Below are 144,179 nucleotides of genomic sequence, written 5' to 3' on the forward strand. Positions count from 1 at the left end.
TGCAACCCCTAAGTTCTATACCTTTATCATTCATAACTAGGCAGTTATGAAATATCTAACCTTGTTTTCCCTAGTCTAGTAATGTAACAACACATGCATAATCCTAGATTTCCTTAAGTCAACAAATTATCAACCCATAAGTCTCGACTCCACATTATTATCCTAAGTCATACATACCTACTGGGTATCGTTACCCGAGTTCATGACACTTAAATTTATTTAACAACTTTATTAAATAAGTTAAGATGAGGGAAAGAAGAGTAACACGTTAAGTGAAGTTAGGATCACCAATAAGAACCAAAATTAGAAACATAAAACTTACACCATACTAAGTAAACAACACCAGACTAAACAATGATTACTTACACTTTGTACTCATACCCAAGTAAGTAGTCAATCATAGAACCTATGTCATTCCTTTACATTCTTAGACTAGACCTCTCAAGGATCTAAGTATAATATTAGGTAATACATAAACCAAGTTAATATAAGAAACCACCTTTAACAATTAACATACAAATTATGTATATTTCAAACTACCAACGTAGTGCTTCAATACTTAAGCTGATTGTAACAACCCGAGACTACCCCTAGTCATCACACGGTGCTTAAAAATTGCAAGTGATCCCAAGCTAAACCATGAATGGGTATACTATTAAGAAATTGAATTATAACATATTAAATAACAGGTTCTACTATATGGAAACGTAATCATACAGAAAGTATGAAATAGTATATAACTGATAAAGTTTTACAATCTGATAGATTGAGGAAAGAATTGAATTTACATGACTGACTCTGACTAACATCTATGAAGCCTCTACTATAATGACTATGGATAGATGGGACATGCCTCCAACTACCACTAATCAATACATATAAAAAATAAATAAATTGTACATGAACTAAAACTATCTGGAGTTCTCAAAACAAAAGAACTCATCACTTGCTGGCTAGAAACTGCAACTATCTGATCATGATATGCGGGCTACAAATAGTACATACATTATGAAATAATGTAGCCACAAAGACGTAGATATGGATCTATACTTCTGGAATGTACTAAGTATGCAGGGGTGAATGCACTAAGTAAAATGGATTGTGTAAGAAATCTTAAAACATGCAAGCTAAGTGTTAGTAGACTCACCAATAAGATGAAATAAACTAAAAGCTGAAAACATCTTAAAATATGAGTAACAAATATAATCTAACAATATAGTGAATCACTACACTTAATTTTTGTAAAACTTCACATTTATGATATAAGTAGAATTGAAGCTAGGATATGGTAAAACATGGATACAGTATGAATACTGAGTCTGAACCTACGTGATGGAAACTGACATAACATCAGGGATCTGAATATACAATTATATTGAGCAGGAATACCTAAATATACAGAACTAAATGTAACATATACTAAGCTTATTTGGTTAACTGAATAACAAATAACTGAATATTGGTTATGTAAGACTAGACTATACTTAGTCTGAATAACTAGACTGAAACTGTGAAGTACTATGTATATGAGATAAGGACTAACTAAATAACATGAGATGACTGCACATGAATAAATGAAAACTGTATTCTTTGAAAATATGAGACCAAGTGTATAACATTATTCTGAAAGAGTCTGTAAACTAAAATATTGAAATACTGATAACTAAATGGTATGGTCTAGCAAAACTCATCTGTACGCTGTACTGAGTACTGTAACTGAGATGTGGGAGGTATCATCTAATAGACATACCCCAATTTGAGCTAATTGAGGTCCAACCTGTAACCCCAATTAGAAGGGTTTTAGTATCGTGTCATAGGTACTAACACTAGTTGTGTAGATCCACTATATTAATGTCCCAAAGGACCAGGGTATCAAGCCTAAATTGACGGGTGACCCCTAAGAGGTAATTAAGCCTAAACTGATGGGTGAATTCTCGTATTTTACACTGGCCATATAGTTATGGAATACAGGGAATTCTACTAACAACTTTGCCTAACTAGCAAGGAAGCCTCCATCCCTGCATTAGCTCGGTGCTAAATCTTACTCCCAACTGAACTGACATGGATTACTGTCTGGTTCAAGTACTGATAACTAATAACTGATAAGCTTAGGTTATAGTATTCTGAAATAACAGTGCTCACTGATTTTAAGGTAGTTATAAATATGTAAATTTATACTAGAACTGAAATTTGACTGAGTTTAACTAAACATGATACCAACTAAATGACAAGACTCATGGTTTATCTAAAATCATTCTAAATATTTTGAAGAACTATGTAAACAAATAAGTTTTCAGGTATTCATAACCCCCAGGACTTGATAGCAATAACAACAAGAACACATGAGAGCATTTGAAATCATAATAAGTAAGCATTACTCCAAAATCATTACATAGGCATTTTATAAAACACTTGAAGGTCATGAATTAGAGCATGGGAATAGTTAAAACATGTGAGCATAGCATGATTACATGACTAAGAACATGAATTGGGGAATTTAAATGAAATTCACTCAAAATTGGACATGGGTACTTCATCAAAGCATGTAATAATCATAGCTTGAACATAAGAATATCTTAAACATAAGGGAACAATACAATCACGTGGAAAAATTCTTAAATTAGAGATTCATCTCGAAATTGCCTTAACATGATATGGAAATTTCATCAATCGTGTGGGAAGCATGAATTTAAAGCATGGGAATGGTACTACGAATCATGAATTTAGGATCTATCATAGAATTTACTTAAATAAAGCATAGGAAACTCAAATTCATAGCATGAGGAATTCAAAATCTTGCATGAAATCATACATGGGCTGAATTTAATTAAAAACACCATGAAAACATGTAATTCAATCTTTCTTGAAAATACAAAATACCAATGGGAAATTCATTCTTTAATTGAAAGAAAAGGGCTTCTGGGCTCCATGGGTGGAAGAGAACCCATGGATGAACTCTAACATACCTTAAAACTTTAAATCGTGAAGAAGAAGCAAGATCATGAAAGCTTTCTTGAATTGGGAAACTTCATTCTTGATTGTTCTAGAAGAGGAGGATTGAATTTGATGTTCTTGGAATTAAATTAGGATTTCTTGGAGAGAAAAGTAAAGGAGAATAGGCAAATAATTCCCTTAATAACGTCTTAAATCATGCATATACGACTTGGATTGAGGGTAAAAGACTTAACTACCCTTTAGACATTTAAATTTGTGACCGAATAGAAATTCTGCACCTTACCGTAAAGCGGTAGCTTACTGCCTCACATAAAAATGGCTATGACTTTTCGTTCGAATATCAGATTAAAGAGAAATGGCTATTGTTAGAAAGCTAGTTCAATTATATACAATTTGTTGGGTCTTGAGATGCAAAATTCTACATATATAAAAAGTTATACATATTCAAAGTACATCCTTGTAGAATCGAACTCCAAACTTTGGACGAATCTAAGGTTCTTAGCAAAACTTGGCTCTAAGTAATTTCTAAAAACATTATTCATATAATAAGCACTTCACACACTAGGATAGAGGTCATGACCCATGCATTTCAAATTGTGGATCAAGAACATTACAAATACACCTCCACCTTCCGCGACGTGGTGAAATTGCATTGAGCTTCTGGAATTTTCCATTTAAAGGACCAGTGCAATTTAGGGGTTTGGCACGATGCGATCTTATCGCATTGCATCACTAAAAATGGACGAGTGTGATTTTGCACCTTGGTATGATCACTGGGAAAAGGATGAGTGTAATTTTGCACTTTACCGCGATGTGGTGCGATCGCGGTGAGTGTAAGACCCCACAAAATTTCAAAGCTTAATTAAGTCCTTTAAGCTTGTCAAGGGGTCCCAGACATAGAAAATCCTAGCTAAGTTTCTAGACTTAGTTTATTTTTGGCCTCCAAAGATTAACAATCTCATTTTGCGACCTTAATGTCCTTTAATAGTTTATATTTTGGTTGATATGAAACTTGTTTAGACCACGTTTGGTGTCTCAAAATAGTGAACCAATGCGATCTTGGTGTGCCTCATCGCCTATCGCATTGTTTAACATTTTTGCAGGTTGACAGAGTCAAAACTACTGAGGCTTAATATGATTATGGCATGACGCGTCGGGTATCACGTCGATGCCATCGATCCACCGCATCTCCAGTCGCGCTGATGCCTAGTTTTTAGTGATTAAATAGACACATATTTAAGGGTAAATAAGTTATTTTCCCATGAACCAGGTCAGCTTCAAACCCAAAATTAATCCCTAAATGACCTAAATATTTCATTATTCACATAAGTTTCCCCTAAATTCATCATTCTTTCTCAAAAGCAAAAAACCCTAGTTTCAAAATTCAAGAACAAGGCTCAAGAATTCCTTCAAGAACCCTTAAGGATTTATGTTCTAAGGTATGTAAAGTGTTCATCAAAGGTTCCCTTTCATCCTTAAAGTCCAAGAATCCAATTTTAAATTATAAATTTTGATAATCATGTTGTGGATTGATTATGAACACGTTGATGTATTGTATGATTCCCAAGTTGGAATCTTTAGTGTGTTTTCATGATATTGTCTTAGCATGTGGATTGAATTTCATGAAATTGGGCTGATTAATGTAGCCATGACGTAGAAGTGTTAATATTCATGCCTAATCCTAAGTATATGCATTCCATGTATTTGATAAAATGCCTAAGTGAGTAGCATTGTGTTTTATGAACCCTTCTTTATCTACATGATAAACATAGGCTATAACGACATGTTCAAAATGACTCCCATGGTAATGTTATTTTTTGTGATGAAATGATGAAGTGTTCAAGAAACTAGATTTTGAACTTATGATATGGTGGGATGTATTCCTATTCATGTACAAGACTATGAGCAACAAGTGCATCATGAAATCCCTCAATAGTTGTATTATGAATTGTTAACAATAGTTATGAGCTTAAGAAGTGTCATGTCCTATTTATTTTCATACTATCGAGTCCTGGGGGTATTCGATACCCAAAAATTTAGCCGTGTTCCTAGAGCCAATATCAGTTTCAAGATAATATCAGTCACGCCATAATCAGTCGTATTCTCAATCAGTTTCAGAACTCAATAGAATTCAGTCAGTTACATGACTCAGGAAAACTAAGTAATCTCTTGAACTTTGTTAGTTAATAGACTTTAATAATATTCCATCAGTACATGGAACTCAGTGAACCCAGTCCAGTTCATATCAGTATAATCAGTTCAGTATCTATTTAGTTGGGAGTAGGATTCAGCACCGAGCAAACCCAAGGATGTGGGCACACACTAATCGTAGAGGGTGTGACCCTTAGAAGCAATCCTTGAATTCTAGAACTATGTAGCCAGCATATTTTGATAAATCAATGCTGATAGTTGAGGATTGATGAGGCGACTAACACTGCCAGATGGGGGTCTCACCATTCACCTTTAGGGACACTGTCAGATGAGGGTCACTCACAGCTTGTCCTTACCAGTGGCGCGGTATTGACACCTTTCCAATTAGAGTTACAGATTGGACCCAAAATCAGTTATAATATCTTATTAGGGGCCTTTTATTAGATGACTACCTCCCACAGTCATAGTCTCAGTCTCAGTAATAGAACTCAGATAGTTCTACAGATTTCAGGACTGTCGGATACAGTTACTTAGTTCAGCATGAAACCCATCTAGTTCCATCAGAATCAGGACTGTTAAATACAGTCACCCAGTATCAGTTATATCAGGTATAAGTAATCTATGTTATCAGTAAAAATCAGTATTCAGAATTCTCATGATTTTAGTTATAGTCTATATAGTTATGCATGTGTTCTCATTCAGTTATTCTTATCATATTCAATCAGATATAGTTCATACATATAACCCCTTGTATTCAGTCTTAGTTCACTTTGCGTACCAGTACATTCACACATACTGATGCATACTTTTCTTTTGTGCTATGGTGTTTTATACCATAGGTTCAGACGTACGAGCTCCAAAGCATCCTTAGTAATTCAGATTCAACCAGCAGCAGTAGATTCAGTGAGTCCTCATTATTCAAGGATAGCATGATTATTTCATTATTCCAGTTCAGTTTTCTATAGACAGAGTCAGCTGGAGATATGTCCCATCAACTTCTTATTTTAACAGTTTAGAGGCTTTCAGACTAGATGTTCAGACTATAGTATATTCAGACATTTATTTTAGTTTTAGTACTGTTATACCACATTATCAGTTATGATTGAGTTTTGAACCTTATGGCATGTTTTTTGCTAGGTTTTCGCATTTATTACAGTTATATTGTTATTACAATATTACTATTATTCAGTGCTCAATTACAAATATTAGTCATGGCTTAGCTAGTGATCCCTCAAGATTGTTAGAACCGTGTAGCATCTGGGGTACCAAACTCGGGGCATTACAAACTTGGTATTAAAGCCTAAGGTTTAATAGAGTCTTAGGAAGTCTGAAAGTTGCATCTAGTAGAGTTTTGTACACAGGTGTGTAGCGCACCACATTTATGTACAGGTGGCTATGAGATGTTTTAGGAATAGTTTTCCTTCTTTCAGTACTCATGTCGTGTAAGTGAGCATGAGCTCAAATTAACCCTCAGTGTAATTCATTCCTTTCTTTTATTTATAGAATATGCCTCTTAAAAGGACTAATGAGCGGAGAAATAGAAATCAGTCAGCCCATCATCCAATTTAGGTAGATCCACTGGACGAACACATTTCTCATGCATACATCAAAGCTACATTCACTACTATTGCTAATTCAGTTGCCACCCAGAATGAACGCCTAATTGTCATTCAGGCCAACCCATTGATCAACACTATTGCAACTAGGATTTAGGACTTCACCCTAATGAATCCTCTTTTATTTTTTGGGTCTAAGTCAGATGAGGACCCTTAGGAAATCCTTGACCAGGTTCAGAAAGTTAAAGATATCATGGGGGTTATTGCTAGTGAGGGTGCTGAGCTAGCTGCATATCAGTTGTAGGATGTGGCTCACACATGGTTCAAATAGTGTAAAGTAGAGAGTGTCAAAGATACAGGGTCCGTTGAGTGAAAGAAGTCTGCCATTGCTTTCTTAGATAGATTCTTTCCCCTAGAACTAAGAGAATCTAAGATGTTAGAGTTTATCAACCTTAGAAAGGGAAACATGATAGTGAAAGAGTATTCTCTTAAGTTTACTCAATTAGCTAGGTATGCTCCTCATATGGTGGCAGATAGCAGGGCTAAGATAAGTAAGTTTGTTTTTAGGGTGAATGATAGTGTGGTCAAAGAGTGCTGGACTGCCATGTTGATTACTGAGATGGAGCTATCCAGGCTTATGATTCATTCTCAACAGATAGAGGATCAGAAGGTTAAAGAGAGGGAAAAGCATAATAAGAGGGCTAGAATAGGTAGCTTCAATTTCAGTCCGCCTAAGTTAGAGGGTGGAAATCATTATCAATTTTTCCTAAAGTCATCTATTCCAGCTCCTTCCTCAGCCAGTTCTCTAGTTCCTAAGTTCAGGAATGGTAACAAAGATAGGGCACCAAGCTTTAAGTCTCAGGGCAGTGTTAGCAGTGCCCGCACTCATCCTATTTGTCAGACTTTTAGCGAGAACCATTAGGGTATTTGTAGAGTTGGAAGCGACGTTTGTTTTAGATGTGGTAAGCCAGGCCACAGAGTCAGAGATTATCCCCAATCAGGTTTTCAAGGTCAGCATAATCGTTCCTCAGCTTAGTCCGATCACCCGAACCAGCAGGGTACCACTTCCAGCGCCACTAGTGGGCAATGTCTAAATAGACTATATGCTCTACAGTTTTGACAAGATCAGGAAAATTCTCTTGATATAGTCACTGGTACATTACAGACCTTTCATATATATTTTTATGCTTTGCTAGATCTAGGAGTTTCTTTGTCTTTTGTTACTCCTTATAAAGTAGTTGATTTCCAAATCAGTCCTAAAATTCTAGTAGAACCCTTTTCAGTCTCTCCCCAAGTAGTTAAAACTATCATAGATAGCGGGTATACAGGAATGTCCGATTATAATATCTCAGAAAACCACTTCAGCAGACTTAGTCGAATTAGAGATGACTAATTTTGATGTCATTCTCGGCATGGATTGGCTTCATTCCTACTATGCCACAGTTGACTACAGAATCAGAATTGTCCAGTTTTAGTTTTTGAATGAACCTATCTTAGGGTGGAGGGGTAGTACTTCATCCTTCAGGGGTCAGCTTATTTCCTACCTTTAGGAAAGGAAAATGATATCTAAAGGATGTGTCTATAATCTTGTTTGAGTTAAAGACTCTAGTTCCCAAACTTCCAGTCTTGAATCAGTCCTAGTAGTGAATGAATATTTAGATATCTTTCCCGAAGATCTTCCAAGAATTCCTCTCAAAAGGGAAATAGACTTCGGCATTGATCTTCTTCCCGATACTCAGCCTATATCTATTCTACCATACAGAATAGAACCAACCAAACTCAAAGAACTAAAAGAATAGTTGAAAGATCTCCTATATAAGGGATTCATCAGACCCAGTGTGTCCCCGTAGGGCACACCAATCTTATTCATGTGCAAGAAAGATAGTTCTCTCAAAATGTATATAGATTACCATCAACTCAATAAGATCACAGTCAAGAACAAGTATTCACTTCGATGACTTATTTGACCAACTTTAGGGTGCCATCTATTTCTTTAAGATAGACCTCAGATCAAGCTATTATCAGCTCAGAGTCAGAGAATGTGACATTCTAAAAATAGCCTTCCGTACTCGATATAGTCACTTTGAATTCTTAGTCATATCATTTGGTCTTACCAATGCCCAGCAGCTTTCGTGGACCTGATGAACCGAGTTTTCAAGAAGTACTTGGACATGTTTATTATAGTCTTCATAGATGACATTCTTGTCTATTCTCATAGTGAGCATGATTATGCAGACCATCTCAGAATAGTATTGTAAACTCTCAAAAATCATCAGTTATTTGCCAAATTAAGTAAGTATAAATTTTGGCTAAGGTCAGTAGTATTCCTTAGTCATATCATTTTCGGTGATGGTATTAGAGTTGATCCTTAAAATACCAAAATAGTAAAAAAATGGCCTCTCCCTGTCTCTCCATCAAATATCAGAAGTTTCTTGGGTTTGGATGGCTATTACAGATAATTTAATGAGGGATTTTCTTCTATTGCATCTCCTATATCCATATTGACTCAGAAGAAAGCCAAGCTTCAGTGGTCAGATTTTTGCAAGAATAGTTTTCAGGAGTTAAAGACTCGACTCACCTCAGCTCCTGTTATGGCTCATCCAAATGATTAAGATGGGTTTGTAGTGTACTGTGATGCATCCAGAGTAGGTTTGGTTTGTTTTCACATGCATCATGGTAAGGTCATAGCCTACGCCTCTAGCTAGCTTAAACCCAATGGGAATAATTATTCAACTAATGATATTGAGTTAGCAGCCATAGTTTTTCCTTAAAGATTTGGAGGCATTACCTGTATGGGGTGCATGTAGATATGTTCACAGATCACAAAAACCTTCAGTACATATTCTCTCAAAAAGATCTTAATATCCATCAGAGAAGATTGTTAGAGCTCTTGAAAGATTATGACATAAGTGTCCTTTATCATCCAAGCAAGGCCAATGAAGTAGTTGATGCTCTTAGTAGATTGTCTATGTGTAGTGTTGCTCATGTTGAGAACAGTAAGAAGAAATTAGCTCTGAAAGTTGGTCAGTGTACCAGACTAGGTATACATGTAGTCAACTCAGCAGAAGGTAGTATATAGGTTTAGAAAAGTTCTAGATCATCCCTAGTTTCTAAAAATAAAGAAAAACAAGATAGAGATCCCAGTCTAGTCAAGTTGAAAGAATAAGTTAGAGATCAAAAAGTAGAGGTTTTCTCCCAAGGGGGAGATAGTGTTTTTCATTGTCAGGGTCATCTATGTGTACTAGGTATAGACGACTTAAGGTAGAAAATTCTTGCAGAAGTGTATGGTGTGCGTTACTCGATTCATCCAGGGGCCACTAACATGTACCGTGATTTGAGGGAGATCTATTGGTGGAGTGGGATGAAAGAGATATGGTAAATTTTTTGGCTAAGTATTCTACATGTCAGCAGGTTAAGATTAAGCATTAGAAGCCTAGTGGGTCCATACATGAGTTCTGTATTCCTACTTGGAAATGGAAATAAGTAAACATGGACTTCATGATGGGTTTGCCTCGTACTCATCATCAGCACGATTTAGTTTGGGTCATTGTAGACAGAATAACCAAGTCAGCTTATTTTTTTCCGATTCATACCTCTTATTCAGCCAAGGATTACACCAAACTCTATATCAAGGAGTTGATTAAATTACACGGTGTTTCGTTATCTATTGTTTTAGATAAAGGTATTCCAAAAGGGTCTTGGTACCATAGTTTATCTCAGTACAACCTTTTATCCTCAAATAGATGGTTAAGCAGAAAGGACCATTCAGACCTTGAAATATATGCTAAGAGTGTGTACAATTTATTTCAAGGGTAGTTGGGATAGCCACTTACCTTTGATTGAGTTTGCATACAACAACAACTATCATTCTAGTATCCAAATGGCTCCATTCGAAGCTCTCTATAGTAAGAGATGTAGATCTCTAATCGGTTAGTTCGAAGTGGGTGAGGCCATAGTAGTAGGGCCTGAATTGGTCTTCAATGACATAGAGAAAGTTTAGTTAATCAGAGAGACGCTCAAGATAGATCAAAGCCAAAATAAATCGTACACAGATGTGTGTAGAAAAGATCTCAAGTTTAAGATTGGTGATTATGTGTAATTTAAAATATCTCCCGTGAAAGGAGTGAAGAGGTTCGGCAAGAAAGGGAAGCTTACTCCTTGGTATGTCGGTCCCTTCAAAATTCTCAGTCATTTTGGCAAGGTAGCTTATGAGTTTGAATTGCCTTTAGATCTAGCTTCAGTTTATCCAGTCTTTCATGTCTCCTTGCTTAAGAAGTGCATAGGTGACCCAGAAGTCGTAGGCCCTGTTGAGGGCATAGATATTTAGAACAGTCTCTCATATGAGGAAATTCTAGTCAAAATTCTTGACAATCAGACTCGTAGACTGAGGAATAAAGAAGTTCCTCTAGTCAAAGTTCTTTGGCGGAATCAATCTGTTGAGGGAGCTACTTGGGAAATAGAAGAAGACATGTGGACCAAGTATCTTCACCACTTTTATGAAAAATCAAACTCAGCCGAAGGTAATATCTTTCCTTAAGCTTATTCAGTTTCATGTTCAAATTTCAGTTACAAACTTAGTATTCAGCTCCGTGCTCAGTTTTTATTACAAACTTGGTATTTTACCATTGTATATTCAATCGCATGTTCATGAGTCAATTCATTCATGTATTCATGCATCAGATATGTGTGATCATTTTATCAGTACTCTCATTCATGCACTCATGTATCAGCCCAGTCACATTATCATGTATCAGATATGCATGCTCAGTATGAATCTCAGTAATGTAAGTTATGTAGTGATGTTTCAGTTATTCATGTTCAGTGTGTAATTCAGCTTGTCATTTCTCCCATCCCATTCAGTCTCATTCGAGGACAAATATTCCCAAGGGGGAGATATTGTAAGATGCCACAAAATTTCTAAGCTTAATCTAGTCCTTTAAGCTTATCAAGGGGTCCCAGACTTAGAAAATCCTAGCTAAGTTTCCAGACTTAGTTTATTTTTGGCCTTCGAAGGCTGTTAATCTCATTTTGTGACCTTAAAGTGCTTTAATATTTTATACTTTTGTTGATTCATGATTAGGAATGTCATTAGGTGTTCCCAGATAAGTTTTGAATTTTTTGGAACTCGTTCAGACCACGTTTGGTGTCTCAAAACAGTGGACCAATACGATCTTGGCATGCCACGTCGCCTATCGCATTGGCTAACCTTATTGCAAGTCGATAGAGTCAAAACTACTGAGACTTAGCATGATCATGGTGCAACACATTGACTATCACGTCGATGCCATCGACGTGCCGCGTTACCAATCACGTCAATGGCTAGTTTTCAGTCATTAAATGACTGCATCATTAAGGGTAAATAGGTTATTTTCCCATGAACCAGGTCAGCCTCAAACATGAAGCTGATCCCTGAATGACCTAAATATTTCATTATTCACACAATTTTCCCCAAAATTCATCATTCTCTCTCAAAACCAAGAAACCCTAGTTTCAAAATTCAAGAACAAGGCTCAAGAATTCCTTCAAGAACCCTTAGTGATTTGTGTTCTAAAGTATGTAAAGTGTTCATCCAAGGATCACTTTCATCCTTAAAGTCCAAGAATCTAATTTTAAATTATAAATTTTGATATTCATGTTGTGGATTGATTATGATCACGTTGATGTGTTGTATTATTCACAAGTTGGAATCTTTAGTGTGTTTTCATGATAGTGTGTTAGTATGTGGATTGAATTTCATGAAATTGGGTTGATTAATGCAGCCATGATATAGAAGTGTTAATGTTAATGCCTAATCCTAAATATATGCATTCCATTAGTATGACAAAATGCCTAAGTGAGTAGAATTGTGTTTTATAAACCCTTATTGATCTACATGATGAACATAGGCTATAACTGCTTGTTCAAAATGACTTCCATACTAATTTTATATTTTGTGATGAAATGATGAAGTGTTCATGAGACTAGACTTTGAATTTATGATATATTGTGATGTATTCCTATTCATGTACAAGACTATGAGTAACAAGTGCAACATGAAATCCCTCAATGGTTGTACTATAAATTGTTAACAATTATTATGAGCTTAAGAAGTGTCATGTCCTGTTTGTTTTTATGCTATCGAGTCCTGGGGGTATTCAGTACCCAAAAATATAGCTGTGTGCCTAAAGCTAGTGTCAGTTTCAAGATAATCTCAGTCACTCCATAATCAGTTGCATTCTCAGTAAGTTTCAGAACTCAGTAGAATTCAGTCAGCTACATGACTCAGGAAAACTCAGTAATCTCATGAACTCAATCAGTTAACAAATTTCAATACTATTCCATTAGTCTACGAAACTCAGTGAACTCAGTCCAGTCTACTCAGTATAATTATTTTAGTGTCGATTCAGTTGGGATTAGGATTCAGCATCAAGCGAACCCAAGGATGAGGGCACACACTGATAGTAGAGGGTATGACCCTTAGAAGCAATCCTTGCATTCCAAATCTATGTAGCTAGCATAGGTTAAGACATCAACACTAATATTTGAGGGTTGATGAGGTAGACTAACACTGCTAGATGAAGGTCCTACCATTCTTCTTTGGGGATACTATCAGATGAGAGTCACTCACAACTTGTCCTTACCAGTGGCGCAGTATTGACACCATTCTAATTGGGGTTACAGTTTGGATCCCAACTAAGTTATAATATCTTATTAGGGGCATGCCGGTTAGATGACTACCTCCCATAGTCACAATATCAGTCTCAGTAATAGAACTAAGATAGTTCTATAGATTTCAAGACTTTCAGATACAGTTACTTAGTTTAGTATGAAACTCAGCTAGTTTCATCAGCATCAGGACTGTCAGATACAGTCACCCAGTTTCAGTTATATTAGTTATCATTAATCCATGTTATCAGTAAAACTTATTATTCAGAATTCCCATGATTTCAATTACAGTCTATATAGTCATGCATGTGTTCTTATTCAATTATTATCATCATATTCAGTTAGCTATAGTTCATGCATATGAACCCTTACATTCAGCCTTACCTCACTTTGCGTACCAGTACATTCACACGTACTGACGCATACTTTTCTTTTGCACAATGGTGTTTTATACCATAGGTTCAGATGTATGAGCTCCTGAGAATCCTTAGCAGTTCAGATTCAGCCAACAGCAGTATATTGCAGTGAGTCCTCATCATTCAAGGATAGCATGATTAATTCATTATTTTAGTTCAATTTTCAGTAGACGGTGTTAGTTGAAAATATGTCCCATCAACTCCTTATTTTGACAGTTTAGAGGCTTTCACTCTAGATGTTCAGACTATATCATATTTAGACAGTTATTTCAGTTTTGGTATTGTTATACCGCATTATCAGTTTTGTTTCAGTTTTGAACCTTATGGCAAGTTTTTTGCCATATTTCCACATTTATTTAAGTTATATTGTTAGTACAATATTACTATTATTCAGTGCTCAGTTACAGATATCAGTCATGGGTTAGCTAGTGGTCCCTCGGGATTGTTAGCACCGTGTAGCGTCCGGGATACCAGACTCAGGGTATTACAGTGAGCCACTGGAAATACAATCCAAACACGGTTCAAACTTTGTCTGAATATTCCAAAAATTTTATGAGGCATGCTCCTTACAACCCTGAACATTAATCAACTCAAAAACCATCTTCTCAGTGCTCGGAAGATCAAATTAAAAAATCTGCGAAGTTAATGAGTCAAATATATGACTAAGTTTCCATCACTTAGTGGAATTTTCAAGTTCTAAACTTCTTACGTATGCACTAGGAGCTGAATTAAACTAAGGATAATACAGGGTATTACAATATCTCCCCCTTGGGAATATTCGTACTCAAATGAGACTGGTTAGATTGAGAGTACTGTGCTAAGGTAACTGAGATCATATTCTGAACATGCATGACTTGGAACATGATTGCATAACTGAGTCTGAGCATGATACATGAACTGTACTAATTTCATGAATACATGCACTGACATAAGAATGGTCATAAGGCTGAGATAGAAACAAGAGACTTAACTTATGACTAATCATTACTTCAAGCTGGATATTGTTTCATGAGAAAGAGATAAAATATTTAAGACATGATTACTCGGGGTATTACATCTCCCCCTTGGGATACTTCATTCCTCGAATGATACTGACTTGGTTGAAGTACTAAGGAAAGATTGAGATGATGCACAGGATACTTATGAACTGAATCATGGTTGAATATCTAGAATCTGAATCTGATGCTTGACACATGAACTAAATTGAATTTACGACTTTCATGGTCGTGAATGAATTACCTCATGAATAGGAAAGATAGGAAACCATAGAAACTTATTTTTCTAATTGCTAGAGTAGATTGTTGGCTATACAAACTGAATTATACTAAAATCCTAAATTCAACTATACATTCCACTTCAAAACTGCACTTCACATGAGGCTACTTAAAATATTCACATGGGCACTGATAAATCTACCTACTGAAGTCTGAGCTGAACTAAATTCTCTCACTATGTTGAAGCCTACTCGAATCTACCAAGGGAACCCATAACACTGTAATACTAATCTGAATCATGAATTTAATACCCCCTGTTCTTTCATAACTTCTCATCATCACTATCTTAACATAAGGAAAGGGCACTGAAAGGTTAGAACATGAGGACCTAAAACACGAAGGGATATTATGCATGTCTGAGGAATAGAGTATCAACATCATGGATTTATCGAAGATATCTAAACTAAGGGTATGCATGACATAAATTGAATTTCGCTGATCATTAGAAGTATATCATGAGTACTGGAATTGAGCATACTGTAAAGAATGATTACATGAGTCATGAGTTGAATGACCTGAGTTTGGGGTTCATGAATTCATGGAACATGATTTGTACTACTGAGTGAACTGGAACTCGTCATACTAGAAACTGGGAGAGTACATGATTTTCTATAAAGCACATAAATATGAGTTGTGATGATGGAGCTGACATGTAAGGCATGAGTAGATGTCATGAAGACTGAAAATATTTTCACTGAGATAAGAATGGGTTGGGAATCATCCTCTCTTACTGCTTTTCTACACATATTGGCATCACTACTAAAATTTGAGGGCCTGACTTGGTTACTTATTCTATCATCTTCCCCTTAGCCTTAAGCCATTATTCTACTTCTGTGAACCACTTAATAAACTCTAACTAAACTGCAACCACTTTACTCTATAGCTCGAGGTATATCGATGCACATAAATACTAAACTCCCATAGAATTACTACCCTTAACTTTCTTTAGCTTCTGCAATCATCATCACATATTTACACTTTTCTCGACCCATACTTGCCTCAGTAAACATATTATCTACTTCTGTTTCTTCATAGACTACTAATATAACATCTCTTAACTCAAATCCACACCATCATACTTAATTTTGAATCAACAAGCTTAAATTATTGCATACACTTATTTCAAGTCTACTGATTCACCCTTCATACAAAAAGCCCGTTGAATATATAATTTGTTCAATCTAGATAAATCCATCCCAACTCTACTATTGCTCAACTTCTGGGCTTATACTTCTAACTCTAGATCACATACTGTAAAAGGGATTCTAAGAAGGGATCAGAAAGCACATTTGACTTTGGCTTAACACACGATTTTCATGAACATAAATAAAGTCCTTCAAACTTTGGAACTTAAAAGCATAATTGGGATACTTTCTAGCCTGCATGAAATCCTATAACTGTCTATAGGGACTATCTGAGAAAGCTCTACCTGTAAGAATTTGAGCTTGGCTAATTTGTTACCTTAAACCCAAGGTAGAGTTAGCATGAATGAGAATGAAGTATGATGAGAATCTGTATAAGTTCCTTAAAGAACCTTTCTATAGCACGATTTGGAACATGAAATAAGGGAAACATTTCCTAAATGCCCTTTATTCTCTCAAATAAAAGTACAAACATCTTCGTACCATTTTACAAAACTCTACTAGACATGGCTTCATAGACACCCTACGACACTTGAATTTTATGCTCTAATACGAAGTTTGTAATGACCCGAGACTACCCCCTAATCATTACACGGTGCTTAGGAACCATAAGTGATCCTAAGCTAACCCATGAACTGGTATACTATTAAGCAACTGAATTATAACACATTAAATGACAAGTTCTACTGTGCGAAAATATAATCATACTAAAAGTCTAAAATAGTATGTAACTGATAAAGTTTTACAATCTAATAAATTTGAGGAAAGAACTGAATTTACATGATTGAAATCTATGAAGCCTCTACTATACTGAATATGGATAGCTAAGACATACCTTCAACTACCACTAATCAATACATATAAAAAATAAATGAACTATACATGAACTAAAACTGTTTGGAGTTCCTGAAACAAGAGAAATCATCACCTACTGGCTAAAAACTGCAATTGTCTGATCATGATGTGTGGGCTACAAATGGTACCTACATTATGAAATAATGAAGCCACACATATGTATATGGATTAGTACTTTTGGAATGTACTGAGTATGTAGGGGTGAATACACTAAGTAAAACTAATTATGTAAGAAATCTTAAAACATGCATGTTATGTGTTAGTAGACTCACCAATAAGCTAGAATAAACTAAAAGCTGAGAACATCTTAAAATACGAGTAACAAACATAATTTGATAAGATGGTGAATCACTACACTTAGTTTTTGTAAAACTTTATTTTTATAATATAAGTAGAACTAAAGTTGGGATACGGTAAAACATGGATACTGAATGAATACGGAGTCTAAAACCACGTGATGGAAACTGACATATCATCGAGAATCTGAATATACAATTACACTGAGCATGAATACCTAAACAAATAGAACCAAACGTAACATATACTAAGCTTATTTGATTAACCGAATGACTAATAGCTGAATACTGGTCATGTAATACTGGACTATACTTAGTCTAAATAACTGGACTGAAACTATGGAGTATTATATATATGAGATAAGAACTAACTAAACAACATGAGAAGACCGCACAAAAATACATGAAAATTGTATTATCTGAGAATGTGAGACCATGCGTATAATATGATTTTGAAATAGTATGTAAACTAAAATACTGATAACTAAATGCTATGGTCTAGAAGAACTAATTTGAATGCTATACTGCATATTATAACTGAGACTATGGGAGGTATCATCTAACCAACGTACCCCAGTCTAAGCTATCTAGGGTCCAACCTATAACCCCAGTTGGAAGGGTGTTAGTACTGTTCCATGGGTACTAACATTGGCTATGTGGATCCACTATACTAATGCCCCTAAGAAAGTGAATGTCAAGCCTAAACTGACGGGTGACCCCTGAGAGGTAGTCAAGCCTAAGCTGAAGGGTGATAACGCTCAATCTACAGCTCTCGTGGGAGTGTAAAGCGGTCGTTAGCAAATATAGAACCCAACCTGGGTTGGGTATCGATCCCACAGAGAATAGCTTGGCCAACAAGCAAGAGAAATTACTAGACTTTTAGTGCAAGTCTCGTAGGAAAGGGGGGATTGTAGTATGTAACCAAAACAAGAATGTAAGAACTGAAAATAGCAAAATAAAGAGAGTTTGTCACGTGTGTTGTAAACAATGAGAATTGAGGCGTTGGGGTTATGTCCACCTTCTGAGGTATACGTCTCTATTGGCTATGAGTGTGTAGAGTCTTGACATGTAATTGCTTATAGAGAATTGTAGTCGATGGTAAATCCAAGCGTCTCTCGACCTAAACAAGGACTATTTCACTTTAACTCTCTCGAGCTTAAAGCGTGACTAACGGTACGAATTCTCCAAGAAGTTAGTCCAGGTACGGCACTAGCTTTTTAATAGGAAAGGGTGTCCTACTACCTTGACATTATCTCTTTTCCAGACAAATAACTTTTCTCTCGAACAAGTCAGATGTTAGACTGGCGTTGGTCTATGCGTCTTCTTTTCTAGACAAATAACCTTTCTCTCGAACAGGTTAGATGTTAGAATGGCGTGTTCTTGTGTTTGAACCGCAAAGAATGTAGATTTAAGATGAAGAGAATAATGATATAAGCAATATACTTGTCTTGAACTCACAAACTCATAGCTATAGATAGTAACTCATTCGGCTTCCATAACCCCAACTAAGAGATTTAGTTACCCGTGAATGCGAAGGATATCACGTTTTGCATGGTGGATGGCGTGAATAGTAGGTGTTTGGCGTGTGGTTTTAGTGATTCCGTAGCAAGTAACGATTCTCTTGTTGTGGAATTTAAGAGTAGAAGAATGAAGAATTGAGAATGGGTTGTAGGAAGATGTCTTAATTGTAAGGAGATGAATGAATTGTCAGAATGTCTCCCTTCTTCTTTTTTCTTCCTTTAAAATCTCTAACATGATAGGGTATTTATAATACTCCTATCCTACTCCTACTAAACTAATAAAATAAATAACCAAATCCTAATATACTAATGAAATCCTTGACCCAATTGTACTAGGGTAAGGTTACAAAATTATAATCCAAATAGAATGATGAAACACATAACCTAATTGCACTAGGTTAATGTATTATGGCAAAAATCCAGCTTTGTGTCTGTAAGTCCCAAAGTCTTCAGAAATGCTGTTTTAGCCCGGGACAGATTTTCCATGCAGCAGATTTAGTCCTTTATGCGTCCAGCTCCTTTCCATCTCGTTTGTGAGCTTTCTTTTGCGTCAAGTAAGCCATAAATTGCTGTATTTTGCATCATTTATACCTGAAACTTTCCTAATCACATTTGTTAGCTCATTTACAGGAAAAAGGACTAAAAGTGTACGAAATAGATAATTAGTTCTCGAAACTAGGCTAAAATATGGGCAAAATATATTGATATAGGCGCGTAATTTCGCCTATCATCAAAGGGTGACTCCTCATATCCTATGTTGGCTACATAGTTCTGGAATATAGGGACTGCTACTAACAACTTTGCCTAACTGATGGGGAAACTACCATCCCTGCATTCACTCGGTGATAAATCCTACTCCCAACTGAATTGACATGGATTACTATTTGGTGCATGCACTTATAATTAATAATTAATAAGGTCAGGTCATGGTATTTTTAAATAACAGTGCATACGGATTCTGAGGTAATTATAAATATGTAAATTGATACTGGAACTTAAATTGGATTGAGTTTAACTTAACATAATACTAACTAAATAACATGACTCATGATTTATCTGAAATCATTCTGAATATTCTGAAGAACTATGTAAATAGCTAAGTTTTCGGGTATTCATAACCCCCAAGACTCGATAGAAATAACAACAAGAACATATGAGAGCAGTTGAAACCATAATAAGTAAGCATTACTCCAAAATCATTACTTAGGCATTTCATCAAACACTCGAACGTCATGAATTAAAGCATAGGAATAGTTAAAACATGTGAGCATAGCATGATTACATGACTAAGAACATGAATTGGAGAATTTACATGAAATTTAATTGAAATAGGACATGGGTGTTTCATCAAAATATGTAAAAATCATAGCTTGAACATAAGAATGCCTTATACATGAGGGAACAACAGAATTATATGGAAAAAATCATAACTTGGGGATTCATCTTGAAATTGACTTAACATGATATAGGAATTTAATCAAAGATATGAGAAGCATGAATATAAAATATGGAAATGTTGCTACAAATCATGAATTTAGGATCTATCATGGAATTTACTTGAATAAAGCATGGGAAACTCAAATTCATAGCATGAACAATTCAAAATCTTGCATGGTATCATACGTGGACTGAATTAGATTAAAAAAAACTATGAAAACATGAAATTCAATCTTTCATGAACATACAAAATACCATGATAATTGAAAATTTATTCTTTAATTGGAAGAAAAGAGCTTTTGGGCTCCATGGGTGGAAGGGAACCCATGGATGAACTCCCACATACCTTAAAACTTTAAATCTTGAAGAAGAAGCAAAGTATTGAAAGATTTATTGAATTTAAAAACTTGATTCTTGATTGTTCTTTAAGAGGAGAATTGAATTTGAAGTTCTTGGGATCAGATTAGGGTTTCTTGGAGAGAAAAGTGAAGGATGATGGGCAAATAATATCCTAAATGATGTTTTAACTTGTGCATATACGACTTGGATTGACGGTAAAAGACTTAAATTCCCCTTAGATATTTACATTCATGACTGTATCATGATTCTGCACCTTACCGCAATGCAGTACCATCGCGGCAGCTTACTACCTCACACGAAAATGGCTATAACTTTTGGTTCGGGTATCAGATAAATGGGAAATGGGTATTGATGAAAATCTAATTCTATTATCTACAATTTGATGGGTCTTTAGCTATAAAATTATATGTATATATAAGGTTATACACGTTCAAATAGATCCTTATAGAATCGAATCCCAAACTTTGGATGAATCTAAGGTTCTTAGCTTAACTTTTCTCTAAGTGATTTCTAGGAACATTATTCTCCTAATAAGCACTTCACACACTAGGATAAAGGTCATTACACATGCATTTCAAATTATGGATCAAGAACATGGAAAATACACCTTTATCGCGATGTGGTGGAATCACGTTGAACTACTGGAATTTATCATTCTAAGGATGACTGTGATTTAGAGGCTTGGCATGATCCGAGCTTATCGCGTTGAGTCACTGGAAATGGATGAGTGTGATTTTTCATCTTGGTGCGATGTCGCACCATCATGGTGCTTCACTTAAAAAAGGACGAGTACGATTTTGCACTTCACCGTGATGCGGTACAATCGTGGTGAGCCACTGGAAATACAATTCGAACACGGTTCAAACCTTATTTGAAAGTTCTAAAACTTTCCTGAGACTTAATTCTTACACCCCTGATCATGAATTAACTCAAAAAACATCATCTCAGAGCTTGGAAGGTCAAACTAAAAAATTTGTAAAGTTAAAGAATCAGATATATGACTAAGTCTCTATCACTTAGTGAAATTTTCAGGTTCTAAGCTTCTTATGTATGCACTAGGAGTTGAACTAAACTAAGGATAATACGGGGTATTACAGTGGTTAAACCAAGAAATAAATAAAATAATAACACATAATTCCTAGTTCACTCAAGGAACTATCACACTCACCTAAACCTTGTACATACATGCTAGGATCCTATAGTTAGCCACTAGTCATGACATGCAAGGGATGAGCTATGTCCATATACCCAATCCAAGACATCAAGTGCCTGCAAATCTTATTCCTCCAATCCTGTGAAGATGATGAAATACTGATACATCCTACAAATAACCAATAGAAGATCACAGTAATCACAGAAATAATGATACAACCAAAGCTTTTAATAACTACAAGCTTTACATATAAATTCTTTGAATGTAATTATACTTAGAATATCAAAAAACACTTTTTTACCCTTTTTTTCATTCCTTAAATACATGAATTGAACACGCATTACTAAAGAACATTTATTATGCACACATAACACAAATTTGATAGACAACATTAACCATCACCTATGGTTTTACCTCTAGGACCCTCATCTAGCATATTCTAGATAGTCTATTTCTACAGAAATCATCACAATACTTACCATTCCCATGGTTAACACCATATATTATTTGAAATTCACCCACACCAAACACCTCATGTTATCAATCATCATTTCTAATTTGATACCTGGGTATTATAGAATATTTATTCATATAAGAAGAAGAAACAACGAGATGTACTTGTAAACTAATGAACTATTTCTATAATCCTACATAACAAGCACAATTTCCATCTCTGTACCTAACTTAAATCCATTTTAATTCATCCAAACACCATGTCTAAAGGCCTAAACATAAAATCTCCTATTCATCTACATTATATTTGTGTTTCTGACCCAGGTATAAACTACTCAATTAACCTTAATACATTTGGATGTAAAATAGCTATTATGAGTGTATGAATGTGAATTCTGGCTTCATACAAGCAAATAAGGACGTGAAATCCTCAATAAATCCATGTGTTTTACCGCATTTGATCGTAATTTCCTTTTTTTAGAGTTTTATAGCCTAGAGGCAACCTTAGGGTTTTTTAGAAGTCTCTTTTATCTTTTTGGTTCAACTGAAAGAGGGAAGGGAAATATTAAAATATGTTCTGAAATTTTGGTTTCGTCATCCCACTATATAGACATGTATGTCTCTATAGTGATGTCACTATAGTGGGATGACGTCCGCCCAATCCCATGATTTTAATTTTTAAAAATTTAACTTGCATTGTCCCATGCAGGTTTGCAAATGTATTTCTAATAACTTTCGTACCCCAAACCTTATATTGAGATGCTTCTTGAATAATGACGGATCAGGTCATTACAGTACCTAAAGCTAGAAATTTGTATGACTTATATAGAGCTCCTATCATTAAATGTTTCACCAACTCAACCTCCAAATGGTAGGCCTAAATTAAATAATTTTGATGATATTATGGATGATTATCCTGATCTTGATTCTTCTAAAAATATTGATTTTTATGAATTTATTAATGTGGAACAGAAAATTATAATGAATGAACACGGGGAACCTTAACTTTTATCATAGTGAAAGAACTGTGGAAACTAATTTTCAAAACTTACAAGGGTGGTTTGGGATTTTGTAGCTATGCAAGCATCTTCTGTAACTTCAGAGTAAGCTTTTAGTATGGTGAGAGTAATTGTTGGAGACTATAGGCACTCATTAGCAAAAGATGATTTGAAAATATCAGTGTTGTTCAGATATTAGGCCAACATCGAACAAAGGAATATTTGGCTGCTAAAATTATCATCTCAAGGTGAAACCAAAATAGATGAAACATTTGGAGCATATAGTATTGATGGCATGGATACAATGGATGAAGAATAACAAATACATGTTTCAAAATATTGTTTCCAAGGAAATGATAGATAAACGAAAACTATATTTAAAAAATTATAGATACTAGTATGATAATCGAGACTTAGTTTAAATAGAACCCTTCCTAGAAGGTGATTGCGTGAATTAGATATTCTTCTAGTATTTGTGATACATGTACTAAATTAATTTATTTGAATAAATTTCTATTCTATTCGCCTTGATTTTTTCCTTTTATTTAATGGAAATCATTTCGTAGCAAGGAGACAAAACTATATTTGGGTTAATAAAACTTAATCACTCTTATGGTTTTGAGTCAATTTAAATGCATCCCTTGCCTTTTAAAATCAAATAATTATAACCCATATACTCCACTATAAAAAATCATACTTACACCTTTTGTGTATACTAGTTTAATCTCACATGTCTCACACATATAATGTTTAATTATTTAAAATTAATTAATTTAATCTATTTAAAAAATATTTAATGAAGTGTAAAAAGTTTAAATTATTTTTCAAAGATCCTTCACACTTTAATATAATAATGTAAGCTTAAGTATATATTGTATTTTATCACCCGAAGTTTCAAGTGGTTGATGAATCATCACTTTTACGTTTATCATGCAGTACCTCTTTTCCTTGTTGTCAGACGCTAAGAGAGACGCATCAATTTGAACTATATTTACGGTAAGATTATTTTTCATTTTTTTCTATATTTAAAATCTTTTCGTATTTTTAAAGTCAAATTCTTATAAAATCATTTATGACATTCTTATTACGTACTTAAAACTTTTAAACCTTTGCTACTTCTTAAATTATTCTTATTCTAACTTTATATTTATTTTTAAATTTTTCAAATCTTCTTAAAACCAGGTTTATTTGATTTAGAGTTCTTAAGATAATGAAAAAATATTACTTGTCATTAATTCTGATGACTTCTAATAAGAAAAGGTTATAGCATAAATATATTTAATTAATTTTTAACTTTTAAATATTAGAAAATAGTGAAAAGATGGTTTAAGTCTAAAGCAAAGACTTTAAATAGAGGATAAAAAGTTCAAACAATATTTATAAGGTCTTTTACACTTTTGATATAGTATAAAATAAATATAAATATAGATTTGTAAGTGTATTGAAGTATAAATATTAAAACTAATTTTTCTAAAGCTAAATTATATTATAAATAAGTAAGACTTTTTTCTATGAAATGTAATAAAGGATGCACACTTTTTTATTGCAGTTTATTAATCATGCCGTTGATTGAAAAGAGAGAATAAATATTTCTTGAAACACGTATCTGTTATAATTCATACATAAAAAGCTATCATAAATTACTCATTAAGATTGACAGACTATTATTAATAATTTTTGGCACGACAAACATGTTATTTTTATTTAGTTTGTTTATTTATTCTTATGAATCTAAATTGTCTCAAATTTATTTGGTAAGAGCTTATTTTTTATTTGTATAGTATTTTCATTGTATAAAATGTGTAAATATTTTTAGAAAAAAAAGAATAACACCATTATATTTAAGAGTTTCAAAAAATAAGGTATTTCTTTCAAATATATCAAAAATTTATTTATCCTATTAAGTAAGTTGTGTTTATTTTTCAATTTAAGAGTTTCAAAAGAAACTTATTCATGTTATAAATGTATTTACATTATAGTGAATGTCTATCAAGATCTAGTTGATATCTATCAGGATTTGATGTATTTGTCTTTTAGTGTGAAGCTAGGGACAAATTTCCCCTATAAATAGAAGAGCATCCTTCATTTTAAATCATCCCTCAAGAGAAGAAATAAGAATCGCTCTCTCTATTCTCTCTACTCTTCTTTATTCTTTATTAGTTTATAACACGTTATCAGCACTAGACTTTACCAAACAAGGTGAGATTATAAATCTGAAGGATTTCAAGGTTAATAATTCTTTATGTTATCTTTCTTTTACTACTACGAATATAATTATTATTGGATTTGAGAAAAAATAATTGGTTTGGAACCATTTATATTTTAAATTTATTCCTAAAGAATAATATTATCAAAAAGGATGATAATATGTTGGGTTCAACTCCCATCGATTCATGCCTAAGACGTCTTTATATGGATCAAATATTGAGTTTGAATCTCAATACACCATATTGATGATATTGTGATGGCTAAGGCAAAATAATGGGCGTTTGATGAAAAGTCATGAAATTCGACCCATTGAATATGCTCCATTCCATGATGTGAATGTGGTAGCAATATATTATAAGTTTGAAATATGATAACTTACTTCATTCTTGAGGTGTATGTGGTAGCAGTGCATAATATGTCTGAAAGAAGACAAGTGATTGAATGCAAGAATATACTCGTGGAGGAAAAATATTATAATGATCATAGAAAGTGATGATATTTTCACACGCTTATATGATTATAAGATATGTTAGAGAAAAAAATTCCCTACATTATATGTATGCCTCGATTTGCTTCTGAAGTAGCAAAATCTTGAAAGAGGTTATAAGCTATGATAATTTGATAGGATTAAGGAACGATTATATTCCATTCTTGGGGAATGAGAAAATTATTAATGCAAACGTGCACTTGATTGTAATTGTGACACAACTCACCTCCGAAAGAGGTTGAATACTTTTGAAATCTACTTCTGAAGTAGTAAATCTGAAATTTATTCATGTAATAGTAAATCTGAAATTTACTAAAGAAAAAGTACATGTCATGGAGTTTACTAGAATAAAAGTTCATAAATTGATATGAACAATTGTGACATCTCGAAGATATGCATGTATTGAAGAACTAAAAGATTCTTCAAGAATTGTTTATGTCATTTGTTCTCATGATAAGTTGGTTGGACCAACTAATATTGAGATTGGATCCCTTTAAATTTGAAAATTATAAAAGGTGAATAAGGGCCCGTTCATCTTTCGTGTGATGTGTTAAAATGATGCATCAATAAGATGATCACATGTACATTTATTGTCAACCTGTAGTTTGACATTTATAAAGTTGCTTGCTCAATTAAATTGAGTTAAGCATGACTTTCAGATTGTGTAATCAAGATAATTCATCTTGATAATGATGGTTAAGCATTGAATGCCTTCGATAAATATCTAAACCATTGTTAATGAGAATAAAACTTCATGTATTGGTCTGAAATATGATATATTGCAATAGCACTTGTATGCATTAGACCAATAAATTATGATTATTTCTTCCCTCTCAATTGGTTTAAAGTTGGGAACCAATTATTCCATCTAATAATTTGATGTGCGGTATACGATTAATGAATTTACCATAATGCACAACGATGGATTTCTCAAAGAAGTAAAGGATGTATGTTAGTTTTTCTAACATAAGGGGGAGATTATAAGAACTATGAAATATGTTAGAAATTATTACCAGATCCTCATCCAAAAGATAATTCAAGTTAAATACCGAAAGCATCTCATATTAAGCGCAAGTGCTCTTACTTTGTGTTCCTAAAGAACAAAATCTACGCATGCATGAAGCGTGGTAGACTAATCGGTTCCAAATGAAATAATCCTTGAAAAGGATAAGGAGCAAATAATAATGATAATAAGACAATGTGCTCTTAAAGAGCCTACGACATAACACTTTATGAAACCTTATGAGAGGTTTAGATACCTGAAAATAATGAAGTGATGAGATCTCAAAATGTTATGTCGCATTGTAAATTGATACAAAATAAGAAATTATCGACGATATCTTTGATACAATATTGTTGAAATATTGTAAAAGATTATGAGGATCTGAATTCTACATTAATTTAAGCATGCTGACGTAGAAACATTTATCAAGTGACCTGAAAGGATGCAATTTGGTAAGCGTAGAACTTATTTGATTTGCAGTCCACACACTTGAAGATGTCATACTTGATATATTGGATATTGTTACTTGACAAACATCCATATAGAAATCTCTAAAGGATTCAAAATGCCTGAAGCATATAAAGTTTCTAGAAAACTTTTTATTATCTTCATAAGATATAATTTGATGATTTAAATATCATTGAAACTCTTGGAGAGTTTTCAAAAGCAATAGAGTATTTGCTTAAATGAGAAACAAGCAAAAATTGAGTAAGGATCTATTCCGACCTCAAGAAAAGAATGAGGAACTCCTTGGTTATGAAGTACGATATCTTAGTGCGATTGATGCACAATGTATCTTGTAAATACTACAAGGTCTGATATAGCCTTATTTTTAGTTAATTTGTTAGCAAATTTGCAGTCCCGATCTTATTGGTCATGCTGATTTTGGATACTTATCTAACCTACATATAGCTCGATCTCAAATAGGCTATGTTTTCATATATTGTGGTACTGCAATATCTTGAAGATATACAAAGCAGTCTATCATAGCCACTTCATCGAATAATGATGAGATAATAGCTATTCATGAAGCAAGACGAGAATGTGTATGGTTGAGGTCTATGATACATCTCATTCGAGAAAAATATGACAATAATCTACCCACAATTTTATACGAAGATAATACATCATGCATAACACATCTTAATAGAAGATTCATAAAAGGAGATAGAATGAAGCACACTTCATCAAAGCTTTTCTACATACCTGAGCTACAAAAGAATGGTGATATCAACATGCAGTAGATTCGTTCAAGTGAAAATATGGCTGATTTATTCACCAAGTCTTCTCCAATTACAACTTTTAAGAAGATAGTGCACAAGATCGGGATGCAAAGGTTCAAGGATGTTCTCATTAGGGGGAGTTAATACGCGCTGTACACTTTTTCCCTTAGAGGTTTTGTCTTACTGAGTTTTCCTTGTAAGGTTTTTAATGAGGCAGCCGATATGCGTATTGTTAGAAATGTATACTCTTTTTCCTTCACTAGATTTTTTTTCCTACTGGGTTTTTTATAGTAAGGTTTTAACGAGGCATATTATTTATCTAGACATTTAAGGGGGAGTGTTATAAATGTATATACATTATAGTGAATGTCTATCAAGATCTAGTTGATATCTATCAGGATTTGATGTATTTGTCTTTTAGTGTGAAACTAGGGGCAAATTTCCCCTATAAATAGAAGCGCTTCCTTCATTGTAAATCATCCCTCAAAAGAAAAAATAAGAATCACTCTCTCTATTCTCTCTACTCTTCTTCTTTATTCTTTATTAGTTTATAACAATTCAAACATTATATATTCTGTCATTAATCAAAGGCATGAAAATGTTCATCTTTCTTTTTAACTTTCGTTGAAAAAAGTTAAAAACTTTTTATCCATAACTTAATGGTAAAATGTCCAAATATACATATGTACTATGTGGCCCAAAGAAAATATACCTTTGCTAAAAGGGAAAAAGTCATAGGGTGACCATTATTTTAAAAAATGGACACAATTTGAAAAGGTGGACAAATGTTTTATGTTGGCTAAATTTAATTCTCTTTTTTAGTCATTTGGCCCAATTGGGCACATGCAGTCTCTATACTCTATTGATACACTTTTATACTATATTGATACATTTTTATACTATATTGATACACTTTTTATAAAAGAGAAAGGAAATTCTATATAAGTATATGCAGTCTTTATACCTAATTGATACTCTTTTATAACACATTAATACACTTTTATACTACATTGATACATTTGCAGTGTCCATATACTCAATTGATACTATTTCATTCTTATTAGATACATTTTTAGAATGCATGTAGAAACTATATAGAATTGTAGAAAATATGTATCTAAATAATAATTATAGCTAAAAATTATATAGAATGTGTATATCTATTTTACTTTTGATGTTTGACTTGTTTGATTTATAGTTCCTCTTTTAGACTTGCAATAATGTTGGGGGGTTGATTTTTCGATTTGGAAAATTGCAGTTGAACTATTGAAAAAAATTGAAGTTAGGTTTTTCATTTTGTGTTTGAGTTGCATTATCTGCTCCTTTAAATTCTATGTATTTGTTTTGATCAAATAAAGTTTCTTATAGTAATTTCACATAACTTTTTGATAGTCAATATCATCATTCCATAAATATACATAATACATGTTCCAACGTACAACAATTGTAGTTATGTTAATTTCAAAAAAGGAATAGATTTAAAAAAAAGTTGCAAAAAAAAAGTATAAAAACAATGAAAAGAACACAAATGAGCAGCGATTTTTTTATGATAGAATGAAACATCAAATTAAAAAAATAGAACATAAAAAAAAATAGCAAGATTAAAAAAATAAAATGAACTAGCATTTTTTTTAAAAATGAAATTAGTTTAGTGGCTGATTAGAGAGAATTAAATTGTAATGGCTATTTAGTTGGACTTAGTTTTAGCGAGTGAATATTTTTGTCATTTCCCCTTGCTAAAAAGTAGTGCTCCCTTCGTTTCATTTTAGTTGATCCTCTTTTTAAAAATATTTATTTTAATTTAGTTATCCCATTAATGAAATCAAAAGGATTTTAATATGTTCTTCCAATAATATCCTTATCATTAAATGACTAAACAAGCTATATATATTCAAATTTATATTTTCAAAGCATAATTAATAAGACTAATTTGGTAAAATAGATCCTTAATAAATATTTTTCTTAATGAGTATGTCAAGTCTATAGGGGCCAACTAATATAAACCGGAGAAAGTAGTAAATTTCTAACCCGATTATTACATCCATGACTCAGATATATCGTTTCAGCTTACAAAAGTTTTTTTATTTTTAAAGTTGGATTTTTTTAGTGTCTTCTGGGGTCATTTTATTTATTATCAAAATATGTATAAAAAATCAAACTTAGTCTGGCCAAATGGCCCAAAAACAGAAAAGACAACATAAAAAATTCGATCTATTCGAAACCTAACCCAACCCAAGTTTATTCCCTTTAAAAGAGAAACTTACCCTAAACGCCTCATTTTCACTTTTCAAATTTTCTCCTTTCTTCCAAATGCTCCCATTCGACAGCTTCCAAAACCTCTAGCTCTGTCGTCTCCTCTTGTGAGTTTACTTCCACCTTGCTCTACCTCCACTTTGTATTATCCAACTCACACAAGAGTGTTCACTGTTTGGAGGTAAGTGATGTTTTTTCCTCTTTCTTTAGTGTTCTTAATCCTATTTAAGCTCTCTTATTCATTCTCAGGAGGTAGTAGGTTGTCCATCATCATGTGTATTTGAGGGAGGTTGCTATCTAGAATCCACAGTTGGACCAAAGGTATATCTTTTTTTATTTCTCTCTCCCTTGTTCCTCTTTGAAGATCTGACCTCATACTCATCCTTTACTGTTGATTTTACTTCTTCTTAGGATAAAAAATATTTGGAATTCATGCTAATCCATGCCTGAATATTCAAGCTGACACCATACCCATAACTTTTTGGTGAAAGTTTGTGCACTAGCATAGATTAGCAAAATATTGAATTGTGCAGCTATAATGACCCTAGCAGGACATTCTCTTATGTAAATATGTTTGTTGCCTCTCATTAACTCCTATCTATTTGCTTGCTTTTATTGTAGTTTTATGTGACTTGATTCTCCCAGTTCTCATCCTCAATGTTGGAATTTGTATTTTGTCTTTGTTGATAAGTTGTCTCCTTATTACTGGTAGCTCCTTAAAATGCATGCATTCTTTGTGTGTGTGTGCTATTGACTACTAGATTAGCTAAGTAATTAGCCATCTGATTGCCTTCTCTGAATGTATGCTTTATTTGAACCTTCTGCCTTCTAACTTCATTTTGGATTGCATCCATTATCTATGCAAGTTCTCATGGCTCTTTCTATACTCTCTGAATAATATTTTTGAGGTATAGAGAGTTAGTTTCTATTATCATTTGTTGATAGCCCTTTGTTGTATTGAACTTTAGAGCCCCACAGACCGCTCTCTCCTCTGCCTCCATATTTGTTGTAATCCCTATTCTTTTTTCTTGGGCATATATCAAATCTCATTTGTCATCCCTGATGCAAAATCCATTTGCACTTTCACCCAAGTTTCCCTTTTCTTGCATCATCTATATTGCACTTTATTCTTCCTTTCTAAGGGAAATTCTAGTGAACTAAGTGATGATATATTTTAGGGTTATAGGATCCTAAAATATTTACCATTTCCATCCCGTTCTTCCTAGTGATATGTATCCAAGGTGTCTGCATCTTTACCATTATCTGTATGTTTTTTCCACCTGATATATCAGTCCCTCAAAAGTAGTGTGACTTTCATGTTTCATGTTGTTTCTTGTCTTCCACAACTCCCAAACTATTAATAATGGAATTTCTTCGTAAGTATTGTTTAATTTTCTTGAAGCTTTTGTAAACCACAATATTTTCATAGTAAACTCCTTCCATCTATGTCCATACCAGCACAAGTAGAAAACTGTCTCTATAGCCTTTTAAGCTATAGGGCTATTAGAAATAAATGGGACATAGTTTTCTGGTGCACTGTGTCACCATACCCGCACTTGGATACTACATTGATTCTCATTATTATCAAGTTGTCATTAGTGATAATTCTCCCTTTCCATTATCTCTAGAAAAAGAAATTAATCTTAAATGAAAGACCTTTCATTCATATCATATAAAAAATATCTCTCTTCTCCCCTTTATGTCTCATCAATATACAAACACTTTTAACTGAAAAGTGAATAAATCAATTTAATTTTTTCCACTTATCTATTAAAAAAAATTTATTATCACTCTTTATTATACCATCTATCCATACGTACTCCTAAAGTTATACTATCAATCCATACATAAACCTAAATTTAATATTTAATGTCACTCTTTTTAACCCTTTGTATGTTAGTCCATCCCTTTTGTTGAAAGCCTTGTGGATTGCACCACACAGTGAGGGACCAGGTCCCTTAAAATTAATCACAAGAAAAGTACACAAAAATTACCAAGAAGTAGGAGACAATGCAGAAAGAGCAAAAACACCAAGATTTTCACTTGAAAATCCAGCATCGAGAAAACCATGGCTTGCAGTCACAAGTACCAAAGAAATCCACTATAATCAACCTTCTGATTGTAGTCTAAGATTTCAGCCTACCTCTAGCCTCATTTCATTGCTAGCAACTCTATTACAAGCTCATCTTGGTAACTCTACCAAGGACCCTCTCTACTGATCAACTCTAATCAGTCTTACACTTAGGTAACTCTACCTAAGCACCTCTCTCAACAAACAAAAGCACTATACTTATAACATGAGTAGTTCATTTATAAATCAGTACTCAATAACACTCATTAACTCATTAAGCATACTACAAAGATAAGAACATAAATAATGCTTGAGTGATCTTGAAATGGAGTTTTTGTTTCCTATCTTCAGTGTTTGAAATTAATAAAAACTATTTGATGAAGAGGTGTTTCTTTTCTTTTATTGATGAGTGATGATTAAGGCTGAAAGATCATTGGACCAGTTATCCTAATCAACACAAAATAGCACCTGTAAGTTTGTTACACAAGAGGATAAAACTATGTGATCTGAGGTGGTTTTATACACTTTGGAGTCATTATACTAGCTTAGTTTACCTTATATTGAGGAAAATTCATGTGATTTTTGTGTGATGATGATAAATAAGCATATAAGTATTCAAGGATGTGATTACAATGGTTAAAAGTATTTTCAAACAAGTTTGTACTTAATTGAGTCATTTAGAGTTCAACCGAGAAAACTAATTTTACTAGCTTGAGCTAGGTGTGTGTTTAGTTGATCTTGCTGGATTCTAGTGTATTCTAGTGTATTGAATGAGTTATAAAGGGTTTAATGGTATATTTATATCTGTAACAAATTATTTGTAATGTGCAAAGTTCAATTGAATCAATACAAGAGTCAAAACAATATTCCTATGATCAAGTGAGCGAGCCTAGTCTTAGTTTGAGTTTCTTTTGCATCTTTATGAATGCTATGTTGTTTTAAGCTCTAATGTTTGATATTTGATGTTTTAGTATGCTTGATGATTTGAAGTTGTTGACATTTTGGTAAGAAACAAACTGCAATTGAAGGCAAAATAACACCATAAGGCTTGGATAAAAAAATAGACGTTGGAACACTTAGCCAAAAATATGGATGCAACTTCAAGTGAGCCAACAATATTGAGAAGCAACGCACCACTCCCTTGATGATATTTTTAATGTGATTCATTGGTATTTCCAGATAAAATGCAAAGCACCGCGTTGCTTAGTCCACGGGATATGCAAAGCGATGTGTTAGATATCCCACATATGGCAAATTTGCAAATCATTCTCCTACACGGCTAAGTCTTTAGCCTATTAGTATAAATAGGACATTATGCATGATTTCTAATCATCTTGGATGTCTTGCACAATTTGGAAGGCTGATGCAACTCGTCAGTTTTAGGTTTTACATTCTTTAATTTAGCTTCTTTATGTTTTTGATCATTCATACAATTATTTGGATGATGATTATGAGTTGGGTATGTGTCCAAGGTCGCATGCCTAAGAACTATGAGCCACCGTAGGTTTAAAGTCCCAATATGGGTTAAGTATAGTGATCACTTAAGTTAAGGTCCAATTTCGATGGAAAGGGTAGGACAACTTTCCCCAACGTAGGTAAGACGTTGGACTCCATGATAGCTGACATGATTTACGTCGGTTAGAAGAATCTCCCTAAGAAATAATAACAGAAAAGCTTTTAGAATTAAGTGTTATGGCTCACAAAGTTTAAACGTATGCTTTGTTACTCATGTTTATGATTTTATAACTTTTGTTTTATTCAAGCCCAAGGTGAGTCATTTACACTTAGCATGCATTATTTGAAAGTTTATATGAATATTCAGCTATTGCTTCACTTATATATTCACCCCATATACTCAGTACATTCCAGAAGTACTGATCCGCATATATGTCTATGTGATACATTGTCTCATATTATAGGTACCAGTTGAAGCACCTAGATCATAATCAGACACTATGTGGCTTTCAGTCAGCAGGTGATGAGCCCTTTTGATTCGAGGGGATCGAGTCAATTATTGTTCGAGTAGCATCTTATTTTCTTTATTCATTCGTATTGATCAGGGAGAGTTGGGGGTCATGTCTTGGCTACCTATAGTTAGTATTAGTAGAGACTTCATAGATAGTCAGTAGAGTTGATGTATTTAATTTCTGTTTTGTTTTTGTATAACCATAGTTGTAATCACTTTTTACATTTTTGTATTGAACCAACTTAGTAAAGACTTTTTTTCCACATATTCCTTACAGATTAATTTATCTTATTTAGTTGCTAACGAGTTATGCCAGTATAAGGGTTAGCTTGGGATCACTTATGGTCCTAAGCATAGTGTGATGTCCAAGTAGTAGTCTCGGGACGTTACAAACTTGGTATAAGAGAACAAAGTTCAAGTGTCCTAGGGTGTCTTTAAAGTTGTGTCTAGTAGAGTCTTGTGGAACAGTGCAATGGCGTCTGTACTTTTCTTTGAGTGACTATAGGGCATTTAATAAGAGTTTTTTTTCTTTCATACTCTAGATCGTGTAGTAAAGTTGTTCTTTTAAAAACTTATTTTGATTTGTATGGTACTTCATAATTCTCTATCTATGACTTATTCTCGAGATAACACGATTAGTAAGTTCTAATTCCTCCCAAGATGAGTCTCTCAGATTTAGTTTTAGTAATTTCAGAAGTCACATAAGGAGACAGAATAAGATATGTATTCAGATTCCTTGTTAACCTTCATTTCAGATAGCGCTCATGAAAGGAGAGAGCACATTCCTTGAGTATTAAATACAATTTTTATTAAGGAAAAGTATAACTAAGGGTGTTATGATTCATAAGTATTAGAACATCCTTAGAGTTGGAAGTATGGATTTAGAAGTCTAGTAACAAGAAAAGTTGGGGTTAGCATTTGATTAAGGGTAAAAATTGATAGATCTATGCTTTCTATTAAGTCATTAGGGATGATTTGTCCTTGTGTGCTAACTAAAAGGTAGTGAATGTGGTGTCGGTATCATGGTTAAAGGTAAATAAGGAGTTAATAGTTAAGGTAAATTATGGTATGCTTAAAGTAGGAAAGGAGTTTTTGATGATATTTCATTGTGTTAGAAAAGTATAGGTTCCTAATAAAAGTATTTTGTTGATAAGAATTATTAATATGGGTTCTCCTTGAAGTTGTAAAAAAGAAATTGGTTGATGTTTGTAGAACTAGGGTTATATGTTAGATATATGGATGGATAAGTACTAGAGATATGTGGAAGAGGGATGTGCTTATGGACTATAATTAGATAGACTATAAGATTATGATCAAATATTGTTATTATTATAAAGTTCTAGTGGACTAGTGTTTCCTGATGTTTTGACATGTAAATAATGGTGTGTAAAGTTGTGGTTAATCATGACTAGTACTAAAATCTAAGCTTGAATAATGGATGATCATCAAGGTGGAAAGAGTGATTACTTGGGATAGTGAGGCTAGTTATATGGGAGGTGAACGAGTAGGCTTGAGATAATGTATGCAAGAGTTTAAGTTTATTTATTCGCAATTAAGTATGATGTCATAGGAATGATGTAGAGGTGTACCCAAGGTGATATGGGGATTGAATTATTTTTTAAGATAATTAAGTTTCGTGTGTGCTTAGATAATGCTCGTGAGTTTCTAAGTGTGAATAAGGCTAGTCATATAGTATATGGTATTCTTGATGGCTAGAGATGTGATATTAGTTGACTATTAAAAAAAAGGCAAATTATGTGTTTAGTAAGGCAGATATGTTTGTTGAGTTAATAGAGTGTAAGTCTATAATGATGATTATTGAAGTTAAAGGAAGTTAATGGTGGTATGTATTAAGAGAGTATCCAAGAATGAAGTTAGTATTGTCTAGATATAGATTATTCAGGTGAGTGAGCATTCATGTGTAGACTGTAAGAGCAAAGAAATTATGGCTTAGTCTCAAGGATATAGAGTATACCCATAAGCTTAGAATGTCATCTTTGATCTAAGGGGGAGATGGTAGAGTGAATAAACAAATCAAGTTTTGATAATTATAGTATAATGCATGTCAATAAGAGTTGTGATGAGACGGTGATCCCTTCTTACTCTATAGTATTCCTTAGATTTCACTAGTTATCACACCATATTTATGTCTTGCATGATAGATCCAAGACAAAGGCCAATGCTTATAAACTTCATACGGATTCAACTCAGCTTCTAGTAAGTAAGTAAAAACTTCACTCTATGATTTGAGCCATCCCTCATAAATCTATGCACTCCAGTCTTATGTTGAATATCTTATGATAAGTATGAACTTATGTTTCAGAGTATGATCAGTTCTCAGAACTCATGATACTAGCAAAATTTGCATTATATCACGTATCTCCTCATTTTATATTTCTTTAACGAATCTATGCCTTTGACACTCTATCCCTCAGGCCTCAATTAAGTTTCAAAGTTATGTATAGTATTCTTTCGTCCTTTAGGTCATTATGTGTTAGCCCTTCAGTGACCTCTTCTTATATTAAGATAATGGTGATGATAATGGATAAGAAATGGTTTAGATGAGAGAGAGTTGGTGACCCTCATTAAGAAAGATAATATATGCTTTTTCTATCTATGGCTAAAGGATGAAGGAATGTCGAGGTAAATCTTTTGTATATGTCATAGTTAGTTGAGAATTCTGGGTATCTCTTCCTAAGAGTAGTGCAAGAAAGTTGTTATTTATAGAGGTTAGAGAATATGAAAAGTATGCCTTTATGGGTCTTTTCCTTGAAGTTCATATGTGGTTTTAATGATAGGCTTGAATGCCATGTTGCAATGTAAAAAGTTGAATGCAATATGCGCCAGTGAATCCATAGTAAGAGTTCAGAGTTAGTCCTTGAAGTGTTTAGGCATGTTATGCTTATTTTCTGAGCTCTAAAAGAGACATAAAATATTGAATCATTTGGTTTAGACTAGTATTATGGTGTGGCGTGTTGTACCTTGTAATTTTAGGATTGATCATGGTGAAAGAATTTAGTTTAGTTTAGACTTTAGTAGATGGATTTATCAATGCCCATGTGAGAATTATAATTCGAATCAAATGAGTATGGTATTTAAGGGGAACAGTATAGTTAAGGGAGTATTTGAGAAGTGTTGCTAAGCTTGAAAGTAAGAAGTTGCATTGCCTAAGGCCTAGTAATTATATCCTAGCTTATGATTTATATGTCTATGTTCCATGCTATAAAGTTGTATCAATGTTATGATTACTTATATAAATGTCTTATTCAGATCATGCCCAAGATTCTCTGCTCTCTAATGTTATTAGAAATTCTTAGAAAGAGCGTTGAATAAATGCTCCAGTTGAGTATAAGCTTTCAGAATGAGTTAGTCCATAAAGCCAACAATTCAGTCTAGCAGTCAGATAGACAAGTTCATATTGTTTTCCATCTTTCCATATGGTCATACTATCTGAAGTCTTATGAATATGGCTATTCCAAGTGGTAAAATTTTTTGCATCCTGGTAATTTGTGAATTTAGCTTAGTTCGTGCACCATGCATCAGTTTCAGATTCTAGATATTCAATCATGATTAAGTTCGTAAGTGTCCCTTGCACCATCTCAGTCTTTTCTTAGTATTTTAGCCAAGTCAGTATCATTCGGGGGACAAACTATCCCAAGAGGGACATGTTGTAATACCCCTGAGTTTTCATGTATTAAATCTTTCAATTTTTCTTCACAAAAAAAGATCCAACTTGAAGTAATGGGTACTCATAAGTTGACTCTCTAGTTTTTATCTCATCCTTATAACCCTTCTCATGTCATTGCATATATTCACGAAATCTGTTCATTCATGTACCATATTTCAAACTTAATCATTCATGTTCAGTATATGATTACAATTTCTTCGGTACTCTCAGCTAAACTAGACCCATTTGGGGACGAATGATCCCAAGGGGGAGATAATGTAACACCTTGCATTTTTAGGATAGATTTTGAAGCGTCATTTTTACGAGTGTAAACTCTAATCCCATGAGTTTCATTTGAATATATTTGTCATGATCTTTATCCTAGTGTGTGAAGTGATTTCGAGGTGAAAAATGTTCATAAAAATCACTTAGAACAAAGTTGATCTAACAACCTTTGATTCGTCCAAAGTTTGGTATTTGATTTTACAAGGGTATACTTTGAATGTATATAACTTTTGATATATGTAGAATTTTGCATCTCAAGACACACCAAATTGTATATAATTGAGTCAACCTGCTTATTCCGAATGTTGAATATCGAAACTTCTTATTCTTCCTTTCACTCTTCTAAACCTGATCTGAATATCGAAACTTCTTATTCTTCCTTTCACTCTTCTCAACCTGCTTCTTCTTTTCCTCCTCATTTTGTTGCATGTACACCACCAAACTAGAGATGTCCATGTCTTTGTTCAACACAACAGCTTTGCATTCCAATACCAAATCACAGGATAACTTTGAAGCAAATTTACTCATCCGAGCTCTCATAGAGGACACCAACTATAGAGCATAACGAGACAGTTGGTGAAACTTCAAGGCATACTCCTTTACTATCATCCTGCGTTGCCTTATATTCACGAAATCCTCATCCTTCGCCTTCCTCAACTCCCGAGGGAAGAATCGATCAAGAAAAGCACTATAAATGCCATCCCAAGATGCCAACTCCACCTCATCACCCCTAGACTGATCTCACTCCTCAAACCATTCATATGCAATATCTTTCAGCTAATATGCAACAAATTCCACACCCTCCAAGCTAGAGGCATGCATCACAGAAATTTTTTTTCCATCTCATCAATGAAACCTTGATGGTCTTCCTCAACCTTAGAACTAGTGAAAATGAAAGGTTTGAGCCTCATAAACTGGCCAGCTCTAGTGACCTCAGCTGAAGGAGCATCATCACTCTCATGCTCTGATTGGAGAGATTGAGAGGCCACCAACTGAGTAAAGAAATGGACTAAATGACAGGACTCAACATTAGTCACATCACCCTAAGGGGCTCATGGATGACTAGTGGAATTCAGAGTAAGCCCACAAGATCCATCAGGAGAAGGAGTCCTCGATTGGGTTTGAACCCCATAAGTAGGACGGGTTCCATCGACATTGTCCTCGAATGGGATAGAGGAGTTTCCTTGTGCATCAGATCTTTGGGGAGGCATGATCTAAAATACGAGCAACAAATATTGGCAGAGATTCAGGACCTTAGATACTCTATCCCTCAAATAGATCATAAGAAAGGGAAACATTCCTAAATGCCTTGTAGTTTCTGTCTTATAAGTGTAGCATGATACATACCCATAAAAGAAACAATAGTTGGCACGGCTTTATGGATACCCATTGACACCAAACTTAGGCCCTGATACCAACTTTTTCACTACCCGAACCAGGGCCTAGCCATAATGGGTATCTCGAGTCCCATCATAGACTGGAGACCACCTAAACCTAAACAAAACCTCACATGCTACCTAACAAGGGCCAAAGAATACAAAATATCTCTATAACTGATAACGGGAAACCAAATCCAAAATCCAACCAACACTACCTATGTCCACAGTAATCCAACAAAGCCTCTATGTAAAGAAAACCAAAACTAGTATTGGCCGGAGCTGTCCCCAACTTTGACAGATGATAATGACAATGTTAATGATAACATAAACTCTTAATTCTAATCTATGAATGGAACTGATGAAATGTCTGTCTTTTGGAGTATTGAAGCTCACCACATCGTCACAACAAACTGACCAACAGAGCTAATCCACCTAACTCTATGTAGGAAAAGTAGCAATATCTTTGGTGCCTGCATCATAAGGGGATACAACGTTTAAAGATGGTTAGTGGGGTGACCACTAGCATATAACTCAGGGATAGAGGAAAAGATAATGTAAGTCAAACCATTTAAAATACCATATGAACCACATCATAATACGTATATAAATAATATGCCGGGACAAGGAACAAGGTTTAGCATGAAGTAAAATATTATCCTGGACTATGTAGCTTGACCATTGTAATAGGCACCTACGGGCTATATGGGTTCAGCTCCCTCTGCTGACAGGGCCCTAATGCGTGTTAGACATACGAATCAGAGAAAATCCGAGGGAAAGCTAAAGCCATACAGACAACTAGTTGTCCTAAAATATATATCAAGTGTGACATATGCACGCAGGTCATCAAGACCAAACCTTATATCGGCAAACAAGAGTTTCCAGTAGATGTCATCCAAGAACCATACCTTCACGACTTCGCTACATAACCCTATTCAGATCAATTTTAAACATGTTTCATATAACCCATTTACCAATCAATAAACCAATCGTTAAGGCACACCATGGTTATTGTCATACCCAAACACTTCCAAACTTATCTCTATGTCATAACAATCATATTAAAACTTGGGGGAACACTTCTCCTCCTTGTTCATTAGTGTCAAAATCTTGAAGGAACACCTCACCCTCTTTGTTCATTAACACAATAGCCGATTGGGCTTTTAAAATCCAAGTTCATTAGTTTATTGATTATGCAATGTAATAACATAGGTGAGTAAGTCAAATTAGGTGACTATTTCTCAATTTAAAGCCATTTACAGAGGTAGGATGAGAGAACACCATTATTCAAAACCAATTCAAATTTCAAAGCATCGATTTGGGGAAAACTATCACCCCTTCGTAAATTTACCATTCCCATGCACCCTACAAGTTCAAAACTATTAGTAAGGAATCAACAATGCATAATAAATCAAAGAAAAGCCATTCAAAAAGCAACCATATCAAAAACCTCAACCATATTAGAAACCCATATTCATAACCATTAAATAAAACTAATTTAATACATGTTTTTCACAAAATAATAATTAGGGAAGAATAACATGCTTGAATTATCCAAGTTTATGGTGAGAAATCAACCCTTGATCCCCTGGATGACCTACTTCTTAGAAACCCTAAGTATCTAGCTGGAGAGAATTTGAGAGAGTTCTGAGAGTTCTTAATTACGTTATGAATAAGAAATAACCCCCTTGAGTGCTTTATGAATGTGAAGTTTTAATTGGGTAAGAAGGGAATTTTCCAAATTTCCCTTAAATTAAAAGTTGAAATTTAGTCATCAGTGACTACGAGCCACTATACGACTTGTAGGGATTGGTTACAGCTCGTTACCACGAGTTATCGCCAAGACCATTTCTAGGGCACACACACACTATTTACCCTATGACTGACCTAATACGACTCATCATGTGACCCAACAACTCATAGGAACCAGTCATAGTAAACACAAAAACCATATGGGTGTATACTGGACATCCTACAATTTGCACCCAATAACTTATAATGAGTCCTCACGACTCATACTGAGACACTCATACTAAGAGTAGAAGACTTAGACTCACACTGCTCAGGCTATGATTTGGGTCCAATGACTCGTCAAGACCCCCTATGACACATAGGGTAAGTTTTAGTCAGGACAGTGAAGATAAAATTTCAAAATTTTTCAAGGACCAAGAATCCGGGGTGTTACATTCTCTCCCTTAGGATCATTCATCCTCGAATGATAGGGCAAAATATTAATTTACACAATTTGACTCCCAATACAACTACACTTACCTTTAAATAAGGCAAAAAACAAAAACATTAAGGAATACACATACCTTAAGAACGATTATCCGAAGCATGAAATAGGAATGGGTATTAGGACTTCATGTCCTCTTCGGCTTCCCAAGTAGCTTCTTCACACTTTTGGTTCCTCCACAGGACCTTTAACAAAGCGACATTCTTAGTACACATCCAACGGACTTGCTGATCAAAAATCCCCACCAAAAATTCCTCGTATGAAAAGTAATTTGAAACACCAATACTCTCTAAACGAATGACCAAGGAGGAATCATCTACATACTTTTTCACATTGACACATGAAAGAATGGATGAATAGAATTCAAACTAGAAGGCAACTCCAACTCATAAGAAACCTTCCCAACTTTAAAAAAAAATGATATAGGCCAACATAACGGGGACAGAGATTCCTCTTCCTTCCAAACTGGATTACTCCTTTCATGGGAGACATATCCAAAAACCCTAAAGCATCCACATCAAACTCCAAACCTCTTCACCTCACATTCTCATAGGACTTTTGGTGACTATGGGCGGTCTTATACTTATCTCGAATCACTTTCACCTTCTACAAGGCTTGATGAACCAAGTCCAGGCTAAACAATCTATTTTTGCCAACCTTAAACCACCCAATAGGAGAACTACACCTCCTACCATACAACACCTCAAAAAGAGCCATCCTAAAACTCGAATGATAGCTATTATTATATGTAAACTCTATAAGAGGCAAATGGTCAACCCAAATCCAACCAAAATATATCACACAAGACCTTAGCAGATCCTCTAAAGTCTAAATAGTCCTCTCTATTTGTCCATTCATCTGAAGGTGGAAAGCGGTGCTAAGGTTAACCATAATCCCCAAACCTCTCTGAAACAAATGCCAAAAATAAGATAAGAACTAAGTACCTCGATAAAAAATAATGGAAACTGGAGCACCATGCATCTTAACTGTCTCCTCAATGAATAACTTGGCACAATCCTTTGAAGAGGAAATAGTCCTCATCGATAAGAAGTGATCCAACTTAGTCATCCTATCCACGATGACCCAAATTAAATCTAACTGACCACGGGGTCGTGGTAGACTGGTAAAAAATACTATATTAACAACATCCATTTCCATACGGGCAACTCATTCTCTTGAGACCACCAGGTCCCAAGTGCTCAACCTTTACTTGTTAACACACCATTTACTTGGAAAAAAAATTGTCATATCCCTCTTAATGTTATTCCAACAATAAATATCCTTCAAGTTGTAATACATCTTTGTATAACCAGGATGAACGGTATACCTTGACTCATGAGATTCAACAAAGATCCTCTCTTATATCCCATCAATGTCAGGAACACATAGCCTACCTTGGTACCTCAAGATGCCATACCACGGTCTCAAAAGCCATTACTTTCTGGTGACCAACATTATCCTTTATCTGCACCAAAATTGGATCCAAAATCTGCTTTTCCTTTACCTCAACACCTAGAGATAACTTTGCCACTTTTCAAACAATCACACCACCATCTTTGGAGTCCAAATAACAACCCCTAAGATTAGCCAAATGGTGAATATCTTTCACTAATTCTCACTTATCCTCATGTACATGAGATAAACTTCCTATAGATAACCTTCTAAGGGCATCATCAATCTTATTAGCTTTTACCTGGATTATAATAAAGACTCATGTTGTAATTCTTGAGCAACTCAAGACATCTCTTTTGCCTGAGATTCAACTTTTTTTAGAGTGAACACACATTGCAAACTTTTATGGTCTGAGAAAATATCAACATGAACCCTATACAAGTAATGGCACCAAATCTGTAGAGCAAAAACCACAACTAATAACTCAAAATCATGCATTGGATATTTCTTCTCATGAACTTTCAACTTCCTAGAAGCATACACGTCTACCTTGCCATGTTACATCAATACATAACCTAATCCCACTCGAGATGCATAAAAATAAACCACAAAACCTTCTATTCCCTCGGGTAGGGTCAAAACCAAAGATGAAGTCAACTTATCCTTCAACTTGTTGAGACTACCCTCACAAGCTTTCGACCACAAGAAATTCGCCTTTTTCTTAGTCAACTTAGTCAATGGGGCAGCAATAGAAGAGAAGCTCTCCTCAAACCTTCTATAATAACTGGCTAAACCTGAGAAACTTTGCATATAGGTTGGATTCCTAGGCCTAGGCCACTTCTTAACAACGTTTTATGAATCGACCATGATTCTTTTACTAGGAACAACATGACCAATATAAGACACATAATTCAACAAAAACTCACACTTAGAGAATTTGACATATAATTAATGCTCCTTAAGGGTCTGCAACACCAAATAGAGATGATCAGCATGATCTGCCTCACTCTTTGAATATACCAAAATATAATAAATGAAAACAATGACAAACAAGTCCAAAAACTGATGAAAAACTCATTTTATAAGATTTATTAATTTCATCGGGGCATTAGTCAAACCAAAAGATATTATCAAAAACTCAAAGTGACCATACTAGTGTAGAAGGAAGTCTTAGGGATATCCAACCTCCCTAATCTTTAACTGATGAACACCTGATAGAAGGTCAATCTTTGAAAAGAACTTAACACCCTGAAGCTGATCAAACAGATGATCAATTCTTAGAAGGGGATACTTATTCTTCATGGTTACCTTGTTCAATTGGTGGTAGTCTATACACATTATAGGAGACCCATCTTTCTTATGCACGAAGAACACGAAAGAACCCCATGGGGATATACTAGGTCAAATAAAACCCTTATTAAAAAGATCTTTCAATTATTCCTTGAGTTCTTTCAACTTAGATGCAACCATTCTGTAAGAAGGAAAGAGATAGAATAAGTTTTTAGAAGAAGATCAATCAAAAAATCAGTTTCCTTCTTAGAGAAACACTAGAAAGATCATCAAGAAATACATCGGGGAACTCACAGATCATAGGGAAAGCTTGAGAATATGGACCTTTAGATCAAGAATCCTTAACATGCACTAGGTGGTAGAGACACCCCTTGGTAACCAATTTTCGAGCTCTAAGATAACATATAAATCTTTCCTATGACACTGGGGAGCTATCTTCCATTTAATCACCGGTTCATTTAGAAAATAGAAACTGACCCTTTGTGTCTAAAAATCAAGGGAAGCATAGCATGTGCGCAACCAGTTCATCCATAAAATTATATAAAAGTCTTGTGTGTCCAACTCTGTCAACTCCGCTAATGTCTCCCTACCATCCATATATACCACACAACCTATATAGACTCTCCAGGCCACAATAGAGTCACTAACTGGGGTGGACACAATAAAAGGATTAGGAATACATTTATGACCAATACCAAAATTAATGGCCACAGAGGGGGTCACATAAGAAAGAGTAGACATGAGATCAAGCAGACAATTCGCATTATGAGAGAAAATCTTTAGCATACTAGTAAAAATATTAGAAGATGCCTTAGAATCTTTATGAGTAGTAAGAGCATAAATAGTTTTAACCCATATCAAAGCGAAAAGTAGAAATCTTTGGTGCAGGAGCTGAAGAAACTATAACCGGGACCTTATTTGCCCCCTTAGCAATATTTCCCGAAGGACAGTTCCTCTAAAGTGGCCAGGATACCGCACCTAAAAAAAAATTATTTCTCCCCTCCTAACAGAACCATGATGCAAATGTCTATAAAATCTATAAGGAAGATGGGATAGAGTTGACTGGTCCCTACTAGCCTAAAATTAGGTACCTTGGGCCTTGTAACCAACACTGTTCTAAAGATGACAATCACCCGATGACTTCAGATAAAGAGCGTTAGCTATAGAGTAGGAACCAGAATTGCCCTACTTCTTCTTAGACTAGTTTCCACCATCTCAACCATTCTGCTTCTGACCTCCAGCCTGATCAAAATATCAGAACTTCTTATTCTACCTTTCATTTATCTCGACCTGCTTTTTTTTCCTCCTCAACATATTGCATGTACACTACTAACATAGAGATGTCCATGTCTTTGTTCAATAAAGTAGCTTTCCATTCCAATACCAAATCACGAGATAACCCCTAAGAAAATTTCCTAATCTAAGCTCTCATAAAGAAAACAAAATCTAGAGCAAAATGAGATATTTGGTAAAACATTAAGGCATAATTCTTTATTGTCATCTTGCCTAGCCTCAGGTTTATGAACTCCTTATCCTTCACCTTCCTTAACTCTTGAGGAAAGAAGCAATCAAAGAAAGAACTAGAAAAGTCATCCTAAGATGCCAACTCTGCCTCATTACCTCTTGACTTATCCCACTTCTCATACCATTAATATGCCTTATCTTCTAGCTGGTATACGACAAATTCAATACCCTCTAGGCTAGAGGCATGTATCATATGGAATTTTTTTCCATCTTATTAATGAAACCTTGAGGGTCTTCCTTAACCTTAAAACTAGTAAAAATTGGAGATTTGAGCCTCATAAATTGGCCAACTCTAGTAACTTCAAAAGAAGGAGTATCATTACTCTCACGCTCTGATTAGCGAGACTGAGGGGACACCAACTGAGTAAGAAAATAGATAGAATGATGTAGCTCAACATTGGTCACATAACCCTAAAGAGCCCAAGAAGGACTAGTGGAATTTAAAGGAACCCCACGACAACCATTAGGACTTGAATCCCTCATCCAAGTCTAAACACCATAAGTAGGATGGGTAGCATCGATGTTATCCATAAATGGGACAAAAGAGTTTCCTTGAATATTAGATCTTTAGAAAGAAATGATCTAAAATGCAAACAAATGAATATTAGAAGAGATTCAATACCTTAGACTATATATCCCCAAAAATAAATCACAAGAAAGGAAAACATTACTAAATGCCTTATACCCTCTTTTTTATAAGTATGACATGCTACACACCCATAAAAAAGACCCTACTTAACTTATATTTATGGACACCTAATGACACCAAACCTAGGCTATAATACCAAATTTATCATGACCCAAACCAAGGCCTGATTATTACGAGTATCTCAAGTCCCAGCGTGGACCAAACATTAGAATCGTCTTCTTTTAAATAAGATCTTCCCCCTTGTTCTTCCCTCTTCCCCACACACTGCCCAATAAAAGTTAAATTCTAAACATATAACAGGATAGTATAAAATGATCTCAAAGAATACAAAATATATCTATAATTGATAACTACCAACTGAATCCAAAATAACCAATCAATACCATCCAAGTCCACAGTAATCCAAAAAAGCCTCTATGCAAAGAAAACCAAAACCAGTCTTAGTCGGGACCTATCCCCAACTCTGCCAGATGACAATGACAATGTTAATGATAATATAAACTTACAATTCAAATCTTTGAATTGGAACTGATGAGATATCTAAGTCTTCTGGAGAATGAAAGCTCACCACTTCACCACAATGAATCGATGAACCGAGCCGACCACTTAACTATGTACAGGAAAAGTAGTAGTATTTCCTATGCCTTCATCTCATAGGGATACAGTGCCCAAAGATGGTTAGTAGGGTGAATACTAGTATGTAACTCAAGGATGGGGCACAAAATAATGTCAAGTCAAACATTTATAAATACCATATGAACCACATCATAATATGTATATAAATAATATGTCGAGATAGGGAACAAGGTTTAGCATAAAGTAAAATATTCTACTAACTATGCAACTCGATCGCTATAATAGGAACCCACGAGCTATATGGGTTCAGCTTTCCCTACTGAAAAGGTCCTAATGTGTGGTAGCTACATAAACTAGAGAAAATCTGAGGGAAACCAGAAACCATGTAGGTGACCACTAGATATCTTACGATTTGCACCCAACGATCTGTAATAAGTCCTCACGACTCGTAGTGAGTCACCTATACTCAAAGCAGAAAACTTAGCCATAAACATTGGTCAGGCTATAATTTAGGTCCAATGACTCGTTAAGAACACATGCGACTCATAGGGTAAGTCGTATTCAAGATGGTGAGGTGAAAATTTCAAAAAATTTGAAGGACCAAGAATCCATGGTTTTATAAATAGAAATGGTCATGTGCTCGATTCAACATCAATAGTAAAGTTAATATCACAATACAAAAGTTTACTAGGAAAGTCTGTAGGAAAAATATCTATGAACTTATAGAAATACCAAAAATATCCAAAGTAGGAGGTAAAGGAGAACTACTATCTTAAATATTAGTCAAATAGGGATTTGGAGCTTACCCAAGCTTAAAATGGAATAAACTACCTAAAATCTCAAAAACCAAAGATCTAAGCCTCAAAAATGGTGAAAATTACAAAAAAAGGAGGATTTTATATTGCCAGGTATCGCTTAAGTGATTACCTGGTCACTGGAGGGACCAGGTGTCACTTATGTGATTCCCACCTAGCATGTGAGTGTTGCATAATAGAATAGGCTATCTCTTAAGCAACAATTACTTAGGCGAGCCTAGTGTTTTTTAGGACACACTTAAGCTGTGCTTTAGCAACCAAAGTGTCACTTAGTGCCCATTTGGAAGAGATTATAATCTGGTCAAAATACATTATAATCTCTTTTTAGCTTAAAAATGTGTTTGGCAAATTTGAAAATGGCTTAAAAAAGTTGTTTTTGGCTTTTTAAAGCTAAACACAGTAAGCTAAAAATGGGAGCTTATTTTTTCCCAACTTATTATTCCCCATTGACCAAACAAATGACTTTTTTGCCCTTATAATTTTCCCTTATTCCAAAATTGTCCTCTTGTTGCCCTTATGATTTTGTTATGTTTGTCAAAGTTAGTTATTGGTTTTGCCTTAATCAAGTAATTATTAGTTATGCTAATGCATATTGAGCACGTGGACAGTAGAAAATTTTTTTGGTGCTTTCTTTCCACAAAGTTTGCTAATGCATAATTTAATATATATATATATATGTATATATTAATTTTAATTTAAATCATTTTAGCAATAAAAATTAATAATAATTAATTTTATATATTACTAACAGCTATAAGGGTATTTCAATCATTTTGATTTAAAAAAGTTCTTAAAAGCATTATTTACCAAACACATCAATAACTTTGTTTTTTTAGTTTCAGTACTTTTATCCAAACACTTAACTGCTTATTTTTAAAATAAGTTCAACACTTTCAAAAGCCCTTTTAAAGAACTTTTTGTCAACCACTTTTTTTCAGCTTATCCAAACGGGCTCTTAAGTGGTGTACCAGATGAATGTTGCACTATCTGGAGACTCAAAGAATTCCAAGTCTCCATGGACCCTTCAAAATTCTTCCAATATCCCAAGAATACAAATGAACTATTCTATTAGACTAAATTGAATGCTCCAAACTCAATGGAAATATTAGATTTTTGAAAAAATATCAATTTTACAAGTTTGACCTCCAAAACCTAATTTCATAACTCTCTAAATCGAGGGACAAAACAAGATATAAAATCCATAAAATCACACCAACCATGTTACCATATTTTCTATTTTCTATATTAAAATAACTTGGAGGATCATTGAAACACCCTGGGTTTTGGTCTTGGAAATTTCTTGAGCTTTGAGCTTACTTGTATTGTAACGACTCATCATACAAGTTGTATGATATGGGTATAGGTCAGGTGACCCAACTCATAAGGTATCCGGTGATTGGTGGTTGGGTTTCTATTATAGGTACGACTTAGTAGGTACGGGTAATATGGTATGGTGATAGGTCATTGGGTTGATCCTTCACTTAATCCAAGACTTAGTAATTTGACTTAGCTTTGAGTATGAGTGGCTCACTAAGAGCTGTGAGGATAGGGTACGAGTGACATAGTCTATCATATGTTGTCTAGTGTCAACCCCTTTGTATTCTATATTGAGTACGACTGGCCTATACGAATCGTATGGTTTGATCATGAGTTAAGAAAATTTTGTCGTATGATGGACAATGTGTAGATGTACAACTTTCTCTTCTGGGTACGACTGGATGGTACCAGTCGTATGATGTGGTGATGAGTTGGAGGGTCAACTCTTACCCACATACAGTGATTTTATAATTTTAAGTTGGGGATATTTTGGACTTTTCCCATCTTAAATGTTTTTGACCCCATGAAATAAAACATCATTTGGAACTTCATTAACCTATTATTCTCAATCATGCACCCTCTAAACTCTCTTAAAATCTCTCTCAACTTTTTATTTAAGCAAGAGGCTAGGGTTTCTTCAAGACAATCAATTAGGGTCTTTCAAGAGTGAATCTCTCCATCTTTCTTGGAGTGTAAGTCATGTTACTCCTTTCTCATTGTTAGTTCAACTAGAAGCATATTTTAATGGATGGTTTTAATGGTATTATTATGGTAATGTTTGGATTTTGAAATATATATTGGGGCTTTTGGCTGTTCTTGATTGGATAATGTTTTCCCATGTTTTTCTTATGATTTTCATGTTATAATTATTGTTTGAAAATATGGTTATATTGGAATGGTCAATTGGTACATGGTTTTTGATTTTGGAAATCTTATGTCCTCAGCATGTTTGTTAAAATGCCTATAAGAATGATTTTGTCACATAGTTTGACTATTATTGAAAATCTTCCATTGTATGATATGGTAATGGAACCTTAATTAGTTTGGTTGGTTTAAAATGGTTTGGAAAGGCCTTGGTATCCACGGCTTTGGTTTAATTGGAAATATTATGAGGTATATGGGAATCCCCTAAGTGTTGGCTAGTGACATTACTTTCAAGCTATAGTCAGTATGACGATACAACTTCATAATGCCTTGACACTTGACTTCTGGAATTGGTGGTTTGATTTCTTGCTAAATATTTTAATTGGGCAATAATGGCGGATTGTGATAGCTAATCGTGAAGGTGTGAGTCGATGGACGGACACTGGGAACTCATGTTTGCCTACATAAGGGTTGGCCTTGGAGACCAAATGATTGTGGGGTACATGGAAATGTCCCAATTTTATACTTGTATATATGTATCATAGAAGGCGAAGGTTACACGGGAATACCTAGCCCTTATGATATCTCGGGTTCATGTGGCTACTCACTCTGGGGCCTATTCAAAGAGTAACACTAGACCCGTATAGTCCATGGGTAGATTATGATGGTAAAGCTACACAACCTAGGTTAAGGTTTTATAATAATTCTAAACCTGATTCCCTTTCCCGGCAGGGTATACATGTATATATATGTGATTTCTTATGGGTATTTATTTTGGTTTTAAATAATAAAATTATTTTATCCTTATTCCTGAGTACACGCTAGTATTAACCTGCTAACTATCTTCAAACACTGTATCCTGACGTGATGCAGGAACCAACCATACTACTCCTCCTTCTCAGTGACTTGGATTCGGGGACAACATTCATTTTAGACTGAAGTGTTGAGCTTCCATACTCCAGAAGACTATTTCATGCTATGGACTTCTTTACAGCATTTTTGTTTCTTAGACTTTGGTTTTGGCTACGGTCGGAGGCATGTCCTGATCGGATGTTCTTGGTTTTTGGATAGAGGCTTTGTGTGACTACTATGAGCATGGGTAGTTTTGGTACTAGCATCAGCCCTGGCATTGGTATTGGCATTGGGATTGACACCGGTTGGATATTTGGTTTTATGTTTAGTTGGGTATAGTTATGAAATCCTTTAAATGTCTTTGAATTATGTTTGTTTTATCTTTTTATATGTTTGAAATTCATCTAACACATGGTGTAGGGTGATTCTGGTTGGCTTTTAGGGGTGGTCTTTAGTCCCAATTGGACTTGAGATGCCCAACACAACTAGGCCCTAGTTTGGATCATATCAATCAGTATAATAACCCTCAAGGTTAATTTCCATATTTTTACTCATGTTTGTTATGTATAGCTTTCCTATAGCTCCCCCAAGTCATTTATTACTTGTTGAAGCTGACAGTTTAATTATCAGGCAGTTCGTTTGGTTTTTAGAGCCAATTCCTTAGTTTGAAGTCTTCGCTAGTAAAAATTGGCTACTGGGCAAAAACATCAGTCAAATGACCTCGTTTTTCAATTCTAACAATTTCATCAGTTCTGAAACATCAATTTTAGGCTAGAAATATCTTTGGCTAAGTTCCCACGGCTCTTAAACAAATTTTGAGGTATTGGTCAAAATTTGATGAAAATGGCCCATGGGTGTGTGGCTCATTTTTCATTGAAATGACCTCGAATGGAATTTTATCTATACCATTAAGTCTGAAACACCAAATTTTATAGGGTACCATAATTCATTTGTGTATACAAGATTCTGAATGAATCTCGAGGGGTCAGTAGAGACTTGAAAGAATTTCATAGCTTCAGTTGGTGCATCCGCTAAAGCGACCTTTGGGCACTTTAGTAGAAGCTGCTTAAGCATCTAGCAAGGCATTTTATAGGCTTGGCTTTCCCCAATAAGGTACTTTAGTAACAAGATGATCTCTAAAGCACATGTTTCTTTAGCATCGACTAGTCTGCTTAAGCGACATGCCAGGCATAAGGCGGATACCGCTTTAGCGACACTTAGACCCTTTAGTGGCGACCACTTAAGCAACTAGGTTTCCTTATAAAAGGTGCCTAGGAGCCATTAAATTCCTAATTAGCCTGATTTTCTCCCATTTTCACATAAGTTCAGGAGTGAAAAACTCTAGAGTGTGTGAAAACTTGGGAGAAAGTCATTTGTGGTGTTTGTGAGCATGGATTTCTTATTTTTTCTCTATATTCTCGGTATGTTTCCATTAAATTTATGAATAAATTCTCTATTATTTCGAAAAACCCTAGATCATTTGTGGGTTGGATTTAGCACCATATAAGCTCAGAATTTACCCATTGTTGAGGGTAAATGATACTTGAGCATAGAGGGATGTGTTGATAATTTTGAAAGTGTGATTCTTTAAGTGGGCCCCTCATGAGATTTTTTATGGATAATATTATTCTCTTCTTGATGAGTAGATTATCTATTTTTAGAGCGGCATCTTGCTGAGGCTTCTTGAAATGGAAATTCTCCAATTTAGCAGATTTCACTGGGCTTTCTTGGGCATCCAGTTGTTCTAGGTTTACCTTTCTCATAGATTGGGTTTATTTGTAGTATGTTAATGATAATGTTCTGGATATGGGTTGGAAATTAGGTCTTTGGAGTCTAGTTAGTGTAATTTGGATCCCTTAGCCAATTGAGGGACTGTAAATTAGGCATGATTGACGTAGTTACTCATTATTAGGGTAGAATTAATATCTTAGGACTGAAATTTGACTTTTTTAATATCCCATAGTGATATTAAATACCTTAGCGTAGTTCAAGTAGAATTTTCCTTAGAATGGATTTTGGGAATTAGAAGAGGGCCCCTTTAGCCCACCTTAGGCCAAGACTATCATTAGCTCCTTGTAGGCTTATTAGGCATGGTATATCTGTTAAATGCATACTTTAGAGGTTGAAGGCTAGATACATAATACTTATGCTAGATCAGTACTTGGGAGTTGATATAAATTCTGGTTCAAATTCAACAATTGATTACAAGAGTTCCAGTTCAAGTCCGATGATTTATGATCTTAAGACCAGTTCGATTACAATATTGTTCACAATATGAGTTCCGGTTCAAGTCCGTCAATTGATTACATAAGTTACGGTTCAAGTTTGACATTAAGTACACTATTTATGGTATGTAAGGATTCACGGTTATGGACCCAAGATGTGGTTATTTAGTATATTTTTGATTACTTCTTCTCTTGATTGCACTCTCTGGCTTATAGGGCCTGTATTGGGTTATTTATTTTTTCACACTTACTAGCTTATAGGGGTTTGTTTTTGTAGTGACAGTTGTGTGTTCTTTTATATTGTTAATATTTTGGGATTATTTGTTTATTTACAGTATTCGGAGCATTATTCTAGGTTTTGTCCTTTACTTAACTTAGCTTATTTATCTTGCATAATTATTTTTCTTATATTGTGATTTAGCTCAATCGGTCAATGATGCCTACTGAGTACCCATGGGTTTGGAACTCATTCTACAGTCCTGTACCTTTTTGGTGTAGATTAGAGTACTCATTATCTTCGTTGCCTCCATAGATGCCCCGATCATACTAACTAGAGTTTAGATATAGGGTGAGCTCTTAAAACTAAAGTTGACCTTTTCTCCTTCTTCTACTTTTGTTTAGTCTTTCCATTTAAAGACTGATGTACATTGGCTATTATAGTACTCATATTCTTTTGTTAGTGGCTATTGTACCGACATTACTAGGTCATGGGATTGTTATTTCTCTTATTTTATCTTCCGTCTTATTGTTATTGTTGTATGATTTGTTATTTGTAAACCTTTGCTAACATATTTCTGACATTTATACCATTTTCCACAAATTAGACCAATGATTCTACGTTTCAACTACAGTTTGGCTTACCAATTGTGGGATAAAGTAGGTGCCATAATAACTCGTAAATTGGGTCATGACAATCATTCATCCTCAAATGAAGGTCAAAGATAAAGTGAACATATAAGTGGAGTAAATCAAGGCCTTTTTGTGATATCAGTGTTGTATATACTAGTATAAATAGAACTATATTAACAAAAAAGGTTTGGCAGTCATTCTAAAAGTAATGGAAGTATGATCTATCAGTGCAAGGGATTGATAAAGACATAAAGGACTCATAAAAGGACATGAGTACATAGGACAAGAATTAAGAATATGACTACTCTCATCTTAACCGGTATGACTAGTAGTCTTTAAGCCTAGAAACATTCTCAGCTATACTCCTCATTCTGGCTATTATACTTAATTTATTTCTATATATGATCCTTAAGCAGACACATAAGAACTAGGGCTTAAGTCTTGTTGTAATTTTATTCCATCATCAATCCTAACTCGATGGTATAAGATGCTACATGTAAAACAACGAAACTAGTATAAACCATGGGTTTCTATATTTTATAAGAGCCTTTTATCCTAAATGTACTACTGCTTCCTACTTCCTCGAACAACTAACTTTGAACCCTAATCATAAGGCAATTAGTGCATGATGCCTTCACTCATATGCTATCAACATGATATTCAAGCCAATTTCTATAACCACCTAATAAAACCTAATTAACCAAACTACGTAAGAATTTTCTGGTCTTTTTAAATATCCCTACAAACTAAAAACCCCTAAACTGCTACTAGAAGACATGTCAACATTCTGATTTAACTATTACATAATGTGAATCCTCACCTCTATTTCGCTTAACACTTATAACCTTATATAGAACAAGAATACTATATTTTTTCTATAATAAGGAACATCTACTCACTTTTATCTAAACCATTATTTAACCACTTTCATCACCACTTTCTTAATATAAGGAGAGTCAACGAAGGAATAGAGTATGAGGATCTTGAATATAAGGGATACTACTCAGCTATAACTTATACTTATCAGGACTAGTGAGGTAGGGTACAATGGGTATGAATACCTAGTATATTAACTCATACAGTATGAGTAGGGAGTTTTCGTATGAATGGACATGACATGCCTATCCATCCTTTCCTAGTCATTAAGACCATATCATGAGTCCGTGGTATGAAAATATAATGAAATATGAGTGTATGTATCATGAGCTTGTATAACGTATGGATGGATTTCATATATTCATTAAGCATGATTAGGAACATTGGGTAAGACTATTACCCTAATACTAGGAACTAAAACTAGACGTGAATTTGAGTGAAGGCACGAGCATGGGTTATGGGCATGATGCTGAGATGTAAAAGATAAGTAGGGTGTCATAACGATTAAAATATGAGTAATATGCTAGAGTAGGACTAAATTGGCATCTCATTTTAACTCTTTTTGAAACACATTACTATTGGGTTCTCAAGACCTAATTTGGTTCTCGGCCTTATTATCTCCCTCTTAGATAAAAATGACATCCTAAATTTATGGTCCTCTTTAGTATTCTCAAAACAGACTATATTAACATTATTATAATGGTGGGGATGCCAGTAAGTGCATGAATGCTAAACTTACTCGGGTAAACTCTTTTTGGAAGATACTCTCTTCTTTCTATGATATTCCTTTCAAAGATACCACTTGTAACTTCCCCTAGCTTCTATAATCATCATTCAACAACTCAAACTCTTTCTATTGAACATAACCAATACTCCTAGCACCTCATAATATGACTTTTCTTGTTGTTCTACTAACATCACACCTATGAGTCATGTCCTTTTGAATTAATGGAGAATAAAGGCTTACTAAGAGACTCAAAATCATCAATCTCTAATTCCTCAATTTAGATCTTAAGAACACCATATATTAGATACTACACACACACTTCTCCTCACATTGAAGTCATAGATTCTAACTTGGAACACAACACTTAATAATCTTAGAATATAATGCAAGCACATATTAACTATGGTAGAATTCTATCTTCCTAATGCTTAAGGATCTTCTTTCTTTAATGTCTTAATCACCATCCATTGTCTCACTTAGGGATCACATTTGTATCATACCTACACCAACATTTATTAAAGATCAATGAACTTAAATTCTTGCATATGCTATTAAAGCCTACTAATTAATCAATTCCATAAAACTAGCATCACTAATACCAAACTATTATTTATTTCTTCCTTGGTGATTATTCACAGTTGAAACTTAGTGTCTATCAAAAATCATGCATAACAACACAACTTCACATACTATCCTGGCTTATCAGCTACTAGATAATTTTTTTTAGGAACACTAGCCCCCTAAAACCTTATGAAAATGATAGTCAATCCTAAATTTACAATATATCTAATTGCGTACATTAGCATATCCATTTTCCACACTTCACTATTACTTTTCCATCCATACATCTATACTATATTTATTTCTTTATAAGCGTTAAGCAATTCTTTCTGATATCACAAACTGCATCCTATATCTATCAATCCTAAACTACTTTAAACTTTCAATAATAAACTTTACTTTTATAACAAAATAGCATGCCATCATAAACTAATTTTGTAGTTCAAGCATAATCTAAGTCATATTAACTAATAACTTGATCTCTGGTCAAGCATAATCTAATTCATATCAACCAATAACTTGATCTCTACCTTCTACCATGAAATCTACACCACACCTACTATCCCATAAGACCGTAATTCTTATCTAAAAGGACGTAAAACTTCTATATATATATATATACTGTACTTTAATAATTGACAATCCCTACCTTTCTGGTTAATATACTTTTAGATTCATACTTCTAATTCTGGAGTTATTCTACTGCTTATAAGTCACAACATTAAAAAATTACACTATCTCTCTAGTGACAATATTATTCAGAAACGCACTTTCTCCTTCTATGGGTGGTACCTGATCGAAGGGTTAAAGATGAAATTAATATATATCATACTTTGTCTTAATAGCACGATTCACACAGATAAGGAGATAATCTTTTAAATTTGATGGGATAAAAAAGATTAATGAGCTCCCCTCAAGCCTTTTGTCTATCTCTAAAGTGCTGATAGAACCATATGAGAGAACCATATTGATAGGAACTAAGCTTTAGAACTTTTATCACCTTAAAATTATGGCATAATTTGAGAAATTTAGAGCCATGCAGAACTCTGCATTGATTTCTTAGGGGACTGCTCTATTGTATGATCTAAAGTATGAAAGAAAGGAAAGTATTTCCTAAATGCTTTGTAGCCTCTTTGTTATAAGTATAACATGCTTTCCACGCATAAAAAAGACTTTACTAAATACTACTTTTAAGACATCCTAGGATACTTGAATCTATTTCTATGAATTGAGTTTTTCATGACTATGACTACTCTGGTTCCTCGAAAAGGATCTCTTAATAGTATTATCTCAAATGATGGGTTCATTTATATTGCATGCTAAAGATTTATAAGATCAATTGGGCCAGGTGGTTTCATGAATAAATATTGGAAAGTTCCTCTGATCCAAATGTATCTGCAAACTTGCCTTATGGTTTAATGATAACCCATATTTTGCTCTATTATTCTATAGATATTCTTGGTTTTCATCCTACTGAATTCTCTACCAATTATGAATCCAATACCTTTTAAATTATAGGATACCCTCTATTTGTTAATCAGTGGTGCAAGAGAAACTTTGTTAAGCCTAAAATTGAACATCCAAAAGTGAGTAAAATCTGTTTAGACTCTACATTCTTCTTGCTAAAGGAAGTTGAGGACATAAACGTGCATTTTCTCTCTTTGTAAGAAGGAATGTTGTCCCTATAAGGAAACACTGGAAAACTTCTCCAACTTAATAAGGAAATAAGTACAGAAGTGGGTAAGATATTGCTGTCTTTAAATAGGAAGGGTTAAAGACTATGAACAGTCTCTTCAAGAAAGTCAACTTCATATGAATCCAAATCCTCCCATAATGATTATTTCATGTCACTCTATACCTTTTATTCTAACTTCTCTCGTAATGTTTAATGTTCTTATGATAAGTTCTACCAAAACAATCACAACATCCTAAAGTATTTTCTCGAGAATCATTGAGTTTATATCTTTGCTAAACTTTTATTTCAATGGGGGGGTGTCCTTATACTAGACAATTTCTTTTGGATCTGTATTAAAGTATGTCTAACATCTTATCTATTAATCTCTCTTCATACTACTTTTTTGGTCAAGCTAACCTTCGTTCTCTGTATTCTCTATGTACTTTGTGTTATGTGATTTGTGTTTGTATATTACTATTTTTGTACTCTTTTTCTTTTTTATTATGCCAAAGGGGGAAAGAAGACATGATCATCAGTAGCGTCAATTCATATAAAGTGAGGGGGAGAAACAATTCTAAAAATGGAGGATCTTTAATCATAAAGGGAAGTTGACTACATATATAAATTGATGTTCATTACTTCTTGTCATGATAAGAAAAAGGGAGATGTTTAGCCTCCTATACTTATCCTTATTTTTTTGATGATGACACTAATATAAGATTAATGTATGAAAATATCATATGAAGCTCAATTATGGAAGAAGAAATCTAAGCAAAGGGACAATCTCAAATGAAACTTAATATTGGAGGAAGAAATCTTGAAAAAGAGTAAATCAACTTAAAATACAATAATTCTTAGTTTTAGTGTAGTTGAGATATCAAATTCAACTCATGCAATGCATAAATAAAATGCAAATCAAGTAATATTCTTAACAAGCCAGAATACCATGAAGATCAAGATGAGAAGAAGATTATATTTACCTACATGGATATATCTGATATGGACATATGTTGATATAAATTCTCAATTAAGGAATTAATATAAATCTTTGATTGAAGGAAACTCCCTTTTGTTTCCTTTTAGAGGTAGAAGGAACCAAGTAAGACAACCTATAAAATCAAAATAAGACCATGAAAAGTAGTACACCACTTCACTATAACTAACAAATCTATCTCACTTTTAGTTTTATAAAACTTTATATTTCATGATTACAATTGTTACAAAAAGAAAACGTAGAGTTAAAATTAATTATACTAGTTGAGGATGTGTCCTACTTGAGGTCTTGAATATCAAGATTCAGATCTAGCGTCAACAACAATCACTTTGTACTTCAACTTCCACGTAAAGCTCTAAAGAAAATATTTGTAATCTAAGGGGACTGGAATAGGCACTATATCAGTGAACTAAACCAACATAAAAATCCATATCTCACTTTGTTTGCTGCTACTTTTTTTCTATTATTATTTAAATTTCTTTGAAGTACTAACCAACAGGTAAGTCAACTGACTTCACTAAGTACTCAACTCAGAAGAAAATTTCAATTCACCCCCCTCTTGAGTTTTAAAGGAGACAATTAACTCATCTGCAAAATAACATCAAAATATTCCATGTCTAAAATCACTAAGTTAGCTAAAGTATTATACTTAATAAACAGTACAAGATAAGCATTATAAACCTGATCAACACAAACAAAAAAATCAATTATTGTATATACATACATGTGTGTATTAAGTATTTTACACATTTCACGGACACATAAGAAAAAGTAAACCCCATATCAAATAACATAGAAGCCTTACAATCAAAGACATGAATGATACCTGTAATCAAAACATCAGAAGCCTCAGCTTTAGGATGACATTAAACTATATAGAGACAATCCTTATCACTAAATTGACTACCATTTATACCAATCCTTCCACCATACTGTAATGCCCCAAATCTGGTACCCAAAATGCTACACGTGCTCATGACCCCAAAGGACCACAAGCTAACTCATGACTGATATCTGTGCTTGAACACTGCATAATATACTGTATAAATGCAGAAATAGTAGGTAGAAATATGTCATAAGGTTCAAAATTGATAAACATCTGATAAAACCATATCCGAATAACGTGGTACGATAATACCAAAACTAAAATAATGTCTAAAAACATCTAGTCTGAAAGCCTCTAAACTGTCTGAATAGGGAGTTGATAGGACATGTACCCAACTAACTCCAAATACTAAAATAAACTAAGAAATGAAGAAATAAAGTAATGATCATGTCCTTAAAGGATGAGGACTCACTGCTAACTCTGACTGCTGAAACTGGAATGCTACTAATACTCTGGAGCTCATGCTTCTGAACCTATGGTATGAAACACTATAGCACAAATTCATCAGTACGTTTGAATATACTAGTATGCAAGTGAAGTAGGCCAAATGCAAAGGGTTCAAATTCATGAACAATGCTAACTAACTAGATAACATGAACATGAGAATACATGTATGAATAAGTGACTGTGACTGAATTCGTGATGGTACTTACTACTGAGTGTGATTACTGATAACATGAGTCACTGATAACTGATATAACGGATACTGAGTGATTGTATCTCACAGTCTAGGTTCTGATGGAACTACTTAAGTTTCATACTATTCTGAGTTGACTATATCTGACAGTCTTGAAATTCTGAAGAACTATCTGAGTTCTATTACTGAGACTGAGTCTGAAACTGTAACTGTGGGAAGTAGTCATCTAACCAACATACCATAAATAAATCAATATAGATATGTTGGGGTCCAATCCATAACCCTAATTAGTAAGGTGTCAATACCGCGCCACAGGTAAAGACAAGTTGTGGGTGACCCTCATCTGAAAGTGTCCCCAAAAGAGAATGGTGGGACCCTTATTTGACAGTGTTTATCTATTTCATCAACCCTTATCTGCCAGTGTTGATGTCTCAACCTATGCTAGCTACATAGTTATGGAACGCAAGGATTGCTACTAAGGATCACACCCTTAACTATCAGTGTGTCTCCTCATCCTTGGTTTCACTCGATGCTAAATCGTACTCCCATCTGAATAGACACTGAACATGATTAACTGAGTTGAACTAGACTGAGTTCATTAAGTTCCATTGACTGACAGAATACTACTGAGATTATTAAAGTACTGAGCTTTCTGAGATTACTGGGATTACTAGGTTTACTGAGTTTTCCTGAGTCACATGACTGACTGAATTCTACTGAACATGGATTGACTGAGGATATCGTGAAAATATGACACTGGCTCTAGGAACCCAACTAAATTATCAGGTATTAGATACCCCTAGTACTCGATAGCATAATATGTAAATCATGATACAAGCCTAAAAGCCTAACAATGGGTATATACTAACGATTCATTCATTAAGACATTTCAACGAACACTTGGGGTGTATCTCTTATACATGACTAGGGAATACATAATTGCATACTATATTGTGGCATTAATCCATTGTCATGGACAATTTATCAAACACTTGCACATTAACTAATCATGGCATAGTTTCTTCTCTTATTAGTTCACATAGACAATTCATCAAGCACATAATGAACATAGTATATGTGGACAACATTGCACAACAAGTAAACATCATGATTCAATTCTAATTTCATAATTCAAAGGTCTAATCATGGGTTCACATGAATCTACTCATATAATAACTAATTCCACATAATATTTATCACCAAACATGGATTATAATTCAATTGATTATTATTAAAATGAACAAAAGTAAACCCAACCTGGGATTCATAAAAATTCATATACTTGAACTTTGAAAAAGAGATTCTTGAGCTTCATGGGTGAAAGGGACCCATGATTCAACACTTGACATACCTTGATTGTAAGTTTCTTGAAGTTCTTGGAGAGATTCTCAGAATTGGCTTTGATTTCTCAAAAGTTAGGGTTTTGTTTCTTGGGAGAGAATGTACTTGATTTGGGGAAAAGTGAGTAAATAATGATTTAAAATGTTTTTAGGGATTAAATCCCACACCTAGACATGTTAAAACATTAAGAAAATACCAATTTATCCCTGGACAAAATATTTATTTGTTGTCAAAATTTCCCGATTTGCCAGGCTGGCGCAATGCAGCTCTATCGTGCCATGTCTCTGGAATTTGATAATTGGGAAATTTGGAGATGGCCCAAAGTAGAGCTATCGCGTTGCCACTTTGTTTGCGACCTAAAAGTTTGGCGCGATGCGAAGATATCTCGGAGGTTCACTGGAAAAAGGACAATTGGGATTTAGGATCCCTCCGCGATGCAATGTAATCACGGAGTCTCACTGGAAACTAAAAAATATCATTTTGGCTTATGGCGCGACACACCACTAGCTGAAATGACGGTGTTTTACGACTGAAACTTTAAATCACCGTAACTTCTTACTCGGTTATCGGATTTAGGCAAATTTGGTATCGATGGAACACTTATTCAATTTCTTACAAAACAAAAGTGAAAATCTTGAAAATTCCATATATATAAAAGTGAATTCATGTTTAAGGCATGTCTTTAACATCTTCAGGACAAATTTAAGCTATGTAGAAGTATGGGGTATTACATGTACTAACCAATCTATACTCTAATAAAATTATCTTGGTATCCATATCTACTAGTAGTGTGACTACCACACCAACCTTGTAGATGACCTCTACCATTTTTTATCTCACCAAGACCTATCAAAACTAAAGCTTTAAAATTTGGAGATTAAGTTAATTAACCTACATATAGTACATTATGACAATACCTTTTAATTTGACCTACTCTTCTATATTCAAAATATCTATGATCTAGAGTAAGTTGTTAGAATGAAGATATTGTATGGCTATTACTATCTATCCTTGAGGGTTGATGACTAAGCCCTGATAGTCCCCAGCAAACACATGATCTTTAAATGAAGTGGTTGAGTAAAGTAGGTCTGCTAACTAATGCATCACAAGTAAGAACCACTAAAATGATCTGATTTTTGGGCTCTCTTCTCCTTCACTCTAGCACTACCTTGTTACTTCAACCTTTCTATATTTTTTACAAATTTTTCCATCTTTTGAATGTTTTCTCAAAAGTGGTCATTTAAAGTGCAGGCACTTTAAGACATGAGTTCAAATCCTTATTAAAGAATATGTTTCTCTTCTCTTTGATAGATGATATTAAGCATATTTATACACCTAAGTATCACTATATACATGCCATTATCTTAGTTTGGAGGATAGCTGATGTGGTTAATGAAGGATAAAGTGTGTATTTCTATATTTTTGTGCTAAGTTTCTTTTTTAGAGTGGTTGAGGGGCATTATAATTGATTCAATAGCCGAAAAGGTCAAATAGATTTAAGATGAGAAAACTAGTTAAGCTAGCCTAAGCAATGCTTGTTCTAGTGTACTTTGAAGAGCTCTATTGTGTTGTGTGGACTAATGATTGTTATGAGATATTGTCAAAGACTATTGGAGGATATATGTAAATTAATAAAGCCCACAAAAAAGCCAAAATAAGTGGGGAAATAAGGAACAAGTAGACAAGAAGACTAAAGTGAAGATTGGATGAACCCTCACCTTAAGTAGGGGGCCTTGCATCGTATCCCCTGGGGAGGGAACACTTCCTTGGTCATAATATGGTCCCATTCCTCACCAATTTAGCCATGTTATTGTCCATATGGTGCAATCCCCTCCTTTCTAATACATCTAAAAGTTGGTTTTCGCTTATTTAAGTTGGGGGCAAAGTGGTCAATACTTATGATTTGTTTGGGGCAGCTTATGGATGACCTAAGAGACTATACAAGGAGTACTTAGCAACATTTAGGAGAAATTATTGGAACAACACAATATTGGATAAAGTATAAGGCATCAAAGTCTCTACTCTAGGGGTTTTCTTCCTTTAACCATTAGTTTTTTGTATTTGTACTTGTGAACTCCTTAATAGTGATTCTTTATATGACTGATCGGATAAACACCCTCTTTATAGGTTTGAGGATATGGCATGATTGTTTAATTATGGTTTGTTAGTTGGTGCATATGTTTATCAAGTACTATAATTATTCTTGCATTCTTGTTTTACTATTCTAAAAGGTCATGAACTTTGAAATAAACCTAAGTCCCAAAAAGAATTGACCATAAGTGTCGAGGGAGAGAATAAAGAATATAGGGAGTGTGGATCATATGTTTAATTTATGTAATACTAATTTTTAAAATTATGGTTAGCATAGAGATATACCTAAATGCCCTACTTGGTTAATAAAATGGAAAAATAAGCTAGTGCATCAAAATTAGAGGCTCCAATCCTCACTCAACTATGAAGAAGTGAGACTAATTTTTGTAGATGAACTAGATGGTAACCATCCCTAAGTTATATATCAACCTCATAAATCAATAATCACAATAAACACAAACACTGGCTAGAAATCATAGTTATGTATGAATGTGAAGTAGATGCCTCAACCCTAGAATTCATCATATATTATTTACAATCCAAGTTTCATATCATTGCTATTTCTATTATTTAGTTTATAATATAAGAAAAAACATACTATTTTTGGTTGCAAATCGCATTTGTTTAACATAAATAGTAATACTAGAATTGGATCAACTACTAAACACCAAGTCTTTGTCAGATCAATATTTGTCTCACAAAAGTCACTCTATTACTTGCTTGACCATGTACACTTACATGTGTGCTTGGGCGCAAAATATTTTTCCCAATATTACCATGGACTTGAAAAAGATGAGCAACCTTCCAACTTTTAGTCTTACTATTTTGTTTGATAAGTTCTCATAACTTCACTTTAGCTACTAAATTTGAAGGCACATGTTTAAATATTAGTAAGCTAGCAAGGAAAAGGGATTTTGTTAAACAATATCCTGAACCTAAGTGATGCTTCCTCTAGTTGAGGAGTGAAACAACAATTCTATATCTAATTTCACATTTTTAATTAGATGGGACTATTCCTGTAGCAATGGGTGATGAGCAACAATCCTGGAAGATAGTGCACAAAGTGGCGATCCTACTGACAACCAATGTAGCCTCGACTATCCAAAATCTAAATATTGGAGATTGATTTGAGCTTAATATAATGATGACCAGTGATTTTACCACTTATTTGCACTTATCATTTGTGTACCTTACCTTGTTTTGAATGAATAAGTGCAACATAATTGTGATTAAATGCACTAATATCAATATTTTTTAGGTACAAAGGTGATGAGATGAAAAGATATGGATTAGACCTACAAAAGGAAATAAAGAAGTACAGTTGAAGACCTGGAGTAGAACATGGCACCAGCAATCGCACCGAGTCAAGAAGATCAAAGTGTTGTAATTGCATGGAATTACCTGCAGTCGCTCTATCGTATCGCATTAAGGACACCACGATTGTGGCCTTATGAGATTTTAGCCCAAAGGGAAAAACTATAAATACATGAAGTTGTCCCAAATTTTCCCAACAAAAGAATACTAAGACCCTAATCCAATGAAGGGGGGATTTAATCTATCACTATTCCATCATCCCCCTCTCTCTCTAGGTTTAGTTTGAAATTTTTGTAGCCTCCATTTTTGGAGAAGAAAATATTGTGTAAATTTTGGGTTAAGAATACATTGGAGACTTTCTAAGTGGAATATTTGTTCACTTCCATTGTTAATATTGTGGGAGATCTAAGTTTGAAGTAATATTCGCTTAGATCTTCTACAACTTTTATTCAATGGAGATTATGGGTATATTTATGCCTGTTTATCTTATGTGTAGCTAAATCTCTCTCTTAGGATTATGTGTGAATAGGGTTTAAAGTATTTGTGGGTTGTTATTGCTAGCTTCTATTTGGTAGTTCATGTTTATAGGTTCTATTATTGCTATGCTATTTTAGTTGGGATTTGATGGGTTAAAGCTCCAAATACCCACATAGGTTTGATGAGCGAAAGCTCTAAGCTCTAGAAAGTTATAAGAGTTTTGGATGAACTTTATGAATCCTTATCATCCTCGAAAGAGGGATATGGGGACCAAATCAATGATAGATAATTATGCGTGTGGTTTGCTAAATTTTTACTATCTTAGAGATAAGGGTGAATATGAGGTTAACTATGTCATGGATGTCAACCTAGAAATAGGAATGCCTTGATTGAGGCTGTGGTTACTAATTTTTGAATATACCCATTAGGTATTTGAAGGAATCAATGGGTCAAAGTTTGGTATTTTGTTGAAAGGCTAACATCAAAGCCTACCCATATTTGAATTACTAAAGTGATGTTGATAATTATCTCCCACATGGTACTCCCTTTGTAACACATAATCCCAAGATCCGTGCATAACTGTTAAAACTCTAATTATTCATAGCCCCAAATTTACACTAGAAAATTCCAAAAAGAAACATTAGTGTAGGACCTTACCTCCCCCATTTTATCTTTTTGTAACATTTGTTAGAATTTAACTTGTATCTATCATTTTGAAATTAATTTGATCGCCACTCACATTGTTCCTCGTGGATTAGACCCTGACTCCAAAGTTGGGTAAATATATTAATGACGACCACCTTGCACTTAATTAACGTATAAGTTGAGCATTATTAAAAATGGCGTCGTTGTCGGAGAACAATTTAGTGTATTGAGTTAGTTTGAAATTTTAGCTTACTTTCTTAAATTCAAGCTTGTACATATGTGTTTGTGATTTTTCTTAGTTGGTAGATTTCATTTTATTTTTACTTTTATTGATGCTATATTTTAACAAATATGAGTTAAATGATTGGAATTCATATCGTGACCCCCCCCCCCCCCCCCCCATGTTCGTATTTTTATTGACCACACTTCAGAAGAGATTGTAAGTATGCTCCCTAGGGAGAGATTTTACCATGTCAATCCGAGTGGGAGTATGGTTTCCTCATGTGTGGCCGTCTACAAGAACATGGGATGAGTGTCCAAACACCCCTCCCCCTATTAAACTAATTGAATAGCTAGCTCTTCTTATGAGTTTGATAGGTTCCATAAAGAAAAGAAAGAAGAGCAACAATCTAAATCCACTGGTCATGAAGCAATGTTCCAAACTATTTTGGACTGAGTAGATTCAATGGGGGATAATATGGAATACATGTACAAAGAATGGATGGGTGTCAAGGAAGAGTTATTGGGGAAAGAAGGAAAGCTCGAAACTATTACTACCTTTCCCATTACTCAAGAGAACTTTTATCATGAAGAGAAACCAAGCTATGATAATGAGCATGGTAGAAAATATTCCTCAATGACTTCCCAATCATCTAACTCATACGAGGGAGAAGAATCCATAATAAAGGAAATGGGACTCGAGTCAAAAGAATAATTCAAGAAAATCCCTTATGATGACTCTAGCTTATTTCAGGGTGACCATTCCAAGTTGGATGTAGTTCTTAAATTAAGGGAGGGACCTATTCTAACCAATTTTCAACATTATGCTTATTGGATTGGATGAAAGTCTAGCCACTTAAGATAATGATAAATTTTGGAGAGAGGGAGCTCCATCCTTATATTGTGTCATTTGACATTCCAACGGAGTATACAGAGCCCCACACCTCAATGGCTAAGGGACTTAACTTCTATTATACAAGGAATAGGCTATTGTTGTACATGTTTTTACCCATGGAACCAATCCAAAATTTCAATGTGAAGTTGGGTAAAAGTTTCAAGTCTTCGAAGTGGTGTGATAGAACATTCATTATCATGCCCCTACATTTGCCCAATGCGCCTCAAAGATATAATGATAAAAAATTGGGCAAGAAATTCAAATCCTCTAAGTAGAGACACAAATGGGGATCAAAGAGGCATCGTGCCACGACGTTAAACCAAGATCTTGATGGGAGGCAACCCATCATTTTCATGTTTACATGATTTACTTTTGAGTAAATCATAAAATTCTAATATTTTGTAGGTGCTTTGAGGCAGGTTAGAAGACAAAAACAATGGAAAACCAAGTTTTAAAGTATAGCATCCATACAAAAATATAGGTCAAAATAGAGGAACAGATGGCCTCAGGTACTACGATCACGGGCCACAGGCTGCGATCGTGACACCGCAATGGGACCAATCAAGTTGCAATTGCGCCTCTCTGTCCAGCTTTTGATATAGTTATTAATGCGGGTTTAGTGTTCTGTTTAAAACTTCTTATGCTTTTAAATTATGTAGTGAGATCACTGCAAGTCATATAGTTGGGGTTATGTCCCTACCCTTGTGTGTATTCATTGGTTTGAAATACTTGAACTTAGTACGTACGAAGCATAGAAATTTTTTGAGTTGTTTGTTTTCATTTTTGGTTTTATATTTCTTTTAATAATGATGTGAGTGAGCTTCTCCCTATGATAGACTAAGTGATGACATTCTTAAAGAGAAAGCATCGCGTTTGAGTTTTGAGTCATAGATGCAGGGAAATTCTACGTACCCATAGCATTGTTGATTTGGGATCACGTGATATACCATTGGCAATGTATGAATAGACATGTTGGTTGTTCACCTATTTTGAGCCAAATTATGAGACTAAGGCCTTGGTTGTAGCCATAACCTAGTAAATTGAGGGTGGTACAAATGCTAAATAAACAACCCCCTCCATCTGAAAATTTTCACAAATCAAGGGCATGGACATGAGCAATTTTGTAACAAAACTTCTTCTCTATTTATGACTCCATAAGTTTTTGGCTTGTAAATAATGATATATACTCCAATTTTGTCTCTCACGGTAGTGGCAATTGAGCTTTCTTGGCGAGTTTTTTCATGCATTGTGTGGAAAGATTTTGCATCCATCTCTTGTATACTTGTGTCATCTAAAACTTGCCCTGTTGGTCTTTCAAAGCTAATTTTGATCGTAGTTGGTTGGAGAAATGATCTTAGGCCATCTTTGTGAATTTGAAACCCACTCTAGCCTAAAAAGCCTACCCGTGCATAAAGTTAATGCTTAGTTACCCACTTTGAGCCTTTAGACCTTTATTTGGCAAACTCATTATAAATCGTGAATCATTCTTTTTATCCCTCTTTTGAACCATACCCTCCTTGAACTTGAAAATGCAACTTGAGGCTAAAAGCCTAAGTTGGGGGTGGTAAATATTGATGGAAATAAGTATGGGTCCATGAAGTGTTAGTAAAATGCATAAGTGCTTCACCATTTAAAATAAATGACTAGAAAAAGAAAGGGTTCAACAAAGGAAAGAACTGCATGAAAATATCAAGAAAAAGAAATAGAAGAAAATGGGTGAACAATGGAAGAAAAAATTAGGCATATGAAAAGAGAGGAAATAAAGAGGAGTGGCCCATAGTAAAAAAAAAGGATTGAAAATTGTGAGTAGATGTTCAAGGAAGGGTGTCGCCATATTGTTCCCAAATGATATCCTACCCTAAATCGAACCTACGTTACAAGCTTAGAAAGTCCTTAGAGATCTCCAACCATATACTTTCTTGGTAGTTCCGATTGAAAATAGGGGCAAGACTATGGTATGACACTTGTTGCATAGAAATTTCTTTTGAGAGCGAGAGTTTTTGCACTTAAAATTCCTTATTGCATATTTGGTAATTTGGTGTATGGAATTCTCTTTCTTGTGAGGTTGGCATGAGAACAAGTTAAGGTAGGTGATTTTGTCACCTTCTGAGCAATGAGGAAAGTGGAGTATAGCTTAGTTGTGGTTAAAAGGGAGTTACTTCTAGAGTGTTAGTTTTTGTTGCTTGGTTGCTCTTTAAGGTCTTTGCATCCTTGGATATTACATCTTATGATGAGGGGTGTAAAGGAAAATAGCCTAGCCATGTGCAATGAGCTACTTGAGGTAGTGACTAAATTTGAAGTCATTGTGATCTTTAAGGCATGAAGTTTGAGCATAGATCATTGTGTCTCATAGTAAGAAGTATTGTTGCTTGAGGACAATCAAAAGCTTTAAGTTGGCGGTGTTGATGAATGGTGATTTTACCACTCATTTGCACTCATTATTTGTGAACCTTAACTTGTTTTGAATGAATAAGTGAGACATAATTAAATACACTAATATCCACATCTTGTAGCACAAAGGTGATGAGATAAAAAGATGTGGATTGGAGCTACAAAAGGAACAAAAGAAAACAAAGAAGTACAGTTGAAGACCTGGAGTAGAAAATGGCCTCAGTTATCGCGATCACGGGTGTCATCCCATGATCACGCCGAGTTAATTAGGTCATAGTGCCACGATCAGGTGGAATTGCCTGCGGTCTCTCTACTATAGTCACGTTAAGGACACCGCGATCGTGGCCTTGTGGGATTTCAACCCAAAGGGCAAAACTGTAAATACATGAAGCTATCCCAAATTTTTCCAACAAAAGAAGACTCAAACCCTAATCCAATAGATGAGGGATTCAATCCATCACTATTCTATCTTCCCTCTCTCTCTCTAGGTTTAGTTTAAGACTGTGTAGCTTTCATTTTTGGAGAAGAAAATATTGCATAAATTTTGGGTTAAGAAAACATTGGAGACTTTCTAAGTGGAAGATTTGTTCACTTCCGTAGTTGATATTATGGGAGAGACAACTTTGAAGTAAAATTCATTTAGATTTTCTACAACTTTAATTTAATGGAGATTATGAGTATATTTATTCTTGTTTATCTTATGTGTAGCTAAATCTCTCTCTTGGGATTATGTGAGAATATGGGTTAAAGTGTGTGTGGGTTGTTATTGCTAGCATCTATTTGGTAGTTCATGTTTATGGGTTCTATATTACTATGCTATTTTGGTTGGGATTTGATGGGTGAAAGCTCCAAATACCCACATGGGTTTGATGTGCGAAAGTTCCAAGCTCTAGAAAGTTCAATGCCATCTTTAAAAGAAAGGTTTTGGATGAACTTTAGGGAACCATATCATCTTTGAAAGAGGGATATGGGGACCAAAGCAATGATAGACAATTATGAGTGTAGTTTGAAAATTTTCACTATCTTAGACATAAGAGTGAATGTGAGGTTAACTATGACATGGGTGTCATCCTAGAAATAGGGATGCCTTGATTGAGGTTGTAGTTGCTAATTGTCGAACGTACCCATTAGGTATTAGAAACAATCAATGGGTGAAAGTTTGGTGTTTTGTTGAAAGGCTAACATCAAAACTTATAACTAAGCCTACCCATATTTGAATTAGTAAAGTGATGTTGATAATTAGCTCCCACATGTCACTCCCTTAGTCATGCATAATCCCAAGATCTGTGTATAATTGTTAGAACTCTAATTATTCATAGCCACAAATTTACACTAGAAAATTCCAGAAAGAAACATTAGTGTAGGACCTCACCTCCCCCATTTTATATTTTTGTAATATTTGTTTAAGTTTAACTTGTATCTATTATTTTGAAATTAATTTGATCGCCACTCATATTATTCCTTGTGGATTCGACCCCAACTCCAAAGTTGGGTATATGTATTGACGATGATCGTCTTGCACTTAATTAACGTGTAAGTTGAGCATTATCATGTAACATGGTGCATTTATTTCGCATCAACTGGAAATTTGCAAGTTTTCCACATGAGGATCCACATGTTCATATATAGAACTTCTTATAGATCAGTGACATATTTATTCCTAATGAAGTCTCCACAGATTACATGAGGCTCACTAATTTCCCATTCTCACTATTTAGGGAATAAAATAAATGGTTGAAGGAAAGACCTTCAAACTTAATCACAACTAAGGATGACTGACTGATAACACTCAAACTTACACTCAAATTTTGGTGTAAAGCAATCATTGTCAATATATTAACCCAACTAAGAGTCGGTGTTGAATCTATGAGAAGTAAAGACGTAGAATTCAAGACCTATGAGTGTTGGTAGTTATCTAGATGTTAACTCGTAGTATGAAATTAAACAACAAATAAAAGTAAATGGGGGGTTTGGCATGAGTAATCGTGTAACAATAATGCTTAAATGCTACTATAAGATTGAGATATCAAAAAGTTTAACCAAATGAACAGAAGCCTTAGGGTTATGCAATCCTAGGTGGGAGTCACACATGGGTTGTCAATTATTCATCCAAGTTTTTTCAAGGGTTTTGGGTATGTTAGAATTAGGGGTATTGATGTTAATCTTTCAATAATACACCAAATCTCACAAGTTTTTTCAAGGGTTTTGGGTATGTTAGAATTAGGGGTATTGATGTTAATCTTTCAATAATACACCAAATCTAATGAATTGCAATTACGACCCTCAGAGTGATATAGCAGCACTTGAAGGTCAAATCCTAGGGCTTATCTTTGACCTTTTTTCAACTTTGCTCACTTTCCCTCCATTCCAGCTTTGCCTTTTCTTCCTTTTCATCAGATTTCCCTGTAAGATCACAAACACTAGAAATTAGTACATTTTATAGTGAATTAGTCTCACATATTCAATTAACTCATCATAGTGTGCATGAAATGACATACAAATAAATGTCAAATATTCCACTCATCAATACCCTAACTTAAAAACTTTGCTTGGCCTCAAGCAACACTACTTCACACTCAATGAGATTACTTAACTTTGAAGCTCACACTTTTCAATCACATGGCCACTATGATTTTGAAATTGATTAGCACTAGCAATTAGTTGGCAAGAATATGAAGTGCTAATCATACAACCCCCTCAAATTCAATTAGATTTTGAAGAATGCAATGAAATTTCAAGAATGATCAAGCAACAACAACCAATTCTCAAGAAGCGACTCTCCCTTAATAGTAAATCAACTATGCTCCTTGCCTTGCTTTTGGAAGATCTCAAATTCACTAATCTATCTTAGTCAACATGCCTCCTCATGAAAGGAAGTCCCAACACACCATATTTTCAACATGCAACAAGGAATGAATATGCAAGCACTTACACTCACAAAGAATTTACAAATGCAAACAAGTAGCATGCCATATGCTTGCCTTTATTTTCAATCACTGCTAACTCAAAAACACTTAGTTGGAGATCCCAAAGGCATATTATTGCACTTATTTTTTATTGCTAATAACTCAAAAACACTTAGTTGGAGATCCCAAAGGAGTTTTTCAAGATTTTAATGTAGGCTAGAAGGGTAGGATAAGCATTTCACACCCTTCTTGAACTCCACATAACACAAATTAGATCAATGTGGATCATGGGCCACTTAATTCCTTTTTAACCACAAATGTGCCTGTATTTTCCATTTTAGATCACCCATCTTTTGAAAGCATTCTCTTTTCATTTCTTTCTTTTTTGCCATTTCATGCTTTTGTTTCTTTTGTTGATTTTTTTTCTATCATGGATTTGCTTTTAGGCACTCATTTACAAGACTATGGCCATGATCAACTCTTCAAAGTTCCACTACAGCCCTAACTTAGGATTTTATCCTTAAGTTGGCAATTTCAAATTCAAGGAGGGTAGGGTTCAATAGAAGGGTAACTTTTAAATGATTTGAGGCTTATAATGTGGTTGCCAATGAATGGTTAATAGGCTCAAAAAGGGTGACTAGGGGTACCATTCATGCATGATTAGGCTTTTAGGCTTAAGAGGCTTTCAACAATCACAAAGATGACCTAAGATGAGTTCTCCAACCGCGTATAATCAAAATTAGCTTTGAAAGACCAACGGGGCAAGTTCTAGATGCCACAAGTAAGCACAAGAATCCTTCGACTAATTCTTACCACACATGGCATGCAAACTATTCTAGAAAGCTAGATTGAATTTTCTACTCAAGAACAAAAAGAGTCATTTATCACCTCACTACCAACTAAAGAATTTGGTGTTACAAAAAGAGGCAAAGATTTGTTAGCAAATCATTTGCTTTGATACCCTTAATTTCCACAAAAATTTTTAGAAGAAGAGGGATGCTTGTTTCGTATTTTGCCATGTAAGATTAAGTATTGCTAGAACCAAGAAAGACACCATTTAGTATTCAAGCTCAAACGAGGGAAATACTTATGGCTACTCAGACTTCACCATAGTTATTATGTAAATCCTAATTCATAATGCCACGGGTACTTACACTCCCCTACATCTATGACTCCAACACCTAACACAATGATTTTTCCCTTAATAATGTCATCACTCAATCTATTATAGGAAAAGGCTCATCCAACATCACTAGAAACAAGGGAAATAAAAGTCTAGTAATGAAAAATAAAGGAAAAATGACTACTCCACAAAATCTCTATAAAGCATAAGCTCGATAAAGGTACCTAATATACACAATAAAACATCAATATAACATCAAAATATTAAAAACCAAATATAAGTTATGAAATACGGACACAGGGTCCACCCCAACTTAAAAGTTGTACTGCCCTCACTGCATATCAAGAAGGCATAAAAGAGTTAAAGGGGCTCCCTGAAACCACATTATCTAGCAGGACCGCAATTGCGGTAAGGCCCTTGTGATATCGATATTCATTTGGCATGTTATGACATGATAACAACACGCCTTTGGTGATCACAACAGATTTCGATCATGATATGTGTGTCACGATCGCGATAATTGAGGAATCTATACCCCTCTATTCTTCTTTCTTATACATTTCCAAACTTTATGCTCCACTATTTTTTGTCTTCCAACCTGTTCAAATCACCTGTAAGGTGCTAAGCTTATGTGAACTAATCAAAAACAAATATCACAAACTATTCTAACAATCTAAAAATCAAATGCTATATGAAAATGAGACTGATGGGTTGCCTTCCATCTAGCACTTTATTTAATGTTGCGGCATGACGAACTTTTAACATTATTATGGATCCTTGAAGTGGAATAACTCAATATTGGCCACACCTAGTCCACCAACATGGTAGTGTTTTAACCTTTGCCCATTCACAAAAAATTTCTTCTTCTCAGAGTCCTCCGACTTAATAGCAGCACTAGGATACACATTTGAGACCACAAATAAACCTGACCACTTTGATCTAAGTTTACCTGTAAAGAGCTTCAACCTTGAATTGTAAAGGTTCACATCTTCACCCACATGAAACTCCCACTTTAAGATTTTTGCGTTATGCCGCCTTTTCATCTTTTCCTTGTATGAAGTAGAGCTTTAATATGCTTTGAGTCAGAAATCTTCCAACCCATGGAGTTGAGTAACCCTTGATTTAGATGCATCCTCCCAATTCATATTAAATTTTCTCAAAGACTACAAAGCTTTATGCTCTAACTCAATGGATAAATAGCACACCCTCCCAAACACCAATTGGTAGGGTAACATAGCAATGAGAGTTTTGTAGGCTATCCTATATGGACAAAGCGCGTCATCGAGTTACCTCACCCAATTTGTACGACCAACATTTATGGTCTTCTCAAGGGTTGATTTAATTTCATGTTTTGACACCTCAACTTGCCCACTTGTTTGGGGGTAATACAGGGTAGCAACATTATGCTTAATCCCATACTTGTCAAGGACAGTACCAAAGACCCGATTATAAAAAATGAGAGTCGCCATCACTAATAATGGGCTGTGGAGTTCTGAACCTCATAAAGAAGTACTTCTTTAAGAAGTAAGTAACACTTTTGCTTTTATTGTTTGGGAAACACATGATCTCCACCCACTTTGAGATGTAGTCATTATTAGAGCTCATGAAGGGACCCATGAAGTTGATCCCCTACACATCGGATAGCTCAACCTCAAGATTAGTCTTGAGAGGCATCTCATGCCTTCTTGAGACTCTACCTTGATATTAGCATTGATGATAAGACTTAACCATCTCAATAGCATCCCTATAAAGGAAGGGCCAATAATATCCACTTTGAAGGGCCATTGCGACTATCCAAATCCCAATGTGATCACCTTTGAATGATGCAGAGTGACAAGATTCAAGAATATCTCTCATTTTTGCCTCCATGACATACCGCGATCACACATTCTGTACATTCCCTAATAAAAAATGGTTCATCCCAAAAATATCTTTTCACATCAAATAGAAACCACTTCCTTTGATATTGATTAAGATCATCATGAAACACACAACTCACAATATAGTTAGTATAGTTCGCTTACCATAGTGTAATGCTTCCCGAGGTGACATGGCTAGCTCATCGGGTAAAGTGTAATCAATCTCAACCTTACCAAACTTTTTATGAGTGGATTCAATGTAGGAAAGATGGTGGGCTACTTTATCTTCACACCCCTTTTAATATTTCACATCAAAATAAAACTCTTGCAAAAGCAATATCCAGCTAATCAAATTTTTTTTGCCTCTTTCTTAGCCATGAGATATCAAAGACCAATATGGTACATGTGCACAACCACTTTTCTGCCCAATAAGTAGGCACAAAATATTTTGAAAGCATACACCACTGCTAGAAACTGTTATTCCATATTCGTATAGTTACGTTGAGCATCATTCAATGATTTTCTTGCATAGTAGATTGGGTGGACCAACTTCTTTTTTTTTTCAATACTGTACCTAGAGCAATACCACTTGCATCATACATTAGTTCAAAGGGAATTGACCAATCTGGAGCTACTATGATAGAAGAAGACACAAGGAGTTGTTTGATATAATTGAACGCCTTTAGACAATCACCATCAAAATCAAACTTTACCTTCTTTTCAAGGAGTTTACACAATGGATGAGAAATCTTTAAGAAGTCTTTAATGAAACACCTATAGAACCAGGCATGGCCAAGAAAGTTTCTAACACCCTTTATAGAGATAGGTGGAGGAAATTTAACAATCACCTCAACTTTTGCTTGATCCACTTGGATACCTTTTCCTGAAATTTTGTGCCTAAGTACAATGCCCTCCTTAACCATAAAGTGGCATTTCTCCCAATTTGAGATAAGATTCGTTTCTACACACCTCTTAATAACTTTGCTTAAGTTATCAAGGGAATTCTCAAATGAATATCTAACCATGGAGAATTCATCCATGAAGACCTCCATGGTTTATTCTACCATATCTGCGAAAATAGACAATATGTATCATTGGAATGTGGCCGGTGCATTACATATCCCAAAAGGAATGCGCTTGAAAGCAAAAGTTCCATATAGACAAGTGAAGGTGGTCTTTTCTCGGTCTTTCAGGCAAAGTAAATTTGATTATACACTGAGTAACAATCAAGAAAGTAATACTAACCCCTACCGGCTAGCCTATCCAATATTTGATCCATAAAGGGCATGGTAAAATGATTTTTCTTAATCCACGAGTTCAATTTGGGATATTACATACACACCCTCCAACTCGTGACCGGACAATGAGCACAAGGTCATTATTCTCTTTTGGAACTACCCTCATGCCATTTTTTTGGAACACATTAAATCAGCTCATCCATGTGCTATTAGAAATCGGATAGATGAAACCCGTATTAATCTACTTTATAATTTCCTTTTTGCCCACCTCCTGATTTATTGGGTAGAGTCTTCTTTGGTGCTCTACACTTGGAACACGATCGATTTATAACGTGATTTTATGGGAATAAATTTCATGAGCTATACGTATAATATCCACTATAGTCAATCCAATAGCACGGATGAACTTTATCATGATAGCTTTCAAGGCATCAATTAATAAAGTTCAAGATCACCCGCAATAATGATTGGCAAAGTATTGTTCTCACCGAATAAAACATACAAGTGGTGAGATAGAAATGACTTTAATTCAAGTTGAGGAGGTCATATGATGGATGATTTGGTAGGTGGACTTTCATGATATTTCAAGTCAAGATCCAATTTGGCCGGGTTCCTAGTATAAGAACCAAGAACCGTCAATGAAGTGATCACGTTATCATATTCTTCAATATCCTCACTACCAAAGTTCCACAATACAGCTACCAAAGGGTCATTCATAATATCCATAATAATTGTATTAATCACTTCATCATCTATTACATCAATCACCAAGATCACTTGCAAGTCCATAGATTGCTTTATGGACTTACACACATTAAAGGAAACTTCTTCATTATTTACCTAAAATTTTATCTCACCATACTCCACATCAACTAACGCCCTTTCGATGGACAAAAATGGCCTACCAATAATGATTGGGACTTCAAGATCAACCCTACAATCAAGGATAATAAAGTTGATCGAAAAGATAAACTGGTTAACATTTACTGATATGTCATACAACACACTAAAAGGCTATTTAATTGAATGATTAACCATTAAAAGTGTCATGGTGGTAGGCACAGGTGCACCCAAGCCAACTTTTGATACACAAAAAATGACATTAAGTTAATATTTGCTCCAAGATCACACAAGGCCTTTGCAAATTTATACATCCCGATAGTGCAAGGAATCATGAATGAACTCGGGTCTTCTTTTTTTTTACCACTATTATGCTAGATATTATAGCATTATAATTTTGAGTCACCTCAATAGTTTCAAAATCCATAACTCACTTTTTTTAGACCAAGTCCTTCTTGAATTTAGCATACCCTGATATTTATTGCAAAGCTTCTATCAAAGGAATATTTGTTGATAAGTTGCTAAATTTCTCAAGAAACTTCTTGAACTTAGTATTGTCTTCTTTCTTCAAAAGCCTTGTAGGAATAAAAAAGGAATTTTAATTTGTAATAATGGAATAAGTGGAGGTTCATTCACTTTTAGAGCATCGTTATTTACCTCGTTAGGAGTCTCCTCCTTCTCACTCTTTGCTTCAATTACCTTTGGTTCCTCAACATTCATTTCATTGGGCTTACGAGAATCATCACTAGCTTTTCTAGCTGCTTTTATTTTACATTTGCCTACTCATCAATTGCCTTTTTATTATGATTTTTACCAAGATCAACAACCTTTTCACCAAGAGTTCGGCCACTTCTAGTGACAATAGTTGAGATGTGTGCGCCATATTTTGAATTGGCCACCATGTCACTAGGTAGTCCCCTTTCTTATCTAGCATTAAGTTGTGCTAATATTTTGTCCAATTGCATTTCTAGTTGCTTGATAGAGGTTGAATGATATGTCACAGTTTGGTTTAGTTAAGAGAAGTCACTTTTTATTTCCCTTACCCTTTTATCAATCCCCTCAACAACTATTAAAATGTGAGCTATGACATCTTAATTCTTAATTTTTTTGGATCAATAGGGCTCGACTCTTTTCCCTTAGACATATCATAAGGGGATATATAACAGTCTTGATCCTTCCAACTTTGATTCCTGCCTTGCCTTTGATAGGTAGGGAGGGAACCCCCTAAATGGTTCGACAAGAACCTTATATCCTCATAAAGCACCTCCACTTCTTAATCATTATAAGCCTTATGCTCTTGGAAAAAATGGCATTTATTGCCTCAGGAGGGCCCCTATCACATGTTTAGTAAGAAAGTCGAGTTGATTCATCACCTTATCCATAATTGCAACCCTTTCTTCATCTTTTTCCCTTTGTTCTTGGCTTATAAAAGATATGGAGGAAGCCCCAATGGCCACCTCAACATCCATTCTATGCAAACCTCTATTTTGTTTTATGACTTAATCTAGCAAATTTTCCGCAACACCATAAGATAATTTGACAAGAGAACCACTAGATGCATCATCAACAACTGCCTTATTCAATTGATCCAATGACCTATTGAAAATTTAAGAAGCATTTTCTCCAAAACCTCATGATTTGGACATTGATTAACTTATCATTGAAATATTGCAAAACTTCATATAATAGTATGTCCCTAAGTTGGCAAAAGTTGGTGATTTCTTCCCTTAGTTGGAATATCCGAGAAGGAGAAAAGTACCTACCTAACAAGGCTTCAAGGAAATCAACCAATGAAGTGATAGACCCCACAAGCAAAGACTACAACCATAACACCCTTCTCGTATCAAAGAGAATGGAAAAAGACATAACCAGACTGATTCTTGTGAAATATGGGCTATGTAAAATGGAGAGCACACATTACAGATTGGCATCCTCACTTGTGTGACCTCTATATAACCCTTTCATTTGAATCAAATGAAGCATTATACTAGTAATGCAAAATACTCTACTACCTTCAGTTGGTGGGATATGAATAGCACTAGCTCACCCCACATCTTTGAGGTGATCCATGTCTTTGAGATTCCAATCAAAAAAACCAGCACTATTATCGTGTTGGCTCATGGTATCATGTATGCTATTATCTTTACCTGAGAAAGATAAAAAAAATAAATAATGTAAACTAAAATACTACAGCTAACCCAAGGTCACTAACAACACTACAAAAGAAAAAACTATGTTTCACTCCCCAAAAATAATGCCATTTTTGGTAAAGCTCTAACATACACTCAAATTGAGGTGTAAACCAATCGTCATTAATATATTTACCCAACTAAGAGTCAAGTTTGAATACACAAGGTGTGAAGATGTAAAATTTAAGACCTATGAGTGGTGGTAGTTAACAAGATGTTAACTCATATTGCAAAATTTAATAACAAATAAAAGTAAATGGGGGGGGGGGGGTTAGTTTGAGTAATCTTGTAACAACAATGTTTGAACACTAGTATGAGATTAAGATATCAAAAAGTGTAAAAAATGGAGAGAAGCCTTAGGGTTATGCAATCATAGGTGAGAGTCATGCATAGGTTGTGTCACACCTTTTTTTACCAAAAAAGTTTGATTCTAAGTTTCAAAGGATTTTTATTATTAAACTGACTAAAAATAAAAATTTATTTTGAAAAGGATTTTTTTTACATTTAAACTCAGAGTCGCTCTTGCCTTAAACTTAGTGTGCCAAGTCACTTTTGGAAATCCCTTTTAAAAATATTTTTGACTCTTTTAAATTGATCCACGAACATAGATTCTGGTTAAGGAATTCTATTGAATGAGGGGAAAGTGTTAGGCACCCCTCAGTTCTGTGGTTAAACCATGGTCTCTTCGTGTTATATATCAGCTAGTACGACACTATGAAATGTATAAACCAACAAACCACATAAATAAGAAAATAAATAACCAAAACAATCAAAACTCCAAAAATAGTGTCTAGTCAAATTTATTACAAACCCAAAATAAAGATGCTGAAATAAAAACCTAACTATTCTAATTACCCTAGCTATGCTTTACCCGGTGCCTCGATCCTTGATCACGAGCCTCATTTGCATACATGATACTTCGGGGCATTCCACGGTGAATAAGTACAATGTGCATTGGGCAATTCCCCAACAAATAAATACAATTTCAATTTCGTATGATAAAATAGAAATTATTTAACAAAACATCCAAATATTCAACAATCCACAATTCTTAAATTTGCCTACCCAACCTATTGTTTGTCTACCAATTTTGAACTTGCATGATACTATGACATTCAAAAACATCAAAATTTGTTTTGAATTGAACCAGTAATAATAACTCAAAACAAGTCCACATTCACTTTTATCACTTGTTCAATTTCCTCCCTAATTTCATTCCTAATCACATGTTTCATCAATATTAATAAATCATTTTGCTCTTTTTAATTTTTAACAACCAAATCCAATATCAATCATATACACATGACAAAGATCGAAGTATAGTAAACACACAAGTTGTTCACATCACAATAGTAATTAAAATTTATGATAAAAATAGAGAACGAGAGTAGAAATGGACCTAAATTAATCTTAAAAGCAAGTATCACTCAATTAAATAAAATGGAGTCCACATCAAGAACCTCAAGTCAAACCAAATCACTGATTTCAACCTTAAACTCATATTTACCCAACCCAGATGCTTTTCTAGATGCATTTTGGCACCGCGATCTACTGGTCATGGTTTTTCTGGTGGTGGCTCGCTATGTCGGAGCTCTGAAGGACCCTGCCAGTAAGCAAAATAATGTTTCCCAGTGAGATTTTGCTGGAGAATTAGAAATAGGGGAGGATTTTAATATTATGTGGGGACTATGGATTGTCACATTTGGTGATGGAATGCCGATTCCAATGAGAAAATTTCTAGGAACCCAAAACCATCTAGCCTTCTTCTCTCATATTTCATCTCTCCTTTAATTCTCTCTCATTTTCTTACTATATCTCTCTATTTAACATTTTTTCCTCATTGTTTTTGCTACCCTAATCTCCCTCTTAATTCTTTACTTTTTTTTTTATCAATCTCCTCCATTTTTTTTAATAGTTGTTTGCCTATTTTCCACTAGTTTTTCCTTTCAATTCCTCACTATGTGTATAGGTCCAGTGTGTATGTCTTTTGTGAATCTTTCAGTGGTGTTGGTGTTTATAGTGTGTTGTTATTGGGTGGTGTATTACTACTATGATGTGAGTGAATACATGTGAGAATATATGCTATCTCTAATTATGAGGGTGTGTTTGTTGTGTATTTTTATGAATAGAAATAGTGAGGTTCCCCTGAGTGTACAATGAGGTGTGTAGGTATATGTACAACTATGTATATGTAGGTATTGTATTCTGTTATGGTGAAAAAGGAAAACAAAATATGAATAGGGAGGTAGGGTATGAGGAGGCATGTGGGTAGGGATGGTGAAGTTGTGAGGTATCAAAATTAGTTAAGGTAAGTTTTTATATTTTGTTGATAATTTATTTTTATTTTTTTAGTGGAGGGATCATCATATGGTGGTTAGGTACATAGTACGGTGAGAGTAAATGGATAAAAGTTGACTTTTGAGAGAGACAACATTATATGTCTACATCATGCTCCTCTTTGGCTATAAACACATTATTTTTAGACATAGAAGTAGATAACGAGATAGAATTTTGTATCAATCATTATTCAAAAGAAAGAAATAGAAGAAAGGAGGGCAATTGAGTCTTGATTTTGTGCATTTTACCTATCTTAAGTTACGTGGGAGTCAAGTCACATGTAGTTTTAGGATTGACAAGGATAAGGACTATACCGAGTTGGAGAGTTGAGTAAGGCCCTGTCAAGGTTTGAGTCTGCAGCTCTGTCATTACATCAAAAATTAAAATTAAGTTAAAAAGATAACTGAAATTACAAAAAGTCCTATCAATGCAGCTTCTCTTGACTCTTGACTTGAGTGTTCAATGCTTCCAAAAGTGACATAAGATCTGGTCTTCTTTTGATTGAACTTTGAGAATAGATACTTTCTCTATACGAAATCTGGAGTTGGAGAGGAACTCAAAGTTGACCATGATCTGTAGATGGTATTTCTAAATTTGAAACTGAGTTTGGAAATCCTCACCCTATTCTCCAGATGGGCTCCTGACTTGCAATTTCTTCAACTTGTTGCTTGACTTTTCACTTTTTCACCATATTCTCCAGGCAGGCTCCTAACTTGCTATTTTTTTAATTTGTTGAATTTCAATTTCTTCACTTTGTTACCTGACATTCAATTTCTTCACCCTGATGTCCAGATGGTCTCCTGACTTATTATTTCTTTAATCTGTTGACTTTCAATTTCATTACCCTATTCTTCGAGTTGGCTCTCAACTTGTAATTTCATTACTCTATTCTCTGAGCGAGCTCCCAACTTGCAATTTTATCACCCTATTCTCCAGGCGGGCTCCTGACTTTGAATTTATCACCCTATTCTCCGGGTAGGTTTCCGACTTGAAATTTCATCACCCTAATATCTGGGCGGGCTCCCAACTTGCAATTTTATCATTCTATTCTTCAGGTGAGCTACCGACTTATAATTTTTTTACTCTATTCTCTGGGTGAGCTCCTGACTTACAATTTCATCACGTAATCTCTGGGTGGGCTCTTGACTTGTAATTTCTCTACAGTGTTCTTTAGACAGGCTTCTGACTTATAATTTTATCACCCTATTCTCCAGGCGAGCTTCTATACAGCAACACCACCACTTGTTTTTCTAGAAATGAGGAATTGTGCCTCTAAATATTTAAGCTTTGATGCTTTTGAGTTGAAGGTAGCAAGTGTTCCTGTTTCTTACAAAGAAAACTTGTGAGTTTAAAACAGAGTAGTTGGATTGCGACTTTGGCTTTTGAGTCAGTTTCTCTTGAACTTATCCCATTTAATTTTTCTTTCAACTAATAGAATATATCATCGACTTGTTACACCATTAACCCAAACTTAGATTACTAAAAGTGACTCAAAAGCAAACATAGTATCTCTATTTTGCTATGTTTCTTCGATAAATCCTTCAAACCTTAGTATTTCCTTGATTTCCCAAACTTGTTTTCTAACAAAACTTTCTGCTTTTCTTGTTTAAACTTACAATCATGTTTCTTTTATGTGTTGTCCTTTTGTCTTACTTTGTGAAATTAAAGAAGTTGGTAGCAAGTTTTGAAATCCTTTCTCACTTGTTCTGATATGGACTAAACTCAAAAACATGAGAAAAATGATTTTCTATTCGAATGACAGACTCAAAAGCACAAAAATAGAAAAATAAAGAAGAAAGAAAAGACGACATGTGTCTTCTTTTTAAAAAATAGAGAAAAGAAAAAACTTATCAAAAAATGGAAGTCAACTCTAAAGATTATGACATGCATTTGGATTAGATTGTCTGATCTTTCCATCCAAACTCTCATCATTTGTTGTTTAATTAATTTCCCTAAAACTGAGTTGCTTCCTTAGGTCAATTTCACTTATAGACCTCATTCGTCTAGTAACACCTTGAAGGGTTTTCACCAACAAGACTCTCATTTTTCTTTCTCTCAGCTCCTCATTTCCTTATGGTGTTCATGAGGGTTTTCACCAATGAAACCCTTATTTTCATTTCTCTCAATCTCAATGCCTGTGAGGATTTATATCCATGAGACTCTCTGCCATTTTCATTTCTCTTAGCTCACCATCGTCTTGCAGTGTTCATGAGAATTTTCACTAATAAGATTCTATGAGACTTTCTCATTTTTATTTTTCTTAACTCACAATCGTCTTATGGTGCCTGTGAGGATTTTCACCGATAAGACTCTCTCATTTTTATCTCTCTCAGCTTACCACTGCTTTACTTTGCCTGTGAAGGTTTTCACCAATAAGAATCTCTCATTTTTATTTCTCTCCTGATTCCTTATGCTGACGAAGACAAGTAGTTCCTAAAATGCATCATCATATATATATTGCATGCTTAGCCCTTTCATTCTCAAAGATTGGTCTAAAGGTCTTTCTTTGGTTGTAACTTGACTTTTGGATAGGGTTAGAAAGAAAGGATGGTATGAAGCTCAACGAAACTTGAAGTAAGGGGGACTTATAAGTTTTTGGAATCGACTCAAACATTGAAGATTATCTCATGCCCTAGTTTATTTTGACTAGTAATTCTAAATTATGTATTTGGTTGGACCGAACCCAGACATAGTTCTGGCAACTTGTTCTTTTGCTTGATTCTGATTTGTTTTCTCTTTTTTTATTTCATTGGCTCTTTTTCTCTTTGGAACTTTTTCTGACTCTATTTTCTTGACACGTCTCTTTTCTTTCTTCTTGACACATTTTTCTCTTTTTTTGTCTTACTCTATTCTTTTACTCGACGCTTTTTCTTTTAAAATTTGTTGACACTATGTTGATTTCAAAAGAGGGGTATGAAAGAAGAATAGAACTAAAACTCAAATGAGGTAAACAGAAGATGACACAATGTTTGGATAACAGAAATAGAATGCCTTTTTCATAGCAATCCTTAAAAATGTAAGAACATAACATGCAATATTAAAGTGGGAGATGAAAGTCATTTATGACCTTTTTTACATCACTAACTTTAATTGATCCTATGTGTCACTACTTCTTCTACACTTGTCCAGTATAAACTTCACCTTTAATGTACATTTCTCACATCGAATGACCCATGCTTCCATGAAACTGATTTTCTTTTATTCCTCTTGATATCGGATCATGCATCAACTATTTGACCTAATTGAGGTATATCTTTCAATTGATGACCAAGTTATTCTTGTGATTCTCAAAATAATTGCCTTAATTTTAAAAGAAGTCTTCAACTTGGTCAGTAAATGTCTCAACACTCTACCTATTTTCTCAAATGCTTTTTTTTCTAACTTCAGCCCTCTGATTTAATGTTTCGTGATTAAACTAGATTTTAAGATCAGGCTGAAAATTTTGTAAGTATGTCATATCATTAGAACCAACATAAAATATATTATGTAAAGAAGACAAATAAACAACATAAAATAATACAAAATTACAAGAGACACCATATTTCAACAAAAGGAAAGATAGAAGGGTTTAAATGAAGATGAAAGAAAAATAAAACAAGATAGATTTCGAAATACACCCCAAAAATAATTTGAAAAATAGAAAGAAAAACAAAACAAACTACCAACAATCTTTCCTAGTAAGGAGACGAGTGACTTTCTAATTGCTGAGCTTGACATCTTAGCCGATAATTTGCACATCACCATGACTAAAGCTTTCACCACTGCCAATGTTCTACACCATAATCGATTATCTTGAATTATCTTTTCTATGTCTCTTTACAAATCATGATAATCTTCAATACCGTGATCCTGAACATCAGAATAATATGCACATCGTACAATAGGATCAAAATTTCTTGAATGTGGGTCAGGAGTATACCCAAGGAGAAGAGTGATCATACCCCATTATACTAATCTCTAGAACAAACTAGTATATAATTCTTCAATTAGTGTGAAACTATCCCTAGGCTTATGTCTTTTTTCATTGTTTGTCTTAGATCGAACATCAAGCCTAGAAGGGCTTTGATATGTTTGTGGAGTTAAAGGATGACTATGAGGAGTTGGTGTGCACCATTTTAAGTAAAAAAAAAAGGGTTGAGCATATGGTTGTGTGCTATGTACTGGCTACAGAGGTGGGAAAATGGAGAATAATGGATTTTAGGAGTTATTATATAGAGCTTGGGTATGAACTTGGGCTTGAGACTGAGGGTAACAATGATGTGGTCTTCTTGGACATACCCATTGTCCAACTACAATAACAGCTTTATCTTCCTTACTCTTCTTCCCTTCAATTTCGCTTAATTGATTGCCATATCAACCCAAATGTTTGACAAAATCCTCTTGTCCATCATGCTCCTCAAATTTTGATATCTCAAATCTTGGAGGAAGGTTAACACTTGAATACATGCCCCAATATTTATATGAAACATCTTCTTTACCCACAAGTCCTATGGAACTTTTCATAGAATTTTCTACACTCTTTACATTCCCAACCATTTTCTCTGGCTCTTCTAGTGCTAGGCTTCTTATTAAGAAATTTTGATAGTCTAGTTAACTTAAAAGTAGGCTCAAGAGTATAGAAATGATCATCGATAGTATTGAACATGGGTTCACTAGCAGCCTTGGGAAGTAAAACCATTGGGTGGATAGCCAAAGTAGAAGCCTCAGTAGAGGGTTTAGCATCAAAATCACAGACGATATGTGGTGTTGTGAATGTAGCAGGTTTATACTAAGGAGATAAAGAAAGCGTTGTGGAAGTATTGGGATGCAGTTGAAGCGGAATAAATTCTGAGGAATGTTGTGGTGCATCAACAGTCGAAAACTGACTTTACAATTATGATGGAAAACTCTAGGTATTTGTAGGGTCAATAGTGGGAATGGATGAGGAGGAAACCCACTGGCCCAATTTCGATGCATTTCCTTCATTTGTTTCCTTAGTCTCAAAATTTCTTGCTGTAAACTCTAATTTTTTTGACTCCTTGTTTGATCCATAATGTCACTCTCCATATCTTTGTTGGACACAACTAACTCTTTCTTGGATTTGGTGTGATGTGGAAGACCAACCAGCATGCCACAAACCAACCACCTTAAACTAACTAAACAAGAGATAACAAATGTGTCAGAGTTTAACACTTTTTCAAAACTTTTTTTCCTTTTTGAAAAGATCATCGAACCCTAGAAGGGATCCTATGTATCTAACCCTCTAGAGGGGAGAATTAGGTATGCGTAGGTCTTAAATTTTGGCCAAAAAATGACTAATCAAATATTCTTTGTTTTTCTTTTTCTTTTTCTCTTTCTTAAACCTTTAAGAAAAAAACAAAATAACAAATTTTCAAAAGAATGGACAAAAATCTATTTAAATATTTTTTAGCTTTAAAATTCCTATACAAAATGAAACCTATGATTACCAAAGAAATATCTATTTGGGTTTTCGATTTGCATTTCATATTAAAATGAAACTTGAAACTATTAAAGGAAAATATTTTTGTAATTTCTTTTAAATATGTATATGAAATACCTACTCTAAATGAAGTGTGAAAAAATCTTTGTTGGATTCTTTTTAAATAAGATCACCGAACCCAGGAAGGTTTGCCTATGTATCTCACTCCCGAAAGAGGAAAATCAGGTGTGCGTAATTCATCTAGATCGAACAATTAAACAATAACTAACGGACTGGACCACGACTTGAGGAACATGATCAAAACAGACAATGAGAAATATTAATAATTTTTTTTTTTAATTTGACACCTCAAAAAATGACACCAACAACTACAAAGGGAATTTTTTCTTTTTTCTTTTTGCATTTTCAAATGAAATTGTTCAAAAAGAAAGCACCACCGTAAATAAAATATTTTTTTGAATTTTTCGATGTATAAAAATATGATGACAGTAAAAGAAAAATTATTTTGGCATTTTCGTTGTAAAATAATTCTACCATCTTTTTTTTAATTTTTCTTTTATAAACAAACTCCTATAAAAATCTTTTTGAAATTTTTGAGTTATGAATGCATACTAAAGGGGAAAAAAGGTAAATCTTTTTGACCTTTTGCTTTTTCTTTTTCAACTATGAGACTCTTTTTTTCTTTTCTTTTCTGCCTAGACACACGTTTTCCCTTACTTCTAGAACATGTTTCTCCAAATCAATTGATCAAATGACCCTATTACCTTCAAAGATGCAATAATTAGCACGTAGGGATGCTTTAGGAGTGAGTCTCCTACAAAGGACTAAGTGGATCCCGCTAGGTCTCAATATGATGTAGCTAAGCATGACCTAAAGGAAGACCTAGGCTGGGGTCCACTAACAAGGTTATTCAAGAGAGCATATGATTGATAGTCATTGCAATTTCTTTCCACCTACTACATACATCTGACAGCTCCTCTTCTAAAATAAGGGTGACTCAACTAGAGTCCGTGTACATGGCATGCACTCCGGAACTTGTTGCGAAGAATTGACTCGAAATAATGCATATGATAGAAGATATAAAGCGGTAACACATAAGAGAAAACTGTAAACACATAGCACATATGCACCCACCAATGATTAAACAATAACACAAATAATAACACAAATAAAATTTCTATTCACCTATAGTGTCAAACTATACTAATACAAGTCAAAAAATAATCTCGAATTCTGAGAAATCTCCAATAGACTCACCAGAGCTGTCCACCCCCTTTTACCAAAAAAGATTTATTTCAAGTTTCAAAGGGTTTTTATTATTAAAGTGACTAAAAATAAAAATTTGTTTCGAAAAGGATTTTCTTTTTTTACATTTAAACTTAGAGTCGCCACTTGACATAAATCTGGTGTGCCAAGTCACCTTTGAAAATCCTTTTTCAAAATAATTTTTGACTCGTTAAAATTGATCCACGAACAGAGATTTCAGTTAAGGAATTCTATTGACCGAGGGAAAGGTGTTAGGCATCCCTCGGTCCCGTGGTTTGACCATGATTTCTTTATGGTGTATATCTTCTAGTACAATCTATGAAATGTATAAACCAACAAAACACATCGACAAGAAAACAAACAATCAAAACAATCAAAAATTCAAAAATAGTGTCTAGTCCAATTTATTACAAACCCAAAATAAAAATGTTGAAATAAAAACCTAACTATTCTAATTACCCTAGTTGTGCTTTATCCTATGTCTCAGGCCTTGATCACAAGCCTCCTTTGCCTACATGATACTTCGGGGCATTCCCTATTGATTAAATACAATGTGCCTTGGGGCATTCCTCGGCAAATGAATACAATTTTAATTTCATGCGATAAAATAGAAATCATTCAACAAAACATCCAAATATTCAACAATCCACAATTCTTAAATTTGCCTACTCAACCCATCGTTTGCCTACCAATTCATAACTAGCATGATACTATCACATTCAACAACATCAATATTTGTATCAAATTAAACCACTAACAATGAATCAAAACAAGTCCACATTCACTTTTATCAGTTGTTCAATTTCCACCCTAATTTCATTCCTAATCACATGATTTATCAATTTTCTCTTTTTGGTATTTAAAATCAAATCCAACATCAATCATATATACACGACAAAGATCCAAGTATAGTAAACACACAAGTCATTCACACCTACAATAGTTATTAAAATTCAAGATAAAAATAGAGAACGAGAGTAGAAATAGACCTTAATTGAAGCTTAATATCAAGTATCACTTGATTAAATAAGATAGACTTTGCACCAAGAACCTTGAGTTGAACCAAATCACCACTTTTGACCTCAAACTCAATTTTACGTAACCCGGCTGTTTTTTTGATGAATTTTGGCATCGGGATTGATTGGTAACGAGTTTTTTGGTGGTAGATTTCAATATCAAATCTCTATGGGACCCTGGTAGTCAGAAAAATAATGTTTCTCGATGATATTTAATCGAGAATAAGAAATAGAGAAGGATTTTAAGATTGGGGAGGCTGCAGATGGTCGAATTTAGTGAGGGAATGCCAATTTTGATGAGAAATTTGTTGGGAACCCAAAACTATTCGGCCTTCTTCTCTCGTATTCCCTTTATTCTTTTATTCTCTTTTATTTTATCATTATACCTCTCTATTAAAGATGTTTTCCTCACTATTTTTGCTACCCCAATCTCTTTCTCAATTCTTCACCAATTTTTATCAATCTCCTTTATTTTTTCTAATAGTTATATGGCCATTTTTTCACTGGTTTTTCCTTTCAATTCCTCACTATGTGTGCGCATCTGGTGTGTGTTTTTTTTGTGAATCTATTGGTGGTGTTTTTGTGTGTAGTATGTTGTTACTTGGTGATGTATTATTGCTATGAGGTGAGTGTATGTATTTCAGGATATATGCTCTCTGTAACTGTGAGAGTGTTATGTAGTGTATTTTTCTGAATAGTGATGGTGAGGTTCCCACGAGTGTATAGTGAGGTATGTGAGTATATGTCCAGCTATGTGTATGTGGGTATTATTTTCTGTTATGGTGAAAAAGGAACACAAAACATGAATAGAGAGGTTGGGTATGGGGAGGCACGTGGGTAGGGGTGGTGAAGTGGTGAGGTGTCAAAATTTGTTAGGGTAGATTGTTATTTTTTGTTGAGAATTTGTTATTTTGTTTTTAGTAAAGGGATCATCACACTAGGTGAGGTACATGGTATGGTGAGGGTAAATGGGTAAGAGTTGACTTTTGGGAAGGACAAAATCATGTGTTTACAGGTTGCCAATTATTCATCCAAGTATAGTCAAGGGTTTTGGGTAGGTTAGATTACGAGGTATTGATGTTAATCTTTCAATAAAACACCAAACTAGCAAGTGGGTTCTTTCAAAAACCTCACAAGTGTATCAAATATACCAACCTACCACCTCAAGTAGCATCCTTATTTCTAAGATATGTTATTAAATAATCTAACTCAGGTTATTGTTCACAATTGTTCCTCACCCATATCCCCTCTTTCAAGGATGATGTAGGTTCAACTATTCCTCATTCATATCCCCTCTTTCAAGGATGATATGGGTTCAAGGGTAATTGGGGTTTAAAACCCCCAATTCTTAATTAATCATGGAACAAAAGCAAAACCCATAACCAATAACTAATTAATTAGAGAAATAATCAACACTCATACATTAATCACCACCTAATCAAGCATAACCACAAAAGATAAATTTATCTACTTATGGTAATTAAGGAAAGAGATGTATAGAAATTAGCATTCTTTTCATCCATGAAAAGCAAAATTAATATAATCTCTAAATTTCAAATTCAACAAAATAGCTAAACTCTCTTGTAGGAATCACTTACAATTGTTTTACACTCACAATAATATTCTTCACTCTCCAAAATCTTCAAATTTGCTACTAGAATAATGAAGGGTTGTGCCTTTTATATTTTTGGACTGATCTTTATGAAATTACATCACTGTCCTTGAAGTATTCCTTGATGTTCGTGAGCTCTCCCTTTTTCACGATTGTGACTCTCACTAGTGCATTAGCTCGAGATTGTAGTTTCTTTGCCTGTTTGAATGGATTGTAGTTTCTTTGCCTACCATTCTATAGGACCTACGTCCATGCCTCTATTATTTTTCCACTACTTAAACCAGGCATGGGCTACATCCTACAGCTGGTAAGTATCCAATTCAACACTCTCACTAGAAGTCACCCCCATAATATTTGTTACCTTTTAGATTATGTCTAAGAATTCTTATGGATCCTCTTTAGTTTTGGATCCCAAAAATAGTGGAGGATTTATTCGGGTAAAGTCCCAAATCCTAGCTGTGACAATATTGGCCACTGGGTTGGCTAGAACAATGGTTTGATGAATATTCTGAGCCGCTACAAAGTGAGATAGAGTAGTGAATTCAGCTCTGAACTTTGTATAAGAAATTTGCTCATTCAGGGGATCTTCTTGAACGGGCAAAGGTGTTGGCTTGTTCATATTTCTTCTTCCATCTCTCTTTATTGGAGGAATTTTCTATAAATAGTAGGAAAAATAGAATAGACAGAGAGTTCAACATGAGCTCATGCTCAGTCACACGACATGAATACTAAAAGAGGGAAACTTTCCTTAAAATGCCTCGTAGCCTTTGTTCCTAAGTGTGGCGCACTTTAGACCCATGCATATGACTCTGCTTGATGTGTCTTTCAGACCTCCTAGGATACTATAAAACCTTCGGCTTTGATACTAATATTGTAACACCTCGAGAGCACACCCTGGGCATTACATGGTGCTTACAACCCCGAGGGACCATAAGCTAACCCATAACGTGGTACCTGCTATGAGCACTAAATAAGACAATAACATATGTGGAAGAATAACTGATAAGCCATAAGGGTTTTAGCAACTGAATTCAATATTGGATAATAAATCTAGAAAAAACTACTGGAAATAACTTTTTGAAACCAATAAAATAATAAAAAATATGATTGACTATTTGTACTAGTCTGAAGAGCCTCTACTGATTGACTATAGAGTTGATGGGACAAACCACCAACTAACTCCGACCAAATAGAAAAAAATTACTGAAACTAATGAACTGGCTGAGATAAATAAACCATATCCTCAAACTATGAGGACTCACCACTGCTATGCCTGATTATCTAGAGAGTCTATGTGCGATTTGGGAACTGATCATCACAACCTATGATATGATACATCATAGCGCAAGAAAAAAACATATAATCATTACTTGAGTATACTGGTATATAAATGAGGTAGGCTGATATGCATAGTTTAATGTACAGGAGTAATAACTGTCTGAATAAATAGCATAAAGTACTACATAGAAAGTATGAAATTTATAAATATTGAGAATGCATGACTAAGCATAAAACATGTTCTAAATATAATCTATAAACTGAAATACAAAAATCTAATATTATATAACTAGTATCTGTATGCTATAGTCAGCACTGAAACTGAATTACTTAGTTGATTACTAGACTGAGACTGTGGGAGCTATCATCTAACTGATATTTCCTAATGAGGAATTTGGGGCCCAACCTGTGACCCCAGTTGAAGGATGTCAGTACCGTACCACGGGTACTAACACTGGATATATGGATCCAATGAAAAAGCTATCCCAAAGGACTAAAGGTGTTAAGCCTAAACTGACGGGTGACCCCTGGAAGGTAGTCAAGCCTGAACTAACGTGTGACTTCTCAAATCCTACTCTAGCTACGCAGTACTATAGTACAGGGAATGGTACTAACGAATCTGCCTAACTGATAGGGAAGTCACATCACAACACTCGCTCAATGCTAAATCCTACTACCAACTGAACTACCTCAGAATACTGAACTATTCTAAGTTTAACTGATCATGATAACTGACTAAACTGATATTGCTCATAACATGTCTAAAACTAATTTGGAGATACTGAGGATAAGTAAGCAATTAATTTTATGGGAATTCATAACCCCTAGGACTCGATAGTAATTATAGAAAAATAGTACTAAAATTTTGGGGACATAATATGAAAGCATTTATTCAAAATTCATTCTTGTAGGCATTTTATCAAACACTTGATATGTATAGTGTAAGCTAAACGTGGGAATCATTTAAAGCTTGTAGTAATAACATGATTTAAACATCAACATCACTAATTATGGGTTAAATCAGCAAATAACATCATTTATATGTGTGGGGGTAGATAACAACAATAATTTCATGTAAACATGGTATAAAGTTTCAATTCATGGGAATTCATGGTTAAAATCACAACTAAAAATCAATTGTGAAAATCACAATTACTTGTAAAGATCACAACTTTGAATTTAAAATTTGATATGTGGACTCCATGGGTGAAAGGGACCCATGGATGAACATTTAACATACCTTGATTTATGAATTTATGAGAATTGATGGCGAATTCTTGAGATTTGATCTTGAATCTTAAAGGGCTAGGGATTTTTCTTGAAAGAGGGCTACTTTAATTTGAGAGGATTGTGGAATAATGATAAAATAATGCTCTCTTGGGAGTTACATTCCACGTTTTGATTGAATGGGGTGAAGATAAAAGGACTTAAATGCCCTTGGAAATTAAAACTCAAAACAGGAACTAAAAATCTCAATTTTGACATTCAGCGCGATGGGGTGCAATCATGTTGTGCCATTGGAAAACTGACAATCCCTATTTTACCCTACGACGTGATGGAGTACTATCGTGTTGCGCCACTGGAATGGACAATCCCGATTTGGAACCTTGGTGCGTGCAGTGGCAATCGTGGTACCTCACTGGAAAGTGGGGAACGCAAAAATACCCCTTGGTGTGATGCAGTGCTTACCGTTGCGGTCCACTAGAAAAGGCCAAACGTGATTTTTGTCATCACCGCGATGTGGCCTTATCGCATTGGGCTACTATTTTTCACTAAAAGTTCCATAACTTCTCACTCGAGTATCAGATTTAGGTAAAATTGGTATAGTTGGAAAGCTAATTAAATTTCATACAATTAGTTGAGTTTTGAGCTGGAAAATTCTCAATAGAATAAAAGATAAGCTTGTTTTATATTTACTAAAGCAACATTCTTCTCAAAAACTCAATCGGTAAGGAATATTTTGGTTCGTCTAATAGCTGGGAGTTATTTGAGTCCTTAATATACATCCAACTCACTCATAAAACTACCAAAGAACTATAATGTACTTTGCATGAGCTTGAAATATGGCTCTAACATAGGTTTGGATTTTTGGGCTATTACAACAAAGTACTAAACGCACCATCACATTATAAATATCTATATATGATCACTATTATAGAAGTGGATGAGCATGGGGTGGAGGAGGGTAAACCTAATATTGACTATTTATACTCTCTCTCATAGACTTGGCTAAATTGATAAATAAGCCTATACTTTAAAAACATGAAAGAAATCCTGAAAAAGTGAGTGTAAGAAAAAATGCAATCCTTAAGATTAAGAACTCAAAAGGCTAGAAAATAAGGAGAAGGTGGGATCTAACAAGGAGTAAAATGATAATAAAATATGGATAATAATTGTAATTTGAGTCATTCAGCGACAATAAATCAAGCGCCTCTAGTGAGCTAACCCAAGTTAAGGTATGTAATAACCCTTTTGGTTATTTTTTATATTTCTGCTTCTCTTCAACATTAGGGATTCTCCATAGATTCCCCAAGTCATTTATGACTTACTGGGACTAACAGTTTGATTATTGGGCAATTCATTGGGTATTTAGAGCCAATTCCTTGTTTAGAAGTCTTCACTGGTTCCAAATAGCCACCGGGAAATTTTTTTAGTAAAATGATCATTCCAACTATGCCAGAATCTTTGGAATTTGATTTTAGGATAGGTGTACCTTTGGTTTGGGTCCCAATGCACCCAAGATCATTTCAACCTATTAGTCTAAAAGTTGGAAAATTGGAAATATGGGTGTGGAACCCATATTTGGTCAAAATTACCTCAGATAAATTTAAATTTTTTGTTGTATCTAAATATAGAATTTAGTGTTCTAACATATTTCATTTGTGAAAATTAGATTCTGAATGAATCCTAGTTCATTGTTGGAAACTTGGAAAATTTTTAAAGTTTGTTGGTGTTGGTGCATTCCGATCACACAAGGGCCACTGTAATCGCTCTATGGTGATCTCACAAGGGATATGGAAATCTCCCTATTGTGATAAAAAAACCCTAGATGGAAATAGCAACATCTCCATACCTGGTATGGATATATAATGACTCTGTAGGCCGCATTTACGTCAATTTTCTTCATCTTTAAGACCTAAAAACCCTAAAAGAGTGTGGTAACTCAAAAATAAGTCTTATGTATGACTTGGGATCTTTCTAAACATCTATTATAATTATTATAATATGAATTAAAATAATATTTCATCACTTTCTTAGTGATTTTCTTGGTTCTTGACCCAAAACCATGACTAGCTTGAGGTCTTGATTATAGCCCCAAATGAACTTTATTTTTAACCCATTCTTAAGGGTTACGATTTCTTGATGATGTATGAATACTGGGTTGACTTTGAAAATGTATTTTCCATAAGTGGGACTCACTTGGGGTTTTCGATGTTGTTTTGGGACCTAAAGCTCAATGGTGGAACATGGGTATCATTATTCTCGTATTTATGAGTAGATTATAATTTTGATAGTGTGATGACATTTTGATATTGTGAAGTAAAGATGGATCTTTGGTGAATTATGTAAGAACTTATGGTTTGGAATTAAGGTAGGCTTCTGTCTATTCTTCTTTGTAAGATGATGTGTGATATATATTGATTGTGAATATGAATGTTAAGATTGATTATGTGTGGAATGCCTCATACTTAATTATTGAAGTTGGGAAATTAGATGAGATTCTTGGACCTGTAAGGTGAATTCCTTATTACACTTTTAGAATCCTATTTCCTTCTCCCTAGATTAAACTAGTTCATAGAATGGGTATGACATGGTGCTAGGTTTAGGATGTGTTTTAAGTGTTAGAATCATGGTTAGTATGATTAACCTTATTTAGGCTAGTCTATTGATATTGAAACCATAATTTGGAGTCAAGTTAACTTAAATGCCCATGTTTTTAGAAGAAGTTCCTATCTTAGGATTGTTATTGAGTACTTGACATCTAGAAGTTGAACTAGATACCTTAGCCAAGTTTGGGCCGTAGATTGCTTAAATATGGAAATGAAGGATTAGAAATGGGATCATCCGACCCAGTTAGGTTAAAACTTTTGTTAGACCTTGTGGACTAAGTTGTGGATGCTAGTCATAGTTGAGACTATTGAACCCTTAGAATAAGTTTACTTCATGACTTGGTAAATTGTGATGACTTACCTCGGACTATGACTAATGGCTTATGGCCATGATATTGGGTCTTTAGAGATGCTATTTCCTCTTAGACATGATATTGGTCATTTAGAGATGCTATTTTCTCTTAGACATGATATTGGGCTTTAAGAGATGCTATTTCCTCTTAGATATGATATTTGGAATTTAGTAATTCTATTTCCTTATAGAGATGATATTGGCCTTTAGAGTTGCTATTTTCTCTTAGATGTAATATTGGGCCTTTAGTGATGCTATTTCCTTATAGAGATGGTGTTGGGCCTTTAGAGCTGCTATTTTCTCTTCAATATGATTTTGGGCCTTTAGAGATGTGCTTTTCTCTTAGATAAGGTATTAGGCCTTTTGAGGTGTTATTTGTTCTAGTTATGTGTAATACCCTAAAGTTTCCTAACTAATTTTGTCTCAAAAATGTCAAGTATTAGCTTCTAAATTGAATGATGTTTATTCCATGGGGAATTTTCAAGAATCACTTTTTGTCATGTGGAAAATTCAATAAGCTTTCCATCGATATAAAATTCACCTAAATCTGAAACCGGGTAAGAAGTTATGACTATTTCAAGTCCACATCATAAAACAACACCATATTGGTCAGTGGCGCGCCGCGCCACAAGATAAAATGGCAATTGTCCTTTTTTTCGTGTCCCAGCACAATTTCTCCATGTTGTACCAAACTTTTAGTTCACAAATGAATTGGCAATGCGATGGCTCCGTGTCACACCATTTCCCTATTTCCCAATTGTCAAATTCCAGTGGCACAGCGAGATAGCACCGCATCGCGCTAGGGGTCCAGGTCAGAAAATTTTCACCAACTTAAAAGATGCATCCAGGGTTAAAAGGATCAATTTTTCACTCCTATTTAAGCCCTTTAACATGGGATTCAGCTATTTGGAACCTAAAATATAGTAGTTTCTCTCAATTTTCTCTTGAGAACAAGCGAGGGTTTCGATTGGGGATTCAATTTCAGAAAGTCTCTCTGTCAATCTTTGCTAAATCAAGAACTAAGGTATGTCATATGTTGATTCATGGGTTTCTTTCACCTATGAAGCTCAATAATCTCTTTTCAAAATGAAAGATTTGTATATTTACGAATGTTCATGATTTGATTATATTAAAAAGTGATGTTCATGTTGTTTTTTGTTTCATTCCATGTTATAGACTATTAATTACAAAAATTAATTCTAGTATGTGAGGAATTATGCGGTATTCATGATAAATCCTAGAATTCACAAGTTGATTGATGTATCCTTGATTATTAGATGTGTTGATGATTGTATAACCATAGTATGCTCCCCACCCCCACCCCTACCCCCCACCCCACCCCCCATATTTTATTACAAGCATATGTGAAGTAAAAGTGCTATACTAGTATAATAATACAAAATCTCCATTCATGTACAAGTTATTTATGTCAAATGTTTGATGAAATGTCTTAGCCAATGGATTATGTATTGTTGATGTTGGTCCTGTACTCAAGAAAGTCATGCTTTGTCAGTTTCCTTCTATCGAGTCCTGGGGGTACTTGTACCTAAAAAATATAGTTGTGTGCCTAGAGTCCGTGTCATGTTTTCATGATATCCTCAGTCAAGCCATGATCCATAGAATTCAGTTAGTTATGTGACTCAGGAAAGCTCAGTAATACAGTAATCTCAGTACTATTCCGTCAGTCAACAGAACTCAGTTAAATCAGTTTAGTTCAGTTTAGTAATTCATGATCAGTGTCTATTGAAATAGGAGTAGGAATTAACACCGAGTGAGCCCAATGATGGGAACACACATTGTCAAATAAGAGTGTGATTCTTAGAAGTCATCCTTGCATTTCAGAACTATGTAGCCAGCATAGGTTGAGACATCAACACTATCAGATGAGGGTTTATAAGGTGGATAAGCACTGTCAGATGAGATCCCTACCGTTCTCTTTTGGGGACACTGTCAGATGAGGGTCACTCACAGCTTGTCCTTACCAGTGGTGCGGTATTAACACCCTTCCAATTGGGGTTACAGATTGGACCCCAACTCAGCCATAATGGCGTATTAGGGGCATATTAGTTAGATAACTACTTTCCATAGTTTCAGCTAGAGAATCAGGACTGTTAAATACAGTCATTTAGTCTCAGTAATAGAACTCAGATAGTTCTATCGAATTCAGGACTGTTAGATATAGTCAACTCAGAACAATATAGAACTCAACTAGTTCCATTAGATTCAGGACTGTCAGATACAGTCACTTATGTCATCAGTTATATCAGTCAGTTATCAGTTATGTTAGTTATCAGTAAATTCATGTTATCACTATCTCAGATATAGTTACAATGTATTCATACATGTATTCTCACGTTCGTATTAGTCAGTTAGACACTATTGTTCATGCATATGAACCCCATGTATTCAGCCTACCTTCCATTTTTACCAGTACATACAAAGTATTGACACATTTGTGCTATGGTGTTTTATACCATAGGTTCAGAAGCATGATCACCAGAGCATCAGTAGTATTCTAGTTTCAGCAGTCAGAGTTAGTAGTAAGTCCTAGTCCTTCGAGGACATAACCATTTCATTAATATCTCATTAAATTAATTTATTTCACTAGTTAGGGTTAGTTGGGGACATGTCCCATCAACTCTTTATTCAGATAGTTAGTCAATTAGAGGTTTTTTAGATTATCACATTCAGACGGTTATTTTAGTATTTTGGGTATTTCATACCCTATCCATATGTTAGGATTTATTAGTTATGTTATAATTTTGAACCCTATGGCCTTTCAGTTTATTTTTCCATATTTATACAGTATATCATGTAGTATACAAGTACAGATATCATTCATGAGTTAGCTTGTGGTCCTTCTGGGTCATGAGCACCGTGTAGCATTCCGGGTACCAGGATTTGGGGCATTACAAACTTGGTATCAGATCCAGGTTCAATAATGTCCTAGGAAGTATGAAAGTCGCATCTAGTAGAGCCTTGTACATGGGTGTATTGTGTGCCACATTTATGTACAGGAGGCTATAAGATGTTTTAGGAACAATTTTCCTTTCTTTCAGTATTCATTTCATGCCAGTGAGCATAATCTCAAGTCAATCTCTCAGTGTAATTTGTTTCTTTTTTTTTTCTACAGAATATGCCTCCTAAAAGAAGAAATGAAAATCAATCAGCCCCTTAGCCCGAAGAACCTTTGGGCGAACATATTTCTCATGGAGAGTTTCAAGTTGTATTCACTACTCTTGCTAATTTAGTTGCTGCTTAGAATAAATGATCAGCCATCGTTTTGGTCAACCCAGTGACCAATTCAGCTGCAGCCAAGATTCAGGACTTTATCCAAATGAATCCTCCATCCTTTCTCAGGTTTAAGTTAAAAGAGGACCCTCAGAAATTCATCGATCAGGTTCAGAAGGTTATAGAAATCATGGGGGTTACTCCTGTCGAGAGTGTTGAGCTAGTTGCATACCAGTTGCAGGATATTGCCCATACTTGGTTTAAACAGTAGAATTCAAAAAGGTCGGATGATTCAAGGCCTATTGAGTGGGAGGAGTTTGTCACTGCATTCTTATATAGATTCGTTCCCCAAAAGATGAGAGAGGCTAAGATGTTAGAAATCATCAACCTCAGGCAGGGTAACATAACTATGCAAGAGTATTCTCTTAAGTTTACTCAATTATCCATATATGCTCCTCATATGGTTGCAGATAGCAGGGCCAAGAGTAAGTTTTTTTTTGGGGTGAACAATAGTGTGGTCAACAAGTGTAGGTCTGCAATGTTGAATAGTGACATGACTTTAGCCAGGCTTATGACTCATGCTCAGCAGATAGAAGATCAAAAGGTTAAGATGAGGGAGAAACATAATAAGAGAGTAAAGACAGGTAGTTTCAACTTTACTTAGTCCAAATTAGAAGGAGCAAACCGCTCTCAGTTCCATCCTAAGTCATCAGTTCCAGCTCCTTCTTTAGCCAGTGCTCCATCTCCTAAGTTCAGGGATAAAAATGGAGATAGGGTGCCAGGATCTAAGTCTTAGGGCAGTGTGAGCAGTGCTTGAACTAATACTATTTGTCAGACTTGTGGTAAGAAACATAAGGGTGCTTGTATTGCTGGTAGATATGTCTATTTCGGATGTGGAAAGCCAGGCCACAGAGTCAGAGATTGTCCCAGTCAGGTTATCAGGGTCAGCAAAACCATTCCTATGCTCAGTTCAGTCACCTAAATCAGCAGGGTACCACTTCCAGTTCTACTAGTGGGCAACGCCCAAATAGACTTTATGATCTCCAGTCCCGGCAAGATCAGGAAAATTATCCTGATGTGGTTACTGGTACGTTATAGATCTTTCATGTGCATATTTATTCTTTGCTAGATCCAGGAGCTTTCTTGTCTTTTGTCACTCCCTATATAGTAGTTGATTTCATAATCAGTCCCAAATTCTAGCAGAGCTTTTTTCACTCTCTACCCCAGTGGGTAAAACCATCATATCTCGGTGGGTATACAGAAATTGCCTGCTTATGATATTAGAGAATGTCACCTCAGCAGACTTAGTCAAATTATAGATGACTAATTTTGATGTTATTCTTGGCATGGATTGGCTTTATTCCTGCTATGCCACAGTCGACTATAGAAATAGAAGAGTCCAATTTTAGTTTTCAAATGAACCCATCCTAGAGAGGAGGGGTAGTATTTTAGCTTTCAGAGGTCAGATTGTTTCCTACCTTTGGGCACAGATAATTATTTCTAAAGGATGTGTTTATATTCTTGTTCGAGTTAAGTATGCTAGTTTTGAGACTCCTAGTCTTGAATCATTCCCATTAGTGAATGAATATTTAGATGTCTTACCCGAAGATCTTCCAGGAATTCCTCCCAAAAGGGAAATAGACTTCCGCATTAATCTTCTTCCAAATACTCAGCCTATATCGATTCCGCCATACAAAATGGCACCTATAGAACTTGGAGAATTAAAAGAACATTTGAAGGATCTCTTAGATGACAGATTCATCAGTTCCAGTGTGTCCCCATGGGGTGCACCAGTCTTATTCGTGTGAAAGAAAGATAGTTCTCTCAGAATGTGTATAGATTACCATCAACTCAATAAAGTCATGGTCAAGAACAAGTATCCACTTCCAAGAATCAATGACTTGTTTGACCAACTTCAGGGTGTCATTTATTTCTCTAAGATAGACCTCAGATTCGGCTATCATCATCTCAGAGTAAGAGAATGTGACATTCTAAAAACAGCCTTCCATACACGGTATGGTCACTTCCAATTCCTAGTCATGTCCTTTGGTCTTACCAATGCCCCAGTAGCTTTCATGGACTTGATGAGCCGTTTGTTCAAGTAGTACTTGGAAATGTTCGTCATAGTCTTTATAGATGATATTCTAGTCTATTCCTGCAGTGAGCCTGATCATACAGACCATCTCAGAATTGTACTTCAAACTCTCAAAAATCATCAGTTGTTTGCCAAATTTAGTAAGTGCAAATTTTGGCTAAGGTCAGTAGCATTCCTTAGCCATATCATTTCCAGTGATGGCATTAGAGTAGATCACCAAAAGACCAAAGTGGTAAGAAACTAGCCCAGACCTGTATCTCCATCAGACATACGAAAATTCTTGGGTTTGGCTGGTTATTATAGATGGTTTGTTGAAGTATTTTCATTTATTTCATCCCCTATGTCAAAATTGACTCAGAAGAAAGTCAAGTTGTAGTGGTTGAATCCTTGCGAGAAGAGCTTTCAGGAGTTGAAGACTCGACTCACCTCAGCCCCAGTCTTAGCTCTTCCAGATGGTCCAGATGGGTTAATAGTGTACTATGATGCATCCAGACTAGGTTTGGGTTGTGTCCTTATGTAGCATGGTAAGGTCATAGCCTACGCCTCAAGACAGCTTAAACCCTATAAGAAGAATTATCCTACTTATGATCTTGATTTAGCAGCCGTGGCTTTTGCCTTAAAGATTTGGATACATTACTTGTACGAAGTTCATATAGATGTGTTCACCGATCATAAGAGCCTTCAGTATGTCTTTTCTCATAAAGATCTCAATCTTTATTAGAGAAGGTGGTTAGAGCTCTTGAAAGATTATGACATGAGTGTCCTTTATCATTCGAGAAAGGCCAATATCGTGGTTGACGCTCTCAATAGACTGTCTATAGGTAGTGTTACTCATGTTGAGGACAGTAAAAAGTTAGCTCAAGAAGTCTATCAGTTTGCCAAACTAGGCGTTCTCTTAGTCGATTCAGAGAAGGGTGACTTATGGGTTCAGAGTAGTCTAGAATCATCTCTAGTTTCTGAGGTAAAAGAAAAGCAAGATAGAGACCCCAGTTTAGTCAAGTTGAAAGAGTTAGTTAAGGACCAGAAAGTAGAGATTTTCTCCCAAGGGGGAGATAGGGTATTGCATTTTTAGGGTCGTCTCTGTGTTCAAGGTTTAGATGACTTAAGGAAGCAAATTCTTACGAAAACGCATGGTGTTCGCTACTCTATTTATCCAGGGGGCACAAAGATATACTGCAATTTGCGGGAGATCTATTGGTGGAGTGAGATGAAGAGAGATGTTGCAGAGTTTGTGGCTAAGTGTTCTATATGTCAACAGGTTAAGATAAAGTATCAAAAGCCTATTGGGTCCATACAGGAGCTCAATATTCCTACTTGGATGTGGGAAGAGGTAAACATGGACTTTGTGATGGGTTTACCTCGTACTCGTCGCCAGCATGATTTAGTTTGGATCATTGTAGACAGAATAACCAAATCAGCCCATTTTCTTCCAGTTCATACCTTTTATTCAGGCGAGGATTACGCCAATCTCTACATTAGGGATTTGGTCAGATTACACGATATTCCATTATCCATTATTTCAGACAGAGGTACCTAGAAGATACATGGTCAAGAAGAAAGGACCATTCAGACCCTAGAAAATATAATAAGGGCATGTTCAATTAATTTCAAGGGTAGTTGGGATGACCACTTGCCTTTGATTGAGTTTGCATACCATAATAGCTATCATTCTAGTATTCGGATGGATCCATTCTATGATCTCTAAAGAAGGAGATTCAGATATCTTGTTGGTTGGTTCAAAGTTAGTGAGGCCTTGGTGATAGGACCTGACTTTGTATTAGATGCCTTAGAGAAAGTCCAGCTGATCAGACAAAACTCTGGGCTGCTCAGAGCCGATAGAAGTCTTATACAGATATACGTAGAAAAGATCTTAAGTTCAAGGTTGGTGACTATGTCTATCTAAAGATCTCTCCCATGAAGGGAGTAAAGAGGTTCGGCAAGAAAGGAAAAATCAGTCCCCGATATTTTAGTCCCTTCAAAATTCTCAGTCGCTTTGGCAAGGTAGCTTATGAGCTCAAATTGCCTTCTGATCTAGCCTCAGTTCATCCAGTATTCCATGTCTCTTTTCTCAAGAAGTGTATAGGTGACCCAGCAGTTGTAGTCCCTATTCAGAGCATAGATGTTCAGAACAACCTCTCTTATGAAGAGATTCCAGTTGAAATTCTATACTACCATACTCGTACACTGAGAAGCAAAGAAGTCCATCTAGTCAAAGTTCTTTGGTAGAATCATTCCGATGAGAGAGCTACTTGGGAAGCAGAAGCAGACATGCATACCAAGTACCCTCACCTCTTCTCTGTTGACTCAGATCAAGCTTAAGGTAATAGTTCTCCTTATGTTTTTTAGTTTTCATGTCTAGATTTCAGTTACAACTTGGTATCAGCCTCATGTTCAGGATTTCATTTTTAAACTTAGTACTAAGTACCATTGCATATCCAATTATATGTTCATGCATCAGATTAGTCATGTGTTCATGCATCAAACATGCATTCTCTTTGTGAGAAGACTCAGTTATTAGAAATCTCAGTCATGTAATCAGTTTCGTCATGTATTCATGCATCAGATATGTGTGATCAGCTTATCAGTACTCTCAGTCATGCAATCATGTATCAGCTCATTCATGAAATCATGCATCAGATATGCATGCTCTATATAAATCTCAGAAATGTCAGTTATGTAGTCCTATTTCAGTGTTTATGTTCAGTATGTACTTCGGTTTATCGTTTCTCCCCTCTCAGTCAGTCTCATTCGAGGACGAATGTTTCCAAGGGGGAGATATTGTAATACCCCAAAGTTTCCTAACTAAGTTTTTCTCAAAAATGTCAAGTATTAGCTTCTAAATTGAATGATGTTTATTACATGGTGCATTTTTAAGATTTTCACTTTTGTCATGTGGTAAATTCAATACCAATTTCATCCAAATCCGGTATCGGGGTGAGAAGTTATGGCCATTTTACTAAGAGTTGTCGGAACCGCCCAGGTGCGACGGACAGGTTGACGGACCGTTGAGTTTGCGACGAACCGTAGCCCAGACCATCATAACCAAGGCAGTGACTCCCTCTTCTAGACCAAGTGCGACAGCCAAGACAACGGACCGTCAAGCTAGCGATGGACCATCACTAGGACCATCGCAACTAAGGCAGTGTGGCCTTTTTCTGATTAATGTGCAATGGACAATCCAATGGACCATCAGACTAGCGATGGACGATCCGACGGACCATTAGACTAGCGACGGACCGTTACTCCGACCGTCGCAAATCTCGTTCATTATTTTTAAGTCATTTTTAATAGGATCTTTTGGGTCTTTTCCCTTTTAATACCCTGATATATCCAAAATGAAGCAGATAGCCTCATTATCTCCCAAAACATCCAAGATCTAGGGTTTCTCCTTCAAGAGAAAATCCAAAACCCTTCTCCAAGAAATTCAAGAACTCACCATATATTCTACAAATTGAGTTGAGATTCGAGTTTTGGTAGCCCAAGGCTTCAAGAACCCTCTCTTAAAGAGTAAGAAGAAGAGTTTCAAGCAAGATTGTTCACCTAGTTTCACAATCTAAGGTATGTGGGGTTTCAATGAGAACAATCCTTTCGTCCTTGTTCCCAAAACTTGTTTTAAATTACAAAGATATATGACTTTATGAGTTGTCCTATGAATTTGAAGTGTGGGTTCATACCCAATATTACTATGCATGAGATTTTGAGATTTGCCAATGTTCTAGAAATTGAAGTACATGAGTATATTGAGATTTTAAGACAAATTGCTGAACATTCCAGATTTCTATATGATTTGTGTATCCTTATGTCGGTTAAGAGAACCTCCTTTGAGATAAGATATCTCCCTTGAGATAGAATATTTTCCCTAAAGCTTTGAGATAAGTTACTTTTCCTAATAGTAAGATTTTCAAAAATAGTTTCTTAAAGTAAAATTTTCCCAAGAAGAAAGTAGTTTTCTCTACTAGTAAGAGTTAGAGAATTCTGAGTTCCAAGTGTCTTGAATTTAAAAGAGTTCTAAGTTCTTGAGCATTAAAGAAGTTTTACTCTCCATGAGATATATGCATGAGTTTGAAAGTATTGTTTAAAGCTTTCTTTAGTCTTTCAGATTTTAAAGATAAAGTATAATGACTCACGAGATTTGTGTTACATGCTTCAATCTACATGATTTTTGAGCTTTATATTGTAGACGTATTCAAGCTATGTGAGGCATTCATATTTGCATGCATGATTTGATTAAAGAGTATGGATATTGTTTTCTGTAAATACATACACCCTCATATACTTAGTACATTCCCAAGTGTTGATCCACATATATGTCTATGTGCTACGTTGTCTTATAATGTAGGTTCAGGTGCTCAGTCCCAGCCTCATCAGTGATTTTCGAGTACCTTTGTCTACATTCTACAGTCGTGAGTCCTCATAGTTCGAGAACCTATCTTCAAACATTTCAGTATTGTTAGTAGACATATTATTGCTTTCAGTTCAGTTGAGTCAATTGGGGACCTGTCCCAATGGCTGTCTAGTAGACTTGAGTAGTAGAGACATTGTCAGACTAGTTATCAGATTGTTAGTATCCTGAGATTTCCAGTTTTGTGGTCGTTTGGACCGAGTATTTTCTTCGTATTTCCTACCATTTGATATGACAGTACCAGTGCTTTGTTTATTTCATCTCGAAATGAGTTATTATATGTAGTGACAGGCTCAAAGGGTTAGCTTAGGGCTACTTTTAGACTTAAGCACTGTGTGACGTCCTGGAAGGAGATTTCGGGTCGTTACACAATGTCTCTTAAGTGACACAATATCGCATACGCGATGGACACTTAAGGGAACATATGATTGCTTAAGAGATTGCATCAACAACCTGATGCACCAGATTTTTCTAAATCTGAAATGAACTTTAATTGGGTGCTCAAGTTTTATTTGGAACCCCATGCGCGCAAATAAAATATGCTACCATACCAAATTCTACCTTCTAAACTCAATGGAGCTATCCAAACTTTCTTTTGAGATCATTTCAACTAAAGGTGGGGCCCACACCTATAGTTTTATTTTTCACAAGATCTGCCCAATAGTTCAAAATGAGTCCAGAAGCCTCAGAACGTAAAACAAGGGTCCCCAAGCCTAAAATCAACGTTTTGGAGTTGATGGCATTGTCAAAATTCTTAGCAGAGGTCATTTTTTAGGATTTTTTGTCTGAGACCAAATCCTAAACAACGAAAGCTCTAAAATAGGGAAATAAGTTTAAAATCCAAATGAAGTGTCCGATAATCAAATTGACAGTTTCGGCTTGTCATAAATAACCAGTAACCACTATGGGAAATCCTGAAACATAAATGCACATAAATTAAGGAAATGATCTGGAGGGTTATTATAATATCCACTACTAAAAGGACTTTTGTCCGCTAAAGTCAATGGATAAAAAAGTCATGAACGCTCAAAGGGATGAGGTACTGGGCCAGCATGCTCAAACACAACTCCCTAGATAACCTCCAAGAAGAGACAACATTTTCTAAGGAATTTTGTGTAGGTATCCCTTTTTCAACCAACTTCCTTTCTTCCCCTCTCAAACAACCAAAAATCCACCTCAACCACCAACTGGTTTCCAACTGAACCAAGGAAGGCCAATGCATAAATCTAAACCATGACACACTGATACCATATTGATACCAATATAATTAAATAAAAACTCATCCAAACCAATGGCAAGTCAAGGCATGAACAATGAAACTAATTCAAAATCTAAATCCTTCTTTTTTTTTCCAAACCAACTACCCACTCCAAACCAAGCAGAAAATCACCCGAGTCCTGTCCGCGCAACTCTATCATACTAACCTTGAAGAACTGATATTGATCCATCAAATATTCATAGTATAAATCATAAAAATAAACCATAAGGTGCTACCTCATCACACAAATAGAGATGACCAAAGTCAGTAATCTATTGCCAATGCTATAACTAGTACAGATGACCATGGAAACTAGAAGCCAAGAGTCTGAAGCACACACACTTAGAATGGAATAATCCACTCTAGGATTTCCGGAATAATCCACTCTAGGATTTCCCATCAATCCGGGATGAATCCCTGCTAAATCAACTCATGCATACTACTACAGCTAAGCAAATCATCCAAAAATCCCAATGATAATTGGAACCCGAGGTCAGAGATAAAGGAATCAATATCGGTGCTAATCGAACTACCACCTAAACATCTATCAACCACAATACATCAAAATCAAAGAAGGCCAAATAGGTAGACATAGAGTAGGCTTAGTCATCCTATAGAGGAAATACCAATTGAGGAAAATCTGGAAACGACGGTTGTACCCAAGCTCTACAATTCCAAACTAAATTCTCAACACCAAGGCTCAACCGCTCGATCTCAACTACCAAAACCAAACCTAAAGATGGGTACGTATCCATACTCTAAGTCTATCATAACCTCTATGCCGCCATTCCAAGGTATTAAATTTGAAATTGAATCAACAAGTCTAAACTAAGGCCAAATACCTAAAACAACCTTACTATCAAAATCAGACATATCCTTATTAAATTATGTCAGAGACAACACTAAATATAGTTGAAGAACAAAATCACAACATAGGATAAACCACCAACTTCAAACACAAGAAACCATCTTTATATCCACTTAAGGGCACAGACTACCAAAGCATAGTTAAGAATGCACCAAGGCTACAAAATGCACTAGAGATAACCAAAACTCTAGCAACATATATAAATGGCACTTTAGCTAGAAACTAATCAATTTAGTACTCCATCTCAGCAAAAGATACCTATAGGCACATATTCCCAAGGAGAAGTGTTCCACCAAGTCTTATTAGGCCCAACAAATTATGAAATAAGGAATTCCTAAATCCAACTAAGTAGGAAAACCTTAACCCAATCAATCCATGGATCACATCACTAAAGAAGAGAGTACCAATATTGACACCAATGCCAAGGTCAATACTACTACCAAAAAATAAACTAAGCAAATTATGATAACAAATTCCCAATTTTCCAACTTAAAAAGCAATCATAGGAATGATCACTTATGTTCAACTCTCTAACTCTACTTTGAGTATGCACCCATCATAGAAAGAACAAAGTATCAAACTCCACACCATTACTAAAATCAAACCATCACCAGGAGATAAACCCAACAACCCTGCAAAAGAAATCCAAGACTTCTCGACATCAATATCAAAATCACTATCGAGGATGAACTAGTCACATCAAAAGAACAAACCCTAGACTGGCCAACCTCAGAGATGGTTCACATAGAGAGGGATAGCTAATGATTAAACCTCCATAACCCAAGAGGCAGGTCCAAAAATCTCAAAACCAAAAATAGACTACACAGCCAATCACTATTTCAAGAACCATAATTGAACTATGGAAGGGCAACTTACCTTCACTTCCATAACCCCCTCAACAATCGATCTAGCCTCACCAATAAATGAAGAAAATGTCCAACCTTCTCTTGCTACAAGAGAGAGATCCTTCAACCAAGATAGTTTCCTAAGCCAACAAATAACAACTACGAGGATGGAAAATTCTAGCTAGATACTACTAGTCTAGTCATCTACCAAGCGATGATTAATAAATATCAAACATTAGCAATAATAATAATAACCATATAAATATCAACAAAAGTAATAGGTAGTACCAAAAATTAAAATCAATAGAAACTACCACTCTAGTCCATAAGAAGGCCAATATACCTAGGTAAATGGGACTCGAACCCAAATAGTACACCCTAGGGAAATATCAACACAGATTCATTCCATCCACTACTAAAATAAATAATCTAGGGTTAGTCATATAATCATGAACTCTATATCAAGGCATACAACAATAAATATAAGTCTACCATTGCACATGATCATCAATGGGTACGAGAAGCCTGATACACATGAATGAAAAGGTAAAGATAGAAAATAAAAGTGCACCTATCATGGCAAAAACCAATGTCACATGCCTAATAGGTATGAGGAAGAAAAATTCTAAATGGGTCTAACCTAGGAATGAGCATCTGAATTATCAACTAAGGAACTAACTGCACTGACTCTAACTAATGGTTCTACAACACTATGAGACTGGTCTGAATGAGTTGAATGACTAATAATCTCATACCAGGGACACTCTTGGGACCATTAATCGATCTTTTTATAGTCGTAACAAATGCCCAAATCCTTAACCTAGTAAAAATATGAGCTAACCTCAACTGGGTAACTGACTGATGCCAAGGGCACTCCTTACTGAAATAACCATCCTTCCTATAATCATTACATACCTTAAGAACTATAGGATGGCTAGGAATATATTTTAACACCATTTGAACAATCAAATTTCATCTAGGGAACTCTTTAAACTAATGATTAATCTCACCATAGCCAAAACAAGCATTTGTAATACTCTAAGATACTGCCCCTTCTGATCCAGAACAACTGCTATGGCCTAAAGACCTATACTAAAAACTCTATAAGGTCCAATAAGAACTCTACCTATTGTGATTACCATGACTAATCTAAGGTCCACCTCTAGTCAAAAACATAACCTATATAGAACCAATAGGCTATAAGCAAAGTTGACCTCCATCAAAAGAATCCTCACTCCAGATGGAATACTAATAACACTATATTAATGACAAGGCCTTTTAACACCACATCTATAAGTCTTAGTACATACTCTCTCTATGTCCTTCATGTGGTTTAAAACCTAAGAAAAAGAAGACCTAGTTGATATCAAGTGCTTTAAGGAAAAACAGAGTGGCAATTATAATATTCTTATAAATCTATGCACCATGTCATGCTCTGAAGGATACTATATAGGGATATTCCTATCCTACTCAAGAAAGTGAATCTCATACTCTAAAACTGATAAGAAACCCTGCTGAGAAACAACAAACCTAACTCTATCCAAAGAACTGCTCAAAGAACCAAAATTCAACTCTATCTGTAAGGTATCCACAAAAAGACTTAGGATACCCAATGCTAAATCTTAAAAGGCTGAGGTATTCAGGAGCTCCACCGGATCCTAGGTTGGCCCCAAATCCTTTAACTAAAGTTGAGGATCTTCAACATCCATCTCTAACACCCTAATTCAATGTTGCACTGATAATCTAGAAACACATACCAAAGTCTTGTTTGCATCTATTGATAACCTCACATCATCCATGTTAGACAGAAGAGAATCAAGGAACATACTTAAGGTTCACAGAAATTCGAACACACAACAATGAGTCAAGAATAGAATTTCCTAAAAATATCTTGTAGCCTCTCAAATATTTGCTATGGATGTCTTCAAACCGGCACATAGGATTCTACTAGGCACTTAGCTCTTGTACTAACACATCGATAAACCTACGCTTTGATACCAATTTTTCATGGCCCATTTTCTCAACTCATGATGGCATCTACTATAACCCACTACTAGGTAATCCAACCCCGTAGTCTAGAACTACTAGCAATGGAATACCAAGAGAAAAGAAGGAATAATACGGTATAAATGACGTAAAGGACAAAAATACACGAGATAGTCCAAAACCTAGTAAAATCAATACAAGGGCTTCTAATGTAATATGATTTTAAAATGAAGTACTAAATGAATATACTGATAAAACCCATCTTTGAATACAATATAGAAACTAATCTAATACATAAGAGGATGAATAGCTATACTCCAAACACCATGAGCTCACCCTACATCTCTAAACTAATCTAATAATTAGAATGTCATGAGCAAATCATAATAATAATAATATAAAGCAACAGGCTAGCCCAGACAAAAATACCTAAATTGTGCCCCATAACTCAAAAGTTCCAATCATCACATATAACATACAACAAGCAACACTCATCACCTATACTTATTCAACCCTTTATCAAGATAATAGATATAGATGCGTAATGGTGACAGGTAATGAGCATGCAAGGGAGAATGCAAATAGAATCCATAATATCATAATCAATCCAAGTACCATAATGTATCCAAATGTAAACACCTCCACCAAATCGATAGCTCACAAAGGTAGGACCTATGAAGACCTCTCTTCTCCAGCATAATAACTCATGGACGAAGGGGCCACTAGAGGGTTTAGGAGTACCTGTATACACCAATCTAGTTCTAATCTAGGATTTCTAATTTTCATCATCATTATCAATCCACTTTGTTCAGCATATATATAAATATAAATATATATATATATAAGAGGCATAGGCTAGAACCGTGGCTAAAAGAGTGTAATTCAATTAATCCATTGGCTGATGTAAACTCCAAGATTAAATTATCATAAAAGTGTAGAAAGGGTCAGAATCTTAGTTGACCAAGGTAAATAGTAGTTGCAAAATTATGGATCATAATATATCTCAGTCAAATCTGTAAACATCATTATTTAGTCTTAAAGGCTAATAAGTTATTCATTAAGATGGTATAATTTCCATTATGAAGAAATCTATCTAAAAGTCAAAAGTAGGAATAAAATCCTTTTTAGGGAAAAGAGTAATAAATCCATATATTTTGTTAGAATCATACCATTTACCATTTTAGTGACCATGAATGTACCGAATCTATGCATTCCATCACCAGTATCCAAACAATGCGACCATAAGTACTAAAAAGATTATAAACTATAGTCATGTACTTTAGAAGGATAAAAAAAACTTATCATAATTCAACCAATATCATAATAAGCATGTTTCTCCCAATAATATATCCTATATAACCATAACATAATCACCACCATAGGCCAAATAATACATATCCAACATAACCATACCATCATAATCTAGGAAAAACCATAACAATACACCAATAAGTGTAGTAACATTATACTAAAGGTTCATTAGTCTCAACTATGTATAACATGCATATATAAGTATATAAAAACAAACACAAGTCTTATCCTATGGTGGCCTCCTTCTAATCCTCGAAATTTATTTTTAGAAAAGTTGTTATCCCAAACTAGACTAAGGTATATATATTTACTTCTTGATGTTAAATAAGCCTTGATTAACCCTAATAAATCAATTCTACCTAAAAATAGGAAACTAAGTCACTTCTACCTAAATTACGGTTCTAAGGTAGTCTAAATGGTCCAACTAAGACTAACTATACCAACCATGCTTTTAATACCTAAATACTATCCCATATATAGCACAATATCATAATTATACTAAAAATTATCTTAATATATAAAGAAGGTAGTAGGATCATAGAAGTATAATAAGTATTTCACCTTAAGGGTCAGTTACCCTTCTAGCCTCCAAACTCATAAATTAGACTGTCACAGTGTTTTACCCAAAATCACAGCCTAAAATCCCTATCTAATATATAATATCTATAAAACACCATCTCATGAAGAATAGTAGACATAAGCTACCTCAATGATAAACAACAACCCTTGAATTATCCATGAGTCTTTCGTCTTTACTTCATGATCCCAAAATGTTGTCATGCTATCAAAATAATAATTTACATATCATTAGGAGTAAAACAATACCCTTATTTCTACAATAAGGATCGATTCAAATTTTGGGTCAACTAGACCCTGAGACCCACAAAAAAACCTAAAAATTAAGCCTGTCATGAGGTCCCTCAAGGACAAGGAATGTAAAATAACCATGGTTTTGGTCCTTTGAAATTTCATAAGATTTGAGCTCACTGTCCTAGTGATGACTCACAATATGAGTAGTATGGTGTAGGTACGGGTCAAGTGACCCTACTCGTATGGTATTCAGTGAATGGTGGTTGGGTTTCTATTGTGGTTACGATTAGGGTGGTACGGGTCATTAGTGGTGATGACGGTTTATGTTTTGATCCCTTAAGTAAATCAGTAATTTAATAACTTGACTTGGCTTTAAGTAGAGTGGCTCACTAGGATCCGTGAGAATAGGGTATGAGTTATTCTAACAAGTCGTATGTTGCTCAGTGCCAATCCCTTTAGATTTTGTCTTGGGTATGATTGGACCATACGAGTCAGATAGTCGGGTCATGAGTGGGGGTCAGAAAGTTGTATGGTGGATAGTGTATGGGTGACCAACTCACTGTTTTGGTGATGACTCAATAGTACGAGTCGTAGTTATGGTCATGAGTCATGGGATCGACTCATAACCACCTGTGATATTCTTACATTTTTAAGTTAGGAGTATTCTGGACATTTCCTCTTGTAACTCCTTTGTATACCATGATATAAAACACCTTTTGGGACTTTATTAACCTATTATTATCAATCAAACACTCTTAAAATCTCTCTCTCCAACTCTTAGTTCAAGTAAAGACTAGGGTTTTTTTTAAGCAATCAATTAGGGGCTTTTAAGAGTGATTGTCTCCATCTTCCTTAGAGTATAAGTCATGTTACTCCTACCTCATTATTATTTTACAAAGAGAATGTGTATTAATGAATAAATTTCATGATATTGATATGGTTTGAAATAATGGTTGGGGTTTTTTGGATGTTTATGATTGAATAATGTTTCTCATGGTTTAATTATGTTTCTTTCATGCTTTTAATATGATTTTGACATTATGGAATGCATGGTTATGGTAAATGAATTTAGGGGTACTTTGGATTCCCCCAAATTAATTGGTTATGGTTTTGAAACATGTGTGCCCTCATCTTGTTTGTTAAAATGTCAATGAGAATGATTTTTTCACATAGTTGACTATTCATGAAATCTTTGCATTACATAAAAAGGTAATGGCTTAAATTTGTTTGGTTGGTCTTAAATGGGTTGGAAAGGCCTTGGTGGCCATGGTCATGTCTTAATTGAAACTTTAGATTCAAATTGGTTTAATGGTTTTGGTATGGCATAAATAGATAAACTTGCAAGCTCTAATTTTGGTATGACGATACTAATGGTTAAATGCCTAATAGAAGACTCCTTGGTAAATGATTGGAATATGTAAATAGTTTTAATATGGGCTTAAAGGGGGTTATGTATCAAATCTGTAGAAGGTGGAGTTCCTAAGAAACCAATACTAGAAACTCATATTTGTTGATGTGAGGTTTAGTCATGGTGACCGTGTGCATGATATCACACTTTATATTTGGGATATGTACCAGTCATCTCAGGTTCTTTCCTTCGGTCATACGGCTAACACGTACTAGACCCTTTCAGCATGGGGAGCTAAACCCATATAGCTCGTGGGTGGTTTTAAGATGGCAAAGCTACACAGACCAAGTTAAGGTTTTAAGTGCATGCTAAACCTGGTTCCCTTTCCCAACATGATATAGATGTATATATATGATTGCATATGGTTATTTGACTTGGTTTTGAATAATGGCATTATTTTATATTTATTCCTAAGTATCTGCTAGCGTTCACTCTGCTAACTATCTTCTGGCATTGTATCACCATGTGATGCAGGAATTGACTATACTACTATTCTTCCTACTTAATGACTTAGATTTAGGGACAACTTTGAGTCAGACTAAAGTGGTGAACTTTCATACTTTGGAAGACACTATTTTATGCTATGGACTTCTTTATTTTTGTTATTTCATTGGTTTGGTTTTATCTATGTTCTTGGGCATGTCCTATTATTGATTCTGGATAGACTTTTTGTTAGACTACTGTGGGCATGGGTGATGTCATTGTTAGTTTTAGCCTTGGTATTAGTATTGCTATTAGGGTTTGTATCAGTTGGATAATTGGTTGAGGTTGTTGGATTATGACTACAGACCTTATTTAATGTTTATAAATTATTATTATTTTATCTTTTTATATGTTTAAAATTCATCCGACATAGGGTGCAAGGTGGTTATGGTTGGGTATTGGGGGTGGTCTCTAGTTCTATTTGGACTTGATGTGCCCGACACGACTAGGACCTAGTTTAGATCATATTAAATTAGTATCATAGCACTAGGTTCATGGCCAATTGGATATCTAACAAAGCCATGTCGAGTAGAATCTCTTTTATGGATGCGTAGCACACCATACTCATAAAGGGGAGGCTATAAGGCATTTAGAAATATTTCTCTTTCTTGTGTTCTATTTTTGAGTTGTAGAGTCTAAGGTCCTGAAATCTTCTCTAATTCTCATTTGTTCTCTTTTCAGATCATGACTCCTCAAATATCCGAAGCTCATGGAAACTCCTCTATCCCACTTGAGGATAATGTTGATGGGACCAGTTCTACTTATGGGATCTAAACCTTATCTAGGGATCCATTCCTAATTTTCTTCCTAGAGTTCCACCAATTCCCTCTAGTCCTTCTCAAGCTTCTCAGGCTGATGTGATGAATGTTGAGTTTCATCAGTCTATTCATATGTTAGCATCATTGGTAGCTTCTTAGGATGAGCATGGTGAATCTATTACTCCATCTTTTGAGGCCATAAGGGTTGGCTAATTTATAAGGTTAAACCCTCTTGTGTTCATGGGTGTTAAGGTTAAGGAGGATCCTCAAGTTTTTATGGATGAGATGGAAAAGTTCTTCTTTATTATGCATGCTACTAGTGTGAAAGGTGTGGTATTTGCTACCTATCAACTAAAAGATATAGCATACCAATGGTATGAGGAATGGGAACATACTAGGGGTGATGATGCTAAGCCAGCCTTGTGGGATAATTTTTCTAATGCTCTTCTAGACTGCTTCTTTCCTCAAGAGTTAAGGAAAGCAAAGGCGGAAGAGTTTGTTAATCTGAAACAAGGCAAGATGTCAGTCAAGGAGTATGCCTTAAAGTTTCACCAATTATCTTGATATGCTCTAGAATTAGTTTCTAGCCTGAGGTCTAGAATAAGAAAGATTTCTTTTAGGTTTTCTTAAGACTTAATATAGGAAAGTAAGAATTCCTTATTGAACAGGGACATAGATATCTATAGGTTGGTTGTGTACATACAACAGGTAGAAGAAGAGAAGAAGAAGCATGTTAAGATAGTAGAGAGGCATAGAAAGAAATTCAAATTTTCTGAGTAGGGTAATAGCCAAAAGTAGAGTGGCAGGGATGATGGGAAGTGGTCTAAAATAAAGTGGGTCAATTTTGGGTCTTACTCAACGGCTTGTGCTCCCTACCCAAAGCCATTGGGTGACCTGCATTTTAGAGCAGCAGTAATTATAAGGCATAGGGTGCCCAATCTCAGGCTAGTGGGGCTCAGTCAGCTCTATAGTATCCTCTCTACAGATTTTATGGGTGAATGCATTAGGGTTATTGTGATGAAGAAAAGGACAAGTGCTTCAACTGTGGTCAACCCAGGCACATGGTTAGAAATTATCCTATTGGTAAGGTTGCTTTTGGGTAACAAGGTTCTTGTTACCTTTTCTTCAGCTCTGGACCAAAGGGTGCACCATCTAGTTCCAATACTGGTCGAAACTGTCTCTATGCTCATACTACTTGCCAGGAGTCCGAGGCATTGCTTGATGTCATGACTAGTATGTTGACACTCTTTTCTTATGATGTGTATTGTTTACTTGATCCTGGGTCCACTGTCTCTTATGTAACCTTATTTATGGCTATATATTTTAGTTTTGGTTCTGAGTGTATTTCAGACCCTTTTTTTAATTTCTACCCTAGTGGGTGACTCTGTGGTGGCTAGAAGAGTCTATAGGGGTTGTGTGGTAGCTATGGGTAGTTGGGAGACTTTGGTGGATTTATTTGAATTAGACATGATTGATTTTGACATCATATTAGGGATGGACTAGTTGTACTTGTTTTAAACTTCTCTAGATTGTCGGACCAATAAGGTTGTCTTTAAATTCCCTAATAAGCCATATATTGATTGGGAGGGTGGTTCGCTGCTCCTAAGGGAAATTTCATACCATATCTTAAAGCTTGGAGATTAATCTCCAAGGGGTGTCACTATCATCTAGTTTGGGTTAAAGATTCTAACTCGGAGGGTCCTTCTTTGCATTCTGTCCTGGTGGTGAATAGATTTCTTGAGGTCTTCTTTGTTTACCTTCCTGATGTCCCTCCTAATAGAGAGATTAATTTTTGGGTTGATATTATTTTGGACACTTGTCCGATTTCTATTCCTCCGTATAAAATGGCTCCGACTGAGTTAAATAAGCTTAAGGAGCAACTAAAGGATCTCTTAGACAAAGGTTTCATCCATCCTACTATGTCCCTATGAGGTGCACATATTTTGTTTCTATGAAACAATGATAGTTTCCTTCGGATGTGTATTGACTACCGGCAGTTGAATAAAGGGACATTAAATAGTATACCCTCTTCCAGGGATAGATGATTTGTTTGATCAGCTTTAGGATGCTAAATATTTCTCTAAATTTAATCTTTGATCCAGGTATCATTAGTTAAAGATTAAGGAGGTAGATATCCCTGACACTGCCTTTCGTACTAAGGATGGGCATTTTGAGTTTCTGGTTATGTGTTTGGGTTGTCTAATGCCCCAGTGGCATTCATAGGCTTGATGAATATAGACTTTCATCAGTCTCTAGATTTGTTTGTCATCTTATTCATAGATGATATTTTGGTGTATTTTAAAAGCGAGGTGGATCATTCCAATCACCTCTATATTGTGTTGCAAACTCAAAAAGAGCAGTAGTTGTATGCCAAGTTTTTGAAATGTGAATTCTAGTTGAATGCTATCACTTTTTTAGGTCATGTCATTTCTGGTAAAGGGATCATGGTGGATTCACAGAAGTTTTCAGTGGTTAAGAAGTGGCCTAGACCTATGACTCCAATCGATATTTGGAGTTTCTTGGGTTTAGTTAGATACTACAAGAGGTTCATGGAAAGCTTCTCTTCTATAGCTGCCCCATTGACTAAGTTAACTCAGAAGAAGGTGAAATTCTTATGTTTTGATGCTTATGAGGGTAGTTTTATGAAGCTGAAAGATAAGCTGACTTTGGATCTAGTCTTGACCTTGGCCAAAGGCATTGATAGATTCGTAGTCTATTGTGATGCATCCTATATGGGGCTTAGTTATATTTCGATGCAGTGTGGCAAGGTGATAGGTTATGCTTCTAGACAGTTGAAGGTGTATGAGAAGAATTATCAGACCTACAACTTGGAATTTTATGTTGTGGTGTTTGCATTTAAAATCTGGCATCACTATCTATATGGCATGTATATGGATATCTTTTCAGATCATAGGAGCCTGCAATATGTGTTTATTCAGAAAGAACTTAATCTAAGGCAAAAAATGGATTTAGTTTTTGTGGGATTATGACATGAGTCTCCACTACCATCTAGGTAAAGCTAATGTGGATGTTGATGCTTTTAGTAGGCTATCCATAAGATGTCTAGCTCATATAGATAAAAAAAAGTGGGAATTGGTGTAAGATATTCACCATTTGGTTAACCTTGGATTTTATCTCTTGGATTCTAATAATGGTGGTGTGGTTTTGTAGGAGGTGGCGTAGTCATCTCTTAGTGCTGAAGTAAAGAAGAAGCAAGTCTTGGATCCTATCTTGATAAGGATTAAAGGTGATATAGTGGGCAAAAGGCAATGGCTTTCAAGATTAGTGGTAATGGTAACTTGCGTTACCAAGAAAGTTTATGTTTTCCTAATATAGATGGTTTGCATGAGAGGATCTTATCAAAGGTGCATAAGTCACATTATGTTATCCATCTTGGGTCGATAAAAATGTATCATGACCTTAAAGAGATGTATTGGCGGAACAATATAAAGCAGGATGTGGCAAGTTTTGTTTCTAACGGTATGGTATGCCAACAAGTAAATGTTAAGCATATAAGACCAGAGGATCAAGAAATTGAGTTTCCTGTGTGGAAATGGGAAGTGATCAACCTGGACTTCATTACCGATCTTCCTCTATCTCGAAATCAATTTTATTTAGTTTGGGTCATCATGGATAGGGTGACAAAGTCTGCTCATTTCTTACCAGTAAGGACTAATTTTTTAATAGAGCATTACGCAAGGTTGTATCTCCAAGAGCTTATAAAGTTGCATGGGGTACCTATTTCTATCATCTTAGATCATGGTATGCAGTTTTTATCACACTTTTGGCAGTCATTTTAGAAAGGTTTGGGGACCATGGTGAGTCTTAGTACAGCCTTCCACCCGCAGTCGGATGGGCAAGTGGAAAAGACTATTTAGATATTGGAGGATATGCTTTGGGCTTACGTGATTGACTATGGTGGTAGTTAGGTTGAGTATTTTCCTCTTATAAAGTTTGCCTATAATAATAGCTACCACTAGAGAATTAGAATGGTTCCATTTGAGGTGTTGTATGGTAGGAGGTGTAGATCTCTTATTGGGTGTTTCGAGGTTGGTGAGGCAGAGATGTTTGGCTCAGAGTTGGTTCGCCAGGCCATGGAGAAGGTGAAGGTGATTCTGGATAGACTTAAGGCTACCTAAAGTTGGAAAAGTCCTATATGGATATAAGATAAAGTAATTTAGAGTTTGAGGTTGGGATAGGGTGTTCTTGAAGGTCTCCTATGAAGTAATGATGCGGTTTGGGAAGAAGGAAAAGCTCAGTCCCTAGTATGTTGGTTTGTACTTTGTTTTGAGAAAGGTTGGTAATGTTGCGTATGAGATGGAGTTGCCTTCTAGTATGAGATCCATTCACCATGTATTCCATGTTTCTATGTTGAGAAAGTGTATGGGTGATCCATTGCGAATTATGCCTATCAAGGATATTAGTATTCTGGATTCCCTATCTTATGAGGATATCCCGATTGAGGTCTTGAATCGTTAGGTTAGTTGATTGCGGACCAAGGAAATGGCCTTGATAATGGTTTTATAGAGGAACCACAAAGTTGAAGAGGCTACTTGGGAAGCTAAAAAGGATATGAATTCCAAGTATCTAACTTTGTTTTCTGCTCCAGAAGATCATACGGAAGGTATGTGTTATTCTTAATATCTTTGCTTTCTAACTTAGATAAAGGTAAGAGTGGATTGTGAATTCCTTGGCAATCTGTTTTATGTATTAATGGTAAGCATAGGGATGCGTGAGGGTTCAATCATGCTAGTCAATGCCTTGTCCTATCATTTGAGGATGAATGATCTAAGTGCGGTAGAATTGAAATACCCTGGGTTTTGGTCCTTTGAAATATCCTGAGCTTTGAGCTCACTGTCGTAGTGATGACTCGCCATAAAAGTCATATGGTGTGGGTACGGGTTAGGTAACCCTACTTGTAAGGTTTTCAGTAAATAGTGGTTGGGTTTCTGTTGTGGCTACGATGGGGTTATATGTGTTATTACTGGTGGTGACAGTTTCCTTGGTCGGTCCCTTAAGTAAATCAGTAATTTGGTGACTTGCCTTAGCTCTGACTAAGAGTGGCTCACTTGGATCCATGAGGATAGGTTACGAGTTATTTTGACAAGTCGCTTGTTGTCTAATGTCAATTGCTTTGGATTCTGTCTTAGGTATAACTGGACCATATAAGTCATATGGTCGGGTCACGAGTGGGGGTCATGGAGTCGTATGGTGGACAGTGTATGGGTGTCCAACTTACTATTTTGGTGACGACTCAATGGTACAAGTCATATGTTGTGGTGACGAGTCATGGGATTGAGTCGTAAGCACCTGCAATATTTTTATAGTTTTAAAATGCGGCATTCTAGATATTTCTCCTTGCAACACCTTTGGATAACATGACATACAACACCTTTTAGGACTTCATTAACCTATTATTCTCAATCAAACACTCTTAAAACCTCTCAAACTCTTGGTTCAAGCAAAGGCTAGGGTTTTTTCAAAACAATCAATTAGGGGCTTTCAAGAGTGATTCTCTTTGTTTTCCTTGGTTTCTATGGCATGTTACTCCTCTCTCATTGTTATTTTAAAGAGATCAAGTGTTTTAATGTATGAATTTCATGATGTTGCTATGGTTTGAAATAATGGTTGGGGTTTTTTCGATGTTTATAGCTAAATAATGTTTCTCATGGTTTAATGATGTTTCGTTCATGCTTTTATTATGATTTTGACATTGTGGAATGCATGGTTTTGGTAAATGGATTTAGGGGCACTTTGGATTCTCCCAAATTACTTGGTTATAGTTTTGAAACATAGGTGCCCTTAACCTGTGTATTAAAATGCCAATGAGAATGATTTGGTCAAATAGTTTGACTATTCATGAAATCTTTGCATTGCATAAAAAGGTAATGGAACTTAATTTGTTTGGTTGGTTTTAAATGGATTGGATAGGCCTTGGTGTCCATGGTCATGATTTAATTGGAAACTTTGGAGTCGAACTGGCTTAATGGTTTTGGTATGGAATAAATGGATAGACTTGCAAGCTCTAATTCTGGTATGACGATACCAATAGTTAAATTCCTAGTAAAAGACTCCTTGGTCAATGGTTGAAATGTGTAAATGGTTTTCATATGGGCTTAAAGGGAGTTGTGTAGCAAAGTCGTGGAAGGTGGAGGTCCCGGGGGGACTAATACTGGAAACTCATGATTGCCTAATGAGGTTTGGTCATGGTGACCGTGTGCCTGATGTCATACTTTATATTTTGGGAGATATACTTGTCATCTCTAGTTTTTTCCTCTAATCTGTGGCCAACACGCACTAGTTCCCTTTCAGCAGGGGGAGCTGAACCCGTATAGCCTGTGGGTAGTTTTAGGACATCAAATCTACACAGCCCAGATAAATGTTTTAAGTGCTTGCTATACCCGGTTCCCTTTCCGGGCACATTATATATGTATATATATGATTACATTTGGTTATTTGACTTGGTTTTGAATGATGTAATTATTTTATCTTTATCCATAAGTACATGCTAGAGTTCACTCCGCTAACCGTCTTCGGTCTTGTATCCCCACACGATACAGGAACCGGCCTTACTATTATTCCTCCTACTCAGTGACTTGGATTCAGGGACAACTTTGAGTTAGACTTACATGGTTAGCTTCCATACGTCGAAAGGCTCCATTTTATGTTATGGACTTTTTTTTTGTTATTTCTTTGGTCTAGTTTTGGCTATGTTTGGGGGAATGTCCCAACCGGATGTTATTGATTCTGGATAGAAGCTTTGTCAGACTACTATGGGCATAGGCGGTGTCGGTATTGGTGTCAGCCTTGGTATTGGTATTGGCATTGGGGTTGGCACAGGTTGGATAATTGGTTGAGGTTATCGGATTATGACTATAGACCTTATTTAATATCATTAGACTATTATTGTTTTATCTTGTTATATGTTCAAAATTCATCCAACATAGGGTACATAGCGTTTATGGTTAGGTATTGGGGGTGGTCTCCGATCCTGATTGGACTTGAGATGCCCAACATGACTAGGCTTGGTTTGGGTTGTGTCATAATATGTTCTCAAAAGTTGAGCACAAACAGAGTATAAATAGGGCCTCAAATCAAAGGTCAAAATTTAGGAATTTAAGACCTAGTTTCTAAGAATTTTACCATGAATTAAGATGGAAATCGAAGGAAAAATTAATGGGCAATAACCATTTAGGGTTAGGTTATTATACCTTAACTTATATGGATGATTTCCCACTTTTTCCTCTCTTTGTTCTCTCAACTTGGTGTAAAAATAGTGGAAGAAATGGTATAAAATCGGGATGGGAAGAGGGCATCTAAATCCTCTAGGTGCCACTTACGCAGTCACTTTATCGCTTAAGCGGCTCACCTATCGCTTAGGCGATCTGGAGGTTGGGGATCGGGTATTGATTGGGTGACCCATAGGATGCTTAAACGAACAAAGCATCACTTAAGTGGCAATTGACCAGATGGTCAATGTCTCAAAAGTGACATAATATGACATACACAATGACAGTTTAAGAAGACATATGATTACTTAAGTGGTTTCATTAGCAATCTGATGCACCATATTTTGCAAAGTCCAGAATGGACTTTGGTCGGGTGCTCAGGATTTATTCGGAACCTCGTACGCGCAAATAAAATATGCTACCATATAAAATTTGACATTGTAGACTAAATAAAACCATCAAAACTTTCATTCAAGTTTGTTTTGACCAAAAGTTGGGCCCACACCTATAGTTTTATTTTTTATATAATTCTCCTAATTGCACAAAATGAGTCTGGAAAGCTCGATGCCTCAACCAGGGGTATCTGTAGCCTAAAATCAATGTTTTGGAGTTGATGGAGCTGGCAAAATTTGCATCCAAGGTTATCTACTAGGTGTTTTGGTCTGAGACCAAATCCTAAATAGCAAAAGCTCAAAAATAGATAAATGAGCCTAAAATCCAAATGAACTGTCCAATAATCGAAAGACGGTTTCGTCAAGTCATAAATGACTTGTAGCCTTTATGGGAAGGGTTGAAATACCTGAAATGCATATAAATTAAGGAAATGACCTAGAGGATCATTGTAATTTTAAAGTATCCTAGGGTGTCTAAAAGTCACATTAAATAAAGACTTATTCATAGGTGTGAAGCATGTCACACTTATGATAGAGAGAGACTATGAAACATTTTAGTAGAAGTTTTACTTCTTTCATGTTCATATTGTGCGATACAGTGTGAACTCTATTAAATCCTTCTTCTTACTCGTTCTCTACATATTTCAAAAATGTGCCTCTAATAGAACTAACGAAAATAGGAGCAGAAATGATAACAATGTTAAGAATCAGCAAAAAAACACTGCTAACTCTATAAAATCCTCTGAATAAACAATTCTCCCATGCTAAACTTAGGGCTATTTCTATATCCTTAGCCCAGTCTATGACCACCCAGAATAACCAACTGGTTGTGCCACTAGCCAACCCAATAATGAATGTGAAACCAGCTAGAGTCTGAGACTTCACTCGGCTGAATCCTTCAGTGTTTTTTGGGTCCAAGTATGAAGAGGATCCATAGGATTTATATGATGGTATTTAGAAAGTTATAGAGATAATAGGTATTACCCCAACTCAAAGTGCTTATTGTGTTGTTTATCATCTTTAAGGAATGGCTCACATATGGTATAATGGAAAAAAGATAAGGGTACAGAAGTAAAGCTAGTGCAGTGGGATGAGTTTGTTGTTGCATTTCTGCACATATACTTCCTACTTGAGATAATGAAGGCCAAGGTGATGAAATTCATAAAGCTAAAGCAGGGTACCATCAGCGTAAAGGAGTAATTAGTTGGCAAGGTATGCCCCAACTATGGTTGTTGATTGCAGGGCCTGCATGAGCAATTTTGTGTGTGGCATTTCTGAGGATATGGTTAAAGAGTGTAGGAATACTATGTTTGTGAATGAGATGGACATCTCTAGGCTAAGGTTAATGCTTAATAGACTGAAGAAGAGAAAATAAAGAAGAAATAATGGGAGATTAAAAAGGCCAAAATAAGTAGCTTCAATTTATCTCAATTAAAGTATGATGGTGGAACTCATTCTCAGTTTCTCCAGAAATCTTCAGCTCTATCCCCATCTTCTGGTAGTGCTCCAGTGCCCAAGTTCAACAAGATAATCTAGATAGGTCGCTAGGATCCAAGTCCTAGGGTAGTACTAGTAGTATTTGTACTAACCCGATATGGATGAAATAAGGTAGACACCATAAAGGTGAGTGTACGATTTAGATTTTGGTGTGGAAATCTAGGCCATGGACAGAGGGAATATCTAGTGTCTTAGAAAAGAGGTAGGGATGTTTGTTAGTAAAGTTAGTCCAACTCTTCAGTAACTCTAGCAATTCACCTAACTTGATAGGTAATCTCACCTAGATCAACTAGAGGACAGCATCAAAATAGGTTTTATGCCCTTCAAAATCGACAGGATCAGGAGGGTTCTCTTAATGTAGTCATGGCTATGTTATAGGTCTTTCATATTCATGATTATACATTATTAGATCCTAGAGATACATTTTTTATAACTCCCTATAAAGCATTAGTCTTCGGTGTCTGCCTCAAAATTATTTCAGAACCTTTCTCAATCTCTATTCTAGTTAGTGACTCAGTCATACCTAGATGGGTATGCAGAAATTTTCCAATCATAATTTCCCACAAAGTCACCTTAGTTTACCTTGTAAGGTTAGACATGGTAGACTTTGATGTCATTTATCTCATTGATTAGCTCTACTCTTTCTATTCCTCTATTGATTGTAGAAAGAGAGTAGTCCAATTCTAGTTTCCAAATGAACCAGTTCTAGAGTAAAAGGGTAGTACCTTAACGCCTATGGATAGTTCATCTCCTACCTTAAGGATAGAAAGTTGATCTCCAAAGGTTATATCTGTAATATTGTTTGGTTTAAGGATTAAAATTATGAAGCCTTAACTCTTGGATCAGTTCCAGTGGTAAACAAGTTTCTATAAGATCTACCCAGAGTTCTTCCCGAATAGGAAATTGACTTTGGAATACATCTCCTTCCATATACCCAACCTATTTTAATTCCACCCTAAGAATGTCTCCACCCAAGACTAAGGAGTTGAAGGAACAACTAAAAGACCTCCTAGACAAGATTAAATTTGGCCCAACATCTCTCTGTGGGGTGCTCTAATTCTTTTCGTGTGCAAGATAGTTCTCTCAAAATGTGAATCAATTACCATCAATTGAACAAGGTCACGGTTAAAAAAAAGTATCCCACCCCTAGAATTGAAGACTTGTCGGGCTAACTTCTGGGTGAAAAATTATTTCTCTAAGATAGACCTCCGATCAGGCTACCATAAGCTCAAAGTTAGAGAACATGACATTTGAATGACAAGCTTCAAAATCAATATGTTCACTTTGAATGTGTTGTTATGTCTTTTGGAATAATGAATTTTCCTGTAACTTTTATAGACTTGATAAAAAGGGTGTTCAATCAGTACTTGGAGATATTCGTCATATTCTTCATAGTTGATATCCTCATTTACTTTCATACTAAGGATGAACATGCAATCATATGAGGATTTTCTAGCAGACTCTTAAAAATCACCTACTTTCTCCAAGTTCATTAAGTGTGAATTCGGGTTGAAATTACTAACATTCTTTGGTCATAATATTTTTTTTGTAGGTGTTGGGATTGATCTTAAAAGACTAAAGCAACAACGAACTGGCCTAGGACTATTTATCCATCAAATATTAGGAGTTTCTTGGGCTTAGATGGCTACTACATATTGTTTTTTGAATGATTTTCCTCCATTGCCTATCCCATGTATAGGTTGACTTAGAAGAAAGTAAAATTTTAGTTGTACGATTCTTATGAAAAGAGTTTTTAAGAGTTGAAGACTCAACTCAACACTGCTCCAGTTTAACTTTGCTTGAGGACTCAAATGGTTTTATGGTTTACTAAGATATATACAAATTTGGAATTGGTTATGATGTTAATAAAATGGGAAAGAGTTATAGAATATGCCTCTATACAACTCAAGTCTCATGAGAAGAACTACCCGACATATGATCTCAAGTTTGTAGCAGTTGTTTTGGCTTTAAAGTTTTGAGGCATTACCTCTTAAGGTTTGTGTTGAAGTGTTCATTGATCATAAGAGACTTCAGTGTGTGTTCAGTCAGAAAAATCTAAGTCTACGACAAATAAGATAGATAGAGTTGTTGAAAAGTTATGATATGATTGTCTCATACTATCTTGGTAAAGATAATATGGTGGAAAACACTTTTAGCAGATTATCTATAGTAAGTGTTGCTCATGTATAGGATGAGAATAAGGAACTAGATTGTGAGGTTCATTGGCTGGCCAACCTAGGAGTTTGGTTGGTTGATTCAACTAATTATAGTATTTTGGTTTTGAGTGGTTCAAAATCACCTTTGATATCCAAGGAGAATTAAAAGTAAGATAGCGATCCTATTTTGCTTAAATTAAAATCAACGGTATAAAGTCAAAAGGTTGAGGTTTTCTCCTAAAGAGGGGATGGTGTTTTTTGCTATCAAGGTAGACTTTATATTCAGGATGTAGATGACTTAAGACACCGGATGCTACCAGAGTCTCATAGTTCTCGGTATTCTATATACCTAGGAGCCACTAAGATATACCTTGATTTATAAGAAGTCTATTGGTCGAATGGTATGAAGAAAGATATTGCAAAATTTTTGGCTAAGTGTCTAAATTGCCAATAAATTAAGGTCGAGCACGAGAGACCTAGTGGTAAGCTTTAAGGCAGAATATCCCTACTTTGTAGTGGGAAGTAGTGAATATGGACTTCATCACAAGGTTGTCTCATACTCATCAACAAAATGATTCCATTTGGGTTATTGTGGATTGAGTAACTATGTAAGCCCATTTTCTACTAGTTAAAACTTTAGATTCAGTTAAGGACTATGCTAAACTCTACCTTAAGGAGTTGGTGAAATTTCATGGAGTCTCTTTCACTATCTTATCAGATCAAGGTACTTAGTTTAACTTTTAATTTTTAAAGATGTTTCAGAAGGGTCTTGGAACCCAAGTTCATCTCACTACAACTTTTCACCCACAGATATATGGTCAGGCAGAAGGACCATTACGACCTTAGAGGACATGTTGAGAGGTTGTGTGATCTATTTCAAGGGTAACTAGGATGATCATTTTCCTTTGATTGAGTTTCCTTATAATAATAACTATCTCTCCAGTATTCAGATAGACTCATTTTAGGAAATTTATGGTAGGAGGTGCAGATCTCCTTGGTTGGTTTGAGGTTGGTGAAGCTATATTAATAGAACCAGACTCAATCCATGAGGATATTGAGAAAGTTTAGCTAATTAGAGAAAGGTTAAGAATGGTTTAGAGTCATCAAAAATCCTATGCAAATGTGAGAAAAATAGAGCTTGAGTTTGTTGTTGGTGATTTTATCTACTTGAAAGTTTCACTTATAAAGGGGTGAAAATTTTGTGAAGCAAGGAAAGCTTGGTCCTTGATATATAGGTCCTTATGATATTGTAGGTCACTTTTGAAAAGTAGCGTATGGGTTAGATTTGCTGACAGACTTAGCAACAGTTCATCCAATCTTCCAGGTTTCCTTGTTGAAGAAATATATTAGTGATCTGGAATCGATTGTGCCCTTAAAAGGGTGGGCGTGAAATATAGTGTCTCTTAAGAAGAGGTTCCTATTAAGATCCTAGACCATTAGGTTCGTGAGTTATAAAATAAAGAGGTCACCATTGGCAAAAGGATTTTGGCAAACTCAATCGGTTGAGGGAGCTACTTAGGAAATAAAGGCAGATATGATGACCAAGTACCCCCACCCCTTCCCCTCTAACTCAGTTGCATCCTAAGGTAATTATTTCTCCATAATTAATTAGTTCTTATTATTTTATGTCAACTAACTATTCTCATGTCATAGCATGTGTCCATGATTCTTGTTTAGTCCACGTTTTAGTTACCAACTTAGTATCATGTCAATGCCCAGGTCAAAAAACTCGATGTAAAAATTTTAGGTATAGATAGTGTTAAAGGATTCCAATAATATCACGAGAAGTGGTAAAGAGAATGTGGGAATTGTATCTCTTTTCCCCTAATCTTCCAGCTTAGTCAATTTCCATTCAGGGATGAATGACCCCAAGAGGGAGATAATATAACACCCCAAAAATTCAATCCAAGGATAAAACTATGCATCAAGTACATGTAGGATTAAATATCAAGTTTTAACATAATGAGAAGGGATTTGGCCACGTACAAAGTCTAAAAAAACCTCCTAGCCCATAACGAAGCCAAAACATTCCTTATCAATTGATTCCTAAAGAAATAATCAGATTCAAACAAGTATAACTTACAGATTCTAAAGAAACTCTAAGATCAAGACCTACCAAATGATATTATATTTGAATTAGAATTCCAACGTATCTAGTTTTTCCTTAATTCAATATCAGAGAGAAAAGTTATGGTCTATTTAGTGAAGTACTCTTGTAGTGAGATATCACGAACCAAACCATGCCCGTGGTTCTGATATATACATCCCGAAAATCTGAAATCTTACAAATATACCTTCCAATGATAAGAGGGAACCACGATTGTGCTTTGAACCACGATCCTAGGCACGTGAGATTGAACCTAAAAACCTATGAACCAAGGTAAAATTGTTGGTAGGCCCTATGATTGTTCCAAGGCTCATCTGATCATGTTCATAGAGCTCTCTCCAGATCCAAACCATGAGCACAATCCATGATCCTACGTTGGTCCCACAATCGTGGAAAGGTCCCATACGTCCCTTCCAGCAGCTTTCAGTTATGAATTTTAAAGAGGAACATCAGTATTTACCTACTTATTTAACATCAAAACAACATCGTATAGGTTATTTAAAGGATAATTATTGAGATTAATATTACCATAAGCCCCCATTACTCATAAAAACATCTAACACTTAGTTTCAAATAGAGAAAAGAGGAGATTTCTTTCCCCAAGGCATAGCTAGGGTTCATCTTCTTCATGCTTTTTAATTTTTAGGAATTCTTCGCAATTATTATTTCCAGATTTGTGGGATTTCATAAATGGGTCTCTTTTCACCCATTGAGTCCCAAAGTTAACCCAATTCTTTAGTTTAGTTCCTTCTTTATAATTTAGGATTTATGGATGTTGTAAAATTCCTTGATATCTCAATCCCTTGGAGTTATTGAGTCATAATACATATATTATCATGAATTTCAATGTTATTAAATGTCCATGATCACAAACCTTAATTATATTTTTAAATCCATTTGTCTGTACTTGAGTTATTATATTTCATAAAATCACTCAGATTATAAAATTGGCATAATAATTGCACTCTTCAGAGATGGTGGGTTATGAATATTCTATGAACTAGGATTTCATGTGTATACTCTTGAGTATTATATCCTTTCGCTTACATGTTTTGAATGCTTTCAGATAATGTACTTATTTTCTATCCTCGGATTATTATTATTATTAAGTATTGCAGTTATTGGTCTCATTTAGTTAGGAGTAGTACTTAGCACTAAGTAAATACAGGGATAAAGGCTCACCTATCAGTTTGGATGATATCTTTAGTATAATTTCCTCAGTTCCAAAACTATAGTGTAGCCCTAGGTTCTAAAGGGTCACCCATCAGACACGATTGATACCTTAGTCCTTTCAGATATAAGTTTAGTATATCCATGTCAGACAGTATTCATACCCTTGGCAAGGTGTTGAGCACAGTTTTAGCTAAGGTTATAGGTTGGACCACGGTTAGCTCAGATTGGGGTATGTCAGTTATTAATAGCTCCCACGGTCCACAATTCACAATCTATAGTTCAGATTTAGATATTTGCATAGCTTTGTATTTAGTTATTCAGTTTATTATACATAACATTTTCATTACTTGGTATTGCATCCATTTATCATATTACGTGCATCATGATTAGCCTATATCAGTTATTTCCTATTCACATACCCAATATATTCAAAGTACTAATTGTATACTTTCTTTGGCGCTATATTGTCTTATAATATAGGTTTTGATATCCTGATATCCAATATGACGTAAAGGGGTTGTTTTGGGATGTCAAAATCTGAGGGTGTTTTGCAAAAATGGCAAAACTAAGAGAAATCCCCAATTTATTCCTTGCCTACCCTACTATAGTGGGTGGAAAGTTGTTACCCATACATTTATATAGTAGGATTTTTCTTGCTATAGTAGGAGTCAACTTAGGTCAATACTAATATATCGGGAGGATTCTACAGTAATGAAGCCAGTATAGCAGGTTAAGGTCACTATAAAGGGATATCGCTAATAAATATAGATAAAACCCAAAAATATTATTTTTTAACAACTTTAATTTTGCGGAAAATAGGGAAATTTGGGGGGAAATCTACCTGTTTTCTATCAAAATTTATTGTAAAGGGTGAGTTAACCCCTTCCATTTATAAGATTTTAAATTATAAACTCATAAAATCACTAGTTTGGGGATTTTTGAAATGGACTTGACTTGACTTAACTAACCTTCCAAGTGCAATTTGGTGAATTGGGTTAAAAACCTTTAGAATTTGGTTAAAAGTTGTTAAATACACTTTCATAATTATAATTCACCATTTTAACCCTAAAATTGGTAGGATTAAGGTGGAATGAAGATTGAAAACCATAGAATGGGAAGAACAATTAGGAATTTGGCCATAGGGTTTTGGTATTAGGTAATAATCCTCTATATGGTTTGGTAATTAGGATTATTATGTGTTTTATTAATCTTTTAGACCACAATCAAGCCAAGGCTGAAATAAAAAGCAAGGCTCAAGTTTGTTATATCATTGAAAGCCTTTGATGGGGAAGGTGATGTTTTAATATCATTGAAACCAAATTTGACTTACGTCTGCATGTTAATATTCTTATTACAATGCATGTTCGAAGAAAGTAAAGGGTTAAATGATATCCCTAGTGTTAATTACATGCAATGAGGTTACATCAAAATCTTGATATTTGTACAAGTGTGATTGTTGTTTTTATTATTATTTTGATTTTTGTGATATATGTTGATAATTGTTGAATGTACTGATATTTGGACATATTCATGGAATTATCTTACATAAAGTTGGAAGAAACTAGATGTCTAGGATTTTGGTACATGGACAAGAGTTTGTCACCTACAGGTCATGGCTAGTGGGTGACTATAAGACCCTTAACATGTGTGTACAAGGTATTGGTAAGTGTAATTATTCCTTGAGTGAACCAGGTTTATATGTTGATTTATTTGTATTGGTTCCTTGAGTGAACCAAGTCTATATGTTTACTTGTTATTGTTATGATTGACTTCTTGAGTGAAGTGGGATTCATGATTGTTATTGGGGATATTTGGATTTTTGTTACTTTCCTACTTTTTATTATTGATAGAAAACTTTGACACATAGCTTATTTAATGAAGTAACTAGCTTATTTAAAAACTTGTCTAAGTGTTAAGTTTGGTTGGTTGCACTAATTGGTTTTCCCACTAGAGTGTTATTGTGTGTGTCACTCATGATAGATTTAGATAGTGACAAGTTGGTATCACATCCCTATGTTTGTTAATCTCGTTGTACCAAACGTGCCTAGTAAAGTCTTACAGAATGGTATGGAGACGTCTATACTTTTATTTAAGAGGCATAGGACTTTAGGAAATTATCACCTTTTTTATTCTTTCATGTTATAACTTTATTTCAATTGGTATTTGGTGATCTAAATTGGAATCCGACTTTTTAATTTTTTATCTATAGCTGGTGAATATTTGACCTAATATAGCCAGAGCGACAACCATCGCACTAAAGGCTCAAGATATGAAATCATCTATTTGAGATGGATGAAAAAGAAGGGGAAAAGGGAGAGCAACACTCGCTAGGGGTGGATCTCTGTCAAGACCAAAATTGTTATCATTGGCACCCACCATGTACTATGGCAAGAGAACCATGCTTAACCCAACCCTCACGAATCAAGTTCAATAGTCAAAATTTACTTTCTACCGTTCTTGTCATTAACAAATTCTAAAACCCAATTATTCAATAAATAAGTAAAAAGTTCTAACAATCATCATCCTCAAATCACTAATAGAGTGTGAAAATTCTCTATTTATTATATCCATGGTACCTTAAGTAATAGTGAAAGAAAAACTAAGAATATTCAAGTTTATATCTAAGAGATTAACTAAAATACAAAATAAAACAAGAGAGAGTCTTAGTCCCAAAAAAGGGACCTGAACATAAAGTTGAAGATTCAATGGCGGTGTAATCATGGTGTTCACCCTTAAATTAAAATGTGGAACTACTAGCTAGAGTTGAGGAGTCATCTCAAATTCTAGAACATGCTCTACAATCAACAAAAAGAATAGCACATGTAGCATCAGTACATCAACAAGTACTGGTAGGAATAATATGTCGACTCATCTTAACACCAAACAAATAAACAAACCAAATAAATACAAAAATAATCATCACAAAACTCATAATCAATGAAAGTACATATTTATGACACCACTTTTGGTAGCATCCAGACTAATATTTATTAATAATTACACGTTATTAATTTTAGCAATAAGTTGCATCACAACATATAATTATAACTAATTATTCAATGTATATGAATAAATGTATGAATACAAGATGTGCATATCATCTCTTTCTTTTATCAATCTCATCAATGTCATTCTAAACATCATGAACATCATGATTTCAATATCATCATCATCATAATCAACTCATGATCATCAATATCATAAACAACATTATGAATATCATGATTTCAATATCATCATCATTATGATCAACTAATAATCATCAATATGTATGAATATGCAAATGTAATTGATAATCACAAGTACTGTTCAAAAGAAATCATAAATTTCCAATTCACATATAAGCACATGGTCAAGCAAGTTTGATTAGTAGAATAAATTGTAACTTACCTTAATTCCTCTCTCAAACTTGGTCTAGGACACTAGCTTTCCTTTTCTAACTCTTTCACCTCATTCTCGATCTATAACAACAAGATTACATATCTAATTTAATCATTCTATCTCTTTCTAACCATAATGGATCAATAATTAACAATTTTAATCATGAAATTACCTTAGTTCATTATCTTAGAATTTTCTATCCCTAAAACCTCATGAACTCTACTTTATTTAGCATGAACAACTATGATTCTACTCCAAATAGTGTTTTCTAATGCCCTAGAATCATTACCAAATTATTTTAAACTCATTCCCACCAATTTGTATTAAGTTCATAAATTAGGACTAAGCCCTAATTTCCACCATAAATAAGATTCTAATGATTTTCAATAATTATAAGAAGTACTTTAAGTTTAGAATGTAAAAAACTTATCTTCAATAATGAAAACTTCTAAAAAAAATTCCTCCCCTAGGGCCTTAGTTTATTTGTCAGAAAGTGGGGAATGCAACATGTTTCTAGTTTCAAAAGCTGTCGAAACTACTTTTTTATTGTTGTAGTGGTGTAGTTAAAATTGTAGAGGTGAAGTTACCATTGCAACAATTGCAACTAATTATAGGCTATCAATGCAGTGGAACTTTTTCTATTGTAGCGATACCACTTTAGTGATATCTTTTTCTGTTGCAGCAGTCCTGTGATAGAATCTTGAGGCCTCTCTATAATTGGGTCCATTTTACAATAAATCTTGTGAAATACAATGTTACTAACCAACTCTTACATGATAAACTCTGGAGTTCTATAACTTTGTTTTAGGTGGAAGTTGTTGCAGCTTTATAAACTTATTATCTATCTAAAAATCAAGTTAAATACACCTACCAATGCTCTTAACACTACCAAATTTTAGTAGACCAGCACACCCTAAAAAATTATCTAAAACTAAGCTAGTCTTGGATTTCTTAAAAGTTCTCTAAGGAAAGACTAGGCAAAATTTATACCTCTTATTTAAGTGTAACAAAGATTTGGGTCATTACATCAGATACCAATTCACCACTTGTTCATTGCCAAATGACAATTAGCTTAAAATGGCATAGCTAAGTAAGGGAAAAATACATGAGTCAATGAAAAAGTGTTGATATTGCTAGGATATATCTGCCTCTCTCCCAAGGTGCTTCTTCAATAGGGTGGTTCCTTCATTGAACTTTTTACACAAAGAATTACTCTGGTCCTCAACTTTCTCATGTCCCTATTCAACATAGCAATTGATTTATCTTCATAAGATGACTCTTTTTCAAACAAATTAGGGTCCTAATGAATAATTTAATTACCATCTATGTGATACTTCTTTAACACTGATAGATAGAATACTGAGTGAACCCCAAGCATTCTAGAAGGTACGATCAATTTTTAAGCTACTTAACCCACTCTCTTGAACATATCAATGAGTCTAATGTATCTCGAACTCAACTTATCCTTCTTTCTAAAATGCATAACACCCTTTATGGGTGAACTTTCAAGAGTACCTTTCCCTCTTTTCAAACATCATATCTCTCAACTTATTATCCACATACTTTTTAGTTTGACTTTGAACTACTATGAGATTTTCCTACATAATCTTACATTTTGTATCGATTCCTTGAGTATGCCAGTGCCCCTGAACTCACTTAATATGCATTAAACTATCTGATTAGAGACCTATATCTTCTACCATAAAAGGCTTCAAAAAAAAGTCATGTCAATACTAGAGTGGTAGCTACTATAATAAGAAAATTTTCACAAAGGTAGATATTTGTCCCATTGACCTTTATAGTCCATAACACATGCCTGAAGCGTGCCCTTAAGCTTTGAATAGTACTTTCCAAAAGCTCATCGGTCTGTAGATGGAAAGTTGTGCTCAAGTCCAATCTAGAATATAACTCTAACTAAAGCTTCTCTAAATAATTGATGGTGAAATGAGTACCTTAGTCTGACACAATCAAAATAGGTTCTATATGGAGCCTTATAATCTCCTTGACTTAAATTTTGGCTAGCTTAGCCACAATATAATCTACCCTTACTAGAATAAAATAAGCCAGCTCAATCAATCATTTAATAATAATACCTATAGAGACATGCTTCATCAAGGTCTTAGGAAGACTAGACAGGGCATCCATGATTATATATTCCCACTTCTATTTTAGAATAGTAACTCTTTGAAAGGTTTCACTAGGTTTCTAAAGCTCATACTTAAGCTGTTGACAATTTTGACATATAGACACAGAATCCTTAATATTATATTTCATTCTTCACCATTAATAATGTTGTCTCAAGTATCTATACATCTTGTTTGCACCCAAGTGTTTCGATTACATAGAGCTGTGAGCCTCCATAAGGATGGCAAGAATCAGATAACTCACACAAGGCACACACAATCTCCCCTGAATCCTTAACACTCCATTATCATCAAGGACAAGTTCTCTAGCTTTACTCTATAACACTTTTTATCTGAGGTTGCTCAACTTCTTATGTTTGAACTATCTTCTTTTGATTTGGCCGAAAGGTGTAGACCTAACTTCTACATATGCTAATACTTCTTGTTTACTAGTCTCATGCAATCTTAAAAACACAAAGACCATACCTCTCTTTCTAATAGATGCAATCGACACATCCAACCGTGCTACACTTTTTATGCTTACTAGCTTATATCACAATGTATCTGACACTACTTTGGACTTTCTTAGATGATATAAAATTGAGATGTCATAGTCCTTGGTCAACTTTGTCCACCTTATCTATCTAAGGTTTAAGTCTCTCTAGGTGAACACATGTTGCAAGGTATGGTGGTCGGTAAATGATTCATATTTCACACCATAAAAAAAAATGTCTCCATATCATTAATTCAAAGACCATAGCTACCAACTCCAAGCATGTATGGGATAGATTTTCTAATAAGGCATTAGTTTCCTCAAAGAATAAACAAATACAAATTGATCCTTCATTAAAATAACACCTAAACCAAACCGTAAGATATCACAATATATAATAAAATCCTTACATTCAATAGGCATGGTAAGAATTGGGGCTGAGGTTAGAAAATCCTTAATCTTTCGGAAGCTCTCCTCATGCTTGTCATCCCACACAAATGTGTCTTTTTTTCAGGCAGATCATATGTGAAGTAATATCAGTAAACCCCTTAAAAATCTACAATAATAATTGGCCAACCCCATAAAACTATGAATTTCTATCACATTCATTGACCTATCCCAACTCTTGATCACTTCCACCTTGTGTGGGCCTACCATAACCCTATCCTTAGAGTAAGCTAGTATGTCAGCAATAAAAATTATAGCAAATGAATACAAGAGTAACTTAAAGACCACATCCATCAGACTCATAAAAGTAGTTGGGCATTGGTCATACCAAAAAACATGACTAGAAACTCGCATTACACATAAAAATATTTGAAAAAAAGTATTTTGGATGTCCTCTACCCTAAGCTTGAGCTGATGATAACCTAACCTCGATCCATTTTAGAGAAAATTATAGCTCTCTACAACTAGTTGAATAGGTCATCTATTCTAGGCAAAGGATATTTATTGTAAATAGCTACTTAGTCTATACACATCATTATACTACCATCATTCTTTCTCACAAACAAGATGGGGCAACCCTAAAGGAAAATATTTAGGGGAATAAATCCCTTCTCTAATAATTCTTATAATTGAGATTTCAACTTTCTCAACTTTGTTGGTGCCATATGATAAGAAAGGTTAGAGATGGGTAAATTCCAGGATTTAAATCTATATAGAAATCAATCTTACAATTTTGACGCATACCAATAAAGCCATCACGAAATACTTTTAAGAATTTACACACAATTTAGATTGAGGCAATAGAAGGAACTACAAATTTATCTTCCCAAAGATGATCTAAAAATGCCCTACACCCCTTATTTATTTATTCTTGGGCATGAATAGCTGACATAATCCATATAGGAGTAGGTTTAAAGTACTTTCCCACTGTAATTTCTCTATCCCATACTTTTTATAGTGATGGTTTTAGCATAAACATCAAGAATGGCACGATAAGAATATAACCAGCTCATCTCTAAGATAATAGAAACTTCTCCTTATCTAAAATTAAAAGGTTTCTAAAGTTTTGTACCTCATAAACATCATAGGGAAAGACTTATAAACCTAATCAGAACATATAAACACCCCAACTGGTGTAGATATATACATAAGAGTATCAAGTGATTCATAATCTAAGTCCGAATCCAAATAAAACTTCACAAACACATAGGAGAAAGTCGACCCAAGATCAAATAATACAAAATCCATATGATCACTAACAAGAATAGTATCTATGATCACCCTAAATCAAAAGCTTCCACTTCAAGATGAGCCAAAACAACATAAAGTTATGCTCTATCACTGCCCAGGCCACCACCTCAACTAGCCTGAGCACCATTCCTGCTGACCTATCCTCTACCTTGGTTGGATTGGTTGCCACCCCTTCCTACAAACTAGCCACTATACACACCTTGGTGATTACCTTTACTATCTCTTACACTACCATGACCTACTGTAACTAGAGCACTAGAAGTTATTTGTTGTCCACTAACCTATAGACAAGAAATTAGGGTAATACCTACAATGTGGCCTAAAACGCCATACTCATTCACCTAATGCCCAATGCAGGTATCTAAGTTAAAGAGGATAAAAGTGTATAGCTGCCTATTTGTGAAGGCTGATAACTGACCCTTAATGGGCCCTATACGGACACATGTATTGCTGAATTATAAGACCAAGAAGAACCAGGACCTTTCCAAAAAGTACCATTGATTTGGCTTGTGGTCTGGGACTTCTTCTTCTCTTCTACTTTTGTTTCTCTCTGTCGTGATAGTACCTCAGCCTTGTTAGTAAACTCAACTTTCTCCTAAAAATATTTACTAGATGCAACCAAAAATAAAATAAATATCTAATTCCCAAAATTCATACCATTCAAAAAGTACCTCATCCGCTCCTCTAAAGTGATTAAATAAAGTGCATAATAGGATAAGGCATAAAATTTGGCCTCATAGGCCACCACATACATGTCACCTTTTTCTAACCTCAAGAACTCATCTTTTTTCTTAACATGATAAGCATGAAAACATGCTTCTCAAGAAAAGCATTCTAAAATTATTCCTAAGTTAGTGGAGGTGAGGCAACCCTACACTCAATGAATGACCTCCAACATTGTTTGTCTTAAGGCTATAGTTGAAAAAAACAAACTCCACACCATATCTTTTATCAATACCCATATTATGCAAGCATTTATGACAATCCAAAAAACATTTAATAGCATTCTCAAATTTTATACCTTGAAATACTAAGGGCTTCATGTTTATGAACTTACAGAAAAGTCTATGTTCATCATTAGTAATCACCGATCTAACTACCAGTCAGGGATATGCCCCTTTATTTGAGCTCACATCCATCCTAGATACAACAACAATTGCATGTTGTAAGGCTGGGGATGGGAATACTGGAATAAATGAAGTAGCATCAATGCTATCCAAACTGCCTAAGTATCCCAACACTTGTTGCATTAATCCTACAAAGGTACCTAGGTTGTACCATATTTTATAGGAACTATCTTTTCAAGGACCACTACTTCATCCTTAGTTGCCACATTTTCATCCTGAACTAACTCCAGAGCATCTTATGGTGGGGAAGGGGAGAGGGTCATTATCCTAGCCGGTTCTCCAACTGGCCATGCTTCATCCATAGTAGGTGTTACCCATCTTTCTTATTTTCTATCCCTACCCATCACGTGCATTCTTCCTTGAACTATAGCCTTAACAGCTTGTATAGGTGCTACTACTTCTCTAAATGAATATGTATTCACTATCAGTGGAACAAGAATGGAGGATTTATATACCAATTTGGATCACTAGATACCAAATAGAATCATGTAATAGCGTGAAATAAAAAAATGAAATTTTCTTTCCTAAAGCCTTGTAGCCTCTTAAAGAAAAGTACAGATCTCTCCATACCATTATATAAGACTCTACTAGACCTATTATTGTACGAAGATATCTATGAACTAAGTGCTTTGATACTATCTTTATCATGACCCAAACGATCATAATTGTTACCCACATACACAATGGCAGGAGAACCATGCCCAATCATCACTAATCAAGTTCAATATTCAATATTCACTTTCTATCATTCTTCTCATTAATAAATTCTAAAACCCTATTATTCGATAAATAAGTAAAAACTACAAACCAAGAATGTTCATGTCCCTCTCATTGATTATTGTAATACTTGGTTGTTATTATTTGTCATGACCCAAACGAGGAACAAGCCATGATGGGTATCTCAAGTCCATCAAGGACTGGATACTACCTCCTTTACCCTAGCCTACCAGAACATAACACAACTAGCAGCAGATGAATTCCGAATATGTAACAAAAAAGGTAACTCAATTAACTCAAACAAGAATCTAAGATTTTCAACAACATCCCAATCCACAGTAATCCACAAGCCTCTAAGAAACCAACATCAATCTAAGTCAGGACATGCCCCTGACTATAGCCAAGAAGAAACAGAATCATAGTTTATAATATAGTGAAACCAAAACATGAAATAAGATTCTTTCAAAGAATGGAGGCTTACCACTTCAAGTTGATTCACGATCGATCCATAAATCACTATATCACTATGCAAAAAAATCAAAAGTATCTCTAGTTCCTACATCACGTGGGGATATAATATTCATAGATGGTTAGCAGGGTGAGCACTAGCATGTAACTCAGGTAAGAGATAAAATAATGGCATGATAAAATTAGTTCAACATCATTCAAAACTAATACACGCAATCATATACCTATGTATAACATGCCGAGATAGAGAACAAAGTTTAGCATAAAAGTAAGACATTAGCCTGGACTATGTAGCTCAAACTTTCATTCATACCCACTGGCTAAATGGGTCTAGTACCCCCTACTAGTTGTTTCTAGCTCCTTCCCTGTTGGTTGAGCCCCAGTGCCTATTAGCCACATAAGCCAGAGAAACCTAAGGAATAGTCAAAGCCATCAACGCTACAATCATTCCAAATTGTATACATGTATGTAATGTGTGAACTATGCACACGGTCATAAATACCACCCCCCCACACTGGTAAATATGGTTTCCAATATCAATCCCTTGGTACCTCCACCTTCATGGATCAGGTACACAACTCCTTTTAAGACCAATTATAATATTTACACATTCCCATTTATTAAATTAAGGATCATTCATTTAGGCACATACCATTGGTATCGTAATACCAATTGCACTTTCAAGCTTATAATTATGCCATAGCAATTCCATCAACTTAGGGGAATGCTAGAATCCCCTTTATTCATTAAAGTCATGGCTCCCTTTGTTCATTAAATCAAGTTTAAAATCAAAAGCATAGCTAACAAGGCCTTCAAACCCCTTTATATCTGATTAACCATTTATGCAATACCATAGTTTAGGGAAGTAAGACAAATCATATGATTAACCATGTTTCAAATTCAATTATGTAAGTGGGTTGAGGGAACATAATTTCTAAAACTAAGTTCCAAACCAAAATCATCAAATTGGGGGAATGACTTGACCCCCTCTCCAATTTCTATACCCATAAACCCAATTAGTTCAAAAACCATTGATAAAGCACAAACAATGCATATAAAATCATGGGAATTCAATTCAAGTAACATTCATTCCAAAAACCTCAACCCATATCAAAATCTATATTCAAATCCACATGAATAACCATTTAAACACATGATTTAAGTAAAATAAGTTTAAGGAAAGAGTACATGCCTTAGATAATCAAGAATTATGGAGAGAAATCAATGATAGAAGCTTTAATGGCCAACCCTTAAAAACTTGAGCTTATTCTTGCTTGAAGAGTTAAAGACAGATTGAGAAGTATATTTTGATCTATTCTGATGTGATAATAAGACACCAAATAAGTTTTAAATCATGTTTCATAATTGGGAAAGAGGGGAAATTCCAAAGTGCCCCTTAATAAAACACTAAAGACTCATTGCCCAATCATTATGGGTCACCTTACGACTCGTAATAAAAAATTATGAGTCATTCCCTAGACTTGTAGTCAGGGTAGTGTCCCAAGGCAACACTACACTGGTGAGACTATGAGTCCTATATTATGACTCATAATATCTGACCATGACTCGTAATGTCTTAATTGTACCCGAGATAAAAAAAAATTTAGTGCCTACACTGGTCACCTTATCATTTGTACATTACAACTCTATGGAGTTATCACGACTCATTTTATCCCAGTCGTACCTATAATAGAACCAAGAGCACCCTTCACTGGTCACCCTACCACTTGAGCCCTACAATCTATAAAGAAACCTTATGAATCATTAGGGAAGCCGTAGTCTGAGCAATAGGATCAAATCTCAAAATTTTTAAAGGTCAAAATTTTAGGTTGTTACATGTTCCTGAGTGATAGAGGTATATTGGGTTGGTAATATGACTTGTAAGCTAGTTGTAAGTTAAATGAGTATAGCTTGTCTATGGGTGATAACTAAAATCTTATTGGTTATGAATGATTAATGTTGAGTGCATCATAGAATATATTAAGAGGTGGTAGAGAAGCTATCTATTAATTATATCGAGAGTGATGTATTGGTTAGTTGTTGTACTATAGATGATCTATTCTTATGTGTTGATCATGAAAGGGTGAAAAGGGTCACAAGGTAGACATCTCAAGGGGGAAACATAGTGTAGTACTTGTTGATTTTATATTCATTATATCATTGTTTAGGGTGTACTTTCTTGGGTTAAGATTTTTCTCTGTGTGGGAGTTAGAAGTTTTAGCTTAGACTAGTCTTAGACAAAATCTTAGTGAGGTATGGTCTAGAAAAATCTGGGAGAATATTGGGTAGATATAATGAAGTTTAGCTTGATTTTATGTTAGCTAATATGATAAGGAACCCATAGGAATTGTTGGAATAGAGTTTGGGTCTGTAGAACTCTAGATATAGAGTTTAATGTAACGGGCTTAGTTTGAGATGTCAGAAATCTGAGTATTGAGCTGTGAAAAATGAAAGACTGGGAAGATTACCAAGTTTTTACCTTTGCTATAGCAGAATAATTCCCTCTATAGTGATGTCGCTATAGCTATATTGGGCTTCTATAGAGGGATTGATGTAGTAATTATTTAGCTTTCTCTGACTTTAGACATTACTTCGTCATAAACTCTCAAGGTTTCATTCTTAGACTGATGAGGTAAATAACAATTCATTTTTCTATTCATACAATGACTATTTGGGGATAAACTGATAGTAAATTAATATCTAATATAACAATTGGTTTCGTTATTATTAAAAATATCTGCGACAAAGGTATACAAAACTCATTCATCATATGTGTTAGGATCAATTATTTTGTATTAGAGCTCATTTG

At 34.9% G+C, this 144,179-nt stretch overlaps 2 long non-coding RNA genes across 2 annotated transcripts; both read left to right on the forward strand.

The window, feature by feature from the left end:
• Nucleotides 1-30,322: 30,322 nt before the first annotated feature.
• LOC107873177 lies at nt 30,323-34,685 on the forward strand. The gene is made up of 3 exons (XR_001675160.2): nt 30,323-30,566; nt 30,635-30,706; nt 34,376-34,685. It is a non-coding gene; the product is annotated as an uncharacterized LOC107873177 (long non-coding RNA).
• On the forward strand, nt 32,860-33,845 carry LOC107873178. The gene is made up of 2 exons (XR_001675161.2): nt 32,860-32,926; nt 33,428-33,845. It is a non-coding gene; the product is annotated as an uncharacterized LOC107873178 (long non-coding RNA).
• Nucleotides 34,686-144,179: the final 109,494 nt, after the last annotated feature.

The sequence above is a fragment of the Capsicum annuum genome, chromosome 6 (assembly GCF_002878395.1).
Source record: "Capsicum annuum cultivar UCD-10X-F1 chromosome 6, UCD10Xv1.1, whole genome shotgun sequence".
Taxonomy (NCBI): domain Eukaryota; kingdom Viridiplantae; phylum Streptophyta; class Magnoliopsida; order Solanales; family Solanaceae; genus Capsicum; species Capsicum annuum.